Source organism: Sphaerodactylus townsendi, linkage group LG08, assembly GCF_021028975.2.
Source record: "Sphaerodactylus townsendi isolate TG3544 linkage group LG08, MPM_Stown_v2.3, whole genome shotgun sequence".
NCBI classification, from domain to species: Eukaryota; Metazoa; Chordata; class Lepidosauria; order Squamata; family Sphaerodactylidae; genus Sphaerodactylus; species Sphaerodactylus townsendi.
In genome coordinates this window covers 79,647,019-79,791,197 of record NC_059432.1, presented here as the reverse complement: position 1 = coordinate 79,791,197, position 144,179 = coordinate 79,647,019, and the positions used below count along the sequence as shown (strand labels likewise).

General features: G+C 45.7%; 3 protein-coding genes across 3 annotated transcripts; all 3 read left to right on the top strand.

Moving 5' to 3' along the window:
- Positions 1 to 25,754: 25,754 nt before the first annotated feature.
- SERPINE2 (serpin family E member 2) lies at positions 25,755 to 57,326 on the top strand. The gene is made up of 9 exons (XM_048506113.1): positions 25,755 to 25,906; positions 45,316 to 45,591; positions 46,955 to 47,182; positions 50,137 to 50,334; positions 53,131 to 53,329; positions 53,440 to 53,540; positions 54,642 to 54,728; positions 55,156 to 55,239; positions 56,672 to 57,326. Exons 2-9 carry the CDS (start codon positions 45,336 to 45,338, stop codon positions 56,707 to 56,709), a joined length of 1,191 nt encoding a protein of 396 aa, XP_048362070.1. The 5' UTR covers positions 25,755 to 25,906; positions 45,316 to 45,335; the 3' UTR covers positions 56,710 to 57,326.
- A 6,456-nt stretch (positions 57,327 to 63,782) lies between these two features.
- Positions 63,783 to 95,968, top strand: WDFY1 (WD repeat and FYVE domain containing 1). The gene is made up of 12 exons (XM_048506111.1): positions 63,783 to 64,043; positions 67,296 to 67,363; positions 69,303 to 69,376; positions 74,655 to 74,709; positions 76,919 to 77,069; positions 79,155 to 79,267; positions 84,104 to 84,230; positions 85,729 to 85,834; positions 87,368 to 87,469; positions 90,428 to 90,558; positions 91,633 to 91,741; positions 93,733 to 95,968. The coding sequence occupies exons 1-12, from the start codon at positions 63,907 to 63,909 to the stop codon at positions 93,790 to 93,792; spliced, it is 1,233 nt and encodes a 410-aa protein (XP_048362068.1). The 5' UTR covers positions 63,783 to 63,906; the 3' UTR covers positions 93,793 to 95,968.
- A 6,229-nt stretch (positions 95,969 to 102,197) lies between these two features.
- Positions 102,198 to 138,755, top strand: AP1S3 (adaptor related protein complex 1 subunit sigma 3). The gene is made up of 5 exons (XM_048504833.1): positions 102,198 to 102,298; positions 117,920 to 118,098; positions 118,976 to 119,084; positions 122,952 to 123,089; positions 137,995 to 138,755. Exons 1-5 carry the CDS (start codon positions 102,296 to 102,298, stop codon positions 138,028 to 138,030), a joined length of 465 nt encoding a protein of 154 aa, XP_048360790.1. The 5' UTR covers positions 102,198 to 102,295; the 3' UTR covers positions 138,031 to 138,755.
- The last annotated feature ends 5,424 nt before the right edge of the window (positions 138,756 to 144,179 follow it).

The following is a 144,179-nucleotide window of genomic DNA, read 5'->3' as shown; positions in this document are numbered from 1 at the left end:
TCACACATTGTGTGAAGAAATGTTTCCTTTTATTAGTCCTAATTCTTTCCCCCAGCATTTTCAATGTATGCCCCCTGGTTTTAGTATTGTGAGAAAGAGAGAAAAATATCTCTGTCAACATTTTCTACCCCATGCATAATTTTATAGACTTCAATCATATTCCCCCTCAGACGTCTAAAGAGTCCCGAACGCTGCAGCCTCTCCTCATAAGGAAGGTGCTCCAATCCCTCAATCATCCTCGTTGCCCTTCTCTGCACTTTTTCTACCTCTTTGATATTCTTTTTGAGATGTTCTTACTTTACAGGGTTGTTGTAAGAATAAAATGAGGGCATTATGGATGCCACCCTGAATTATTTCAAAGACGATGTAGTATCAGTACAATAAATAGCTGGGGTTCTTTCTTCTTTCACCTGACCTTCTTGAATGTGCCTTAACATTAAACATCTGATTTCTACCTATTAGCATAAAACCCTGTGGGCAAAAGTCTCATAATAACCAGATATTCTTGTTTCTTTAATTTCAGCTGCTGTGTTAGCCATCTTCCTTGCTTATTCTCTCTTCAGTCTGACCTCTTTTTTTTCTCTGTGGTTCTATTTCTAATGCAGTGCATTTTAAAGAACAGTTCACTTTCCTAATTCAAAGACACTTTAAAGACATGTGGTGGAGGTAGGGACCCCTGGGATAATCAGAATCTGGGAGAGGTCTGCCTCAACTCCTACAGAATTCCTGTTGCCAAAGGAATAGATGTTAATGACTTTTACACTAACGATAATGGTATATCGGGCACTAAGAGACAAACATTGAAAGTGAAGTGTGTTTAACATCTTTGTTTGTTCCAATAGAGACATCAAAGAAGAGCATTAAAGGAGGAGACTTCAAAAGTTTCCTAGAATAATTAGGTCACTATTTTTGCTGGTTAGGTTTGCCTTTACTACTAAGAAGCATAGCTGCTGCTAGCAATAAGCTTTAGTTGCTACTGAGCCCAGAAGTAAAGATTTTTCTAGTGGCTAAAACCTAATTGCTAGGAAAGTTGACAATTGGAGGCTGCTTTTTAATGAAGCTTATATACTTAGTTTCTTACATTAATTTCTGACTTCTCGCACATTAGTGAGAAAGGGTAAACCATGCCCATGAAAATGTAGCAGGTGGATCCTCCAAGAACAGGTCTACTTTTTTACCGCCTGACAGATACTCCAGTTGCCTCCTCCTACACTGACACTTACACTGCCCAGGTCCAAGCCAAGCCTCTGTGGCAAAACTTGAATTCAGGCAGTGACAATGACAGTATAGGACCATGGTGGCGAACCTATGACACTCCAGATGTTCATGGACTACAATTCCCATCAGCCCCAATTGGCCATGCTGGCAGGGGCTGATGGGAATTGTAGTCCATGAACATCTGGAGTGCCATAGGTTCACCACCACTGGTATAGGAGATGATTTCTATGGACTTCCACACTGCTAACGGTTGGGAGTGAGCCAGCGCCCTGTGGTTCATCAGCTCCCTCCTCATCAGTCTGCCCCAAGCAGTGATCTAGGTGGCTTATGCAGAACTATTTACCTCAGTGTCTCAAATGTATGCTTAAATAGGCAAAAACACAACAGTTGTGTGCTTCATTATTACTGACATATAACCAAGAACAATAAGGCTGAGATTAACAGACAAGTGTTCAGGAAAAGCTTATCTATTTCTAAGAGCATGTGTTGTGTTGGTGCATGCATGGATACTGACAAGTGTAGCCCACATAATTATATTTCCCTCCTGGGAACTGCAGTTTTGTTTCACCTGCACTTAACACCAGCAATGCAAAGAAACTTGCCCAGCTCCCAGGAGAAACCACCACATCAAATATTTGTAAGAAATAATCAACATTATCAGATGACCCGAGCAGAGGATTTTCATTTTTTTTTTTAAAAAAAAATCTGCTAGGTTGGTTGATTTGGTTCTACAGGTTGCACTAATTAATGGGAACTTTGTTAAAAGAGAGCAATGAGTATTAAAAAGCTTCTGCAGATACACCTACAAAACAGCTGATTAGTAGATGCCTCACCCTCAGAACACTGATCACACACGATCGGAGTCTTACATAACATTCTAAGCCAGAAAAGCATTGGTTAGTATTTAGATGGAGGACCACCAAGAATCCCATTGTCGCTATGCAGAGGCAAGCAATGCAAACCACCTCTGAATGTCTCTTGCCTTGAAAACCCTACATGGTTACCATAAGTCAGATGCAACTGGATGGCACATAACACACCAAAGCCAGAGAAGAACTCCTCAGAGAAATAATTCTCATTTTTAATACAGCATTATGAGTAGGCAATGCACCAGGTAAGCAGGATTTCTACCAGTCCAGAACCAACACCACACAGCCTGTACCATGGAGCTAGCAGTTGCAGATTATATAATGCAATAGCACATCTCCTCGGCTGTATTCCCCCTCTTGATCTAACAACACCTGACTGGATTCTGGCACATTGCCTCCAGGAACCAAGCACGAAGTCTCAGGTATTGTAAATCCTGTGCTTTCTGGTTAGTCTTCAACTATTCCACATCTGGGATCCATGGAAAATGCCTTCCACTAAGCTGCAAGCACATGACAGGAAGTCATGTAACATCAGAATCATTAGACAAGAAGCGAGCCAGATCATGACTGCACAGGCATTAACGCCAGGACCAGACTAACTTATTGGAACCTCTTGCCTCTTGGCCTTCTCATTCAGCATCCTCAGTCAAGACCTTTTCTTCAAGCTGCTTCTTGCCTCTGGCCCTGTGTCCTGAATTGTACCTAGGGTCTTCACTGAGCCAGACAGATTTGGATATCAAGTCAGGAACACTACATAGCTGGGCAACATCACTAACTGTTAATAAATGCTTTAAATAGAGTTCAAGTTACTTTGAACAAATCTCAGTTCATGAAGGAAAGAGGAAAGCTGTAAGATTGCATTCAAGTTAATTTCTGCCTTTGTAGTCTCTTCTAAATTTTCCTGCATAAACTTTCACTACAGAAGCATTGGAACAGATCTATAGTGTAACCCATACTACATCCTGTTGAGAACACATGTGGAGAAATGCCCTTGGGCCTCTACCCAAGAATTCACTGCAATAGTACAGAGTACAGCCATTGCGGCTGTAGCGGGTTCATGAGCTAGGACCCGGATGCAAGCTTAAAGCTGGCAAAGGGGATGAGTCATCTCTCTCCCAAGCACAGAATTTAGTGATGCAAATAGGGAAAAAAAGTAACATCTCACATCTTGCTGGAATTTCACACCTTAAAGAGCAGAGACTAGAACAGCCAAAAGGCTAAATAGGAGTTTCTTCCTCTCAATTCAGGAAGGTCATAATGACCCCAAAGGGGGATGACTTCGGATGTCTGCAGAGTTTTTCCAACCTCCCGGGACTCAAGAAAACTGAGTTTGAGTTTCTTTCTTTCTTTCTTTCAAGATTTGTATATTATCCTTCCCCTTTCACACCATGAAAACCTGCTTCTTTATAAAATTGAGATGTTTTACTGAAGTGCTCGGCTTCACAAGGTGGAAAGGTGCTGTGGTCACCATAGCAGCCACAGAGTCCTGACTGGTAACAGTGGTGGTTTGGATGTCTTCTGGGAGACACCCTCTTCTCAAGAGACCTTTGGGCCTCCTGGTGCAGCCAGTCAGAATGCTACAGTTGGAATTACAATCGTGGTGCCCCATTTCTGCGTGCTGCCTATTTCTCCTTAAAATTAGCCACCTTAACATGGATTCAAGGCATGGCACCCTAGCAACCACATCTTCCTGACTCTATAGGCACTACATGTGGCCACACACGAGGAGGGAAAGACTATTGATTCTATATGTGCATATGTTGTCCACCCCAGATAGGAATATTTCCAGTCCTGAACACTGAGACAACAGAATCACTAGTGACTTTTGATGTTAAAGAGAAAGATTGGAGATGGCAGGCAGGAGGAGGGGGAAAAATCCTGCTAGCATTAACTCATTTTGTGTGACAAGTGATATTACCTCATGTACCCTGAAAAAATGGACTCTTCATTAACTGCGTATTTGAACAAAAGCTGGTTCTTGGGTCATGTAAAATTCAACAAGTTTGTATGAACCATTTTCAAATGAGAACACACGGAATAGGACTAAAGGGATGACCTCCTGCATCTGTACTGGATCATTAGGGGATGTTTCAGACCATATCAAAGATTTCACAGTGTTAAAATCCATTACTGAGTTATGAGAAGCAAAGGGAGGAATATTTCTGGTTCTCAGGCACCATAGTAAGGAAAATGAAATTAAACATATTTTGTGAACCTGCTCTTCTTTCACAAGAATGTAATATTCTACAATGAAATCCACAGCACAAAATATATATTTTTTGTATGCACACACACATGTTCAGAGACTGATTATTTTAAAGGGAGTTACTGATAAAGAGGCATAGAAAAATAACAAGAACTCTCTGAACAAATACTCCTGATCATTAGGGAAAATCATAAGATACAGATTTTTTTGCCTATCTCATGGGAGTTATGGCAGATAGACAGCATTTTAGTAGAAGATAGTTCAGAATAAAAAAGCCTCTCAATTCCTCTTCTTAACAGAAGCAGCATTTTCTTTAAAAATGGATAAAGATCCTTACTTCACCGGTCTTTTCTGAAATAAAGACAAAATTAGAAGAGCTATGTTTTAAATATGCTAATTCAAGTTTGCAACTGACAGACCCATAGTCAACGCTGACTGTCTCTTGAAGGCATGCCCTGATCCACCATTTGCTAACCAAAGCTCTCCCACTGTCCTCCTCATCTTGACAGAGATAAATTGTGAGAAGAGAAAAATAGTAAGTGTCAGGGAGGGAAGCAATAAAAGTTGCATAGCCAGTTAAAGAAAGGTGCTGAAGGTCACCAACAAGTTTGTATGAACCATTTTCAAATGAGAACACACGGAATAGGACACCAACAGGTCATTGAGAAGAGGACCCACATATATACATGTGAGGTCAACCCTTCCACTAAAGAGCTCACAGTGGAATAAGTGATTGTCCTGAAATGGCAGCAGAATCTTCCACTCAGGATGTCCCCACACTACCTCACCATGCTCTGTGGCTCCCCGGGTACAGCCGGGAAGCCCCTGCACTGATCAGACCCACCTTCCTACACTCTGTGGTTCTCAAGCATGGCCAGGAGACCACCATGGCACCTGGAACTACTGCCCAATGCTGCATGGCTTCCAGGCATGGCTAGAAAGCCCCTGCACTACCCAGAGCAACCTCCCCATGTTTTGCAGCTTCTAGGCATGGTCAAGAGACCCTTGCACCACCCAGAGCCACTCTGTGGTTCCTAGGAGAAGGGAACCACCACCTTTCTAACCTGGAGAACCAGGTTTGATTCCTCACTCCTCCACCTGAGTGGCAGAGGCTTATCTGGTGAATCAGATATGTTTCCATGCTCCTACACTCCTGCTGGGTGACTTTGGGCTAATCACAGCTCTTCAGAACTCTCTCAGCCCCACCTGCATTGCAAGGTTTCTGTTGTGGGAAAAGGAGCCTGTAAGCCACCTTGAATCTCCTTACAGAAGAGAAAGGTAGCGTATAAATCCAAACTCTTCTACTTTTTTACCCAGTTTTCCAACCTAGAGGACACTTACAGGGCAGAGGAGTCTGCAAGGAACTGGAAGAAGCAGGCAGGCAAAGGTGGCCAAGGGGGAGAAGCAGCAGCAGGTCTCAGCATCTTCCAAGGCAAAAAGGGTGGGGCCTCAGGGGAAATGTGGGAGAGGCTGGACCCAAGAAAGGAGAAGCTCAAGTCCAGCCCAGAGGCCCTGGTTGGAGGGATGGAGGCTCGGGTGGGACACACGCATGCCCCTCCGCCGTAAGAAGAAACGAGAGGGAATGAGGAGAAGGTTGTTGGCTGACAGTCCTTGCAGCACTGGGGAACTTGCCAGACCATGAGGGAGAGACAGTCAGTGAGTCTTTCTCCCTAAGGCCACAGGGGCTACTGGGGAACTGGAGACTCCAACCCTTAATACTTTAGTCTGGACTCCTCGCCAACAAGGGGTGTCACACTGGTGGAGCACATAAGGAGTGGTGGTCCTGTGCTGAAACTGCCCAGTCACTATATCCTGCCTCCACCTGGCTGGAAGCAGGAAGTGTTGAAACCTGGATCTTTCACAGTTTGAGCAACGGGTCACTGAGCACCAGGCACGCTTCTACCAGGAGATGGCCCAACAACAGAAAAACATGCAAGCCGCCCTGGTAAACGAACTGCAGCAGGCCCTAGAAAGTGGAAGGGGGGCATGGTGACACGGATATGCCTCTGTTTGTAAGAGGCCCATGGTGAAATCCACATAATGGTGTGAAAGATCAAGTATTCGTCCCCCACACTCTTCCTGGTAAAAAATACTGGATCTGACCAAGGTATGCTGATCAGAAAACTGGATACTAATTGAATGCAATCCAGTTCCAAGTAGAAATGACATCATCTACCTGATTCCAACAGGACATTTCCCTTCCAATGTTCACAAATGTCTATAATGACCAGAAGGTGGACAAAATGCCTATCTTCATAATTTCACAACAACAAGACACAAATACAAATGCAAGCTGGGTGAACTGCAGGGCTGTTTCAAAGAGGTAAAGACCTGTTCCCATGTTTCCAGCTGTAACATTAGAAACTTTCATAGCAGAAATTATCTCATGCCACTTCTGATATTGCTGCCTTTGAGCAATATCAGAAGTGGCATGAGATACATTCTGCTATGAAAGTTTCTGTGCAGGTAAATAAGCTTGAAATATTGTTAACATGCTGCAGATGACAATGTACAAACCAGTCCCAATTCCTATATCTCATTCATGTTCCCATGTCAAAAGACAAATACCATTTCCTTGAATATGTTATCAAAATAGCAAGAGAGAACCCATACAGTTCAAAGTAGCCTTCATGCTATTCACAGCCACCTTCCTGAGAAAACATCCGAATACGGACAAGCGAGGAGTGTAGGTACCACAAAGAACACAGAGGAAAGTATTGTTTTCAGAAGAATAAATACAGAACTCTTCCCAGAAGAGACACTGTAAAAGCAATTATTCAAGACAACAGGAATCTAATATGCTTGCTGTGACTTGGCATCTTTGAATGACAGCTGTTGAAAGGATAGTGTTGACATTGTTACAAACCCATCACCAGATTGCCTTCTGCAAGCCTTGCGGAATATTTTTAACCCCAAGATATTAGAATTTCTAGCAGCATGTGCTAAATTCGCTTTCAAACTAATAATATTGTCCCGTGGACATATATTGACGTTGAAATATACTAACAGCTTTCATTTTGCTTCCGGCTGGTTGAGAGGCTCAAGAGAAGAACAGCAATGCTACGTGAGATTTAATTGTCATTCTGGATGCAGTTTTGTGGCAGCTCTATAACTGGCAGATTGCCCACAGCAACATTTTCTTGATGCTTCAGGACACCATGCCTAGTATTGGTGGTGGTGGTGGTGGTGGTGGTGGTGGTAATAATAATAATAATAATAATAATAATAATAATAATAATAATAATAATAATAATAATAATAATAATAATAATAATAATAATACGCTGACACATTACAACTTCCTAAGCCTCTGGGTGAGGCTCAAATTGTAATGAAGGCCAACAACTACCAGTAGCTAAAGATCTGGCAGCTGTGAAATCTACCATCATAATCATAAAGCCTCTAATGAAGTTTTCGAACCTGAATGCATAATTAGAACAAAGCTCGTCAAGTGGGAAAAGGGAATGGAAGGAGGGGCAATTGAAATCACATGGAGGTTGTTCAAACATTCTGAACAGTCATCCCTGATGTTTGAATGGCACAGTCTGCTGAATGAAATAACATGCTTGGCCTATTCCAAACGCAGCTGTTTGATAGGATGTAAATGACACCGCTTGTGTGATGCTGTCAGTGGCGTAACTAGGCAAACTGGAGCCCCGGGCAAAACCTGAGTTTGATGCCTCCCCCAGGCGCATGCCTGGTGCAACGCACACACCCCAGTCCTCTTGTAGCTACGCCCAGTGGTGTATTTAGGCAAACTGGAGTTTGCCCCCCCCCCCCGTGGGCAGCCGCCCTCCCCCACCATGACCAAGCAATGATTTTTTTACACCAGGTTGTTTCAAAGTCACCATCACATTATACTAAGACATCCCCTGAAAATAAGATGTAGTAGAGGTTTTGCTGAAGTGCTAAATATAAAGCATCCCCCGAAAGTAAGACATAGCAAAGTTTTTGTTTTGAAGCATGCCCGTCGACAAGAGCATGCAGCTCTGGAGCGGAGAAATAAGGCATTCCCTGAAAATAAGACATAGCACATCTTTGGGAGCAAAAATGAATATAAGACACTGTCTTATTTTCGGGAAAACAGGGTAGAACATGCCCCAACTCACAAATCTGAACACAGCAATAGGCTATGCCACACAGCAGAAATAATTTTTTTGAAAACATTTTCAAAATGCTTTCAAAATGTTTTATTACTGCTATGAAAACATTTTATGGTGTTGTATCCAGTCTCCCCAATTGGGGGAAACAGCATCACTTTCAATGTTATTTAAACTGGGAACACCCTTTAAGGTGGATTTAAAAGGAGAATCTGGGCTCCCTAGTTTAAACAAGTGATGCTGGAATCCACCCCCAAACAGCATCATTTTCAATGGTGTTTAAACTAGGGAGCCCAGATTCTCCTTTTAAATCCACCTTAAAGGGAGAATCTGGGGCTCCCAGTTTAAACAACATTTAAAGTGATGCTATTTTGGTGTTGATTCTCCCCCACCCTGAAACAGCATCACTTTCAATGTTTAAACCGGGGACCTCAAATTCTCCCTTTAAATCCATGCCAAAGGGGATTTAAAAGGAAAATCTGGGGAAATTTGGGGGGTGCCTGCTGTCAGGGGTGAAATTGTTAAGCTAGCAGCACCAAACTTTCAGGGTATCTTTAGGAGACTCTCCTAATAATACCACCCAGTTTTGGTGAAATTTGGTTCAGGGGGTCTAAAGGTATGGACCCTCAAAGGTGTAGCCCCCATCTTCTATTAACTCCCATTGTAAACAACAGGTGATGGGGGCACTCCCTTTAGGAGTCCATAGCTTTGGACCCCCTAGACTAAACTTCACAAAAACCTGAATGGTATTAGTAAGAGACTCTCCTGATGATACTTCCCAGGTTTGGTGAAGTTTGATTCAGGGGATCCAAAGCTATCGACCCTCAAAGTTGTAGCCCCCATCTCCTATGAGCTCCCATTGGAAACAATGGGGGATGGGGCACCCCCTTTGGGAGTCCATAACTTTGGACTCTCTGAACCAAACCTCACCAAACCTGGGTGATAGCATCAGGAGAGTCTCCCAAAACATCCCTGAAATTTTGGTGCTGCTAGCCTAAAAACTTCACCCCCTGCAGGCCAAGAACCGAAAACCCACTAAAATACCAAAAAAACCACAAACGAACTCTGCATTTTTGGCGCCCTGGGCAACTGCCCACTTAGCCCAATGGGAATTATGTCCCTGGATGCTGTGGAATATAATAATTTATTTCGATAGTTTACTTCCCGTGTTTTTGATTGTCAATCATATGACGTTGACTATAAACTCAACAGGTTGAAGTTCATCATATTTATAAAGCTGTCTCAGGAAGACTAGAAAACCACAGTCAGTATTGGTGGAGCAGTTTTTCTATTTCAGTAGTGGAACCAAATGACTCTCTCAAAGGTAGGTGTGTCCTGGTAACTGATGATGAGCACAAGTGACAGTTTTAAGAGAGTTCAAAGTGGGATGACAGAACTGTTGGTTGCTGTATTATGCACTTATTTGATCCCACTGCCTAATTCCTCAAGTTTTGGAGCACTATAAAAACTTACTTACCAGATTCAACAGTGAATGTGTGTATCCATTTTACTGGCCCTGATTACAATCCCAGTACAAAGATATATTTATGCAAATGTGTAAAATGCCATCGTCAAAGCCAAATTTTGATGATTTTCAAGGGAAAAGGCTAAGAGTGCTTTCCCATTGCCTTCCTCGGCATAACAACCCTGCCATTCCCTAACCAGGGTTAGCCCTAACCAGACAAAATCGGACTAGCCTGGGCCATCCAGGTCATGGTATAGTCCATTCATAGCATCTTGGAAATAAAATAAAAAAGAAGAGTTGGATTTATATCCCCCTTTATCTCCTATAAGGAGATTCAAGGGGGCTTACAAACTCCTTTCCCTTCCCCCCTCACAACAAACACCCTGTGAGGTAGGTGGAGCTGGGAGAGCTCAGAAGAACTGTGACTAGCCCACAGTCATCCAGCTGGCGTGTGTTGGAGTGCCTAGGCTAATCTGAATTCCCCAGATAAGCCTCCACAGCTCAAGCAGCAGAGCAGGGAATCAAACCTGGTTCCTCCAGATTATACACCTGTTCTTCACCACTGTGCCAATGCTGCTCCACAGAAAAAGCGGCGAGTGTGTGTGTGTGTGTGTGTGTGTGTGTGTGTGTGTGTGTGTGTGTGTGTGTGTGACCTAATTTTGCTGTTTTCATAATTGGCATTGGATGATGATGGTTGTGATTATATTTTCTGTCAAGTATGTACCAGACCCTTAGAAATTATGCTGGGGTCCTGGCCCCAGGTGATAATCCTTTCCAAACTTCTGATGGTATTCAAAATCATAACACTCTTGATGCCATCCAAAAATTATCACTAAGTTTTAGAAGGCTCCTCTGTGAAATAAAAATGGTTATCCAAGTCACTTCAGGGTATGGTACAACTCTTCAGAAATAACAAAGACAGACAAGGAGATAAAATAGGACAAAACTGAAAAACATACAAAGGACCTTGGAAAAGGAACAAAGATTGAAAAGCAATGCAATTTAAAAGTAGGACAGAAAGGATAAATGGATCATTTCAGCTAGAGCTAAAAGTAGTTTAGTAGTTGGCAGAATAAAGAATTTGGTGTGAGGCACTAGAAACTGCATGTTTTTCATTACATATCCTGTTCAGCAAAAGGACTGGGATGGCCCCATGGTCCCATTGCCCTAGTGTACCATCATGCCATAGTCTTGAATGATCCCCTGTATTCCCAGAAGTAAAAGCACAATAACTGCAGTAGACACAGAAATCAGCGTAATTGGCAGCTGTTTCCACAGAATTCCTGGCAACTCTAGCATTATCTACCAATCACCCTGACATTCATGAACACTCCCCATTACATTTAACTGGAAGGCACCAAGTAGCATTCATTGATAACATGAGAATCACAGAACCCAATGCTTCCTACCACACATAATGTTCAGTCCTAGTAAGAGATCAGGTTGAGCTCACCTAAAAGGTACATGGGAGGTAGAGGGCAATGAACAAGGAGATATTCTACAACAGGACAGGACAGCAGCATCTGCAACATCAAGGACAATTCCTATGTCTGTCTGTCTTTCTGACTGTCTGTCTCTCTTGGACTTTTATCCATCTTTTCCTGACAGTGGAGGCTTAGGGTTGCTTCCAATACTGTATCAATAAAAACATGCACAGTACATTATGTCGCCCTTAAAGCCCCAACTGAGGGTGGACCAATTTAAGCTTAAAACATTTTCCCCAACCCCCATATCACACACACAGTCCAAAACAGAAGGGAAGGTGAAGGAAGGCTTGTGAAGATGGGTCAAACCCCATTGCTGCCCTCAGCTAAAGGCCTGGCAAAACATGTAGCAGAGAACTTGTTTCAAAAAGGTCTGCAGTTTGGCAGAGCCCTTTTTTATACTTAGGCACAATTGCCTAAGGATGAATTGTATGGTGACAACTCACTGTTAGCCAGTCACCATGTATTCTATCAGGGGCCAGCATTCCAGTCCTCCACCAGCCTTCATCCCCGCCAAAGAAGAAGCAGGGCCAGGTGGGGCAGTGTGTGGGGCAGCAGGAAAGCACCCTCCAACCTAGCCCAGCACTGGTCCACCCAGTTGAGCCCCACATAGATGATTGTTGCCTTTTCTGTGATTCCCAAGACCTGTGTGACTTGGGAAGCAGGGAGGGGGGCAGAGAGGGCTCAATCCTCCATGCAGGGCTAGCTGAGCCCCATATGGAGGATCAGGCCCTCAGCTAGTTGAGTCCCCTCTCTTCCCTCCAAGCTACACAGGACTTGGGAAGCACAGTAGGTTCGGCTTTTCACACTAACACAGTTGTAGAGTGCTAAGGGTTAGTTCTTAGGCCATGGTGTTCTCTGTAGTCTATACTACAGAAAGGGGAAATTGCCATCTCAGTTTATTACAGTTTATTTATGTTAATTGCATGTAGGTTGTTATAAATTTTGTTTAGAGTTTATGATGTTATACTATTGACGCTGGTTGCTTTATAATGTTATGTTTACTTGCTGCTCATAATTTTATATTTACAATATTATGCTTATTGTTATAATGTTAAGTTTATGATGTTATATTTATGGTGTTATGATTATATGATACTTATGTCTTGCTTATTGATTCTATGTTATTGTTTATATTGTTGTGCACTTTTGGGAGAGGGCGGTATATAAATTACATGTAAAGTAAAATGTATGTGACTGGCCCAAGGTCAACAAAGTGGGCTGTGGTTCAGTGATAGAGCATCAGCTAGGTATGCAGAAAATCCCAGATTCAATGCCTGGCATCTCCAGTTAAAGGTAAGGTGACCAGATGGTCACCTTTCCGGCCCGGGACGGGGAAGCGGCCGCCCGCGCCTGTGACAGGGCGGCAAACGGCAAGCCTCAGAAGCCCGTGCGCGCGGCCACAGGAGCAAAAGGCTGCAGGAGCAAAAGGCAGAAGCTTTATGCTGGCGGGCCTGAGTCGAGGGAAGCTTCAGAGGCAGAGCCGCGGCTGCGCGAGTGTCTTCTGGGGCTTCTCCCGTTTCTGATCGAGGGAAGCTCCATGCAAAGGCAGTTTTGCCAAGCCCCCAGTCAGAAACAGGGAAGCCCCAGAAGATACTGCGGCAGCTGTAGTCTTCTCTGCAGGCTTCCTGTTTCCTGACTGGAGGAGCCACTGCAAAAGGCGAAGTGTGGGTATTATGCAATACCAAGTCCGTAATCGGGACAATGGCATAAGCCCAGCGGGACGCGGGACACTCTATGCAAAAGCGTGAGTGTCCCACAAAAATCGGGACGGATGGTCACCCTAGTTAAAGGGCCTTGCAGAAAGTGATGTGAAAGAACTCTGCCTGAGACTTTGGAGACCCACTACCAGTGTGAGTAGACAATACAGACCTAGATGAACTGAGGGTCTTTTTCAGTAGAAGGCAGCTTCATATGTTCAAAGGTTCAAGAAAGATTCACAGCAGTGTGAGAATATTATTGTTATTGTTGTTGCTCCTGCTGTTGTTGTTTATTCCATTTAGTAGACCGCCCTACCCCCGAAGGGATACCTCTGTACATATCCAAGTACTAATCCTAATCTGTCCCAACCTCTTTGTAGAGTAGAAATCTTAGTCTAGGCCTTTTCCTGATAACAGTCTTGGAATGTTTGGTAAAATGGGTTCTGACATTGTCAAGGTTTGAACAGATGTGGCAGTTTCTTAAGGGACTCAGGCTTGGATAATTCAGGGAGCTTGTATAGGTACACTTCCAACTAAGAAGATCTTCAGTTTAGGAATCAGTATTTGATACCTCTTTCAGTGGAGTTTTATGACCACAGGGCTGCATCAACAAGAATACTTCTTGAAGCCTAGGTCTATGATGAGAGCTGCCGCCTTGTTAAATCACACAGATCTGACTACTTGATATTTTGAATGGATTGTATATTAATTGATTTAATTTGCATAAATGCACACGTGAAAAATACAGTAGTTCTAAGAAGCACATGATGTTGCCGCATACAGATTCGGGCCATTGGTCTATCAAGGCCAGCATTGCCCACTCTGACTATCAATAGCACACTTGGGTTTCAGGTAGAGGTTTCTCATATCACCTCTTGCCTGATCCTTTTAACTGGAGATCCTTTTAACTGGGGAGGGGACTGAACCTGGGACATTCTGCCATGGCCTCTCCTCAAAGATTTTTAAAAAGCTTGATCTCTTAGCTTTAATATGATGCACATTTATTGATTGTAGGCATTATTGGAGATGAGGTACTTTCCATTCCTTCTTACAAAGGTCCACTATCCATTATTTACACTAACTGCATTAGACCCAAACTAAGTTTTCTACCAGTGGATAGGACTTTTCTACTCTCCCCACCACCACCACCTCGTCCATTGCAGCCCACTGCTTTCCACAAAACTCCTCTCCTGGGGGAAAGTGGATCCTGAGAATTGCCACAATGCAAGTCTGCAATAGGAAGGAGAGTTCTGTGGAAATTGGCCATTTACTCTAGATCCAATGCCCTGGTTTTGAATGGAAATTAAAAACATTGTTTACTGATTGGGATGTGATGTCAAACTGAATCTTATGTTAAAGGAGAACTCACTCATTTATTCCGATTGTGCAAGGGTGAGAGAAAAATACGTATTCAAAGAGCATGTTCATGTCACATCAAACAATTATTTGGCAAACCCAGATGATTCATCTAGGCTCTGTGTATGAGCTACTGGTCCTCAACACACAAACACTGTCAATAGTTACATAATTACTTCACAGTCGTTGCTGATCTATTTTTATTGTTAAATTGTTTGTTTATGTAACATTCAATTGTCTGGAAATTTTTCTCCTAATGAGCTTTTTACCAGCGTGGAGGACAATCAGCCATTTTTAAGTGCTAATAAGTTTGAGTTTGGCCTCACTGCAAAGTTATTCTTGCCTCAACTGATTGAAATTAATGGCATTACACTGCAAATGATTGCACTGTTAGATTCCTAAGTGAAATAAATTGCTGTTTCTTTGATAGGTGAACTATCAGTTATTGATAAAATATTGTAATGTCAAGCAATTTCTAAACTGTAGTCCTTTAAAGACCTTGCCTTATCTGAGTCTCTCAAAATGTGCAGAAACAAACCAGCGCCAAGATTACAAATGTCTTGCTATTTGATTCAGATTTAAACTTCTCAAACCATTAATATTCTTTCACATATCAGGTAAAAATCTTTTTCCTTTTTTAAAAATCCACTGTGTGCTATAACTCCTAAAATATACATCATTGTGAAAAGTTCAGTCACATAATTTCCCAAGATAGAATTGTTTCTTTTTTCTTTCTTTCTTTCATTTTTTTGTGTGTGGCACAGCTTCAATATTTTGTAATGCTGATTCTTTATCTTGTATTTCTTTGGTACTGTGAATCATTCGATGCTGGTTTAATATTTGAGACAGGCAAAAAAAAGATGTTTCCCATTTGTAGTTCTCACTGAGAAGAATAACAACTCAGTTGCTTTCTTGCTGTTTTGAGCTGCCATTAAGTTAAGACATCTGCAAACTCCTTTTTAAAAATTATTAGCTTTCTTTTTTATTTCCATTGTTTTTTTTCTATTTGGAGAAGAATGTTCTTTTGTTCAGAGCTGCAGACAGAAAATTTTGAGATTTGGTTTCTTAGTCTTCAACTTTTCAGTTTACCTTGGCTTGGGCATATTGCTACATTTCTTTGTGGCTTGAAACCAAAATCCACGGCAACAGGGGCATTGCCATTATTATTATTATTTCATGCTTCTAGCTGGCAATTTGTTTTCAAGAAAGGATTATGAAATTGTTCCCATAAATCAAAAATATAGAATTAATTACCACAGCGTGCAAAGATGGCTGCTACTTAGGTTTTTAAAAAGAGGTAGTTCTAGCAACAGCTATTGACCACAATAGCTAAGTAGAACCTCCTATGCAGTCTGTTTCAGATTGCCAGATGCTGAAAAACAACAGGAAAGCCGTTATCTTCGCACTCTGCTTCTAAGTGCCTAGAGGTTTCTGGCTGGTAGAAACAAGGTGTTGGATTTGAGAAACCTTTATCTGATCTGTCAAGGCAGTTATCATGTTTCAAGACTTGTACAGACTGAGACTAACATAGTTTAGGGACTGCCTCCTCCCTTATGAACCTACCTATATACTGAGGTCATCTTTGGAGGCCCTGTTTCATTTCCTGCGCCATCTGAAGCTAGCTGGTTGGCTACCTGAGAAAGGGCCTTCTAGGTTATGGCATCAAAACTGTAGAACTCCCTCCCTAGGGAGATTCATTTGCCTCCCTCTATCGGAATCTCTTGTCAGCAGGTAAATTCTTTTTGTTTCATCTGGCAAGCCCCCAATAATGGTTACTGACTCTTCTAGTGTTGTTTGTTATATGTTTTAATTGAATTATTTTACCAATATAACTGCATTTTAATTGCTTGAAATGTTTCAATTTTTTGTGTTTGCTGCCTTGTGAACCCTGATCTGGTAGACAAGTATCACAAAATGTTTTCAATAAACAAACAGTTTGTCTTGAGAAGAGATGGAAAATCAGTCCTTTCATCATGACCAATATTTGGGAGGCCCCTGTCCCACCTTATGTGACATGAAACTGACAGAAGTGTCCTAAAATGTTTGTGATAAAGGTACAGAGGTTTGCTATTCAAAGAAAAGAAATCAGAATTATGCAGGATGAGCACAACTCCTTGAGTAAGTCTACATTAGCTCTCTTGATCCTGAACTATAGCTTTAACAATCAGGATTGGGTAAGTATTTTTGTTTGAAGAAAATTAGAGTATAGTAAAGAAAGACACAGTCTTTATGTACGGAATGGAAGTTCTCACTTAGGAACTGATTGTTATCGCAGATGCAGAAGCTCCATCTATTTACTTAGCAAGGAGTAACTGAATGCAAGCATAGTATCTCCTCTGGAATGATACATGTTATATGTTATCAAAAGGGTCATGAGAATGCATTTGATAATGATGGGAGTGGTGACCTACTTAAAACAAATACTTAGATAAGTAATTTCACAGTATAACCGTCATGAATTTTTTTATTGCATCAGTCTATAAATATTTCATAAACAGAATGAATGTTAAATTCATGTGACTGAAAAAATGTGTTAAATTACACATTACTGATAAATCACTGCCTATCCGCATAGGAATGCAGTGTCAGATGACATATTTTGAAACATTTCAGAGATGAAAATAACAATAGAAGCACTCTGGTCTTTTGCATGTGTAATCACACCAAAGTACCCTTCACTACAAATTGCCAAACCCTCTCTTCCCCTCCATTTCTGTGTGGAATTAATTTATTTAGCACTAGTACCTCCTTTGCTGATATAAAAGTAAAGATACTGTTGTTTTAACTATGGATATAGTTGAAAAACACAAGTGTTCTACAGTACATTATAAGTAGCTCATAATATACCTCACCAGCTGCAGCTAGAGTCACCAGCTGCCTGATGAAAAAAAATGTCCTGTTGCTTTAATAGAGGCTTGATGGGATATTATTTATCATGTGATGATAATTATTTCACATGCACAGTTCCTCACATTAAGCCTCTGTTTAAAGAACAAGACATTTTCTCCAGGCTTGTAGGTAACCCTACCTGTGAACTAGCAAACTATCATGGTGCCTTCCTTGACCTGGTTAGCCTCATCTAATCAAATCTTTTAAACTAAGCAGCATCAACTTGATTAGAATTTCAATGGGAAACTTCCAAGGAATTCGAGGGTTGCTATTCAGAGGACAACAATATCAAACCTGTTAGTCTCTTGGCCAGGGTCACCAACCATTTTGAGCCTGTGGGCACCTTTGGAATTGTGACACAGCGTGATGGGGACAGCCACAAAATATCTGTCACAAAATGACTGCCACAAGAGGCAGAGGCGCCAGTCACAGAATGATTGTCATGGCTTTACTTCAGTCACACAGTAGTAGCTGTTGCTGCTAAAGCTACGTTTAAAAAAAATCTGCACAGCCACCCATAAATATTACTGGACAAAAACCCTATGTGGCCTCACCCACTTCCTAAAACACCTGGCGAGAGCACCATGGAGCCCACAGGCACCCACTGCAGACTCCTGTACCATAGATCAACTGCAACTTGACAGCACTTTGCTCATACACATTATGGTGCCTTTGTCCATGCATTTACATATGTACATATTAAAGATATGCATGACCCTTCCCCACTCAGATATTTAACTCCCAGACACCAGATGAAGTGAACTGCAGCAACTGAATGAATCGCAACTCTAGAAACTTGCATGCCAAAATGTCCAAAAGGCATCTCAAATGCTCTTCCAGTTTACAGTAGTTTAGCAAGGACAGGTATGAGAAAATTGGGTAAACTGGGAGAGATGGAGACTATGAAATTATATTGGGTGGGATCAGATCAATTTTATTTTACCTGCAGCCTGTAGGTGAAGTAAGGAGAATACACAACGAATTTATTGGTACTAAAATTCGGCAATACTGGTATTCTCAAAATGAACCAATAACTAATATAATGCCGTTTTCAAAGAACACAGATCAGCAAAGCTCCACACAACCAATTAATGAACGTCTGTCAGCAGGTACCCAACATTCTGAATTTAGTCTTTCATCATGTTCCTAACTTGAAGTTCCTTACTCCCACATCGGTACAAATCTCCCCATGGCTTTTCATTTCAGTTGTTCCTGAACAATTGGGTTTGATTGACTTCACTCCTCGTACAAAAGAATCAGCTCAACTATTCTGTGATGCATCACAGCAAATTATAATCCAATCCATATTTCTACATAATAAAATGCAGTTTAATGCAGGAAGCTATTTACATGCTGCTGGGTATTAAATTATCTCCTGAAAATGTCTGCTGAAATACTTTTATCGATGACAGTAAATGCAGGCTTTGAAAGCTTGTATGCTGTTAGGGGAAAAAATATCTTGCTTTCATTTTCTAGGGTTTTAGTATAACTGGCAGTCTGATGCATTAAAATTGCATTTGTTGCCAGTAAACTTTAATCCAGTTTGGGTGAAATAAATGTGTGCTTGGGCCATGTACGGCGTTTCCAGATCACCAAAAAGAAAGGGAATAAAGTCAGACTAGGTTTACGGGCTTCAGGTCTCTCACCTTTCCTTGAGATAGATATTTCAAGAGACTCCTTTAAAATGGATGTTACCTACCAACATAATTTACCGTTCAGTCCAAGCATAATCACCATAATATCACAATAGGGGCACAGTATTACACCAGTGTAACACAACATTGGTGCAACTCCACTGATTTAGAGAGCAGAATCACATGGGTAACACCATGAGTACAAGACAGTCAGAGCAGTCTCTAAGGCCCCTTCTGCACATGCAAAATAATGCACTTTCAATCCACTTTCAATGCACTTTGAAGCTGGATTTTACTGTGCAGAATAGCAAAATCCACTTTCAAACAGTTGTGAAAGTGGACTGAATGTGCACTATTCTGCATGTGCAGAAGGGGCCTAATAGATCCCCATAACAAGATCATTGTTGTTTCCTTCCCCTTTAATTTTTATCCAGATGCTCTCAACCTGGCTTCCAAGATTTAAGTCATGGACCTCTTCACAGGTGTAATCATCCCTGACATATAATGCTACTTTCCTAGTTGGTCTATTTCTCTGAAATTCATTATACCTCTCAATTATTACATTCTAATCATGAGACTCATGCCACCAGGTTTCAGTGATGCCTATTATATCATTTTTCCTGTGGTGGGCTGTTTCTCCTCAGTCCTCTGGGTTTCTCTTGGTCTTAAAGCTCTAAGACCAAGAGAAGAGAAGACCAAGACCAAGAGCTTTAAGACAAAGAGAAACCCAGAGAACTGAGGAGAAACAGCCCACCACAGGAAAAATATTTCTACCATACATCAAAGGAATCACTGATCAAATGGGGAAACTGATGAAGAAACATAACCTACAAACCATCTTCAAACCTACCAGGACAATACAGGAGATGCTTCAGCAAAAGACAAGAGAGACCTCCTCACTTCTTCAGGAATCTATCGCACAACCTCCAGCTGTGGAAAGGTCTACATAGGAACCACAAAACGCAGCATTCAGACTCGTATAAAGGAGCACGAAATACACTGTCGGCGTAACCATCCTGAATAATCTGCAGTTGCAGAACATGTCTGAATCAAAACTGGACATAACATTTCATTTGAAATGGCCTCATTTCAGAAGGTTACTTTGTCAGACTGCACAGGGAGGCCACTGAAATTCACAAACACCAAGACAATTTCAACAGGAAAGAAGAGACTCTGAGAATTAACAAAGCTTAGCTACCAGTACTTAAAAACACCAAAAGCAAATCCCAAGGGCATGCTGAGTTCATGAACAATGGACTCCATCCAAACACAGGATTTGCATTCACCAACACTGCTGCTGCTACAGGGCATGAAAAGGTGAATCACTCCCTGGACTTATAAGCCCTACCTGCAATACAATACTATCAACCACAACTTTGCATAACAAGTTCCACCCAAACACTTACTGATTGGTTCCTCACTCTGGGACATGGACAATATATACCCCAAACATTCCCTTCTCTCTGGACACAGTGTGTTTCAGACTTCCCTCTGTGAAGATGCCAGCCACAGATGCAGGCAAAACGTTAGGAACAAGATCCACCAGACCACGGCCACACAGCCCAGAAAACCCACTACAACCAGTATCTGTGCACTTGCGCTCTGCTTCCCCCTGCCCCTGTGAGACAGGCAGAAATGCTAGAGAGGAGGAAGATGCTATGTCCATTATTCCAGACGGATTTCCTCTGCCACCCCTGGTACCCACAGCCTCTAGACCCTCCCTTCTGAGTGGGTCTAGTGTGAACCAAAGCTGCCTGTAAAGCATGCAGCCTTGCCAGAACAGTAAATGAGGCCATCTGGGCCAAAGGAAAGAGGGCCAGGGAGGAGTGGGCCAGAAGGAGAAGTGGCCAGCTGGTGAGAAAGGAAACCTCAGTGGCCAAAGCTGCTGTGGGGAAGGAGGAGGAAGGGGAGGCATCTGCTGGACAGGGGGGTGGTTGGTGCCAGGATGTTCCATGAAGTTGTATAGATTGATAATCTTGTTGAGGCAGCAACTGCAGGGAAAGAGCTGGACTTAAGATATAAAGGGGAAGGGGGCTTGAGGACAGTGCAAAGGTATTTTTCCTTTGACAAGGCATTTATCACTTTTCCCCTTGCCCCTTTCAAAGCATATAGGCAAATGGGATTGGCAATATGTAAGAAAAGCTTTACTGGATCAGGTCAAGGTCCATCTATGTTTAGGAATCCCACATTTATGAGGTTAAAGGAACAGCCTTCCCTGTAGCATTTCTCAGAGCCTGGAGGCTCTGTTTTGCTGATACAGCTAATAGCATACCTCTCCATGAGCTTGTCTAATGTCCTTTTAAAGCAAATCATGTTGATGATAATCAGTGTGTTTTGTGCTGGTAAATTTCGTCAGTTTATGCTGTATAAAGCAGTCACTATCAACACTATCTTGACTACACTGCTGGTCAGTTAGTCTATAATTATTATGGCCTGCAGGCTATTCATAAATGCCACAAAACATGGTAGTATTGTAATGGAAATGCAAAATTAAAGTACAAAATAATCATAAATAATCTACTGCAGAGTATTGCCACATGTGGCAAAACATATTAATTAATGCTCAATTAGACCTAATAGTAAAGTTGATAGTTTTTATTTCTTTTTTGGGGAGCAAAAATGGCTTTTTTGATAATGAAGGTTCCTGGCCCCTGATCTAGTCTGAGTTGCCCACAGTGGTCTGATTGATATCTCTTGGAATATTACAAGCAGGGCTGCCTCTTCTTATCCCCAGCATCTGATGTTCATTGGTATACCTCTCCATCAGTATTTGGAGTCATGTCTATGGTTAGGTTGCAAGCTGCCTATGCATGTCTTTGGTTGCCACTCCGATGATTCAAGTGCCAATGAAGAGTGCAGAATTTCAAGTACATGGCTTAATGCTAGTTGCTCCTTTAGAACTGATAAGCCCAAACACTCCCATTGACCTCTGCCCATGGAAAGCCCAGCACTGGAACTCAACTAATATATGTGAGCAAAATCCTGTATAACAAGACTTATGACTTTCAGTCTTGTTGCATTGTAAAAGTCACTGCTGGTATCCATAAGATCTATATGATATTAATTTGCTTGTTTTGCTAAGGATGCAAGCTGAATTAACAGAGGAAAATCATTGTGACAGGCTAGGAACAAAGTCAATGCCGACATGGAATATTAATCTCCATTCCAGTTCAGCAATCCAATTCTTACTTCTGGAGGAAAGACCGGGTGAAAATTAAATACAATTACTACTGTTTATTGACAAGGTGCCAAGCAAAAAGGGAAGTGGAGCCACCCCCTCCTCTGTTTTGGACCATATGTGTTTATCACTGAAAGACAAATCAATTTTTAAAATGCAGATATATAGGGAAAAGAGGTGTTTGGAATTGCTAGTTTGAACTGTGTTCAAACTATCAGACATATAACCTAGGGTGTGAGAATGGTTGAGAATCCATTGTTTTCTTTTCTTGCACAATCTTTTGTAAGAATTCCTCTGTATGCTCTGTTATGGCTTAAGAGAACTGAAAGGAAAGACGTGATTATATTTTTGGTTTTGGTTTAAATACTTTGCTGAAAATATGGTTGAAAAACAGCAGTAAGATTTCACCATCCACATTTCCTTTAGCTTTGGCAGGGAAGCACACAGATTGCAATCTTGCTGAATATTCAGGCAGCTATAATTTGAGGAAGAAGCACAGTTTACCTTGTTAGAACGATCTGATAATTAAAGTTAATGGGCTGTATCCAACCAGCCAGGAACAAAGATCTTCTCGTGGAACTGAACTGCCCTCCCTTCCACTGCTATTGCCCATCAGTCTCCTGGGAGTCTGCTGCAGAAGGGAACTGGAGAAAATGGGCTGCCCTCCACCAGAAGAAGTGCTTTCTGTCAGTGGAAAGCACCCATGGCATAAAACAACAGTCTATATAAAACAGGTGCACCCTCCCCCTCATTTTTTAGTATTTTCAAGTAAGAAGCTTTCTTCAAACTGAAACAAAAAGGAATATGGCAAAGCCACAGACTACTTTCTAAAATGTAGTACATATTAATATACTAAGTGATTGTGCCCAAGAACAGTTACAGCACATTCCTAATGTGGACAGAGATGCTCAGGAGCCAACTAGTCTCTATACCGGCATATACTTATTATACTTACTTGCTTGGTAAGTAAGAGTTGTACTGGCATAGCATCTTGGTGCTGCTATATTATTTCTGCCCAGTGGTGTAGCCCCACCATAGTAGGCCAGTGGTGAACTGGTGGCATAGACCTCTGCACCAGCTTGGAAGTGGGAGGGCTGGGGGTGGCAGGAGTTAGCTCCCTAAGCCACTTCAGCCTGGGAACATCTAGGAGGGGAAACTCCAAGGCGACATGGCAGCAGGCATTAGGCACCCCACTGCAGCCCTGTTTACCAACAAATGTTGACTAGTCTACAATGATGTCAATTGTCCTATTGTTGTCTGTGCTGACACACGTGGTTAAGGCCTCAGTGGAGTACTTCTTCAAGAGCATGATGGTTTAATGAGACCAGCTGCATTTTATTCCAGAGCACTCACTGATGCCAAAACTCAATATGCTCAAATTGAGAACTAATGTTTAGCAGCAGTTTGAACTAGTGCATGTTTCTCCAAATATTTCTTTGGTTTGTCTTCCTTTCAACTCTTCACCAACCACAAATCTCTAGTACGACTGATAAACGGCAAACATTTGGATAAAGTTCCAGTGAGATGCCAACGATGCTTTTGACATTGGATGAGATATAACCCTCACGAAGAGTACCGTCCAGGTAAAACTCATTGTTGATTCACTGTCATGGCATCCCCTGAAGACTATCGATGCTGACTTCATCATACTTATTGAAGAAGGTGAATGCTATGAAGCCACTTTGCAAGACTTAAAGCCAAATTCAAAGTCTCTTCTTCATCAGTTACAAACTCTCACTTCTTGTGATGTAGAGCTGCAGAAAGTCATGAACCATGTGTCCAAAGGATGGCAAAACCTCCATGGTACAGAGACTAATATGAACACTCATATATGTAGATAGTAATAGCAACCTAATATGGGGCAGAATAATCCCCAGGTGTTTTTGCGGTTCATGATAGTCTACTCCTCACCTCAAGTTAGGATGTTAATAATGTTATACTGTTGTTTAAATAACTTTGTACTTTATTATATATTCAAAAGGTGGGAAGATGTGGTCAAGTGTATCTTTACGTGTTTGAATCGATGGGCGGAGTTAAGAGATGGGGGGGGGAAGCAGTTGGAACTAAGACCTGGGTGTGTTAAGATTGAAGACTTTTGCTAGCTTGTAGCTCATATTGTTAGCTGTAAATAAACATGTTTTAAACTACTATGGTCGCCCCACCATCAATGGCTACTGTCATAGAAAGTTTTAAAAGAAGGTTGGATAGATTTAGAAAGGATAGGCCTATTGTTAGATAATCGCTATGCTATTTTATTTTTATTGATTGTTTTTGCAATAATATTGTTTATTTTGGTTCATAAGTTGCACAAGTATTAGACATGTTTATTTTCTTATAACATTAAATTTGAACAATTTGAAACAACTTAAATCTCATTGTTATATATGACTTCTGAATGTACAAATTAAATATTGTTAAATGTAAGAAAAAAACATCATATTTAGACTTCAATACACACACACACACACACACCACACTAGGAAACAGGTACGCTATATTATAGGAATTTTATATCATATAGCATCCAAAATCACATATTGTTATTATATCTCTCTAAAGTTTTTATTGTATTTTATTGTATTGTATTTATAAGATTTAGCTTTTACTGTTTTATCACTGCTTTTAAAGATTTAGCCATTTTATGTTATATTATGTTTATTGTTGTGCACCGCCCGGAGCCCCTCCGGGATAGGGCAGTATAAAAATCTAATAAATAAATAAATAAATAACCCACTGTTTCCATTTTTTAACAGATTTACATCATTTATAGATCATCTGTCTCAAGGTGAGTTACAAATTTCAAGGCAATTAAATCAACAGGATTGGGGTGTCCAATAAACACTGCAGCCTAGCTCCTAGAGCTGTGGTGGCATCTAGGTGGACACTGGCATGGCTGAAGGAGATCCGGGGTTGTTAGGTAGCTTTAGTTGGCTTCCACCGGTCTTTGGAACCAGAATAGGTGTCAGTTTGGGGCTATAAAGGGCTTGTAGGCGGCCAGGGAGTTTTTAGCATTTACAGCCTCGCTGCACAGCCTGTAAGCCCTCTGGAAGTGACAAGGCAGCACCAACATCTTTGACTGCCTCAGTCTTTTGGATAGGGCTGTTAGCGTACTATTGTTTATTATAATTGTATTGTTTTGCTAGTATCGTGAACAGCTCCGAACTCACTGTGGCAGAGGAGAGCGGGATAAAAATCAAATAAATAACACTACTAATAATATACACAGCAACTACACCACCCTGGCTTTCCAGAGAATTGTAAAAAGCAGGCACAATTCAGATTGACAATTAATTCCGTTAATTTTTGTTTCTTAAAACTGTTTCATTATAATTGACTAAAAATAAAAATTCGATCCAAACAGACCAGCTAAGACAGAACTAATATTCGGCACTTCCATTTGCCAAAGCCGCGCTTGACTCCCAAGCGGCTGAACTGAAACCTCCGGCGGGTCAGCTGAGGCGCGCTCGAATTAGAACCGGGCAGGCCGCGGCTGCAGTCAACAGGCCGGTCACGCCCTCGGGCCCTTCGCAAGCGCTTCACCGGTTCTTCTCCAGCCCGGGAAGGCGCCGCTTGGGGGCGGGCGACGAGGCGGCTCGGCGTGGAGCGGAGGGCGGCGTCGCGGCCGTACATGAGGGAGGGAGCGGGAGCCAAGGAGGCGTCGCCTGGCTGCTCTTGCGCTCCCTCGCCGGCGGGCGGGATAAATGCTGAAGACGGGGCGGCAGCCCTGCTGAGTAGCCGAGGCGAGCGGTGGGAGGAAGGAGCTTCGCGGGTCGTTGCTCGGAGGAGGCGCGTCTCAAGCGAGCTGAGGTGAGAGCGCTGGAGCCCGCTGGGAGCCTGAAGACCTGAGGCGTCCTTCTCCGTCCCTTTTGAATGGCACCCCTCCCCTCGCGCGGAAACTCTTAGATGCGTGTGTTGTCGGCTGTGTGTGTGTTTCTGTGTCCCAGACTCCACAGAGCCGGTTCTCGCTTCTCTTCCAGGGTCCAAGTTATCCCCTAGCAGCTTCCCCGCGAACTCTTTGTAAGGTGCTATGTCCGTCCTGGTGTCCCTCACGAGTAAAGAAGTTGGCTTTGCTCTCTCTTTACGGCTTCTCGCAACTGTAACGCGTGATTGGAGTCTACGGGGTTTGTAGGGGGAGAGAGGAAGAAGCTGGGAAGCTCAGTGCGCGGAGGAGTGTGTGCCTGACTTTTGTACTTGAATTCACAAAGGCTGGAGGAGTAGAGCCTCTATCCTCCTCCCTCCTGCTGAAAGCGGTTTCAAAGGACTAAAGATCATGGGCTTTTTCTTCTTCCTCCTCCGACTCAAAGTGCCGGCTCCAGTTGGGAACCGGTAGCAAGTTTTCTTCTATGTGGTTCCGAAGCAAACCATGAGATGCATTATCAAGTAACCCTTTAAGACTTCCTCACCAGATTAACATTGCAATTTTATGCAGAGTGACTCCTAACTGGAGCAACTGCACTGTTGGTATCGTAGGATTAATCCACGGTATCCACACACCATTGTGGATTATCCTGTTGAAGTAGCTGGGTTATCGTGTGGACGGACCCTTCCAATTGCAAATGATTGCCTATAGAGAAGCAGGAACGCCATATCCAACAATGGTTGGTTGCGTCCTCTTCGTTTCTTGGGCCATTTGTAACCTTGGAAATTAATCTCTCTTGTCCACTGTCCCCTTGCCACAAGCAGGCAATGCTTTGTTAGCATGGGGCAGGGCACCAGGGGAATAAGCATGGTTTCTGGTAATGGCAAACAGGTGACTGGTGAAAAAAATAGAAGTCTAGTTCCTGTTGGGGGAAATTTTTTAAAGAATGTTGTAAAGCAATCCTTCTTGATGTGGGCTGGTTTTGTCTGAATGATCTTGTTTCCCTCTTGCAGTAGCTCTGGTCTGTAGTGAAAACCTGTGCAGGTCTTTCTCCTAGCCTCCCGGCATAACTGTATGCTTTTTGCAAGGGTTATACATGTTATAATTACTTCTGAATATTGCATGTTTTGATCATTTTTTTCTCTTTTCTTGCTATACTGTCTAGGCAGATGTTCTTGTCTAACTCTGTAAAGTATTGAGGCTAAGCACTTTGAAAACCTTCATTTTTTTCGGCTTTTCTCAGGATGATAAAAATGACTAATGCCACTTGATGTAATGAAGGCTTACTAGTAGAGAGGGCATTTAAGAAATAGCAATTCATTCGATCAAGATTGGAAAAGAGAGATACATGTAGGTTAAATCTGATGCACACTATCACTGATGCCACTGTTCAGAAGGTTTCATACTGTGATACCAATATGAAGTTGGTTAGTTTTCCGGGATTTGTGTGAGGAAGAACCTGTTTCTGTACTTGGAAACAGGGACATTCAGGTTTTTTTGTGATGTAACTATAAACCTGAATTGGTTTTAAATTAGAATTAGAACTTCACGGCATTAGGTAATAAGAGCACTATTCAAATCTATGTGGCTTGTCTGCTATGCAGTGCAATACTGGTATGAAAAGATTAGGGATTTTGCCTAGAATTTTATAGCATCCTTTTGTTCCAAAGGAAATTAATAAATGGGGTGTTGTGTGGTTTCTGGACTGTATGGCCATGTTCTAGCAGCATTTTCTCCTGACGTTTCGCCTGCATCTGTGGCTGGCATCTTCAGAGGATCGTTGGATCAATCAGAGGACTAGAGGTTCAATTTTTTCAGAGGAAATTGATAAATGGTTTATATACAGTGGAAGTAGTGAACCTTCCTTTGTCATTGCTCTCTTGTTCTTTATTCCTGTTAACTTTTTGAATTTGACACAAAAGAGATATATGTATTAAATAAAGTTCTATGCAGTATTTTTCTACCCTATCTTTCTCCTCAATGGGAGAAAGCAGCTTACATCATTTTTCTCTCTTCCATTTTATCCTCACAACGTCCCTATGAAGTAGGTCAGGCTGAGAGAGAATGACTGGTCCATGGTCACTTAACATGCTTCTGTGGCACAAGTGGAGAATTAAACCTGGGTCTCTAAGTCTTAACCACTGGACCACACTGGTGCTCTGTTTAGTAGTGGTGCAGTATAGAAAGGTAATTTTACTTTGTAGGCCTTCGTTCTGTTCCTCCTCTATACATAGCTGCCAAAAATTCCGAACAGAATGTTTTGGGTACATTTCAGGGGAGACTGGAAGCGGAGTTGCTAAAAAAGCCTGTTAGTGAAAAGTACATTTGCAGCTTCTGTTCTAGGTTAAACTATTCAAGGTCTGCTTTTGACAAAGCTTTTATAGTAAATCTAATTTTTGGTGAGCATGTTGCGCATGCAAAACATTATAGAAACAAATGTGAGCAAAGGATGTTGCCGCTGCCCCTACTGATCCAAAGCTTCAGCTGTGTTAAAGTTGTAAATATGATGTAGTTCAGTTGAATATATCTGTTTTGAAAGAATTCCGTAGTATTAGAAGATGACTGCAGTGATGTGTTGCTCAGCCATATGACAGGTGTAGAGTAACTAGATATTTCTTTAGCAAATACACAGACAAGGTACCAAGAACCAATTTACCTAGAATGTAATTCTCCAAAATGACATTTTGATGACACAACTTCAGAAACTGTTGTGGGTTTTCCGGGTACAATATTTATTGTATGCTGTTTTCTTTCTTAACTATTGATGGATTTCACTGTGGACTTATCAACCTCTTCAGGCACCCTACCTATGCTGAACTGGCTGTTTTCTGTGAAGAATGACTCAGAAATGGGATGAAACTTTTATTCACTTTGTCATGGAACTGGAATGTCTTCTCTAGTTAAAGTTTGGCTAGGCACTTGGCTCTCCAATTTAACAAGCAGTCACTGAAAGCATCTTTTGAGAAGCTGCTCAGTGAAAAAATAGGTCAGCCACAAAATGCATGCTCTGGGAAGGTACAGTTTCTTTTAGCCACACTGTTTAAAGACTCCACCTTAACTGCTAAGTAAAAATAAATACATCTGAGAGCCATAATGGGACTAAAAGGCATGAATGTATAGCATCTGTAGATCCCAGGACAATTGCAGAGATGCATGGGAGCTTTTGGTCTGGGCTCAGCTTTGAGACAGGTGTTTGAAACATCCTTATATGTTGAACTTCAGTGGAAACCATATTGACAGACTGACCGCCTGTTCTGCAGCCAGTAATCTGAATAGCCATTAGTGTGATAAGATCATTCTTTCTCTGAACTTGTCAGCTTCATTGGACATGTGTAAAAATGGATTATTTAAAAATCACTTGAGATGAAGTTTGATGTATGTTTCCTTAAAATAGTATGTTGCTGCATCTTTCTAAAGATTTGGACTGAACTAGCTATGTACTTAAATAGTTATTCCCTTATTTTTAAATTTTTATTTTTTTGGCCATTAAGTCGCAACTGACTTAAAGCAACTCTGTAGGGTTTTCGAGGCAAGAGATGTTCAGAAGTGTGTAGCCTCTGTGTAGCAACCATGGCCTGCCTCTGTGTAGCAACCCTAATATTCCTTGGTGGTCTCCCGTTCAAATACTGACTGGGGCGGACCCTTCAGGGCTTCCGTGATCTGATGAGCCAGGGCTAGCCTGGGTTATGCAGGCTAGGGCAGTCCCCTAAATATGCTGTTTTAATAAGCTCATGAGCTGTAAAACATTTGCCTTCACTTTTGACATGGTCTGTATTGTTAGCTGCTTAACTCTTGTGAACAGGTCAGTGTGCTTGGAATTTGCTGGTACACTCAGCACTTTTTGACAGGTAGTGAGCTGGTGAAAAGATTATGACATTGATTTAGGTGGTATGGTTGGTTTAGGAAGAATTTATTCAGAGTTGCTGGAGTTTAATCCGTGGTTGCAGGGCAAAACATGTTTCATTTCATAACTGAGCATTAAGATGAAGGAACTTAATTAAACATAATTCAGCGCTGTACCCTACATTTATAACATGGCGGGAACTAACATTTGACCCAAGCTTACATCTATATCAAAATCTAATCAACCAGTTGCAAACAAAACTGCCCTAGCTCAGTGTGTATCCAGATGGCTGCTATAATGTAATTCCAGTGTAATTGAAGGTGTGGTGCATCAAACATTGGGCACTTTGCCAAAAAAGGCATATTTTTATACTAAGATCTACAGTCATTTCGTGCTGGTCATTTTGAAACACTTTTAGTGCAAGTCCTCATAATTGGCTTTCATTTGGTACCGTCATTTTAGAAATTAGGATATAGGTTTCTTTCTCATGCTATTTGACCTGATCAGCTTTCCTGTGAGCATTAGACCTCAATCAGTAGTTATTGAATAATTTGTATACTGCAGCTATAAGTTTCTTGATAAAATGAGGAATATGTCAATCCTTAATGCTTATATTTGGAAAATATAATCATTGTCCAGAAGGAAATTCTGAAATTCAAGCATGTCTAGACCTGACTTGGTGGTAGCAGTTTAACAACCAGCGGTTTTCTCATATTGTGAACCGCCTAGAGCCCTTCGGGGATGAGGCGGTCTATGAAATCTAAAGTAATTATTAAATAAATAAATATTTGACTACTAAGCTGCAGTGAAGAAAACGTGTAGCTTTAGTAATGAAGTATTTCTTGATATTTATTTTTGGATAGTATAGACACTTGTAATTATTAAATAAAAAACTATATAACATAGATATGTGTTTCTTTCACTGGTTACCAGTGTTCTACACAAAATATCTTATACCTTTTTACTAATAAGGGTGTAGATCCATGGGTGTGTGGAAGAGCACATAGGTATCAAACCTGTTTTAAATGTCTCCTGAAGCTGAAGAAAATGGCTCTTTAATGTGATGGTAGAAATCTCATTCCCAACAATTCAAGGTATATTAATTTGTATAAGATGCTAAAAATGTCATAAAAGAATTTGTTCAAGTCAAGCTGAAATATTGTGTTTGATTATTATTAAATATTATTATTATTACTAGCTTCATTTTGGAACTCAGTGCTGATTACAAATACGCTACAAACTATTCAATCAATCAGGAAATTACAACATATTATAAAAATGTCTCTAAGTGTGAAGGTGCCTAGTGATACTGAATAATGCAGTGGGGCTGGGCACATTACAAGAATGAAAAAGAATATTCAGTCAATCAGCAAATAGCATACAAAATGTGATATAACAATTCAGTCTAATGGTAGACATTCTTAATAAAACAAAATAATTCAGTGAGGCTTAGACAGAGGAATTAGAAACACAACGCATGGAAATAACACACTATCTAAAGCAGTAAAACAACCAGTGTAGTAACCTGTTATATAAAATAGTCCAGTTTTACAGCAGTGAAACAAAATGATTCTTAATGAAACAAAATAAAAGGAGACTAGGGAAATTTGCATCAGTATCTTTTAAAAGGTTAGTGTTCTGAATATTTAGTATGGGAATGCATCTGAACATTAAGTGCACCCTCTGGTGTCTGCCAGCTGGATAACAGAATTCTTCTTATGTATTCTCTGTTTAAAAGTCAATTGAAATATTATTATATTATGAGGTCTGAACAATTATTTTCTGATGACTTAATGTAAATCAGGGATGTCAAACTCATTTTTTACGAGTGTCAGATATCGCATAAATCTGACTCGATCAGACCTTCGGCTAAGGGGGGGAGGGGCTGCCTCGGCTGACCCCTGAACAGCTCTGGCGGGAACATGCAGGGGATCGGTTGGCTGCCTTAAGAGGGCTTTGCACGCCTGCTAGCCAGCTGAGGCCCACTAGCTCCCCCTCTGGCTCACCAGGCCAGATCGAAAGCAAGGAGGGGTGGATGTTTGCTTTAGCTGGCTCGTGGGCCAGATCTGCCCCCCCCCCCGACCTCATGTTTGACAGCTCAGATCTAAATGTTTGCTTTGCTAACGGTGCTATATGTGGTCAGACACATGTACCCTAGAGTCTTCTATGTCAGGGGTTTGCAACCTGCAGCTCTCCAGATGTCCATGGACTACAAATCCCATCAGCCCCTGCCAGCTGGCAGGGGCTGATGGGAATTGTAGTCCATGACTATCTGGACAGCCGCAGGTTGCAGACGCCAGTTCTATGTTATTAAAGTCAATGTTGTCATTGGACTCCAAGTCTATGCTAAGGCCAAGAATAAGGAAAGAAATTTTCTTTTGTTTGCCTCTCATTCCATGCTATGAAGCTTCTGATTTAGGTTCTTCATCCAAAACATTCTTAAATCTCAATAATATTCTGTAAACCAGTAATAATGGGATCTGCATTCAGTTTTAGATTCGTATATCACAGTTTCTTCATGTTTCCCTCATGGAATTTTGCTGGCTTCTCTCGTTATTTAAAATAATGTTGAATTTGAGCACTCATAAACATCTCAGTAACTTTTATGCAATATAGAAAATGGTGGAAAGTCATGCTGACTTACCAACTTCTGTTAAAATTAGCCAAACACATTAACAATTAAGTGCTCAATTAGATACTGAGAGGAGTGAGTGAAGAGATACCAAGGTACATATTTATGTGTCCTATCCCTGTGCCAAGCAGGAGATGGTTTTTCCTTCCAGTTTACTTCTGGTGGTGCGTATAAAAAACATGGATTCTCCTGTCACAGCAACTAGTCTGGACTCTGTGATGAATGGGTTTAGCATTGAAAATTGAGATGTATAAATGGACGCTAATTGTGATGGCGACACTATTGGTTAGGAAGGAAAGCCACACAAACCTTCAGTCTCAGGTAATTGTGAGAAGATTGGAATTTCAGTAAAAACTTTTGAATCGGATGGTATACAAAAGAGCTGCAGACCACAAAATGTAAGGTGAATTGCCCTACTTCATCAGTGGCATGTTGTAGGCTTGTATTCTGTGCCATGGCATTTTGCACATTAATTCTGATTTGTGGGAGTGTTTGCTGTGGCCCACAGAGTTATTTTATTTCAAATCTAGTTGGAGTCGGCAGTTCTAGATGTGGTTGGGAAGTGTTAATGGGATGCCTGTTGCTTGGTCTCAGTTTTCATTTTACTGGTGTGGGAAAGTAGATTTATCAATGCCTGCAGAATCTTTTGACAAAAAACTTGGCAGGGGACTTGCTGGAGAATATCTCAGGCACACAGCATCTCATCTCTAGTTCTGCCTCCTTCCTGCCTTTAGGTCTAGAGGCTGGGTACGGCTTCAGGCATGACTTCTTGAGTATGAGCTTCAGGCTGTTAGCCCCTGGGTCACAGCTCCGGGACTTGAGATAATCAGCCTAGTGAGATAGGACCATGTATTTGCTTTTTGTATGTTTGGTGATTTAAATTATATTGTTTAATTTGGTTTGGAAATTCTGTAAGCCACGTTGGGTCTCTCAAGAGAAAAACAATGCTAGGAAATGTCTTAATAAATAAAGGGCTCTTTGTGGAAAAGACTGTGCTTCAGCTAGCCTTATAGATGTAGTAGAATGCCACTGGGTTTTTCTCCAGTGCTTATGAAGTGATTACCTGGCAGTGTAGGTACTACTTTGATATTAGCTATATCAAACACGTGAATTGCAAAGTAGTTTTGATCAGATATCAAGAAGCAGAGAGACATGATTTCACTATGTTTCAAAGTATGTAGATTTAGGATTGCTTAACTAGAGGTACTGGGATTGCTTAACTGGAGATACTTGGCAGCTAAATCGAAGATACTTGGCAGAAGGACATGAAAACCCAGAACTAGCTAAGGGAAGAAAAGCTTTTGGTTTAACTATATTCGCTTATCCTACAGCATTCTGTTTGTTAGTTCTGTTCGTACTCTGAATATCAATGTATCTGGAAATAAGCGTGCATTTCAGTACAGCTATGTGCTTCTGGTATGTTTGTCTCTGTAAGTGCCGAAGGATTAACTAAAGGAAATCAGCATTGGCCTTTTTCAGCCAGCAATCGATACAAGCTTACAAGACCATGTTTGAAATCATGATGCTAATTAAACACACTTTAAAAAGAGTGAAGCATTGAAATTGAAACAAGCTATGGGTGTAACTTACAAGGCTGAGTGTGTACCGTGCATTTCCTCCTGTAAACCATACATGTTCATCATGCATTTTCCAGTACACTTTTATAACTAATTTCCTGGAGAACATATAACAAGTGAGTATTTTGCTAGATTAATTGTTGCAAGTTCTTTTCAAATGTACAGCAAAGTGTAGTACAATTTGAAGAAAAAAATAGAGCCTAAGCATTGAAGGTTAAGCCATGAAAAAAGGCATGAAACACCCCCCCCCCCCAAATTTCTGTATTCAGTTTTTGCATGCTGCTTTGAAGTCTTGAAGTTTTGACTCACAAAGTTGGTGCCATGTCTATATTTGACTTGCTGGCATGGTTATGAGGCAGACAAACGGTAGTTCTGTTTTCTTCTAAAATGATCTTCAGGGACTTCTTAACATTTACAGCAAGCTCCCAAATGCGTATATATAACTATCCCTCAGGACCTGTGCTTAAAACTGCATAACAGTGATGTTACAAAGAATACAGCCGAATACAGCCTGTTGGTAGGAATGGAAACAAGATGAAATGATAGCTCATGATTGGAAGTTGAACAAAATGTGTGGGGTTTCCTTTACATATATGTACTGTACTGTTGAAGCAGTATTACATTTAAACTTCCATCATTTGAGATTTCTCAAAGTCCCTTAAAAGTACCACTTAGATTTTTCATGGCCTGGAACTTCGGTAAACCTTATGGTTGGTTCAGAGTCCTAGGAGATTTTTTTTTTGTACAGTTCTATCCTGCCATTTCTATAAGGACTGCAGGATGGTATATGTTCTTCATTTAATGCTTGCAAGAACTTGCTAATGTTGGTTAGGCTGAGGGAACACTCAGTCCTGGATTTTAAAGCCTATCAGACTGGCTCTAAGGCATGTGCACATGAAATAACCATAATCTTACAAGAAGCTTGCATTAAAAGCATTTCTGCTGCTTATGCTCTTTTAGGCACTGATGATAGGATTATGTTAATATAAAATTATTCTTACTGAAAGTCTAACATGTTCTATTCATCTTTGCCCTCTAATAAAGGGAGTAAAATATTGTATGCTAAATGTTAGCTTTGCAATCATTTATTATAGGGACATTTACTCTCCCTCTTTACCATTGGGGTTTTCCTTGTTTTTGATCCAGATTTAGTAGCCATGTATGCACCCCCGTTTCATGAGAATAAGAGAAGTTACAAGTTATCTTCTGTGAGCAGATAGATTTAACTCATCATGAAAGAAGATAAGTACATGGTCAGTGTGGTATAGTGGTTAATATTGGTAGACTCTAATCTGGAGAACTGGATTTGATTCCCTACTCCTCCACATGAGTAGTGAACTCTTATCTGGTGAACTGCATTTGTTTCCCCACTCCTACATGTGAAGCCTGCTGGGTGACCTTGGGCCAGTCACACTTCTCTCTGAACTCTCTCTGCCCAACCTACCTCTAAGGTGTCTGTTGTGGGAAGAGGAAGGGAAAGGAGTTTGTAAGCTGCTTTGAGACTCCTTACAGGAGAGAAAGGCAGGGTATAAATCTACACTTCTCTTCTTCTGCTGAGTTCCCAAAATATTTGTTAGTGTTATTTAACTCAATTATAAATGATTCAGAGTCAGAACTGAATGGTACAGTAGTTAGATTTGTACGTGATACCAAATTAGTTTGGTGGAGGGACTTCAGCTCAGTGGCAGAGCACTTTGCATGCAAAAAGCTTAATCCCATCAAATCCCTTTGAGAGTCATTCGAATGGTGGAAGTCTAGTTACTTTGGAAAGCTGCTGCCAGTGGAAATGGACAGAACTGAGCTGAGCTACAGCTTGCTGGATCAATGGTGTGATTCTTGAAAGAGCAGTTTCATAGATTCACATTGTCATCCTAAACAGGGAGCAGCAGTGGTGTAGCGGTTAAGAGCAAGTGCATTCTAATCTGGAGGTTTGATTCCCCGCTCTGCCACTTGAGCTGTGGAGGCTTATCTGGGGAATTCAGGTGAGCCTGTGCAGTCCAACACACTCCAGCTGGGTGACCTTGGGCTAGTCACAGGTCTTCTGAGCTCTCTCAGCCCCACCTACCTCACAGGGTGTTTGTTGTGAAGGAGGAAGGGGAAGGAGATTGTAAGCCCCTTTGAGTCTCCTACAGGAGAGAAAGGTGGGATATAAATCCAAACTCTTCTTCTAAACAGAATCCTACCTTTTGAAACCAACTGAAATCAATAAACTTAGAAGGATATAACTCTGTTTAGGATGGTACTCAACACAGTGTTATCCCAAGCAAACTGTGAAGACTTCCAAAGCCTCACTAAATGGGTATCGGAGTAATAGATGAGAAAGTGTATCTACAGCAGGGGTAGGGAACCTGCGGCTCTCCAGATGTTCAGGAACTACAATTCCCATCAGCCCCTACCAGCATGGCCAATTGGCCATGCTGACAGAGGCTGATGGGAATTGTAGTTCCTGAACATCTGGAGAGCCGCAGGTTCCCTACCCCGATCTACAGTAAGAAAAAAGAAATTGATATCAGTGTATCACTAACTTGTCATGGGAGAGAAGTTCAATTCTCAATATTCCCAGGAAAGTAGCTGCAGATAAAATGTCAGATACTATTAATAGTATTACATAAATCTCTTGTGTGGTGTCATTTGAGTACTTGTAAACAGCTTGAGCCATCCTGTCTTCAACAGGAACAGCTAAAATGATTGAATAGTTAGGCTAGTGGTTCTGTTATTTACTTTTTTAGAAGATGGCTTAGAGGCAATATGGTTGAGATCAGATAAATTAACTCTCTAGTTCGGCAGATACATTTCTCAAGAAAAAGGTCTGCAAGAGATTTGAGCCAATAGCATTCATAAGGCTAGGCATTTCACCCCTTATAACTAGCACAAGATGAAACTGTGAAATTGGCAGTACTGGGTAGATAAAGTGAATTACTTTCTCAAACTTGATTCACTATTGTAAGATTTAATGATGTTCATTAAAATATTGGAACTTTAAAAAGGATTCATGGGAGGTTGAATAGTCAAATGTAGCCCAGGCTTGCCAGAGTTTAGGAGCTAAGCAGGATTGGCCACAATCAATACTTGGAGTAGGGGACCACCAAGGAAGATTGAAGCCACTGTTTGGAGGAAAGCAATGGCAGACCACCTCAGCTTATCTCTAAGAACACAAGAAGAGTCCTGCTGGCTCAGACTAATGGTCCATCTAGTCCAGCATTCTATCTCTACAGTGACCAGTTAGTTCCTCTGGAGGTCCAACAATGTCTTAGAGGTTGAGGCCTTTCCCCAGTGTTGCCTTCTGGCACTGGCATTCCAAGGTTTACTACCTCGGAATGTGGTGGTTCCCTTGGGCCCAGGGCTCATATCCACTGATAGTCCTATCCTCCACAAATCTGTTTAATCCCATTTAATGCTTTAATCCCCATTTAATTCCCTTTGAAAGATGTCTGTACCTCTGGCAAGAGTCCTGTGCAAAGACTGGAAAACTGCAGGTACTGCAGTACAAGCTCTACTCGCTACCTGAGTTCAATTCCAACAGACCAGAAATGTTAATGGAAGTTAATGGAAACAATGTTTGACTAGCTGAATCTTGGGTCTGGTTTACACATCATGGGAAATTAGGTGGTAGAACAAAATGCTCCATGTTAGACTGCAGGCATTCAGTTCCAACTCTGAATATTCTTTGGCATTAAAAAATTCCATAGGAATGGAAGAAAGTTTCTAACTCCTCTTTTTGTTTGCTAAGCAGTCTTTCTGTCTGCAGGGAGCTTTGAAATTAGGGGAGCATTGCAACCCACAGTGATGTGGTATAGGCTACAGCCTCAGCACTGTGCCACTTTATTTCTCCTTTGTCTGGCTGCACTTGGAAATCAGGCCTTGGTAGAAATCAGTGAAACATGCACTTGAGTAGGACTGGGCTATGGTGGCTCTTCATAGATCTCTTCATCCCTGTACCAGCAGGTATTACTGTGTTGCCTGCCAGGTGCCAATTGCAGAACTGGTTTGAATATTCATTTAATCCAGCAGCTGTCAAATGATTCTGAACAATGAAGGGGTCAGTCTGTCATCATTAGTTGAAATTGGGGTAGGAGTGGTTGCATGCAAAGCCTTCTGAAGTCTTGAGAGTCTTGAGAGAGATGATTTGGGAAGGCGCCCGTTGTCCTTTGCTCATGATCATTATATAAAAAACAAGATTGTACAATTGTACTTAGTGTGTATAATTTATGCACAACACAGAATCCAGCTTCTCTTGGTATAGAATTTGCATCTGCTATGTTAAGAATTTTTTTAGCAGAGAAAGTACATAGCCCAGGCCATGTTGTCATAAGCTGTAGAGCTGCTTTGGCAAAAACACTGTATTTCACATCATGCCACTGCAAACACAGACCGTTTCCTAAACCCAAACTTTGACCAGAAACTTTACCGTGAAGGTTTCATATCGCACTTTGATGTGGGATGAGTTGCAGGTTGGGCTCTGTGGCTTAGCTGTGACTGTAGTTCTTGAAAGTCTTTGAAATGTCAGGTTTTTAGAAGCTAGCTTTAGCAAAACTGCTAGCATTCAGTTTGTAAATGAGTTTCTGCACACAGCAGAAATGAAAAATCTTTAGCGGTCAGCATATAATTATAGGTTTTTACATTGTGGTAGATTTAAAGAACATTGTGTCCCATAGGTCCATTATCCAGCCTGTACAGTTGAGAGACAATTTTCAGTCTTTTGCTTAACTGGCAATACTTGCCGGGCTTGCGTCTTTGACTCGGCTTTAAGCTCTTTGATCTTAGCTGTTGAAGCTCAAGAAGATTGAGAGGTAGTAGGACTGATATCTCAGCACTGATCCGCCTAAGACAAGAAAGACAGAACAAATAAAAACAAAAACAAAAGCATAATGCAATGATAAATGTGAAATTGCATTAAAGAGGCCAGTTGTGCAGAAGGTATCTGCTGCATGGTGGGGCAAATGTTGCTGCAAGATTTCTTGTATGGATGTATTTCCTCAAGCCCCACTTTCACTTTTCATTTTCCATGGCAAGCGAGACCACTTCTAGATTTCCTTCACTGCCAGAGCAGGACAGATTTGCCAGTGATCATAGCATCACCCTGGATATCTTCCCTCTATCTATAGCCATCCCACTGCCAGCCATGCCTTTCTTTATTGCCCCCCCCCCTTTCATATTGCTGGGTGCTTTAAGTCACAGAAAGGAAGCTCACTCACACTGGCTTAGCCAAAACACACCTCTAATTCTCATATTGATATACTGAGCTATCAATATAATAACAGAGAGTGCTTGGAAATAACAAGCCTATCTGCCCTCCGGCAGCAGCAGCAGGAAGTATGTGTGGAGGGAGGAGGAAAGAATATCAGCTCTAGGACAGTCCCCAACTTTAGCAGTGTGTAGTTCAGGGAGTTGCTTTCTCTCTTTCTTTTTTTGGGAGGGTTTACAATATTGATATACCTGCTATCCCAGGTATATCGATATGTGCAATTTACTTTGCAGCTACGGAGTGTGATGAGATCTGTGCCTTTAAGAGGGAGGTGATGGGCAGAGTTACAAGAACCACAAAAAGCAGAAGCCCTGTTGAGACCTCAGCAAGCAGTTTTGGGGCAGGCAGTGAATGACTCCTTGTGTGTAAACAGAGAAAGATGGGGAGACCACACTACAGCCCCACTGTGCAGCTAAGCGCCCCTAGGTAAGTGTTCCATATATAATGAGGCAGATTCTCCCTATTGTGCTGTGAGGAAGAAAAATAGCTATGGCATAATTTGAATGACAAACATACTGAACAAATCCTTTAGATGCTCGGAATATTTAAGACTACAGCTAGGAAGCTTGAGAAGATACAAGTTAAGAATGAGATGACTTGTGATTGTAGTAAAGTTTTCTGATTTACTTGAAGCCTATTGGGGTGGACAGGAACCAGAAACTCTGGAAACGTTTGGTAGAAATACCACTCTCAGAATGGTGAAGTGTTCTTTCAGAGCATATGAAGGATGAGTGCTGCACTGAAAACAAAAACATCAAAAAATCTTGTGGCAGTTTGTAGCTTCACACATTTACAGTAAAATCAGTGGACTTAAATAAATCTGCATAGGGATTGTTCCAGTGGTGGGATTCAGCAGGTTCGCATCACTTCAGCAGAACCGGTTGTTAAAATGGTGCTTGTAAACAACCAGTTGTTAAATTATTTGAATCCCACCACCGGAACCGGTTGTTAAATTATTTGAATCCCATTACTAGATTGTTCTATTAGTGACATATCCTAGATTTAATGAGCTATGGTTCTGAGTTGATCAAATGCCTAGAATGTGCTCTTGGTTGACAGATAAGCACCATGTTTCTTTTTGTTCCTGGCTATATTCATTCTTATTTTACGTGAATCTAATCTAACAAACACAATCTAGTTCAGGAAAGCAGAGATAGTATAGTTATACATTATTTCTCAGAGGGGCTTTGAAAGTCCTTTCACCGTACGATAAAACTTGCTTTTTTTCTCCTGGCATTTTTATTAGATCTGTAGGAGATATATATATATTTTACTGTAACTGTCTGCTTGGTTCTTGAGAATTCCTATAGGCTATTTGCATTCCTGCTTCCCTCACCTATTTTAAAAGTGAATTAATTCTTCCAATAACTAGAACTCACATGTGAATATATATGTAAGTAGAACAGCATCATACATAAGCACAGTGAGATGGACATTTCAAGCCTAGATTCAGTTCAAAAGCAATTTTTAGTTTTCAAAATCAATTTATTGCAGTCACTGACCAAATTCCACCAAATGTATATACATATAAAACCTCAATATTCTGTAACCAAGAAGCTGTGAGCTTTCCTGCTTATCTTTGTAATACTTTAAAGCTTTATTTAAGCAGGGTAGAATATATTGGATAGCTTCATTAAATATCAGCCTAGTTCACCATTACTTGGTTTACTTGTAAGGTCATATATGAACAAGGAAACACCTGTCCTTGCAGGCCCTTTTAATTTTGAGGGTTCATGGAGGTAGGGTTTGTCATTACCCAACTCCTCAAGTATGTGGTGTGTGATAAGATGCAATGCTATGCCACCTCCCCATGATTTTTGCTTCATACTGCTGTCCATGACTAGGAAAATGTATGATGCCATTTACATAGTAATGTGTTGCATAAAAGCTTTGGCTCTTCACCACCATAACAATCTCTTAGGATGTATTGTTGAATCCCTAATAGATGTGATGTAGGTCATAGCCTTGCTTTGTAGAGGGGAGAACATGGCAGTATTTTTGGGTGGGGGGTGTCCTTCGTCTCATTTCTTCACATGTGTTGGTTGAATTTGGGTTCTTGGCTGTATCTGCCTTGAAGGTGACATGGAGTGAGATTCACTAGTGTTTATAATGTAACTGGCTTTACAAAGAATAAAATGCTGAAGAAAAGATGTAAACATGATGGAAATTAGGTTCCTGGCATATTTATTTCATAACAAAACTTCAGAGGTCTGATCTAAATAGTAGGAGAATGGTTGCCACTCTGGAAACAAGAGCACTTGGAGTATGGGATGCCGATTGCCACAGCCAGTTGGGAGTGATTGTTCTGTGATGCTTATCCCAGGCAGTTGGAGGGCTACTTGTAAATGATGCAACCATTTGGCTTGCTATGTGGGATGGCATAATAGAAAAGTAACTCCCACACAGCTGCAATTGGGTTTGAAGGGTGTCTGGCACGGAATACATTGTCACCCAAGTAGTCTCTGTTGCACTGATCCCAAAAAGGCCACATGTTCTGCTGAGACGTTGCAAAAACTTGCACTTGAACTATCTATGGAGCAGTTTCCATATGGTATTGTTTCATTTCAGCAGTTATGTTAGCCTGGTATATGGTTAGCACTCAGCTGGCTTTTGACCCATTCACACACAAGGATGTAAGCATTTGGAAAAATTCCAAGATAAAGGCATGGAAGAATTGTGGAGTTTTTTGGGAACATTGGGTATCTAGTGGTGTAATGTTCCTATATCTGTTGACTGGAATGGATAACAATTTCAAACCCTACGATAACAATGACAAACCCTACATTAAATGTGTACAGACGTAAAATTTCAACTATAGCTAGCTGGCAATACCTTCAGTTAAAACATGGTCTGACCTTGTTTTTGCACACACACCCCCGGCTTTCTCTGCTCCAATCCTTAGACATTCTCCTTTGACATACTGTTGTTGTTATGTAACTTCTTAAGAAACCAAACACAACACACTCTAGATTCCACCTGTTCCCAGTGGAACCAGCACCTGAATACCTCAATCCCACTTGTTCCATTAAATCTCTGGACTTATGTCTAAGGCTTACTCACCAGAAAACTGTTATGAGTACAATGTACTAAATTCAGCCACCTAGGTTTTGCTGAGAGTGCTGCCGGACACCTGAAGTCAATCTGGTCCGCATTCTTTGGAAATGCCCCAAAGTTATGATTCTGGCAAGTGGTTATGTCATGCTTTAATCTTACACTGTCTACCAAACTGTGCCTCCCAGGTTTGGAAATATCATATTCCGCCCTCTGTGGATGATTGGATCAGTGATATGTTAATCTTTGTATTAAGGAGAGGATCACATAAGATAGGCAAGAAACTCGTAGCATCTTCATCTCCAACTGACAAGATTTCTTGTATGCCTTCAAGTAATGATACCTCATCTTCTGCACTCATGTCTAGTAAGATCCATATTGCTTTTTTCCCGCTTTCCTATTTTTGACCTGCTGTCTTTTTTTCTTTCTATTCTCAGCTTCCTGTGCATGCATCTCTCTCTCTCTCTCTCTCTCTCTCTCTCTCTCTCTCTCTCTCTCTCTCTCTCTCTCTCGTTGATAGATCTGTGGGGGAAAGAGAGTTACATGGGGATTGTTATATTTACTATTCTCTATAGAAAACAATCAAAATCTTGTTGGGGAAAATTGTTTCCTTTTCCCTTATACTTATTTATAAATAGGCTGTGCTGCGACACAGATTTCAGAGACTGCACCCTAGGTGCCCTCTCTTCACGCCTGCAGCCGTGTATTCAATATAAACTGCTTACTGTCAGCCACCTTGTTTGGATTTTTTTGTGGGGGGCTCTCCACACTGCCCAGTGTAACCCACCAACTCCCTGTATGAGACAAAAATGGGTATTCCCAGTTAAGAGATCGATGAGGATTTCTTTCCACAGTGGATGGGGGTGGGGTGGTAAGACTTACATCAGATACACTTGGCTTGACAGTTGGTTATGAAGCTCTTGAAGCTTCAGTGAAGGTTAAAATATAGTACACAATCCATTTGTATGTTGCTGAAGATGTAGATGTTTCCCCTGAATTTTGTGGATGGTAATGATGATTCACCGAGTGTAAAAAGGAGACTCAGTGTCTTGTGTTCTTAAGGTGATGCTAATTCTTCCTTAGTCGTTTGCTGACATTAACATTATGAATATGTAAAGCTGTTGTAAGCTGTCCAGCTATTCCCTGTCATCATGCCCTGTAGCTTAGGGAGGGGAGCTCATGAGCAGCAGCAACTGGCCTACGGGCAGAATGGCCCCATTCAAATATGACAGAAGAAGAGCAGCCTCTTTATCAGTTTATAATAATACGATTTGGAAAAGTTTTGGGTAGTCACCGTGGCGTCATTTTCTGCTAAGTTGCAAAAGAACGCATGGCTGACTTCAGGTAAGCAATTTGTTTAATATTGGAAGAGCTCCAGTTTCTAGGCTTCTTTCTCTTAAATATGAGATAGAAGGCAGAGATTAGACCATTCCATTTGAGGGTGCAGGCAGATGTTGCAGTTGCACATCTGCAGGCCCCAGAACGGTTCTGCTGCTATGACTTCTCATTGGATAGTGTTGCAGCTGTGCAGAAGCAAAGCTTTGTCTGCCCGGCCTCCTTCCCGTTGCTCCATCCTGTTGTCCTCCTCCTGTTCTCATGGGCATTTGATATAATTGCTGGAGTGGCAGCTGTGGCAGTGTGGAGAACAGGGAGGCAGTTGCTGTGGAACTTAAATTGCACTCCAGTGATAGCATATTCTTTTTTAAGCAGGGCACTTAAGAGTGGAAAACAAGAGACCTTGGCTATAAGCTGCTGCATTTCTTCTGGAATTTTCCCAAGGTTTTCAGAAGGAAAAATGGTAGGAGTAATAGGGAGCAAGGAACATTTCAGCCTTCCCTAATCAAGGGAATGATATGTTAATCTTTTGACCCATTCACTCACAGGGAAGGCAGTGGACCTCCGCCATAGATCAGAACGTATTAACCTGCTGCTACCTGATGGTTCTGGGTGCAATAAGTGGCAAGGAACAAACAGCAGGGGTGTTCAACTGAATAGTTGATGTAAATGTGACTTGGTCAGGCTGGGTCCTGGGAGGTGGTTTGTCTCAGCTTGTGAGCCCCCAGTAGGCTTGCCAGCCCAGATCAGCACAGGGTGGGGTGGGGGAGTTGCCTTAGCTGGTGAACCCAAGGCCAGAACAGCACTGGAGAATATGATTAGCACTGGAGAGTGGGGGGGAGGCTGCCAGCTCAGATTGGCACGGGGGGGGGGGGGCAGCTTGCCAGGCCAGATTGGGAACAGGGTGGGGGATTGCCTCAGCTGGCTTGGAAGCCTGATAAGGACTTTCAAGTCACAGTTCTCTCAGAGCTCTTTCAGTCTATACAGAGACAGGCAATGGCAAACCACCTTTGAACTAATATCTCTTGCCTTGAAACCCTAAAAAGTTGCCTTAAGTCAGCTGTAAATTGATGGTGCGCGCATACAAACACCCACACAAAATTTCTAGGTCCCTATATGTTGAGGACCAAAGGAGCTTGTCTTATTTTTCTAGAATTCAGAAAGATACAAGATTGTGAAATGCAACTACATTTGATAGATACAGAAACGTACGTTAACAAGCCAACTATGATTTCCACTTCATTATGCTGTGGCATTTCTGGTATATGAGTTGGCGTATTTTTACAAAATGTTTTGCTCATATGCTTGCATATGTGCTATGTGGCAGTACAGAATGCTAACTACTTCTCTGTTTTGGCTGCAATTGTGGTTTAAGTGTTAAATGTATAGAAAATGGCCTTGCTTTATTTCCTGTTGGCATTTTGCCTACATCCAAAAATGGTGATGTTAACTCAATGGCTCTGGCAGTTTTTCCACATGTTCGTGGCTCACCCTGTAACTGTTAAGAGTGCTGAGTTTAAGATCTGAACCTGGGAAGCTGGTGAAGTTTGCCACAGCAAGCTACCTTATTTATGGCTTTCACTTAGTTGACAAATGCCACAAATAAATGAACCATTTGGTTCATTGGACCATTGCCTTATTTTTTAAACTCTGTTTTCTCTCCCCTTTTTTAGGTTGCTTCTGGGCAGGAACCATGAACTGGCATTCCCCCCTTCTCTTTGCTGCTTTCACATCGATGTGTATGTGCTTCCAACCGAACCCTCTGTCTCTTGAGGAACTGGGTTCAGACATTGGGATCCAAGTTTTCAACCAGTTGGTCAAAACCAGGCCTAAGGATAACATTGTGGTGTCTCCCCATGGAATTGCATCGGTGCTAGGAATTCTTCAGCTTGGTGCTGATGGCAAGACAAAGAAACAGCTGACAACAGTGATGAGATACAGTGTCAACGGTCAGTTCTTCTGTGCTGTTGTGATGGGGTCTGGTGGTGGGCTGCCTTTGTAGAAAATCTTAAGATAGGTGAGATCTACTTGATATATACACTGATACAAAGATTGACCTGTAGGAAGAACAGTTATCACTGTGCTGAGAACACTAGTCAGTTATCTTGGTCTAGTGGAATATAAACTAGTACTTTCATATCTCTTGTACCAGAAGGCATCCTTGGCTACAGCATTTAGCACTGATGATAAACACAGTGAGCTTAACAAGGACTGTTCTCTCCTGCTTCCAAAGCAAATAGGATGGAGCTTCATTGCCAAGGTTGTGTGGGAAGCATAACATGTTTCTCTGTGTGGGGCTGAAAGCCTTCAGATGTCATTCAATAAAATATTGAGGTGTTAATGACAAATGAAAGCAGTATCTCATGTGTTTGGCTCTCATAAAATATTGGGTTCTTCATTATCAACGTATACTGCCTTTCTGAGAGATAGCTCTTGCTTCTGTCAGGCTGCATTCCTGACATTGGCAGGCATCTGAGTGTCATTCCCCAGCCAGAGCCTGTTCTCTGACAGGGACTTAATTACCTTGTTGCTTCTTTTATCCTGCTGAATATTTGTGCAAATGCAGCCATGGTTTCTGAGCATGTTTCAGGATGCTTGCAGTATCATAAAAGTAGTTCATTCCCCTAATCTTCCCAAAGATGAGCATTCCTTTTAGGCATGCCGTAAAAATTCTGCCCTCTTGCTTGCTTTTCCATTTTGTTTTTAAGATGCATTATATAATGATTCAGTCTCTGAACCCCGAAGACCTGATACTGGAATTTCTTTAGTTTAAATCTTGCGTGAGCCTCTGAGCACACTGTAATTCTGTTTTTCTTTAGTAGGCTAGCAACTTCTCCTGAGCCATCTCTGCCACCAGTTTGAAAACCCTTGCCTAGCTTTCCATTCAGAATACACTAACCTGCTGACCTTACTGGCAGTGTTCTTCTTGCTGCTAAAAGCCTGTGTAGTGTGATGGCCAAGGGGGTTGGGAAATGGTCACTTGCAATTTGGTGACTTGCCGAAGAGCATCTGTCACTGCTGCAGTTGTTCTGGTGTTAGAATGCTTGAATGCTAGGAAAGTGGCTATAGCGAAAGACCACATTTCAATAAGTTTCCCAACTTCATGTGGAAGAGATAATCTTTGCCTTGGTCTAAGTTCCCGTTAAGTCAGCTACTTGAAACCAGTTTTCATTAGTATATATTGAGCTACTGAGTAAATGTATTTTGGATCACTGTTTCATCTGATTTTCTGAACCAAATCTGATTCAGCTGTTATTCCACTTGCTTCTGCTTATTTTATTTACTTATAAAGGGTCTTTGTCTTTCTAATAGGCGTTGGTAAAGTACTGAAGAAGACAAACAAGGCCATAGTGTCCAGGAGAAATAAAGATATTGTGACAATTGCAAATGCAGTCTTTGCAAAAAGTGGCCTAAAAATGGAAGTGCCCTTTGTTTCACGGAACAATGAGCTGTTTCAGTGCGGGGTCAAGAGTGTGGACTTCATGGACCCAAGTGCTGCTTGTGACGATATAAACCAGTGGGTAAAAAATAAAACTAAGGGTATGTGATAACAAAAACATTGATTATTGTCTTGGAACCCATGCCTTTTCTGTTCTTCTAATTTTTTAAAAATCCTGCCCTTCCAAATAGTTGGAATTTAGAGTGTAAACTCTTCTGAACAGGACCCTGCCCCTTCTGTTTTATAAGGCACTGGGTATACTGACTGTGTTTCTCATTCCTTGCTCCAGTTCTGCTTCCTGCCCTACCTGCTTGCTCTTTTCTCTCCTCACTTGGATCTCTGCCTGCTCAGCACTCTGCCACCAGGTTCTTCCACCTGCTTGTCCCCCTCTCAGCACTGCTTTCCATTTCCAGGATCATTTATGGACCCCTAACCTTGATGGTGTCCCCCCACCATTTCTTTCTCTGCTTTTCCTTCCTCACACCAGGCTGAGTTCGTTTCCTTTCCCCGCAACCTGCTCTTACATTGGCCACCTTTTCTCATCATTCCATACAGTGTCTTTTCTTCCCAATCTTGCTTCTGTCCCACATATTTGATCTAATTCCCCCCTCCACTTCCTCCCTTCTTGCTTTGGTCTCCATAGAAGGTTGGGACCTTGGTGTTACACGTATCCTGGCCAATCTGAAAATCTAGCTGCGGTCTCATAAGGCAGTCTTGTGAGATCTTGTCACTTTTAAACTTCTCTCTTCCACCAGAAACAACTGCCTCATTCCTGGTTGGCCCCATTGTGTGGATCTTTTTATCTGCATGATATCGGGTTGTTGTAAAGGTACCTCAGATGAAGGCTTCTAGTGCTTGCTCTTTTGAGGCTTCTTTGTCTTCTAATCCTAATGATATGAGATTCCAAGAATAAAAAACAGAAGCAGGTGGACATATTCGGCATGTGCTTGCTTGTGTTTTGACATTTGGGGGGATTAATATTTTTGAAACCCAATAAGCATGTTGGATAAATGCAGCAGTTATTGGTTATCCAACAAAATGTGTTTTTATAGCTAATGACCATATTATTCTAAATAAGTAAAATCAGTTTGCAAAATGTATGACTAGTAAAAATCTTAACTTTAAGATATGGGAGCCTTTTAATTACTGTTCCCTCTGTGTGACAATTTGGTAACTTCATAAAATGACTCCTGATGGTGGAATATTAATGGAGGGAGGGATGAGGGTTAATGTACATTTGCACATTTTTCATGTATAAATCTCTGGATTAAATTTTACTTCTTTCATAACTGCCCTTTTGCCTCCTTTCCTATTAATCTCTACAAAAACTCAATTCCCATCACTACTCACTTCTGTATCAAAATCCTGGATATGTGTATTTAAAAGTACTCTTTTTTTAAATGACCCTCTTACAGTTCTCATGGTAACATTTTCACTGGCACTATGTAACTCAGGATGGGACTTTAATAGGATTGTAATATGTATGCCCAGTGTTTACGTTGCTTAATATTGTATTATGTGCTGCTTTTAAAAAGTGAATTATGAATAGAATTCCAGTGAAATGACCTAATTTTGGTGTGTTGAGTATTGATATCTGTGGGAGTTCCAAGGCTCTTAAATGCACCTAGTCCCTTTGTTTCTGATTCCTTTGAAGCCCTGGAACATACTGCTCTTACACTGGCTCATGCAATTGTTGAGAGGTTTCCTCAGAAAAGTTAGTATATTCTTGGAGCGTGGTGGGAGATGCCATTTGGATCAAGGTGGGCTGTAAAGTTGCATGTAGCCACCCCACCCCCACCCTTAAATCATTGTAAACTCAGATTTGAAGAGAATTAGCAAGAGCGTCAGGCTTACCCTAGAAACTGGGAATCTAACCACATTATAATTTCTTGTTCTGTTATTTCTTCCCAGCAGTTTGCTTCCTCCATCCATTTAGAACAAATTTAGTTTTATGTTTTTGTTTTGTGTTCTGCCTCTAGAGAGCCTCCCTCTTACAACTCATGGTACACTAGGGTGTTTTTGACAAGGAGACAAGCTTGTGTGGCTGGCCACTTGCTGCTGCTGAGGCTCCCAGAAAGCATAGAGGCAATAGGGCTTCGGCATGGCAGGTTCCCCTTCCTAACCTCTGGCAGCGGTCACTCCTGCAACACCAGGCCTTTTTTTAAAAGGCAATTTCAGTATTGTCCTATTGCTATACTACCCTAACAAAATGTATAAATCTCTGAATTCCCAGCTTTCATTTTTTTTAAAAGTCTAGATTTTTTGTTGTGGAGATAGAAAGGGGAAGGCATATATCTTAAACATAAGAGGTTAAATGCTGTTTGCAAAATGAAACTTGGGAATTCAGAGAACCTGATACACAGATTGTCATAATATTGTGTGTGTGTAAAGTGCCATTAAGTTGCCTGTCTTTTGGGGATCCAGTGGAGTTTTCAAGGCAAGAGATATTTAGAGGTGGTTTGCCATTGCCTGCCTCTGCATAGCGAACCTTGGCTTCTTTGGTGGTCTCTCATCCAAGTACCAACCAGACTTTGACTCTGCTTAGCTTCTGTAATCTGATGAGAACAGGCTAGCCTAGGCTGTCCAGGTCAGGGCCATAACATTATAAAGATACTTAATTCCTGGTTGAGTGGGAGTGGGGGTGGGGTGGCTGCTATGTGGATGGAGCCAGGCAGATCTGAACTTTTCTACCCAGAAGGCAGCCATCCAGACTTTGCTGTGATCTTTCCCAACAGTTCATAGTAAACCAGATTTGGGAAAGCTTGGAGAAAAGACAGGGAAACCCTGAGATGTGCTGCAATGCACTACAGTTCTGCACGATAGCAGGGACAAAACCCTCTTCCCAATAGCATTGAGCTCAGAGCAAAGATCTCTAGGTTATCTTGCCATGAAGCTTTGTTGAAATCCAGCATGGATACTCTCCATAGCTTTATTATCTTTTTAATCTTGTTTCAAATTCAATTGAATGTGATTTAGTGTCCAAGTATGTTTTATTTCTTTTTGTTCCCTTTTCTCCTCACTCTTAATTGTTTGTTTTTTCTTCTGTGTTATGCAGGTATGATCAGCGATGTGTTATCACCAGATTCTATTGATAGTGCTTTGACCAGGCTAGTGCTGGTGAATGCAATATACTTTAAGGGACTGTGGAAGTCACGTTTTCAGCCAGAAAATACAAAAAAGCGCACATTTAATGGAGCTGATGGAAAGACTTATCAAGTACCTATGTTGGCTCAGTTGTCCGTGTTCCGATGTGGTACGCTCAAAACCCTCTTCATTTACAGAAATATAAAAAGTATTTTTTGCCTAGAATTCATTTTAACAGTTGAGCAAAAACTATGTAGTGGAGTTGTGTTGTGTGACAGGATTGACTATAGTGAGGAAAATCTTTAGCTAGGTTATATTAAGAGCATTTTTCAAACTGCAACATGTCATAGTTTCCAAAAGACCACCTCATCCAGCTATGTTAAATCTCAGGTCTAAATTTAATGCCTACGAAGTCTCATTAAACACTTCCTTAAACAGTTACATACTTTAGCTTATTTTCAGCTCATGCCAAAAAGGTCCATGAATAGTTTTAGCTGTCTTTTAACAAGCTGAAATCTAGTGCTTACAGAACAATGTAAATATTTACACTGTAATGCTGGCTTGCAGTACGAAAGAAAACAACTTAGTGTGTCTTGTAACTGAGCGGCAACTGCAGATATTGTGAAGTATGCATGAAGAAACAGCTGACAAAACAGTGCATTATTTTTTGCATTACTACAATAGATGCTGCTCACTTACTGAACAGACTATGCATACGTTGGTCTTTTGGTCAGATGTAGGGAGAAGGAAGACAAGATTCCCACAGTCTTGACAGCTAACAGACCTTTAGGGTATAACTTGGGGGAGGTACTTTGCAGAAATGCTGAGCTTCCTTCCTTCCTCTTTATGTGTTTTGTTGTGGATCGTAGCCTTAATACACCAATCCCTGGAGGTTGCACACTAAGGAAACTGGGGAAACCCATACAAATACTTTCAAATAATGCTCATCTGGTGATGGTTCAGATTTAATCTGATTCCCTCGCTGATTCGAGTTGGATTTCGAGAAATGTGTTTTTAAGACTGCCATCATGAAGCTTGGGCAGAATATATTTCTCCAAAGTAATAAAGTTTTTGTCATGAGAATGCATCTGGAGTAGGATCACTTGAGCATCTTGGACCAGAGTAAGCTTGAATTAGCTGCTATTTCAAAAAATACATACCCCATCACTGACTGTAAATAATAACTACAGCCTATTTGATTTTGTAAATTCCAGACTAGTACCTGGAGTTTTGCAGTCTAACCATGGTTCAAAACAACTGGTTGTGTCTGCTTTTAATACAATAATTATTGGAGATGGGCATTTAAATTCTAAGCACAGTGCCATTACCTTCAGCTTAGCTCTGAGATTGCATGCTAGCACAGGCGCTCAAATGTAAGAATAGCAAGGTTTCCAGACATAGGGAAGCTTCGGGTATTTGAGACATCTTAGCATGATGTCAGCAGTAGTAGCTAAGTTTAAAGATAAACTTGTTAGTCACAATGTCATGGACTACTATTTTGCCAGCAACAAACTTGAATACTTGGTTGCCATGTCTTTGCCAGTTCCTCTAAAGAGTTCAACTCAAACACTGTTCACTTCTCAGCTGAAGTATTGCAAAATGATCTTTCTCTTCTTTTGATGCAGACAGGACTCTAGCCTTACTGCTTTTTCATGCAAATTCTTCTTCAGAAATTAAGAAAATGAATAACTAATGCAGCATAAACCATCCTTTGAAGAAGGCTCGTTAAATATACACCTTGTGAATTGTGTTCTGAATACTAGTAAAGCTGACATTATCGTTTGGGCAGAGACTGAGTGTAATACGCTCAGTGCTCCCCACTCCCCCCGTTCCTTATGAGTGGTCTGTGTATATATGGGAGGAGGGGGGAGATTTCTGTCAGCAGGACATGAAACCTCCTTCTCAGCATTGCAGCCCTAATCTAATCTAAATCCTGACCCTCTTGATGACAGTTGATTTCTGGGAGTGCCCTCAGAGACTGGAACCTTTTTCCTAGTATAAGTGCCTATAGTACTACCCGAACAGCACTTTGAAAGCAAGGAATACCTGAAATAGTTTGGGTTATTCTTTCTTCTTTTTTCTGTTGAATGCTAAAGAATGTAAATTGGTTACTTAGTTACCAAAGCCATTTAAACTAACAGAAAGTCATCTCTAGAGGTTCTGTGTGGACTCCCCACCCACCCTGTGATGTTAGTGCTAAATTCTGATTTCAGACCATTACCTTCAGGCTACATATACTACTGACATATATCCAGTGAGAGCTACGTGAAGACAAAGCCCTCGTTGGGCTTTCTTTTTGTCTAATTTTAAAATGCTTAGACCAAAGGAAAGGCATCTGTTATCCCTGTAGTTTCCCTGAAAACCTCTTCTTAACCAGCTTTTTTACTCTAGGACCGTGGTGGCGAACTTATGGCACTCCAGATGTTCATGGACTACAATTCCCATCAACCCCTGCCAGCATGGCCAATTGGCCATGCTGGCAGGGGCTGATGGGAATTGTAGTCCATGAATATCTGGAGTGCCATAAGTTCGCCACCACAGCTCTAGGATGATAATATAACTAGGTACTCTAACTTTGAAAGATTTTTTTTCCCTCTAAAGAGCAGGGGAGGCTTTGCCTCCATTTTTTCAAAGGGGGACAGTGTACGTGCACATGGAAGTTACTTGGGGAAGGCAGAATATTATCCTGCACATGTCCTTCCTTGTCCCCACTTGTCTGTGTTCTTCTTTGTACGCAACCTGTTGCTGGAGGTAGTGTAACAAATACTGTCCTCCATCCCAGAAGTTGGCGGCAAGGGGAGTGGATGGTGGCTTGGAAATAGAGCCGGAATGTTGCTCATCCAGGGAGATCTAGTCTCTTCTCTCAGCGACCATAATCAGTCTGGAGCCTCACTTGCATACTTTTCGATTTACCTACTTACCACCCTTCACTCCTTCTGTCAATTTCATTTCTTTCTTTTTTCAGGCACAACCAGCACACCCAATGATTTGTGGTACAATATCATTGAATTGCCATACCATGGCGGAAACATCAGCATGTTGATTGCCCTGCCCATGGAAAGTACAACTCCTTTGTCTGCTATTATTCCTCATATTAGCACCAAAACGATACAGAGTTGGATGGCAACCATGGTACAGAAGCGAGTACAAGTTATTTTACCCAAGTATGTTCTGTTTTCTCATTTCATTTTTAAATAACAACTCTCCAAAAAACCTTCATTATGGAGCAATTTTCAGTCAAAGGCCTGATGGCTTTCATTATTGCTTCTAACAGGTTTACAGCCGAAGCAGAAACAGATTTGAAGAAGCCTCTCAGAGAGCTGGGCATTCAAGATATGTTTGAACCGTCAAAAGCAAACTTTGCAAAAATAACAAGTAAGTTATCCTTTGATTTTGTAGCTCATCCTCTTTAGAATTACAGTTTTATGTGTTATATATGCAGCAATAATTAATTGGTTAGTTTGAAATTTCACCTTTTGTTAGTGAACCGTGTACCTGCCCTTGATTTAAACACAGTATCACACTGTCATGCAATTTATGGTGAAGAACTGCATTTTCCATATCTAATGTTAAATACATGTCAAATTTTCCTAAGCATTCTGCCACCGAGCTTTTAAAAACGACTGATTCTTATGTAAACTGTGCTTATGTAAACTGTGCACACTTGACTAGGCTGCCTAGGTATTTACTGGCTTAGGGAAGGGTCTTGAAATAATCAAATGGTAGGAACAGCTTCTAGATAATTTCTGCAACAGGCACATGTAGAATCTGTTTAATACAGAGATCTGGATTAGATGGGATCCTGGAGATATGTGATCAGCTTTCCCTATGTCTTTAATTACCTTTAAAAGCAGCACGCAAGGGGAGAAAGTAATTTGGATTGATGCCACATTGCTAGACTGGATGAACTATTTCCCTCTCCTATGTTTCCCAGATAGAAATTGTCCCATCATTGTGTAGTCGTTAGATTGAAAGGGAAGGGGTGCAGGGGGAAAAAGAGGGGGAGGTTGAAAAATAAGTATGTTCCAGGATTGCAGCCCCAATCTAAAACTGCTCCCCCTAGAGCTGCATTTAAATTTTAAGATGTCTAGAGATAACAAAGATGTTTTACAAGTTTCCCAGTTGAACCCCAAGTCTTCTGGTTTAAGGAGAGCTATTTTCATTACCAGACACATGATTAAGAGCAGACAGATATTATCTGGAATACCAGCAGCATGATATGGAGACAGGCAATGGTAAACCACCTCTAAATGTCTCTTGCCTTGAAAACCCCACTGGGGGTCACCATAAGCCCAACGTGACTTCATAGCACACACAAAAAAGCATGTGCATTAGTTCTTCCTTGCTGAACAGGGTCTGGGTACAAGGCCTATAGACATTTGTTAATTAGGATGCACTGTACCAAAAGTGTTACGATACTACCATGGGAGCAGCACTGACTTTGGAAGAGATGTATTTTCATTTCATTTTTAATAGGAACAGAAAGTCTTCATGTATCTCAAATTTTACAAAAAGCAAAAATTGAAGTTAGTGAAGATGGAACCAAAGCTTCTGCAGCAACAAGTAAGTATTGGATTTGGCTATGCTATCAAAACACCAAGAAAATGATCACGTGTGTTACTTATAAATAATTTCATACATTTTAAAGCTCAACTGAAATGACATAAGCAATCAATTTTCAGATAACTTTAGGGACTTCACAGAAGGAAGCTTGCATTTTATGAGAGCCTTGGAAATAGTCTTCTACAAGGCCAAAGTCAGTCTAAAGGTGTGGTGCATGGATTCACTATTGTGAAATTAGTAACTATCTGGACCACAGAAAATCCTGGCCATGAAGCCATTTTCTAAACTAATGTAGTTTAAGGACCATCAGTCCTTCTAATGTGAATTACTTTGTATTTCAGTCTCCATAAGCATAAACGTTTCAAAATGAAGAGGTCTAGATTTAGAAGAACAGTATGACCAGTCTTTTTGTTTCTCTTTGTTCCAGCCGCAATTTTAATAGCCAGGTCATCACCGCCTTGGTTTGTAGCGGACAAGCCCTTCCTGTTCTTCATACGATACAACCCCACAGGTAAGCTGTTCTTTCTTGCTCAGCTTCACACTGGCTTGGTCCTTAGGCTGGCAAAATGCAAACAGCATTTCCCCCAGAGAAAGAAGCCTGAAGCTTTAACAGTAAAGACAAACGCTTCAAATGGGTTTTTCTTATCAGATGAGGTCCTGAAACACCTGTCTTCTGCGTTGTGTGTAGGAGGTTTCTTCCCTGAAGTATGAGAGAGTAATCAGCAACTGTGCAGGATTTCAGCACTTGGGGAGGAGGGGGGTGCTGCTGCCAGGAACTAAGTGGCCCTCTGTTCTGCCAGCGTATTAACTGGCTTAGCTCATCTACATGTATGGTGCACGTGGAAGGCAGAAGTGCCAAAACTAGAGGGAGAAGACTCCTGGCAGTCATCCCCAGCCATAGGCAGCTTAGGACATCAAAGGCGCATTATGCAGTTCTGAAGAAGAGCACTGGCCAGTCGTCAAAACACACATATCCTCTGTTTGCTCCCCTTCTTTGCTCTGTTTTTCTTCTAATTGATATTCTAGCCCCCGCATTTGCTAGCTGCTTAGGGAAAACATTTCTTTTTCCCACCGGCCCAGAAAAATGACTCACAAGGAGAGTGAGTGGCTGGACATTTTAATTAAATGTATCTGCAAAGCAGTTCTTCAGGCTATACTTCCCCCACCTTCTTCCCCTTCTCCCTTTATGCTGCAATCAAAGATGGGCTGAATATAAAAATCTTCTTCAAAGAATAAACTTGAGTTTTTCCTCAGGACCATGTATATTAAATAGCCCATGATGCAAAATGCCCGCAAGGTGCCATTTTAATTTAATTAATTTATACCCTGTCCATCCCTGACAATAGCCAGGCTCGGGGCAGCTTACAAATTAAAACCTTATATAAATACAATCCTTATATTAATACTTAAATATCAAAAAGTCAGATTACATTTTTAGATAGCGATAAATAACATCTCGTTCAGCCTGTGGATGTTTTAGTTTCCTCATGGGGATAAATATAGGGAGGCAGGTGCACAGTTTAAATATAGCAGAGGTGCTCAATGCTGTTGGAAGTCAATGGACGGTCAAGGAAGTTGGGAGGATGGCAAGATGGTACTAGAGGATGGATGGCCTTAACCAAAAGCTTGGTGGACCACCTCTGTCTTGCAGGTCTGGAGGAACTGGGTCAGGTCCCTCAGTGGACAGAGAAAAAGCCCTGGTTCTGGTTGAGGCCAATCTAATGTCTGTAGGGCCAGGGATCACCACCAAATTTCCAATGCAGGAACGAAGCGTCCTCCATGGGCAAAATGGGGAGATGTGTTCTGGCAGATAGGAGGGTCCCTGCAGCCTAATGAAAGGCATCCTTACCAACTGAAATGAAAATTTAAGACTGGTATGTGCTTTATAATCCAGACATATGTTAATTAGCAAAACCTTCAATAATATTTTTCTTGTTCTGCAGGTGCAATTTTGTTTATGGGACAAATCAACAAACCTTGAACAAGAGAAGAATTTTTTTTGCAGAAGCAAATTAAAGATTGATGCTCTTCTGTTAAATATTTTTGTACATTATTCTTGGGCTAAGAACTAGTTTTTGAGTGTGATTGGTCAACTAAGTTTTGAAGAAGAAACCTGAAGCCGCTGACTTTTTGAGTGTGCAGGGGATGGCAACAACTTTCTCAAAACTGTTTAAAGATTGTTAAAACTACTGATTGGTTCCCTGTGCTAATAACTTTTGAAAATCTGTTTTGGTCTATGTATTTTGTATTGTGATTTGAAAAGTCTTTAACCAGAGTTGGAACTAAAGGGACACTCTCTGTTTTATTTTACTTTTTTTTTTTACTTTCGGTGGGTACCGTGCCCTTTAATACTGCTGTTGTCCACGGAATGGTCTGGTGGGGCATCTTTGTTAGAAATTAAATTTAAAAGCTTTAGCAGTTTTTATTTTACGTTGTGCATGTATTGCTGAGACTTAAACCAACTAATGTCCCAGCTAACGCCTTTGCATTGTTGTAATGTAAACTTGTCATTGCTAGTATACACTTTCTATGGATTTAAATTTTATATTTTTTTGTACAAAGGAAAAGAAATAAAGCAGTATGAACAGTTGGAGATGACATAGCAGCAGTGTGATATTGGAAGGAATTCTACAATTGTCCTCATGGGAGGTGTATATAGAAAGCTGCCAAGTGGAAGATCACTCAGGCTTGATCTCCCTTTGGTGAAAGAACTTTGGTGCTTCTTATATGCAGTGAATGGTTCCCCTGCCAAAAATGACTGGCACTTTATATCTCTGTGGAATAAATATTTTGAAGTGCTGTTTTCCTGTGTGTGCAGATAACTTGAAATAGATTTATTGGATGCCCATGGCTGAAGTCCTTGCAAGATATTGTACGGTATCTCTTTAAAGAAAATCTAAATTTATCAATAAAAGATACTGTTTAGGACCACTTTGACACTAGACTTGCATAACACAAAAAATCTGGTTGCACCTTCCCTGTTTAAATTATTTTAGAATCAGATTGTGTGGTCTTCAATCTGGAAAAGAATCCATATCTGCTGATACTTCCTGATTGCTGCATGAATGAGAACCAGACAGCTCTTGTACACTTGTGGGTATGTGTGTTCATAAATGTTGACTATTGTAAAATTAAGTAGAGGCTGCCTCTGGCATCAATTACTGGTTCACAAGGCAAATTTGAGCCTGGCAGACTTCAGGACTTTGGCAATTCCCATCTTGTAGTTGATGTAAAAAGAATTTTTTTAAAAAAAATTCTGATAGAATAACTTTAAATATGTCAGTATATGTTTATTTGCAGAATGGGACTGAATAATACCTGCTATGATTTCAGCTTCTGTCTACAGCCATTCAGGTAGTTTTCTCTGGTCTTGATAAAACTGGATTGTTTTGATGTGCTAAGGCCTAAATGTTAGTTCTTATTGCACCATCCTTTTGTTTTTGGTTGAGATTCAGTGAAGTTTTAATTGCATTGTTCAGAAGTGGAATTCTGGGAGTAATGCTCCCGTTGCAAAAATGCTTTTTTAAAATGACAAACTGGAATCATATATATCATAATGGCTATGATTTCTACATTCCCTTGGCCGGAGCACAGACTATGTCACAATCACTAGTTAAGTTTTGGTCTGCTGGTGCAGCCCCACATTGGGACTGGGCCTGTGCGCTAGACTGCCAATCAGTAAATTGTCCCACTTTGGGACAGGACGCACCATCTAGTTAGAATATGAGAGCTTTTTCGCCCTTGGGCCACATGTACTGGATGAGGACGTTTCCTCCACCCTCCATTCCTTTTTTTTTGCCACTATTGCAAGTAGATGTATTGGCAAGAGTTCCTTTCTGTGAAGTTTGAACTTTGTTAGATTTCTTACTTTGATCCCGCTGGGATCAGCTGTTCATTGAGGTCTTTGGTGAAGACACACATACCCTCCCTCCTACCCCACTGTGAGCTCTTGTATTATTTAACTTGAGGTTGAAGGTACATGTGGCGCAAGGGTGGGAAATCGGTACATATGGCGCAAGGGTGGGAAAACGCCTGCATTCTGACCAGATGGGAAGGGGGACTAGAAGAAGAGGAGGAGGAGGAGTTTGGATTTATACCCCACCTTTCTCTCCTGTAAGGAGACTCAAGGTGGCTTACAAACTCCTTTCCCTTTGTCTCCCCACAACAGATACCTTGTGAGGTAGGTGGGTCTGAGAGAGTTCCGAAGAACTGTGAACTGTCACCCAGCAGGAATGGAGGAGTGCGGAAATGCATCTGGTTCACCAGATAAGCCTCCGCCACTCAGTTGGAGGAGTGGGGAATTGAACCCAGTTCTCCAGATAAGAATCCACCTGCTCTTAACTACTACACCAGGGAGCTGGGAAGATCTACTGATTGGTGACATAAGCCCAAACCCCCAACACTGGCACACCAGTAGACAAAGGCCGGTAGGAAGCTGACTAAGGTCGGCTCCGACACCCTGGAACCTCCCTGGCTATGCTGGCACAGCTTTTTATGCTGGCAGGTCTGGGCATGAGCTGTGGCTTCTGGGTCAGATGCCATAGTGCTGCAAGGCGCATGGCCACCCAGGTAAGTTGCCTCTATGCTGACACATTTGCCAGTGGGCTGGAGACCCACACTGGCACAGGGGTATGCTAATTCCAGGGAGAGATTCACACTTCCCAGATTGGACTGCCCGATTCACCCAACAAACTAGTTTATTATTTTAGGAGTGAGCTTTGCCCCTCATATGCAGCTTAGCTATAACTCTCTTTTACCCTTTAAGCAAAAAGGACAAGGAAGATCCTATCATGTTGAGATTTTGTTCAGTGGACATTCTCCAGCTATAACACTGCTATTCCATGACAGGCTATTTAGATTAAAAGGGTCTGCTGTTTTCTGTGGCTTGTATCACGCTCTCCACGTGATTATCTGGCACTCTGAAATACTCTATAAAGGAGATGTCATATATATTTTTGTATTGAAAGCCATGTAGGCTGACATTTGACCTCTTTTTTACATTTTTTTGAATTAGCATGATTTTAATGCAATCCTCATATACCTCTCCAACAAATTAAAACCTGATGTTAGAAAAGCATGTTGAATATTTGCTTTTTTGAGATTGAATTAGTTGAAAAATTGGTTATAGTGCCCTCTTAAGGACAAATTGCATAACAACAACTTTTTGTCATTAACTAAAGAGTGCTGATAATTCCAAAAAGGATTAGATGAGATTTTACTAAAATATCAACAGTTTGCTTCTGTAGGAATAAAAAAATTAAAATAAAAAGATAAGAAGCTGTCTTGTGCCAAAGTTTACTATAAAAAGAATAATAAAGCTATGGAAATACCACTAGATGAAACAGAATGATTAAATGTACATGTAAGGATTAAAATTCATCAACAGAATGGTAATTATCTGAGGCACTATCAGCTTTGATAGGTTAATGAATGCGGACAATTGAAACACAATCCAGGAAAGTAAGAGTGGGATTATGGGAGGTAAACAGCTAGGGAAGAAAATCATAGATTGTAATCTTGATTTTAATTAGTCACTTTGAAGTTAAGATGCAGGGCAGTATAGAAATATAATAAATGTTAAGATCACTGGCATGCAGAAAGGGCAAACACAGCAACTTGATCGTGTAGTGACCCACAAAGGGAAGGGCTTCTGAGAGTCAGCTAAGGAATGGGGCTGTTTCTGAATTTATATTCTCCAACAATGTTGTCATTCTGGGAGGTAATAAAGATTATTTTCTGCTTTGGCATTTGGCTTGAAAGGAGTGATAGTTATATCAGCAAGGTTGAAATACCCACACAGAGACATATCCAGGATTGCAGGATAGCTGCAGGTGACTCTCTACAAGAACTCTCAAGTTGAGTGAATTTTGAATCAGAGTCCATTGTTATGGGCCCACAGAGAAGCTGCCTCATCTGACCTCCAGTGGAAATTTGGGGGCCCATAAAATTGGACCCCCTAACCTAATCTTCATCAAACTCAGGGGACTCTTCTAAGGAGAAGCACCAGCTGCTGGGATAATTTGGTCTCTCTACCTTGAAAAATGTCTTCCCCAGAGCCCCGCAAAGTTTTCCTATTAGCTAACATAGGAGCCATTTCCATGAACTTTTAAAGGGAATGGTTCCATGTTACCCTACAGCGACTCTTTCTGAAGCTTGTGGAGGGAGGTTGTTTTTAAGGTAGAGACACCAAATTTTCACTGTATAGCTGCAGGTACTTCTGCTTACGAGAACCCCCATGCTTGATAAAGATTGGGCTAGGGCAGTGGTGGCGAACCTATGGCACTCCAGACGTTCACGAACTACAATTCCCATCAGCCCCTGCCAGCATGGCTAATTGGCCATGCTGGCAGGGGCTGATGGGAATTGTAGTTCGTGAACATCTGGAGTGCCGTTGGTTCGCCACCACGGGGCTAGGGGATCTAATTTTGTTGAGGCCAAAATGGAGGAAAACTGGGTGCCTATAAATATGTCATCCTGTCCCAAATTTAACCAATCTTGGGGCTCTTGGGTGAAGGGGAACCTGCCTCTATGCTGGAAATTTCTTGTCTCTACTTCAAAAACCAGCTCCCCCAAGCCCTACAAAGATTCCCCAAAGGATGCAATATTAGTAAAATAATAATTCCTACCATTGCAAGAATGGGGGGGTGGGGGGTGTTAGCTTGATTCTCTGGTCCAAAATTGCTTGACTCCAGATAATGGACCGGGAAAAGCTGAATTTTTCTGGGTTGTTTTTGGCTTTACGCTTTATTGGCCGAAAACAAAGCTGACAAAGCCCAAACAGCTTTTTTCAGCTTTTTTGCGTTCAGCATGTTTGAATGCATGCCCCTAGTATAAATAAATGTGACTTAAACGGGGAAGAGCAGACAAAAGGTAAAAGTGGTGGATGGATGAGGAGAAAAGAAGATGGAAAGGAGAGAGGATACATGGGACACTGGGATGCAGGAAGAACAATGTGTGGTAACCACTTGGCTGAGTCCAGCAGTCAACACTATGTAATCAGGCCATAGTTTTTCCAGGTAGAGGGGGAGGGGAAAAGGAAGAAAAGGAAGATGGAGGAACAGATAAGGATAGGTCAGGGGTAGGGAACCTGCGGCTCTCCAGATGTTCAGGAACTACAATTCCCATCAGCCTCTGTCAGCATGGCCAATTGGCCATGCTGGTAGGGGCTGATGGGAATTGTAGTTCCTGAACATCTGGAGAGCCACAGGTTCCCTACCCCTGGGATAGGTACACTAGCAGATGAATTGAAGAGTAGGAACTGGGAGACCCGTGTTCGAAATCCCCATTCTACCCCGATGTTTACTGGATGACCTTGGGCCACTTATACACACTCAGCCTAACCTACCTCACAGGTTGCCACTGTGATACAATGGAGGACAGGTGAATGATGTAACATGCTTTGGGTCCCCATTGAGGAGAAAGGTAGGGTATAGCAAATAAATAATAATACAGATGAGGATAGGGGTCAGATAAAAGGTAGGTTGATCTGGGATGGAGAGAAGGAAGTAGGGAAAGGTGAGGATAGGATTGCCATGAGAAGGGAATAAGGAAATAATATGGGGAAGGGGATGAGGGGAGGGAATTAAGTGCCTCTCCCTCAAGTTTTTGTGTGTTCCCTGCCATACAACTGAGCCTGGTGGCCTGAACTGCATAATTGATCTATCATTTTCTCAAGGTTGCCATAGAAAATAAAAGAGGAAGAACTGCAAACAGGGAGGCAGATAAAGATAGGTTGGCTCCTGTGCAGGAAGGAGAGGAGAAAGCAGGAAAACCGGTGAAGCTATGAGTACTTTCAGGGAAGGGAATGTCTCAGCCCCAGTTTAACCCCTTTAGTTCTGTAATATGCTGCCTTTCCATTTGCGATAGCATCATGAAGGCCATACTTTTCTGAATCATCATATTTCATATACGATAACCACACTGCAGTCTAGTGTTAAAGTGTTGGACATTGAGGTTCAAATCTTCACTTGGGTATGAAGCTCACTGGGTCAACACTGGGTCAGTTACTCTCAGCCTTACCTGCAGGGCAAGAGGGGTTACTTAATGTACAGGGATAGTTTCTGATGGCCTGCTGCCTCAGCTGGTTGCTAGTAAGCAGAGCCAAGTCTCAATACCTTGCTTCCAACCCTTCAACATCAACAATTATCTGATCCTTGTCATCGCATGTTTTTCTCTATAATCACAGTGCAGATGGGACAAATTAATGATTCCACTGCCTGATGTGGTAGAGATTGGTGCACCTCAGATAATTTTACTGCTCCTGGTGAATCATGAGTGCATTTTGAATGGCTTCAGAGGGCCCACTTGACAATGTATTACTGGGTCAGAAACAGGAGCAAATAATTACAAAACAGGCCTTAATAGCTGCTTTACAATAACTTGCAATGCACCGGCAGGATACAAATAAATAAATTATTGTGATAGTATTGAACAGTTTGGTGTGAAATATCGTAGAGTTGCCTATTTTGGGTTGGACAGTTCCTACACTAGAGATTTGGGAGTGGAGCCTAGGCACAGCAAAGCTTGGGGAGGGGAAACTTCCCTATAATTACATAAAGCCCACTTTCCAAAGCATCTATTTTCTCCAGAAGAACTGAGGGATCAATTGTAATTCTGTGAGAGCTCCAGGCCCCACGTGGAGGTTGGCAACCCTAAATGGACTGCTTCCAAGGTTAAACGATTTTCATTTTATATGCCTGACCTCCAGTCTGCTTCTTTTCACACGGGGAATAAGGGAGAGTTTGCTAACTCACAGAAAGCACTCTCTTAGCTTTCATGTGTACCGATAAATATCAAGATTTTTTTACATTGGCCAATGGTCTCTGCATAAAAACCGGTGATGGCAAATTTCACCGGGTTTTTATAATTGAAAATTTAAGACAACAGCTCGAGTTTCACCAATGCTAATTTTTTTCTATAACACTCCAACAAGAGGTCTCTATTGCATCAATGAAACTAAGATGAAGTACTTATCCAACTAGGGCGCTCCTGCGGCTTACGGTAGCTGACAGCGGCAAAGGTTCAGCCCTCTACTTCCAGCCCAGCTCCTTCCGGAGGCGGCGCTATTCGTGCCATTACGGAAAATGGCCGCGCGCTGAGTTCTTCCGGCGGCTCCGCTGATCCGGCCTGCCGCCGGAGCCTGCCGCTTCTCTTCCGCCGCCCACCTCAGCCCTGCGCCATGGCGGCCGAGATCCACTCGCGGCCCCAGAGCAGCCGGCCCATCCTGCTGAGCAAGATCGAGGGGCACCAAGACGCGGTCAGCGCCGCGCTCATCATCCCCAAGGAGGACGGCATCATCACGGCCAGCGAGGACAGGTGACCCACCCCCGGGGAGTCGCGGGCACAGCTGGCGCACGAAGCCCGGAGGATGGGTACTCGGCGGGGACTTATTCTCCAGCCCTGATGCAAGGGGGTGGACGCAGGCGGCTCTTGGTTGCATTGGCCGGGGGGTGGGGGATGGAATTCCGCGCTCTTCAGAGGCAGGTCCGCGTCCTTCTGCTCCCTGGAAACTAGGCTCTGGCTGTGGACCAACGGCGCAGCTGTTTCCTCTCTGCATCCCTACAAAAGGACCTAAACCCCCTGGGACGGGAGGGAAGCCGGCAAGCTGGGTGAGGCACGCCCTCCTCCCCGTTGCCTTAGCCTGGTTGCTCCATAAAACCCAGAGCGGCGCAAGAAGTGCGCTGCAGGATGGGGCCAGTGGTCCATCTAGTCTACCATCTGCACGGTGGCCAACCGGTTGCCCAGAACAAACCGGGCACATCGGCCGAGACCCTCCTTTATTGTTGTTCAGAGGTTTACTGATGTTGTATGTGGAGATTCCTTTTAGTCCTTATGGTTAGTAGCTGCTGGTAGTTCTGTTCTCTGTGAATTTGCCTAATCCTCTTTTTAAAGCCATCCATGAGGATTAGAAGGGAGGGACACAGAGGTGGGATCTAACCAGTTATCACCACTTCTCTAGAAGTGGTTATTAATTTTTTTCTGAGTGCTGAGAAGGGGTTACTAAAGCAACCTCCCTGCCCAATAGGGACTGGAGGTGCGTGTGTGCGACGGCGCCACTGTGTGAATCCCACCACCATCGGAACCTGTTATTAAAATTTTTGGTGCAGATCTCTTATTAACCAGCAGTCTGAGTAGACGGCTGCTTTGCTTCTTGCCACACATATGCTGAGCCAGAAATGGTCTTCCTATTCCACAGTTACTCCTCCTTCCTCTCTTCTCTCTCCCCTCTCCCCACAAAGCAGGGGAGCATAGTGGTCCCTCAGTTAAAGTGTTCTGTCTTCCAAACGTGGAAAGGACATAAGAGGAGGATGACAGTTTTCCTGTCAGTAAAGGCTGTAAATAACTAGGGCTTATCTGCAGTCCTATACACTTCACTCAGTAGCAAGGCACTTTCTTTCTTCTAGCATAGAGAGTCTGGGCTGAACTGATGAAATAGGTGGTAACCTATTTGGAACTGTTCCCTCTGAGTCCTAGCTGGTGTGTGTGTGTCACATTTTCTTTCCACCCCAAGGTATTTACTGGGGAAATGTGGCATTTCACTGAGGGAAAAACATGTTGCAGATGTTTTGAATTATAACTTGTTCATTTCAAGGTCTTGGCTACTTAGAGAAGAGAGGAAAACCCATCCTCCTAATTTTGATAGACAGGTGGCCCTATCAATGAATAGGAAGCAAGAGAGAAACCAGTTTGTTCATCATAGCCATAACATTCAGAGCCTGCTGAACCTTGGACCAAACGCAGATAGACTTGTAGGCTGCCCAGTGCAATCTCTCTTCCTTATGCACATTCTGATCCTGGTGGAAAGATGGCTGCCTCCTTATGGGGAAGTGTGTGTACCTCAGCTTGCAAGGAATGTTGTATTTAAACTGGATTGATACAATTCCTTTGATAAAACAGTTTGACTTTCTGGTTTGCCTTGAGATACTGCAGGCTGACCCTGGAGACATGACTGGTGAATCTGTAGGGACTCATCTCCATAAAACCTAGATCTCTTATCTCCAACAGGAGTATGTTTTGACATTGGTTAGGGATGGGTTCTTCTGGGGAGGATCGTTTTGTGGTTCTCATTCAGTTTCTGTACAGACAACTTTTTTCACAGGATGACCTGTGAATTCTCTCTCAGTGATATGCATGGCTGAATTCCAGCTTACTATCAAATTCTTACTATCTTTTGGAATAGTGCTTTGCAGTAACCGCATACCACAGTTACAGGTTTAATGTTCTCAATGACTATCCAGCATATAACATTATTGTACCTTTGCCCTTATTGTGGTGGAGCAGAATTTATACAGGTGCAGATGCTTGCTGTCAAAGCATGGGAATCTGTAAAGAAACCGCCTCTCTAGGCCTTCTGTAAGTAATTGGATAATAAACTGTTTTACAGACCCAAAGGGTTAATTGTTTTTAGTTCATGAGAGCCCATGAGAATTACAGCATTGATTTCACTGGATTATGTTGGAGCTAAGAAAAGCGTGCTCATTTCCTCGAACTGGTTGAGCCATTGTCTTCCATCGCAGTATAAACAGTGACTCAAGGATGGATACAAGCAGAAAGTTTTACTCCAAAATATTGCTTGAACTGTAGGGAAGGGAAATTCCTCTTGTTGTTGCCAGAAAGCCAGGAACAGGAAGGTATGCAGCTGCAGGTCTCCTGACAGGCAGAGTGGACTTCCATAGAGAGTGTTGCCACACATGGTATTCCATATTCCAGCTGAGGCCTGGTATAGAACAATGGCTGGGACACAGTTTGTAGGCAGATTCCCAGTTGAAACCTTACCTCCCTTGTGAACTGATTACGAGTCTATTCTGTCAGAGTAGGGATAACTATGTGGTAGTGGAGATTTGATCTCAAATTTCTCCTGTGGCATTTGGTTAACTGTGTTCTTGTGCTCAGTGAGTAACAATATGTAAGTACTGTGTAAAGTATGAACTGGACTTTTTCAAAAAGTTTGAGGAAGTTGGAATGAAATATCTGTTTTGTGGTAACCTTGGTAATTGTTTCAATAATTTTATGTGCTGTCAATCTACATGTCAAAACCTGTTATACTCTCTTATCAAAAGTCAGAGTTGCATTTAAAGGTTGAACTTAATTCTAATCCTTTGGGTTCTGGGTGCAGGTTTGTCCTATGATTGCAGACTAAGCTGCTTAAGATTGTTCCCAGAATATGTGCATTATACCCTAGTTTTGTGCATTACCTAACAGTAGCATGGGGGCCAAATCCTTCAGTGAAATGAATTTTTTGCTAACACTGACAGCTCCCTACATAAGATAATAATTTACAGTTCAAGTCAGGATCTGCTACATAGCTGTACTTCTGTTTCATATAAAAAGTTTCCATTGAATGTCATATGAACTGTGTAGTAGTGAAGAATCTGGAAAATGACTATCAGGACAGACAGAATTCACTTCCTTCATGTGAGTTTGTAAGATAAACACATATTAACTTGCACACAATAAGATACTTGCTTGAATGATCGCAAGATTATAATTTTTAAGTGGTTCACAAGATGGAGTTTCTTATAAAGATTTACACAAACTATTCTCTCTCTCTGTCTCTCATGTTTACAGGACGATTCGAGTCTGGCTAAAGAGGGACAGTGGACAGTACTGGCCCAGCATTTACCACACCATGTCATGTAAGTACGTTTGCTTGCTGCTTTGCTTGCTGTTTGCTTTGCTTGCTGTTTGCTTGCTGCTTTATGACCCTTAAGGATAGAATTCTTTCCTCCCAAGGTGAATGAAGCCTTTGGTTCAAGTCCCTTTCATGCAGGTTCTTCAATCCACTTTTGCTTCTGAAAGTGAACAGCTGTTTTCATGACCCTTAAGGGTAGAATTCTTTCCTCCCAAAGTGAATGAGGCCTTAAGCCAGGTTTTCTAGAACCTATTTCGATCTATTTTTGTTGTACTTTATTCTTGGGGTGTGTGAAAACTTTCAAGGAAGCTGTTCACTTTGAGAATCCAAAACATGTTTAAAAAGCCCATATGAAAGCGACCTTAGTTAATTTTATACAATCTGATGCCGAAAGTAGCATGAGGAGGTGCCGCTGCCTTCACTTCATCTTGTGATGTATTATTGACTGAAAAGGTTCTGACCTTGAGATTCGCTTTGCATGTTTCCCTTATTTTGTTATATCTCTCCTCTGTCCTTCAAAAAAAAATCTGAGGCTGAAAAAAAGATGAACACTGCTTATTTCCTTGGTATAATATACAAAAATGACATGCTTTTAAAGAATGTTTTAATTTGTCAGGTGCATCTGAAGCTTGCATAGTAAAAATATTTACTGATCTTCATGCTGATCTTGTGTAGTCCCAGCTATTCGATAATTCCCAGAAAATCCTCGTGCGGCCTTTTTTTTCTCTTGTGCTCAGGAGATGTGCACCCATTGAAATTCTTCCTTTTTTCATACAGGAGCCCTTTCCTAACAACTTCTTCCATGCAGATTATTAAGAGAAAAACAGCAGTTCTGAACCCTTATGCTTTTAACTTTATCTGATGTAGATCACTATTATTTTTTTTAAAACCAAGTCACAGATAAGGACTAAGTTTTGAAAGGAAAACTTTTCCTTGCCTCTATATTGTCCCATTGAGTAGGTACTTAAAGATTGCAGTATTCCCTATTGCTGTTGATTAGATTCAAATGTTCGTCTAAATTCTTCTTTTTCTCCTTTTATGACCCCTGTGATCTTACTTTTGAGAATCTTGTTTGGGTCTTTTTGGCCTGATGGTTCTGTAGACCTATTTTAAGGGTCTGTGTGCAATTCACAAAATTTATCATGTGATAATACTGTCAGCATCTTTTGTTTGTTTTTTCCCAATCTGTGAAGCAAGACAGCAAGTTGGCAAAGTGACCCTGACTTTCTGTGGGAGATATTTCTGTGGGAGTTTTGTCACCCAAACAGAAACTATTTGGGCTTCTTCTGGCAGGAAATATAGGCATATTGTCTGTATTGCCCAGTTTCATGATGAAGCATTGCTTCTGTAGAGATCCTGTACTGAACTGAAGTGTTTTCTTCTCTAGTATGTCATGAAAAATTTAGTGAACACAATGACAGCCTTTGTGTTGCCACTGTTGTTCTCATTCTTAATCTAGTGGGAAAAGAAAAAAATGCTTACTGACTGTAGAATTGTATTTTCCTTACCAGATTCTTTTGAAATATTCCTTATGTGGGTCAACTTAAATTTTTCAGTCATCTCTAGTAAATGTTGTTGATCTGAACTAAGGGAGCCATTTGACTGGTAGGAAAAGCCTAATTTACCGGTACTCCTAGACCTCTATCAGTTTAATCTGCACAAAATGAGCAAGCAAAGTTTTCATGGCACAGAGATCAGCATGATGGCATACTGATATTTGAAAACTTGACAAGCATATTCTCAGAGTAGATGGTAAGAAAGTGAAGGTGTCTAGGCTTCTACAGAATCCATTCAACTTTTTTTCAGAAGTTGCATAGAGAAATAAGAATCTCAGGTGGTCTCAACAGTGGCTCACCTTGCTACTGGTTTGGTAGACCAAAAAGACTCAGTACAGAACCAACCTATGTAATGCTTACACTGAGATAATTTATCTTTTGGGGCAGCTCCCTGTTCCACGATGGCATATCATCATGACAGCAGACGGATATTTGTAGGCCAAGATAATGGAGCCATTATGGTGAGTCTGTTGCCTTTTAAAAAAATGTTGTTTTTAAAATTTCTGCTGAGGGCCTAGTATTATGCTAACCATCATTCAAATGCTTCCATGTTTAACCAGACATTTTGGGAACATTTTTGTTCATACCATGTTATAAAGCACTTCTTGTGTGTGTGTTGAGAGAATTGGTGAACATATCTTGCTCTGACCTAGCCATGGTTATCCATGCAATGGTCACCTTCAGACTAGACTACTGTCACTCACCCTATAAAGGACTACCCTTGAGGCTGTTCCAGAAACTTCAACTGGTACAGAATGCATTTGCATTGGTCCTTGCTGGGACACCATGGCGAGCACATATCCAACCAGTGCTCTGCCTGTTACCCTGGCTTCAGGTGAAATAGCAGACCAGGTTCAAGGTTTTGATATTAGCTTGTAAAGCCCTACATTGTCTGGGACCATCTTATCTGTGAGACCATCTTTCCTGATACCCCCCTCCCCCCCCTCCCCCGAGCATCAGTGAGCAACAACTTACTGGTGATCTCTGTCCCGAAAAGTGTCTGGCTATCCTCACTATTGACTTTGACTCTGGCCTGGTGGAACGCTCTCTCAAATGAGACCCAGGCCTGTGAAATTTGCTTCAGTTTCACCAGTCCTGTAAGATGAAGATGTTCCGCCAGGCCCATAGCTGAGGACAGTGATGGTATCCATTTTAGCTGGCCTCCCTCCCTCCCATCCTCTCCCTCCCTTCATCCTTTTTGTTTATTCTCCCCTTGAATGGGTTTGCCACCTATGATGTGATGTAATTTTATTGTAGTTAAACTATCTGTTATGAGCTGCTCTGACCCTGTGTGGATGAGGGAGAACAGGATATAAAACCGACACACGCTCTGGCATCCGAGAGAGAGAATGTTATAAACCATTTTGTGGCTAACTAACATGACCTTTAACTGGGATTATTTTCCATTAACCTAATTAAATCTCTGAGGGGTGAGGCAATAGCAATGGAGGCGGTGCCCGCTATACAGGGGAAACTCCAAAAGTGGGTTAGTCCAGAATCTCTTTACCTGACACATAGCTTTCAGTATTTTTGTGCAGTGAAACATTCAGTCTGAGCTGTCATCTACCATCTGAAATGATGTAGCCCAGATGCAGGTTTACTAAGGCATCTTTTGTTAAAACGGGCATCCATTTTTAGGAGCACTGAAAGGAGACAGGAAAACTGATTTGGGAATCTGACCTTGAGACAGTGGTGGATTCAAAAAATTTAACAACCGGTTCCAGTGATAAGATTCAAATAATTTAACAACTGGTTGTTTATAAGCACCATTTTAACAACTGGTTCTGCTGAAGTGGTGCGAACCTGCTGAATCCCACTACTGCCTTGAGGTGAGCTAATCTGACAACTGATTAACAATGATCCCATTCTGTCAGGCTGACGGAAAAGTTGGGTCTGGATGGAGAATATGGTAGAATTTGGATTTGTGTAAAGTAGACAGACATTTCTGTTGGAATGCAGGCCCATAGCAGGAGGGCTGTTTTCTAAAATGCCCTGCCAGATGTGTCTTGGTTTCATCAACAGTCCAGACTAAGATGGAGACCTATTCGTGGATTTGAATACTGAGAAGGATTTGCGTGACACATGCTTTCCCCTTCCCTGAAGGCTCAGCAACTTGGGTCTGGATAACAGTACAGCCTTGAGAAGACACACCTCAACCTTACCAAAAACATGCAAATGCCTCACATCCTGAGTCTATCAGTGAACCAAGTAGATCACTTGAATCCTTTCCCCCATACATCTTGTCCAACTATTAATATACTTTCAACCTTCTGGAATTTCTTGGTTTCAGCATTCTAGGTCACTTGTCCCAATACCATCAATGTAGCCCAAACCTAATCAGGAGTTGGGTACTCCCAGGTTTTATCCCAATCAAGCCTTTCCCCATTACATTGTTCCTGCCTGGGAACAGAACTCTTCTTTGTTTACAGAAAGTAGTCCCTCTTATGATTGCCAGAGAGTTAACATTTGCCTATGGCAACTCGCCTTTGGATCTTGTTCCACCCTTGGACCTTGCTCTATTGTGCCTGATGTCTTCCCTCAAACAGCACTGATACTGGATCTCACTTGCCCAGACATCTTCTAGATCAGTAAATATTGCCTTCACCTTAATGCCCTCTCATATTCCTATCCACCTTTTATCTCACTCTACATCCTAGGTCCCTTGAAACACTGTGTGTTTGTTTTTGCATAATTGTGTGTGCATTTTTATTATTTTTGGTTCTTCAATAAATTGTGGACCTTCTTAATTTGTGTGGATTTCTAAGAGGAACAACTCTGTAAAACAACTCTGTAGATCCCCGCCCAGCCCCTCGCATTGCAAGGTCTGTTCCCCACTAATTCTACAAACCAAAAGGGAACAGACCAGACTAATTCAGGTAGCATTTCCAGTTGTCAGGAGGGTCTATACTAAGAACATATTTGCAAGTTTAAGGAACTTTGGTGAGTTCTGCGTTCTGGTGCTCTTGAAAACTCAAAACTGTATCATAGTGAAGATTTACTTTCCAACCCGGTGTAAGGACTGGGAAGTGATGGGACTGTACCCTTTTGTTTGCTTTTGAGCCTTTCAAGAGTTTCATCCTTGACTGCAGTGTAACCAGTTTTGGGATATGTTCAGTGTGCGTGCTTGACACCTATCAATTTGATGATAATTGATGTGCAAACTCATTCATGCCGCTGTAATGTGCTTCTTATCTACCCCTCTGAGGGGAAGTCCTCCTATGGATTAAAAACTGGTTGAGGAACAGGAAACAAAGGGTGGGTATAAATGGGAAGTTCTCACAATGGAGAGATGTAGGGAGTGGTGTCCCCCAAGGATCCGTTTTGGGACCAGTGCTCTTTAACTTATTCATAAATGACCTGGAAGTAGGGGTGGGTAGTGTGGTGGCCAAGTTTGCAGATGATACCAAATTATGTAGGGTGGTAAGAACCACAAAGGATTGCGAAGAGCTCCAAGCGGACCTTGATAAATTAGGTGAGTGGGCTAAGAAATGGCAAATGCAGTTCAATGTAGCGAAATGTAAAGTGATGCACGTAGGGGCAAAAAATCCAAACTTCACATACACGCTACAGGGGTCAGTGCTATCAGTCACAGACCAGGAAAGGGATTTGGGCTTCTTAGTTGATAGTTCCATGGGAATGTCAACTAAATGCATGGCAGTGGTGAAAAAGGCAAACTCTATGCTGGGGATAATTAGGAAAGGAATTGAGAATAAAACTGCAAAGATTGTCATGCCCTTATATAAGTTATCGCGGTGCGATCGCTATATTTGAGTACTGTGTTCAGTTCTGGTCGCCACATCTCAAAAAGGATATCGAAGAGATAGAAAAAGTGCAGAGAAGGGCAACGAGGATGATTGAAGGATTGGAGCACCTTCCTTATGAGGAGAGGCTGCAGCGTTTAGACTCTTTAGTTTGGAGAGGAGACGTCTGAGGGGGGATATGATTGAAGTCTATAAAAATTATGCATGGGGTAGAAAATGTTGACAGAGAGAAATTTTTCTCTCTTTCTCACAATACTAGAACCAGGGGGCATTCATTGAAAATGCTGGGGGGAAGAATTAGGACTAATAAAAGGAAACACTTCTTCACGTTAACGCAGGGATTGGTGTTTGGAATATGCTGCCACAGGAGGTGGTGATGGCCACTAACCTGGATAGCTTTAAAAAGGGCTTGGACAGATTTATGGAGGAGAAGTCAATCTATGGCTACCAATCTTGATCCTCCTTGATCTCAGATTGCTAATGCCTTAGCAGACCAGGTGCTCAGGAGCAGCAGCAGCAGAAGGCCATTGCTTTCATATCCTGCATGTGAGCTCCCATAGGCACCTGGTGGGCCACTGCGAGTAGCAGAATGCTGGACTAGATGGACTCTGGTCTGATCCAGCAGGCTAGTTCTTATGTTCTTATGTTCTCTGTCCAGAATATTTGCAAAGTAACCCTTTGTGTCTTATCAGGCATTTCTTGCCAATCAAAAATGAATATGGCAGTGAGAAGGGTTCTGACAGTCTTCCCTCAGACCTGTCAGTTTTCCCTCTGCAGGGCATCTTTTATGTAGCAGACTGCGGTGATGTTTCATTGTTCCTGGCTCATTCTGAAGTCGTACAGGCCCAGGGAGCTTGTTTGCAATCACATGGTTTTCTAGAATTTGTAAATGAGCTCTTAGACATAGAACTTCCACAAAGCCTGAATGTCATTTGTGTTTCCTTGCTTCAACAACATGCACAGACTGACTGTTGCTTATTTGAGGGCCTAGAGACTCGTATGTAAAATGATGATAACAGCTGTATTTGGTAATGACCTGGGCCGCATACCCCTGATGTATGTTTTATTCTCTTTGTTGTGCTAGGTTGCAGTTCTCAGGATAGGGATTTCCAATATGATGCCCATGGACACCATGACATTTGTTTACCTGGGTGGTCACCAGTTTTTTCTTATAAAATGGTTGGGGCCCGGGAGTGGGGGGGGTGCTAGGGTTCTGATTGGCTATTGGAGATCAGATTGGCCTTAAGGAGTAAAGCAATATTGTTTATAGCACCTTCCGCCAGCATTCATTTTATTCTGTCTTTCATTCCTCTATTGCATTATAATTTTCTAAAAAAGAAATTCCTCTTGTCTCCTATAACTCCGCTTCCCCTGGTTGTGTGTATGGCTTAGTCCTCTGTGGTGGCCATTTTGAGGCAGGCTCTGCCTCTTGCAACAGTCATTTTGTGGCTCTCCTCTCTGCCTTGGGTAACAATTCCAAAGATGCCCACATGCTCACGATGGTTAGGGACTCCGTCCTGGGCTTTCTTTGAAGTCTTTCTTCAGAAATCCCGAATGAAGCCCAACCTATGAGAAAGCCAATTCAGTTCACCAAAACAGCTGAAAGAGTCTGAGTTCCCCTTTCTAGCTTATGCTTATTTTCACAATTTAAATCCAGTTTAAGTGATGTTTCTGTAATACTTTATAAGAAGCTGTCTGGCAAAGGTAATGTTAATCTGGGTGCCAAACAAGTCCCTTCACTCACTCTCCCTCCTACTAAAACTTGTAAAAATTTCCTTCTTCCCTCGTAAGTAATCCGCAGTAATCATACCCATAGCAAGTTTTCAGCATTCTCCACTGAAAATTGTAAGTTGCAAGTATGCAACCTTTTGCAAATGGTTTTGCCTTGGAGGGCATGAGGAAGCCTCTCTGTATGTTCTGGTGCCACTTTCATTCTCTGCTGCTTGGCTCTTAAGTGTTTCTTCATTTTTGGTTTCAGGAATTTCATATCTCAGAAGACTTTAATAAGATGAATTTCATCAGGACCTACCCAGGTAATAAACCAATGAAACGGGTTACTTTGTATGTGATTTTTAATTAGAAAAAATTAGGCTGAATTGTAACCCATGTCAAATGTTTGCATAGATTATTCCTGTTTGCAAACCAAAGTAGCAGCTTGCCTCAGTCTGTTAATTGATATAATTATTTGACATAACATTTTTAAATGGAGGTACCTTTTACCACAATAATGGTAATACTGATTTTTACCATTGAAATGGGGCCAAAAAGCAAACTAAGGTTTCTCATTAGAGAATTTCTGGGTGCTTTTTTTTTTCATTTTTTGTGTATGTGCATGTATGCATGAATGCACATATAGTGACCATGTTTCCTAGGACAGTTTTTTCTCTTGCACTTCCTTTTTTTAGCATGCATGTGTGCAAACATGCTGTTAGTGTGCATCCTTGGTAAGATGGGAATGGATCTTGGTGGAGAATCCACTCTTGGTGAAGACATTTCATCATCATGTGGCCTTCTCCAGATTTTGAATTTCTCATGAGTTATGGCCAACAGTAGCAGAAAATGAAGGGAGAAGCATAATCTACCACTAACGTAATTACTTTTCTGTGCTGCTGTTTTGTAGTACAAAGATCTGTCATAGAAAATTCCCACAGGCTTTGGAAAAACCCTTCCTTTGGGCAATGCAATAAGGCTTACTCCAGTCAGAGGTGCTGGAAAATGTTTGTCTTCTGTGTACTTCTGCTTCTGTTCTTTTCAGGACAACTTTCTCAGTGGTCATGAGGATGTGGGAGGCAAGAACATCTGCACATAACACAGTGGAACGGGTATAGAATAAGCTACAGTCTTGGTCACATGCTCAAAGGGGCAGGCCTGTGGTGCTCCACGAATAAGCATTCCTTTTCTCTCACAAGGCCAAGCCAGTAGGAGCAAATCCATCTCATGACTTCTTGTCATTTTGCAGCAGGAAAGAATGTCTCTCTTTTAAAGGAGACCTTGTGTTTAGAAGTGGCAACAGAAGGCCCTTTATTCCAAAGCAGATCGTTTGTTTTTTCAATCCAGAAAAATTCTTCTCTCCTAAAACTGATTCTTATGGGAGGGAGCACAACACTCCCTGTTCTCTTTGCCCAGCTGTAATTTATTTCAACCCTGTGTAGAGAATGTGCTGGTTGTTGAAGTTGAGCTGCTGGTTTGTCTTTAATGGACAAGGAGCTTCAGATTTCTGTGTGAAGGGAATGACAAACAACAAGGAATCTTTATATAAACATACTTTGGTTTGGTGTTAAATGCAAAATAAGTCCTCAAAGGGCAGTGCAGTGCAGTCTTTTGTCATTCTGGTAGCTGTAACTAAGGGCAGTCGCTTGTTACGTGTACCTCTATAATATTTTTTCACATGACGTTTTCCTCCCAGGGCAATCCTTAAGGGTGCAGTTCTGATTGGGAGACCGGCATGGGAGAGGATAGACTAATTCACAAGTGTCAAACTCTCACCCCTCCAGATGTTATGGACTACAGTCCCCATCACCCCCTGCCAGCATCATGCTGGCAGGGGATGATGGGAACTGTAGTCCATAACATCTGGAGGGCTGGGAGTTTGACACCTATGTAATTGAACCTCCCTCACATCTGCTCCAGCCACTGAAAATCATCACCTTCCTTCAGGAACTAGTACCTTGCTTAGGGTATCTTTCCCCCTTGTGAACTTCAATAGCCGGGAAGTATATTTTAGATGAAAGCAGCTTAGGGAGAGTGGTAAGAGAACACTTCTTTTTCATTTTTTTTAAAAAATGAGCTGTGTGTATCATGTAGCTCTCTTTGTTTCCCAGAATGCCACTGATCATTGGAATCTTCTCCTATCACTTCAGAACTGAAGTTACTTTCACTGTTTTGTGCCTTTGTCTCATCCATGCAATCAAATATACGTCAGGTGGCACATGGGTGGAACAGCAGTGGGTTGCTTTCCACTGACCACCTTAATGCTATGGACTGTGCTATCGTGGAAACATGAGTGGGCTTCTGTGTTAGAGCACTGCTTTTCCGAAAGTCACGGGGAGCCGTAGAGGCCTCCTGGGAATCTGGACAGATCTTGAATTCTCCCCTCCCCCCCACTCCAATTATGCAATGTACAGGAAGGCAGCAGAGCTTACATTTCTGGTGGAGTCATAAGTATGGAGACTATCTCTTCCATTGAAGGTGTCTATGTAAATATTTTAGCTGTAAGTGGTTGTTCTGTCTATGTTTCTGCAGCTCATCAGAATCGAGTGTCTTCAGTTATCTTCTGCGTGGAAGCTGAGTGGGTTATCAGTACCGGTCATGATAAATGTGTCAGCTGGATGTGCACCAGGAGTGGAAACATGCTGGGAAGACATTATTTCACCTCCTGGGCCTCTTGTCTACAGTATCCTTCCAAGTGGATATACCATAAGAAATGTGGGGATTTTCATGTTTTCATTCAGATCACATGGCGGGCTTCATCTCTTCATCTCATCTATCTGAATTTGCTATTATCACAGAGACCATTTGATTTTTGATCTCTGCTACAGCTTCATTGGCAAGTAGCACAGCCAAATGCAACATTGCTGTAAGATTCTTGGCTAGCCAAACAGTTCACCACTTGTGCCATAAACAGTATTTACTCCAGTGCAAGACTAGGTTTTTCCAGGGATGCCATCAGAAAAAAAGAGTGATCATCTTTCATTTGCATATAAGATAGTTATGTCCTGTAAAAATTGGGGGAGGGAGGTGTATAATATTTTTTGGAGGGTTATCTACTAAATGTTAGTAGACTGTTGGTTGTGCTGTCCTTGTGTAATATTGGAATGGTAGCCTACAGCAAAGGGCCAAGTATAGGTTGGGGGTATCCTCAGATCACTAATATGAGTTTCTCAGAGGTTCCCAGTTTCTGACTAGGAGTTCTTTGTTTCATATCTGTTTTATTGCATCTGTTGGGCCATTAAGAATTTGCTGCCATTTATTTTGTATCTCACATACATACACACGCTTTGACTCATAGACAACATTTGGGGGGCCCACTTCAGTTTTAAAAAGCCGTAAAATGGACATCTCTTCTTGCTTGGCTATTGTAAAACAGTGTTCAGCTATAGATGCCATATGGATTGCCAAGAATTATAAGACAACCAGTGGGGTATCAGTCGGGGATCCTGATTTACATTGTGGCTAACTGGTTGCCTTGAAGGGCCAGCAGAGTATAAGGGCCAAGGGCTTTTCCTAGGACTGGTTTGCTGCCTTGATACATGGTAATTCCCTTGTGCTGGGAGTTTCAGCATTAACAACCTCTCCGTTCCTTTTGAGAACCAGCCATTAGAAGCTGTATTTTAGAACCAGTTCCCCATACATCCAGGGGTTTTCTTTACACTCTGCCAATGTCATTAGTTCTTGCCATGGGCCTGTGATGTCTCTCATTACTTACTAGGCAGTCTTTGTTTCCCATCAGCAAAAGAAGAGTATGAGACCCACTTACTGATGTTAAATGAGTCCATTGGAGAAATGTGATTTCAATCACGATCCTGTAGGATGAAGTAGGCACTCTTGTCTTTGAGGTCATGCCAACTGTCCGCTCTAAGAATCTAATACTGTTTCCCCAGAAGAGTGGTTGATTGCACAGGCTTTCACTTCTTCAGAGGGCCTTGGCATGACCCAGGTTGTCTTGGCATGACCCTTGTTGTTGGAGTCATTAAAAGCAAGGCAGAAATTATCATTTCATTATCAGGAGCTTCCTAAATACAAAAGGGAATGGACTGGTTAGAGAGAGTTAAGCAAATAGGCATCGCAGTAGCTATCGTGTTCTCAGTAGTAAACCATGAGGTTTCACAAACGTTGAGGGTTTCATTCATAGCTTTGGAAATGGTGCGATTAAAAGTGCACATTGATTTCGACTGGTGGAAGCAAGCCTTCATGATAAGTGGTCCACAAGTCCAGTTCAAAGTGTTGCACTGGGATACAGTTTATGCGCCTTCCCATGATTTTTGTCTTCAGGTTACTGAGCTGTGAAATAGGCCGAAGTGAAACACTACAGAAAGGACAACAGAGCCAGCTGTACTGACAGCTTCATTGGAGCACATGAGGTCTTCTTTTCCTGCTTATGAGTCCCCCAGATTCTTACAAGAGATTTTCTGGGGTGTGCTGGAGCACAGCACACATGACTTGTTGAATTAAACTTGTATTTGCCCTGTTTAGGTAACCATTTGAGAATCAGTGTTCCATGTGAAGCAATTTAGTGGTCTTTTCTTCATATTAAATTAGGATGTTTTGTTTCTAGCTAACCCTTTCTGTGTCCTGTGAACGTCCTCTTAACCAACGCCCATGGGATCCCAGCACACAACAGCATGAGACCTTATGTCTATGTTGCTCTGCAACTTGAACATAGATTTTGTTCTGTCACACAGCTGGTTAGAAGGCTCTGCTGCTTGTTAAATGGAGATCTGGAATGTGGCATGTCATTCCTTGACTTAGTTGTGCACAGATATGACTTTGAAACCCAACATGCCTTTGTTGGTGACTATTCCGGGCAGATAACACTGCTGAAGCTGGATCAGAACACATGTTCAGTTATTACAACTCTCAAGGGTCATGAAGGTAAAATTTACATTCCTTTGGTGCTAAACAAAATGCCAGTCTTTACCCTTAGGAGGCATGGATGCAGTTGAACACTTCCTCCTATTACCCTGCTTCCCTGAAAATAAGACATCCCCTGAAAATAAGACGTAGTAGAGGTTTTGCTGAAGTGCTAAGTATAAAGCATCCCCCAAAAGTAAGATGTAGCAAAGTTTTTTTTGGGAAGCATGCCCGTCGAACAGAACACCAGAGCATGCAGCTGTGGAGCGGAAAAATAAGACATTCCCTTAAAAATAAGACATAGCGCATCTTGGGGAGCAAAAATTAATATAAGACTTTCTTATATTTGAGGAAACACGGTATTATGATGCAGAATGACGCTTTGCTAAGAATGTGCTCTTTTGCCATCTTTCAACTGTACCTGCATTCTACTGTGGTGTGTGCCACCAGTTTATCTGTGGTCTTTCTCATGCAGAGTGCAAGCTACTGTTGCTAAGGGCAGGGTTTGGGAGGGTCTCTCCCTGCACTTACAGGAAGTGGGTGGCAGTAAGCCCTGTTAGAAATGATATTCTTTTCCTTCCTTGTCTTCTTATAGTACATGCTTTTCCTGTGTAAGTTGTTAGGTGCATTCTCCAGCTAGACAATTTTGGTGAGCTGAACCAGGAAAGCGCTCTGTGTGGCTCTTTGGAAAGTCACTACCTGTTGGAATAGATCATGCTGGGCTCAGTGGACCAGTTTCCCTGGCTCTGGTACAAGCAGCTTTGCATATTTGTGGGGAAAAGACCAATTTGGACTATCCAGTTTGAAGTTTTTCACATGCAAAGATTTTCTGGGATGAACTTTCATTGGGTGAAAGTTCAAACTGGGTTAATCCTGAGAAGAAATAGATAAGAGTCTGCTGGATCTGTAGGTAAACTCCAAAATGAGCTCATCTCCCTTAACTTCAGTGTATTAAACAATTTTGCCACTAGATGGCCACATTGCAAATAACTGTATCTGAGCACATTCCCATAAAAACTGATGGTTTCTAGGCCTGCTACAGAGCTGTGCGCCTTGTATTTATTCAAACAGTAACATATTTTTTTTGTGTTAAGCATATGTTAGAAGATGTTTCCTAGGCAACCAATAATCTTGGGGGATTTTTTAAGGTTACTTTATCTGGGAGACTGAGATTCAAATACCCATTCTGCCCTGGAAATGTGCTGGATGATTTTGGGTTAGTCACACTTTTTGGCCTAACATACTTCACAGGGTTGTTGTGAGTATAAAATTAAGGAGAGGAGAATGATATCAGCTTCTTTGCTTTCTCCCCATCGTGGAGAAAGATGGAGTATAAATGACATAACGTTCAGTTTCTAGAAGCGGCAAGACTCATTGCTATCCCTGTTTCATTTATTAATGTTTCCTTGGCTGTGTATAATAGTGGGTGATCTTATCAGGATTTTACTTCTTGGTGCTATGTAAGGTAGACTACTCTGAGTGTGTGGGACTGGCCCAAGGTCACCAGCAAGTTTTTGTAGCAGAGTGGGGATTTGAACTTCCAGATCTTCTTGACTAGTATACATGCTGGTTCTCAAGCATATCCGTTTGTGAAATGCCAGAAGAAAGTTTCATTTCGCTTTCTTACAGATGTCTTCTTCTTTCTTCCCAAGTCTCAGGTTTGAAGATTAAGTTCAGGACAGTACCCTGCCCTCGTTCAAAATGTTTTAAAACTGATTGTTGCAAAGAGACAGAGATCACTTAAAACAGAGGTCTGTCCCAGCTGTTATGAACTGGTTCTGCCTATCCCAGTAAACTCTGTATGTCACTTGTCTGGAATGTGCAATCTCAGCACTCTGGGCTCTTAGCTAGTAGAAGGGGATTGTGGCTAAAAGATGAGGAAGTTGATGAGGACTCACCAGTGGAAATGTGATTCAGATCCTGCTTCTTAGTGTCAGTTGAGATAGCATCCCCAAACTGGTTGTTACAGTTATATGCTGCTTTGAGTTCAGTGGGGCAGAAGGGCTTTTAAGTCCTAGATGGCTTCTTCTTCAGGCATCACTGAAGTCTAGCTCCCTTTGACTGCAGCGGTTACCAGGTGCTTTGAGATTGTTTTGTAGATCCGAGATAGCTAAGTGGAATTTACTTTCCTTTGTTGACTTGGTGGCTGCTAACAGTGAAGTGGGCCCCGTGATAAGGCGCACAGCTATACACACACGTAGAGGCTGGCACTGATTAACTGAATGCAGTTGTGCTTCTGAGAAGAATGCCAGTTTCTATGTACCTTGCCGCAGGATATAAATACTGGGCAATAAGAATTGGGTAGAAATAAAGTCAACAGCAGGGACTCTGCTGTGCAAACAATAAAATAAACTTGGATTACACAGCTGGTTTGGATAAACTCTCAGGCAAAAGAGGGTGATCATCAAGAGTAAATTTCAGAAGCTGTTGTCAGGAGCAGGTTGGAAAGTCTCCCCTATTTGAAAGCAGAAGCTAAAGGTCATGCATCGTTGTGTATGAGGGTTATTCACCAATACTGAATTCTTTTATTTCAGACAGCTCCTACCGGTACATGCATAGGTATCGTTTTTAAGTTTGTAGTGTGTTTGTAATACTAATATTGTCCATTGCTTATGAAGAAGCCTTTCCAGTAGGATTCCTCTCAATGGGCATCGTAATTTGAAGAGATCAGACTTGGCTGAGTTATACCATGTTCTGGAAAACTCAGTTTTTGCTTAGCTAGGTTTCCTCTTTCAACCTCCTCTCTTCTTGAGTGGTAAAAGAAAATGAAATGGAGTCAAGCTAGTGAAGGATTGGGTCTGACATAGACCTACCTTATTTACACACGAATCCCCCCCCCCCCCCCCCCCATCAGAGCTCTATTAGGTGGGTTGTGAGCCAACCTTTTTGTCTTCAGGTGAGTTCCACATGTCTCCATTGACAGTGCAGGAGAACTTTTCAAGTTGACACCAGCTTCTGTGCTGTGGAAATAAATTATAAATGTGTGCTAGTGGGAATATGTGGAAGAACTCTTGTTTTGCCCAGGACAGACAATTTACCATTTTCATATTGCATTAAACACTTGATTAGTTTGCTGTCATTTGTGAGGTGAAGTGTAAAGTGAAAGAGAAGGGGTGCAGGAGCTGCCGTGTGGAATCTCTGATTTTGTAGTTTGAAAGGATTATCCTGACTTCTCATTACTGGGGGACCACAAAGCTTTTGGCCTTTGTGCCTCCGCTTGTGAGTTTCTGGGACCTCTGTCTGAACACTGTGGGAAATAGGAGGCTGGACTGGATGCATTTTTAGTCTGACATAGCAAAAAAATTATGATGATTTTCTGGAGAGCATACGGGTGCTCATCCCTAAGGTTACTGATTTTCTCCCACTTTGTTGTGACAGATCCTGTGCTCACTTTTTAAGGCACCGCTTCTTGTAAATACTGTTGGGTGTGTGTAAAGTGCCATCAAGTTGCAGGCATTTTGTAGCAACCCCTGGTGAGGTTTTCAAGGCAAGTGATTAAGCAGAGGTGGTTTGCCATCACCTTCCTCTACAGAGTCTTCCTCGGAGATCTCCCTTCCAAGTACTGTCTTCTTAGCTTCTGAGATCTGATGAGATCAGGCTATATGATGCTGCCTTCCCTCCCTATAGTACTGTTTTTGTGTCAGCTTCCAGCTCTTGATGGCATGCAGGTAACACCTAAGCCACCTGTCAAGGGCCTGGGTGTGATCCCTTTCTGTGGAGGCCTAGGTCACAAATGTTTCCAGGCTGGCATTTCTTCCATCTCCGCCAGGTCAACCAACTGGTGCCCTACCTATCTTACCCTGCAGAGATCCATACAGTAGTGACCTCCAGATTGGATTACTGTAACTCACTATATGCAGGGCTGCCCCTGGGTCTGATCTAGAAGCTCCAGTTTGTTCAAAATGCAGCTTTGCAGGTTCTCATGGAGTGCACACGTTCAGCCTGTGTCCTATCAGCTGCATTGGCTCCAGGTTCCAACTCCAGTTCAAGGTTTTAGTGCTGATGTTTAAAGCCCTTATCAGCATACCTGCAAGACTGTCTCTCATAATACGTCTTCCATAGAGTATTACACTCTACCGGTAACAACTTGCTGGTAGTCCATGGCCCGAAAAGTGTCTCGCTGTCCTCAACTTGAGCCAGGACTTTTTCAGCTCTGGCCTGATTGAATTATCTGTCAAATGTGACTGGGCCCTGCGGGACATATCTTAATTCCATAGGGCCTATAAGATGGAGCTGTTCTACTAGGCTTATAGTTGAGAACAGCAATGGGGTATGGTTCCATTAATCCATCGCCCCCTTTTCCCTTCTTCCCTTCTTCTTTCACCCCTCCCTTCTGTGGTTTTCTGGGTTTAGGGCTTAGGGTTTAGGGAAAATCCAGAAACTCCATCTTGATTTAATTATGTGCCGTGATACAGGCTTTACATTACTGTATATTTTATTAGGTAAATCACTCCACTATGGCAGGGGTATGAAGTGAATAAATGATAAGTGTGTGTCACCCGCCAAGAGTCCTGCTTTGGTAAGGAAAGAGTGGTATAAAAATCTAATGATAAACTGAAAGATTGGGGAAAATAAATCTAAATTCAGCTCTTTATTTCCTTGTAACATCTTGGAAGTTTTTCTTCAGATATCTTTTTAATTAAATGGCTAAGTACAACCTGTCAGATGGTACCGTTCTGCGGGAACTGTGGCTCATGAGGTCATGTAACTACTCTCTAAGGGGCAGCTGTAGCAAGAAGAGGCACAGTATTGTTTCTGTTAGCTGGGAAGAGGTGAGTGGTCAGAAAGCAACCTGTACCTAAAACTTAACAGTCTCTGGATGCTTTGCCCATGCGTCTCACTCTTTTCTGAACCTAGGAAGTATTGCTTCCCTGTGGTGGGATCCTGCTCAGCGGTTGCTCTTCTCTGGAGCATCAGATCACAGCATAATCATGTGGGATATCGGTGGAAGGAAAGGCCGGACACTGCTGCTTCAAGGCCATCAGTATGTTGTATTTTCTTTTGCCAGCATAGGCTGTTTGTTAACTTGCTTGCTGAAATTGCACACAGGTAAAAGAATAAGCAAGCTAGCAGGCACTGGGCTACTTGGAGAAGAAATAGCTTTACCATGATAAAGAATATGCTAGTTAGTTCTCAAAGGGTGGAGAGCAGGGACTTGTGCACACTTACAGCTTTCCACACAGTTGTGTGCTTCATGGTGGGTTTTTCCCACTGTTTTCTTAGCAAAATGGGATTTTTCTGCTGTGAAGCACACCACAGCCATGTGGATCTGCCCTCCTGCCTGCCCCTCACTTCCTGGCTCTATCCCTGCCTGAGGAACTTCTGTTGTGCAGGAAGGGAAAGCTGAGTGGAGCAAGAAGACCTATAGAAAGCAAAACACATACTTTTTGTTTTCCCTTTATCTGCAACTCTGTAAGAGTTGAGCTTTTCCAGGATTTGAAAGCCACAGGGTTTCTCTCAGCTGAGGCGCAGTGAGTTTCAAGGAGGGTAAAATGTGTACATTATAAGGAGATTCCCCCCAAGGGAATGAACACTCACTGCAGAGGAGATCACAGGTGCATAAATGGCCCAAATCTAGGGCAAAATACCATCACTTGGCTTTTGATTTGGAATTCAGTTATGAATGAGCTCTGTTTTAATCAATGAATTTAAAGTTCAATTCTGCAAAATGGAGAAATGGGAAAATGGAAGCTAACAAATTAACTGGGTAGTTTAAACCCGTTGTTGTGAACTCCCCCGGCACACACTATCCTGTTCCCTTCAGGTTTACCATGTGACAGTACTGCAGGTCACACAATTTCCAAGGGCTCATTTCTCCCTCCCCCCTCTCCCCACAATACACAGTACTAGTAAATCTGTGCAGTTATATACACTTCCTTGTAAAGGTGAACAGAGTTCTTGGAAAGATTATCTGTTGGTAGTTTTCAGTACCATGATATGCCTGCAGGTTTGTACATGCATGTGAATTCCTCCTTAAAATAGATCTAACAAATGACAAGATGGGTGGTTTTGCAAGTCATCCCCAAATTGTTATCCTTAATTGAAAGATGAAGGATAAGAAAATTGCCAGGAGGAGAACAGCAATGAGACCTCCTAAACTGGCTATGAACTAGTTTGAATCTCTTTAATGTATCGTTGGCTTTGCCATATTTTCAGTGACAGTCAGTGTCACGTCAAAAGCTGTGAGGTTTGGCTCATGACATTGGGATCCTCCCTTCGTAAACCGGAAATAAAGAGCAAAAAATCACCCCACCCTCCACATGTATAATGCAGTTATGATTTTGTACCTACATTTTCTTGATGAAGCCACTTGCTTCTTAGACATTGTAACACAGAAAAACCACTTTGCTTGCAGTATTGTTTCACTAAACTTTGCTATCGCCGATGTGACCTTTCAAGTTGCATTAGAAGTCAGGAGTCTCTGCATTGCTGCTTTTCCTTAACACCCTGCACTAAAAAATGCAGTCTGTTTTTCCTTACAGTGACAAGGTGCAGGCCCTTTGCTACATCCATTTCACACGACAGCTGGTTTCCTGTTCTGCTGATGGAGGAATTGCAGTTTGGAACATGGATGTTACCAGAGAGGAGGTAGGGTGTGTCAGTAGATCAAAGGTTTTTACACAAGAGTGTTGATAAGACGATAACTCTGCCACATTTCTGCAATCTGTTGCTCATGTTGGCCCATTAACAAGCTTCCACTGAAAAGCTATCCTGGTATCAAGAGAACCTTGGAGTGACACTTGTAGAAGCCAAGCCTGGGTCAAGTTGAGTGTCTCCTTGGTTGCTGTGTTTTCAAGTAGTATTTCATGGTGGAATGACTAAAAAAACTCCTTCCAAATCTCTAGCACAGTAGTGGTGAACCTATGGCACTCCAGATGTTCATGGACTACAATTACCATCAATGGGAATTGTAGTCCATGAACATCTGGAGTGCCATAGGTTCGCCACCACGACTCTAACATCTGTGGGCTCGGCTCAGTAGTGCTTCCAGCTTTCTTCTGCATGTCTCTTGGACTGCAGAGGTCACACTGGGAACAACCACAAGCTGAAGTCATGTTCCAGAGCTTGGTTGGAAGGCACAAGATGCAGCAACATGAATTCTGGTTGGTGCCTGTATATTTTAGGCATCTTGGTACTTCAAAGTAGTTACTTTGAGGTTGTTTCACTTGATCTTTTCACTACAGAGCCACTGTATTTTCAAGCTTATTTCAGTAGCCGTGAGGGCTGAAAACATGCTTGTTAAAGCAAATCAAAGGTAACGACGAGACTTCATAGATTCCTAAAATGGCCTATAGACCACAGATTCAGTTTTATGTTACCCATTTCAACACTATTTTGCTAAAGTGAATGTATGAGGAGTGTCTCTTCTAAAGTGAGGGTTTTTGTATGTTTTTTATTAGGCAAATCTGTAAGTGTGTTCCTATAGAGCAGCCGATTAGGAAAAATTCCTGGTTTTTTTTTCCCATGTTATCTCAGCAGTCATCCCTATCAGCAGTGAGGACAAGAATAGAAGCGAATGCATATGCTGAAGATAGACCTAGCCAATGGTTTGGTTAATTGCTTTGAATGGCATCTATAGTGCTTGGAAACAAGGACGTGTGTTGAACGTCAGTTTATGACTGGAAAACGGAAGGCATAATTGTTTGACTGTGGAAGGCTTTGACTTTTCCAATTATTCAGAGTCTCTTCTTAATCATCCAAACACTGAAAAGAGGGGAGCTTCAAGCCCTGCAGCAAGCCAATAATTCAGAGGCGGCTGAGAAGGCTTCCTCATTAACAAGATGGTATCAGAAATGCCACAGCTGAGGGCAAAGTGTGGGAGGCACACGCAGATCTGGGAAGCAGCCACCAGTTCAACAACCCCCCTCCTGCACACAGCTTGACACTGAATTAGTTTAATTGTGTCTGGAGGGTGATAGGTTTTACAAGCCGCGCTTGAAGTTGAGGGACAGGGCTTTCAGGTCTCCTGGTTCAGATGAATCGTGCTAATGCTTTTCTACTGACGTTGTTGATGCAAAGCGAAAATACTTTCTTTGCAACGCTTGTGGCATTCACCTCAGCTTGGAGAGGCTTTTGTTTGTTCAAATGGAAAACAAAAATCTCTGTTGCCCACATTTCTAGGCCCCTCAGTGGTTGGAAAGTGATTCCTGTCAGAAATGTGAACAGCCTTTCTTCTGGAATATAAAACAGATGTGGGACACCAAGACCTTGGGCCTGAGGCAGGTGAGGCCATGCTTCTTGCTTGGAGAGAGGTTTCAGGGTGTGTACCAGGTTGGTCGCATGTCCTTTTGTGAAATACAGAGTGGTTGGTTTTTAATTCTACAAAAAACAGAAGTCGTCCAAGATTACACTAAGAGCCCATCTTGTCCAGCAATCCATTTCCCACTCAGGTCAGCAAGCTGCTTCCATCAGCAGAGGATAAAGGCAATAGCTTTTTCCTGTGGTTATCTGCCCCTTCCTGCAAAAACGGAAGGGTCTTTGGCATACAGTTTCAGAACATGGAATCTCCTTTTAAGCAGCCTTCCTTTCCATCAACTTTTTAGCTTAATAGTTTAATACTGCCAAAGGCCAGTTTTAAAAAAGGAGAAAAAACATACATCCATAACACCATTTATAGTCTGAGCAGAATTTCAGGTCCAAGCAGAGTACAACCATTATTAAGTAATTAACTAGTTGAATAAATATTTGACTTTCAGCTTGTTCCCTAAGTAGGACCTTACGTTTATTATAAGCTACTGCACAAAACTTTGCTACCTGCTGAGAGACGGTTACATCCTTGTCTTCTAACAAAATTTTCCCAATCTCTTGATCAAGATCCTTTGCAATTATCAAGCCGTTCTGAACAAGTAGAGGTGAAATAAAAAGCTCTCTTTCTGCCTTATGCAGTATGCAGTACAGCAAAATATATATCCATAAACTTAACTAATCCCCTGTTGAAACTGCATAAGCTTTAGGCCAGTCCTGTGTCTTATAGCAGTCAATTCCATCTGTTCGCCAGCGGGGTGTTTACTGCTGTATTCTCTCCTGCTGTAGGCCCCTTATCTCTGGAAAAGTCATCTCTTTGGGTTGCTGATCTGACAAGAAGGGATTTCTCAAAGGATAGGTCTTTAAAAATGGCCAGGATTTGGTTACATTTGGGGGGAAAACGAAATAGAAAAGTGGAGAAGAATATATTGTAAGGCAAACAGTGGATGTTGGGTGAGTTCCTAAGATTTAAAACAGTTTACTAAAGGTGAGCCTGAACGCAAAATGAGGGATTTAAACCATTCGGCTCCCATTGAATGCAGAAAGGTAAAATGTGTTTTGCAGGTTTTATAGTTCAGAGCCTGATTGGAGGCTTATATTCTGTGGTGAGTGGGGCAGCCAGAGTTTGCGGCCAGAAAGGAGAGGTGACAGGGAAATCCTTTTACTGAATTCAACCCTATCAATTTCATGAGGTGTCCCTAAGTTTCTAGGATTATGAAAGGGAGGAACACACGCCTTTATTGGCATCAAAGACTTTGTGCATCAGTACATGGCAGTAGTACACACCCAGTGTGCGTACTGTAGGAAGGTAATTATTATCTGTGGCACTTATATAACCACTTTCCACAAAAATTCTACCATCAAGAAGAACAGCATTTTCTATCACCACTGTCTTCCATCTCCTGGCAGTCTTGGTAAGGGCACTTCCATGCATACAAGATGTCTCACTATGTCCTTCCCTCCCTCTGAGCTACAGGCTGCCAAGTGTCTTCCCTTGCTATCCTGAGGGCACACACAGCCCACTACTGCATTTCAGGAGTCATCAAGCAGGCCGAAAAGTCTGTTCCTTAGAGGACAGCTCTGTTTGGGTGCTTGGGATCCAACCCAAAACTTTGCTGTTTGGTGCTGAGCTAAATGATAGCCCTTCAGAAGACACTCTTGTTTAAGAAAAGACACCCAGGCATCATGTAACACACCAGTAACAACCATAAATCTACGACGTGAAAAACTGGTTATTCTTTAAATATTTCTATGCCATGTTTTGCTGTTCTGTCAAATCCCCAGTTGGGCTGATGCTTTGACTTAAGCTCAGGGAGGCAGACTTGTGGCTTCATTTGAAGTAAGATGTCTGAGTGGTTGTTTCATCCTTGAGGGTTTGGTTTGTCATCAGCTGCAAAGGAAACAAACAAAACCCAACTTTCCATTCAGCCCTGGAAAACATTTTCAGCTGCTGATTCTGCACATCTGAGCCTGTTGGCAAAATGCTAATTGTGACGCAGGCCGTGAATGAAGCATCACTTGGGATGCTGCTTGCACTAACGGACCCTACTGTAGGTGGAGGTGTTTTGACAGATTTACCTGCTTTGTGGGGAAGGGTCTCCAGCACCTTTTCAAAGAACAAATTCATTTCCATTTCATGCCTGCAGTTCAGGGGGAGGCTAGCCATGTGAGCCACTGAGCAATTATCCTGTTATCCTTGCAACCACCCATGCCTCTCTGTGTGGATGATAGGTGGTCTTCCGGATATCATCAAGCAAACTAACCCAAAGTGCCCTTGGATTGGAGGAAACTGTCCACCATGTCCTTCACCACTGCCCTTTTTACGACTCTGTGCGGAAAAACTTACTTGAACCCCTTTTCTCTGGCCTAGACAGCATTGTGGATGCTGCCAAAACTCTGTTTTTGTTAGATAGCAACTCTGTCTCAATACTGGAAACTATGGCCAGATTTCTGTGTGTCGTTGTCAACACACATTCCAAATTTTTCACCAAACAGAACTTTTAGTCCTTTCTTTTTTTAAAAAAGATTGTTTTATTTAATTATCTTAAATTTTATATTGTTCAAGCCTATTGCATATTATATATATTTTTTAAATGCCATTAAAGGTTTCAATTTCATTAACCCAAAGTGAGCCCCGCAAAGAGTACCAAACGGAATGGGACGATGCACATGTCACTTCTGCTGCCAGTATTTCACTTTCTCCCATTCTGTCGGCAGGAACTGGCCCCATTGCTCCTCTTGAATGGCTGGGACAGGGGTCTTCAACCTGTGGCTCTCCAGATATTCATGGACTACAATTCCCAATTGGCCATTCTGGCAGGGGCTGATGGGAATTGTAGTCTATGAACATCTGGAGAGCCACAGGTTGCAGACCGCTGGGGATTTCTCCCTTTTTCCTTCAATGACTGTGCTTTTGTTTTCAATTCCCTCACCCAGCATCACTGCAGGAAATGTGGCCAGGCGGTGTGTGGCAAGTGCAGCACAAAGCGCTCCAGCTATCCCATCATGGGCTTTGAATTTCAGGTCCGAGTCTGTGACTCTTGTTTCGACTCAATCAAAGATGAAGAGTAAGTATCTTTGGAAGTGGCCCATTTAGTGTTCATTGTAGTGACCCTTTTTCTACTCAAGAGTTTGCTCTTGCCGTCACTTAAAGTAGACATTCTCAGGTAGAAGAAGATTATTTCATAGGGCTGTAGTTATCTCTGATTAAGTCAGCTTATCTAACAGTAAACCAGCTGGCTCTTGGTGGATGGTGGAAGCAGAACATTTGGCCTTTCCACCAAAAAAACAAATGTCGGTATCTGTGTGGGAGACTCCTCAGGTATGCTGGGAAATAAGACTTTGTACATGAGATAAAGAGGAACTCCTTTCCCAGCAGCCTGATGAGAAATGAAAATGCTTACAGGAGCAGTGGAATGGTGAGAGCCTCCGAGAGTCATAAAACTGATAAAATTCTTAAGATTCCTGAGGGGTGGAGATTGAGTGGAGGGAAGTTTCCGGAGTTTTTTCTCATCCCTCCTGTGTAATGCCTTCCAAGCCCATGGCTTATCTGTTACAAGTTAGTCAGACTCCCTCTTTGTCATACTACTGTTATGAATGAGTTATGCATTGGATCTCCCCTGCTCTCCTGAAAGCTTGCGAGGCAACTGAGAGCCAGTGCCACATCAGTCCTGGTGAAATACAGTGAACTGCCACTTACAGATGTTGTAGAAGTGTATCCTACATGAAGTGGGAGGACAACCCTCACAAATAACCTTCTTAGCTTCATTAGTCAAGGCATTCACCACAGCACATGACTGGGATGGTGGGTAGACATCCTTCAACCAGTCAATTTTTTTAATACATCAGAGGTTTAATTACTGCTCTTCTTACATGCAAAGATGTCTGCAGATCAACAGAGAGGCCAGAGGTCTGTGTGTATCACTTCTGCATATTTAGAATTGATTAAGACCTTAATGAGCTGGCTAGTTGTTTAAATGTCATTCAGATGATGGTGCTATTCTCAGGCTTGGCTTATTCGCTCTTAAGAAAATGTATTTTTCTGAAGTGCTTTCTGTATTGAAATAACTTGTCAGGCCCAACTTGATCAATGTCTCCTCATTTGAACTCTGTTCATTTTGGGGGGGCTCTTTTTTTTTCAGTCGCACTTCTTTGGCAACTTTTCACGAAGGAAAACATAACATTTCCCACATGGCCATGGACATCTCAAGGGGGCTGATGGTGACATGCGGAAGTGATCGTGTAGTAAAGGTAAGACCTTTCTCCTCCTGCATTTTGAGACATACATTCTAGTGAATGGGCTAAGGAGAAGCCACATGGTATAGTGGTTAAGAGCAGTGGAGTCTAATGTGGTGGACCTCGTTTGTTTCTCCACACCTCCACAAGATGCTTGCTGAGTGTCCTTGGGCCAGTCACAGTTCTCTCAGAACTCTTTCAGCCCCACCTACCTCACAAGGTGTCTGTTGTGGGGAGAGGAAGGGGAGGAGCTTGTAAGCCACTTTCACACTTTTTATGGTTGAGAAAAGTGAGTATAAATCCAAACTCTTCTTCTGAATATATAGAAGTGATGGTTAACTGACATTTGGGACAATGCAGAGGTGTAGTATCTGCAGTTCCTTGGGCCACCAGAACTAGCCTGTCACCACTTACTAGAAGAAGAGTTGGATTTATATCCCCCACTTTCTCTCCTATAAAGAGACTCAGAGGGGCTTACAAACTCCTTTCCTTCCCCCCTCACAACAAACACCCTGTGAGGTAGGTGGGGCTGAGAGAGCTCCAAAGAACTGTGCACAGGCTAATCTAAATTCCGCAGAGAAGCCTCCACAGCTCAAGCAGCAGAGCAAGGAATCAAACCTGGTTCCTTCAGATTAGAGTACACCTGCTCTTAACCACTATGTGACATAGGAGGCTAAGAGCTCGTGTATCTAATCTGGAGGAACCGGGTTTGATTCCCAGCTCTGCCACCTGAGCTGTGGAGGCTTATCTGGGGAATTCAGATTAGCCTGTACACTCCCACACACGCCAGCTGGGTGACCTTGGGCTAGTCACAGCTTTCTGGAGCTCTCTCAGCCCCACCTACCTCACAGGGTGTTTGTTGTGAGGGGGGAAGGGCAAGGAGATTGTAAGCCCCTTTGAGTCTCCTACAGGAGAGAAAAGGGGGATATAAATCCAAACTCTTCTTCTTCTATGTCACTTCTGCTCTTATTAGGCAGTATCCTTAGTCTTTTTCTGGGACTAGCACAGCTGCCTTGGAGTCAGTACCTTAGGATGCCATGCAGTGGAGAAGGCAGTGTCTCTGTTGCTGTGCAGGTGCACTTCTGAAATGTGCAATGGATTGTGGCCCATTCTGGAGCACTAGTCTTTTCTAGGTGTTTCTGTACCGGCAGAGGACCTCAGCCTGTCTCTTGAAAAGGAGACTAGCCCCTAACACCTTGTAGCTCTGTGTAGATACATGCATAATATCTTGAATTGTAAGAATTTGTCATCCAAAATATACTCTAATAATAAAGACCTGGTCTATATATCGGAGGCATATCTCATTATTAGTAAATTAAAAAAAAAAGAATTGGCTTGCTGAATTGGGCCAGATATTATAGACAGCTTCCAGCCAAATACACATGGAAAGTTCACAAGCACAAGCAGAGTGTGACAGAAGGAGAGCTCTGATCCGCTTGACCTCACAGTTATGATGTGTTCAGCCTGAATGTTCACTTTTTAGCCAGCATGACCAACAGACTATTGAAAATAATCATCAGAAGATATTGCTTAATATCATCAGGCCACTTATTCATAAGTGAAATAATTATCCTGTTCTTCCTTTTAAAATAGGCCCTGATTATTTTTTCAGTGCATTAGGAATAAAACATTCCAGTTACTTGGTGGGGGTGGAGATGAAGCTGTTTGAAAGTTTAATTGTCTGTTCATTTAAGATCATTTTCCTGGAGCATTCATTTGGATCATTTTTGAAACTTTGGTCAAAGAGGTGATGTGTACCCCGGAGGCAGATAACATTTAATGTTCATTTCCTACAGATCCTTATTTCCATTAACTTCCTGGGTATTCTGTTCCGTCTTTGACTAAAGCTGTACCAAATTCGGCGCAGAATCCTCTCTTGTTCTCTGTGGCCTGCTTGCAAGCAGGAAGCCTCCAACATCTGAGGATTAGGCAGCTGTTTAACTTAAGGAGGCAAAGGTTGTAAGCCACATAAGAGTCCTGTGTCACAGGTGTGTTTTGTTCTTCAGATATGGGACATGACACCTGTCGTGGGTTGCAGCCTTGCAACTGGTTTCAGCTCCCGTTGATGTCTGTCTGCCATGAGAGCATCCCTGATGTACCAAATGGAAGAACCTCCTTCTGCGACATTTGATACAAAAACACTGGCTGCTTGACTCGGTGAATTCTGTCCCTCCCCCCCCCTCCCCCCCCCAGTGGACAGCGTGACTCCTTTTTTTGTGGAGCAGAATTCTTCTTTAGTGCTTACTGGAAGTGCTGGTGGATGCAGAAAGGCCAAGCTCATACCCTGTGAAACAAACATAGACGAGGCTTTGAGTTCAGCCGGAAGTCTGAGCTAAAAGGAATATCTGTGACTAGACCTGCTCATAGTGGTTAGTGTCCTTTTTCTCTGCCAAAATATATTGTACAGTGGCAAAGGGTTAAAATAAGTATAGTGACAAAAACCTGTGCAAATAATAGTAACTTATTCTCAGCCCTAGTGAATTGTTGCTGTAGACTCCAGTTGTCTTCTGAACAGTTACTAAGATGGCTGCCTTGCTGGAAGATTGAATAAAACGTTGAAAGAAGGAAGAAAGCCTCGTCCCCGTCCCCGTCCCCCCCCTCCCCCCATTGCAATAGGGATAAGTGTGGATAGAGCTTATGGGAGTATTTTTTGCAAATGTAGTTGATAATTCTTTGCAAAGTCTGGTTAATGTTTGGATTTTTGAAACATGAAAATTATCTCAAATCTTCTTGGAGTGGATTTTTGTACCTGGCAAAGCACTAAAACATAAACCTCTTCCCTGCAAAGATAAAAACTGACATGACTGTACCAATCAAGCTCCTTTGAACCAGAAGGAATAATCTCTTGTTGTGTTGTAGTGTTTGCTGTTTACCACCCAGAGTCCCTAGTAAATAATAAAAGATGTATTTCAGATCCCATTGATTTCTCTTGGAAAATTATCATGGTGAGTGTTGATTCTGTAGCTATATGTAAATCCCTCAAGAAGCAAGTGTTTATCCTCAGTTTGTTCTTGTTTTTGGTATATGTATACTTGGAATTTATCTGAAGGGTGAAATTGTCCTTTTGAGTTTGTCATAAGTCAATGTGCATGCTATAGTCTTCTGAAATGTTGGTTTCCTGACAACTGATGGAGACTTCAGAAAAGACACAATTGTTGCTAAGGGTCTAAGTCTAAGATAACAGGCAACTTGGTTGTGGGAAAACTGTGTCTTCCGGAATGAACAAGGAGGGATACAATATTTCAGCAACAAATGCTGCATAAATCATTGAAGAATAGCACAATCCGTATGGAGAATATACCTCTTCTCTGACTTTGATATCGTTAAAAGGCTTAAGATGGTAACCCCACTGAACTTGTAAATTTGCCCTACTTGATGCCTTATTGGACTGCTGTAGCAGAAGTGAAACTTCAGTTTTCACTGGGATGGTTTGAAGAAGAAGTCACTTCACCTCAGTGCCCAGAGAGAAACTTAACTGTAGCTGCAAATGTTCATCCGTCTTATGAAAACACTACCATGACTTGAAGATGTTTGTATCTTTTTTTAAAGTGGACATTATCTTGCATATTTCCTCATGTTTAGTCTTCACAAATTGGTCTAGCTGGCCATTGTCAGACAAGCCCCCAGCTGCCTATTTTGTCTTCTCTACTAACACGTACGCTCCTATGACCTGGCTTCCTAATGATTAACAGTATAAACTGCAGAATAATAGCTTCTACCTCCTTGGTAATTCCATTTTAAATCTTCCCTCAGTCTTTTGCCTGAGGATGCTGAATTTGCTTCATTGCCGAGGAATATATTTTTTTGTAGCAAATGGAATTAACATTAATAAGTGTTAGTGTAAAAAAAAGTACATATGGAGAAATGCTTTTGGCAAAACACCAATTCATACATCTGTAGACGTTGAAGTTTTTCAGTGACTCAAAGACTCTGCTCACGATGACACTGTTGTTTGTATAGAAAATGGTGTGTGTGTGTATGGGGGTGGGGAGGGGAGTCTTGCTGAGCATTGTAACGAAAATTGTCCCAGTATTGTGCAGCTACTGAGACTTGATTTGATGCATATACCATTTTTTTCCACATCTTTTCTTCAGTGAGAAGCAACAAGTACTTATGTATTTTTGGCTGCCAGTAGCTTTGTTCTTGTGAAATTCTGTATCCTTTTGTTATCTGAGATTCTGTTGTTACTGTCCATGTCTTTAAAAAAAAATTATACAATTAAAAAACAACTATTTCCTGATAGTCATTTTGTTTCTCTTGTTCCTTATGATATATGTCTTCTGGGACAACTGCTTCCTTGTGATATGTACTTTTATTTTAAAATATAGTTAAATAAATAGCCCATCAAATTGAGTTGTGTTATATAAAACCTGGGGGAGGAGTTTTTGACTTAGAACTGAAATCTGTAAAGGAGCATGCGCAGGCTATCTCCTCAAATGTCCACGGCTAGTGTATGTACATCACCCTTGAGGGGAACAGTGCTTCAGATCAGAGGAAGCAGCAATATCTTATGACTTGCAAGCATGTGACAGGTGTGACCTCAGAATTATGAGTTCATCAGTGTCAAGGCCAAGAGAGCCAGAGCCAGGTGTGTGGTAGTGAGGAACAAATATCGAATCCTCTCTGCTACTGGCAGGCTTGCCATCCTGGCACTCTTCTTGGCGTGAGCACATAGAAAGGTAAGAGCCTACAGTTGCTTTCAAAACACTGATAAACATCTTCCAACTTTCTAATGTAATAAAAGTTGTATTCACATCAATTTTCATACTGATTAATCATTTGTTTTCTTTTAAACACCTTTTCAATCTAATATACAATATATCATCAAAGTTAATTATAATTTATATACATAATTTCAACAATATGCTTTACTTGCACCATTATTCTTACCTATTTTGAAGGGAATAATATAAATAGTATGCTTTCCATTTATATCAGAATTCCTAAATTGGTCACTTACTTGCAAAATGTATTAGTTTTGTCATTGTTGCATATTCCATTAGTTTATTATCTCAATTCTCTTGGCTTGGACATTCTTCCATTTGTTGCAAGTGTTACTCTGGCCACTGTTATCAAATATTGAGACAGTTCTGAATATATATATTTTTGGCAATTTGTCTAATAACACAGTCTTAGCATCCATTTCAAATTTGATTTTTAAGATTTTCTGCATGCATCCCCCCCCCTTTTTTTAACCTTTTCTACACTTCCAATACATGGTAAAAAGGCCTGTCCACTTCTTTATGCTTCCAGCATTCCATTTGTAATTCTTGTCCATGTACCATCTTCTTGATATCCATTGGAATGATGTACCACTGACACAACACCTTGTAACAATTTTCTCTTAATATTTGGCTGACGGAAAACTTTATACTTTTCATCCATACTGTTTCCCATTGCTGAAAAGACGTTTCTTCCTCAAAGTTTTGCATCCATCTGACCAAATGTGTTTTCAGTATATTACAGTGAAATAAGTCTATAGATTCGTCCTAATAAATGTTCTTTTTGTTGCATAATCTCTTCAAATTCTGTCTATTACACCTCTTGCTACATTAATTTTCTTAATCTTGAAACTAATTGATAATATAACAGCCATTGTATTTTATGCCTTCAACCTTTTTTTGCCCATTTTCCTTTGAATTCCTGTCATCAGGGATACTGTCAAAGCAAAGCTGATTACTTACATGCCTTTTTAAACTTATACCTGATTTTTTTTAAAAAAAAACATTCATTGCTATGGTACCACTAAGTACAATTTATAATGGCATCTTTACAAATTGTGTTTAACAATCATTCCAAAAATTCTACCAGTGCTGAGCAGTTGAGAGCTACAAGTAAGTTTAGCTACATGGTGTGTGGCCTATATGCATTTCAAATAATCTGGAGCATTTGCAGAAGATTGTATATAAGATTATTAGAATTCAGAAGATGGTCACAAGCATGCATCCCTATCTTATAATGAATCTTGTTTTCCAAAGACCATATTAACACAGTGAAAAATAATGTGATAGAATTACAAAAAGGCAAATTTTAAACAGATTCTCTCCCTGCCAGCCCCCTTGTATCTTGGTGTTAAGAAGATCTCTTCCAGCCACCTTCTGGTAGGTTTGCTGACAGGGAATGAAGAATTAAGTTTCAGGCCACTGTAGGCTAGAGGATGTAAGAGCATGAGGTAATAAAACAGACTCCACAGCAACAGTTTCCCTCAAGAGTCTTTGTCCTTCCCTTATCCAGTGAGGCACAAGTTTCTTTTCAGAATCTGCTTAACATCTGCTTTTCACTTTTTAAAATTTTGTAACTTCTAGCCTGAAGGAGGGTTCTGGAGAACTTGAAAACCTGTGCACCGAAATGTGTCGATGGGTTTGTCCAAATGACATGTAGGTTGTGTTCTTGGCTTAAAAGATGGTAGCAAGTGATGAAAAGGTTAATTCTAGAGAAGAAAATAAAGATGAGGAAATGGTGCCTAACTAATGAGCAGCGACACAGGGTAACACAGCAGCACTGTGGTGGTGGTGCTGCTATGGAAATGAGGTAATCATCAGTTTCCCCTGGGATTCCTACAGGTGCCTTGAAGGCACTTGGTGCAAACGAATGGATTTGATCTGCCAGGAAGAGAGGATGCCCAACGGAACAAGAGGGATATTCCAGATTGTGGAAACTATAGATGATGAAGCATGTGGCAGGTTAGCTCTGAAGTTAGAGTGAACCAGTTTGGTTCTAGGCAAACAGAAGTGTACCTAACATTGTGTGTTCACTGAACACATTATAAGAGAGACAGGTGGCTTGGGGGGAAAATTCAGATTTTCAAAGTAGTTCATCTGGTCTATTTTCACACGGAGATGATTCTTCATGTTGCTCTAGCGCCCCTGCTGGAAATGCAGAGACATTTCCAGTGGCTTGTATTGCCTGAGGGGAGGAAAGATATCCAGAGATGTAGAATAGGCTGGTCCAGGATAGGATTGGTAAGTAAAACCAGGTGTGGTTGAGCCAGGAAGTACCAATTCAGGTGTTAGCCACAAGCCCAATTTCAGTTTTTTTTCCACAATAATAATTGAAGATGGGAAAACAAGGAAGAAAATGAAGGTTAAGAAGGTTAGCTACTAATAAGCAAATATTTCCAAGGCTATGAGGAACTATGGAAGACATGAACATAGCAAATAATTCATTTTTTAAAATAAAATGATTACATGCAAATTAGCATTTTATCAATCTGTTCTGACATGTATATACATGACATATTTTTTAAAGTTATACTCTAATAGAAAAACAAAAATGAAAATAAAAGCCAAGACATGTGATGTATGTTTTTTATGCAAATGTTCATCATTCTTTCAGAAAGTATCTCTGTGAATATCAGAAAAATTTTAGTGGAGAACAGGAACTCTGCAATTCAGGAGTGGCCACCCAAAAGGCTTTGCTAGGCCATTGGCAGCCCGGTATTTTGTTTCATGGGCCACATCTGGAACTCCACTTTCTTTGAGGATGCAAAGTTGGATGCTGGGTCCAGTGGCTGCATGCCAGTATCAGAAACAGGAAGAGCCAGCTGGCAGCACCTAACTGAGTAAGCCCTCACAAGTGGGGCAAGTCCCAGGTAAGAGTTTCCTTTGCTCTCTGCTGCTTTTAAACACTTTTTCAAGTAGTTTGAGGGTTAGAAGAGAAATTTCCCTGAGCCAGCAGGGTTGCCAACTTCCAGGTAGAGCTCAAAGCTGTCCAGGAATTAGAGATGGTATGCAGATTATGGAAATCTGTTCACCTGGAGAAAATGGAAGGGTTGGATGGTGAATTTCAAGGCATCACATCCCTGCTGAGCTTTTTTCTGCTCCCAAATCTCCTGGAATTTCCCCAGAGTTGGCAACCCAATGAGATGGATATGAACCTGGAGCTATTCTTTGCCCACCTTTGCTCTAAATGGGTCTGAGTGTAGTGTAATATTGGATGTGGAGTAATTGATGTTAATAAAAATGGAACAATCAAAAGTTTGTTGATAAAAGTATGGGTAAAAACAGCTGGGATGTCATCTCTTCCAGGAGTAGGAACTAATACACAAATACTAGGGTGAGGGTTATGGTGCTATACATACTCTTGTACTTTTTATAAGAAGCCACTCAGGCAAATTTCTCCTTGGCAGGTTTTAATCTGTCTCTGTATTGCTCCCATAGAGTATTTATAATTATGCCTTATTTATGCAGCTGAGTTGAATGAAACAGAGTTGGCTGCTAAGCACTAATCAAGCAAATGATGAAGGTATAGTAAGCAACAAGGAAACAAAAAAAATTGGAAACAATACTATATTGCTGCATAAATTGCTGAACATGCAGATTTAATACAAAAAGGTCACAAAGTGAGGCATGTGAAAGTAACACAAGTCTGCAAGTAAAGCCAAAGTATCACCATGAAATCAAAGCGTCAAAAGTGCACAATCAGAAATAGTTCAACAATGGGACAAGCTACCTGGTATTGACAGTTTCATGGTTGGCTTTTCTCTCTTCATCAGCAGTTTAGTTGATCTTGCCCATAAATCTTGGAGTCACTACCCTGTTTCCCCGAAAGTAAGACCTACCCCCAAAATAAGCCCTAGCATGATTTTTCAGAATTTTTGGAAATCCTACTCCAAAAATAAGCCCTGGTTACAGATTCCCCAGCGGAGCTGATCTGGTCACATGGGGGGCACAAAATCATGGGGGGAAAAAAAGACATCCCCTGAAAATAAGCCCTGACACATCTTTGGGGGCAAAAATCAATATAAGACCCTGTCTTATTTTTGGGGGAACATGGTATCTCATCATCTCTCCTAAAAGTATTTAGGTTCTAGGATGTGACATCCTCCATTGTGATAAGTCATTCCATGCTTTGAAGCTAAAGGCTTCAAGGGACTAAACAATGCCATCCTAAACTAAGTTTCACCCTTCCAAGGTCAGTTACCTCAATACAGCTAGAAAGGTGTGACTCTGCTTAAGAGGCACTGAAGGTGTTTTAGTACTTAGTGTTCAGGGATAGGTGCCTTTCTGGTATATAACTACAGTGCTCCAAATTATCTTTATTGGATCATATTTGTGGCAACTAAGAAAGATGTGATCAGTTCATAAAAAGCAGAAATGTAAATGCCGCTGTGGATACTATGACTAACATGAAAGGAATGAATGTGACAATCTTAGAGAAAAGCTGCAAACCAGTTCAACTAGAGTATCTGGATTAAGGCCGTTTAGGAGCATCAGCCTCAGTAGGGTAGAAACTGAAACCTCCACCTTTACAAACTTGTTGATTGAGCAGTAAGTCCAAAAATTACTTGGAATACATCATAGGGGCTGTGCCTGCCAGGAGTTAAACAAACAAAATGGAGATGGCTTGTGCAATCCAGAACTATTATGTATGCTGACTGCACTAAACCCAGTACTGGGCTGTAACTGCTACATATACCTATTTTACAAAACCCAAAACTGTTCTCATTACTGTTTAAGCTGCTAATCTTGCCGCTTTATTTTGAGCTTGGAATATACTGCAAACTGGAGACCAAGATCTTATGCACTGTTACAAATGTGCAAATCGAACATTAATATGGTATAACTGGGTTCCTTAGCAATAAGCAACTGAAAATTTTAAAATTCACATTTCAAACCCTTTTAAGCAGAACCTTTGAATGGAAAAACAAGTATGTTTGTTTTCCTGTCAAACGGTTTGGCTTTTGCAAATCTCCTGCGGAACACCCTCTCATGACCTCTTTGGTACCCATTGTCCTCAGGTCTGAACCCATGTCAAAATTTACCTTTTTGTCCTCATTCCCACCAAAAGGGAAGCATAAACAGAATTTGATACAATTTTAGGTGCATATATCAAAAAGCAAAGTGCAAATCCCACAATTACATGGTTGCAAAAATGTGTATAATTCAGATTCATTGAGCAGGGGAGGTGAGACTGACTGTTAAGCAGAAGCTGTGTTTGTCCAGCTTAGTGGCTTTATTTACTTCCAGAGCTCCTTATATTGTTCTCCTAGCTTGGGCTAGTCCCAGCCTAACCTACCTCTCAGGGTGGTTATAAGGATAAAACGGAGAAAGTCATGCTGAACTGCTTGGAGGACATGAGGTATAAAAATGACTTCCGTAAAGAACATGTTCTTCGGGGCTGAGCCTTCCTTTTTGCTACTGCTTGGAGGAAGGGAGGCTTTAAAATGACATCAATAAAAAGCATGTTCCTCGGGGCTGAGCCTTCCCTTTTGCTTCCGTTCCTCTATCAAGCGCCAGTCACACTCGTGGTGCAAAACAACCCTAACGTATCACCCAGGAGCAGGTAGCCCGCGATGGCATCCCTGTGCCGGGGCTGTGCTGCAAGAGTGACAGCTCCCGCCAGGCGTGGCCGAGTCCTCCTCCCAGGGCAGCCGGGACTCCCCGGCTCGGCCCCCGGGGCTGTTGCCTAAGTGACGCGGCCAGGGGAGGAGTTAAAAACTTTCAGTGGAGGGCATTATGGGATACCTGGGTGCGAGGCTGGGAGTTCACCTGTCGCGGCGGGGGGGCGGGGGGAGCCTGCACAGGGCGGGGGGTCGGAGCCTCCCGGGGAAGCGGGGCCGCGGCAGCCATGGTAAGCGGGGGGTGCGCTGCTGGGGGAGGGAGGCGCTGAATGGCGGGCCGGACAGCCTCGCGGCTCTCTGGTTACTAACGGGAGGAAGCACCTGTCGGATCCAGGTGAAGCAGCACCGGCGCCGAGAGGCTGGGCTGGCTCTCGTCCTCCAGGGCCGTGCATGCATGGGTTTTGCAAGCGAGCCGCTGCTGCTGCTGGACGCCGAGTTGCATGACCTTTTGGGAAGGCGAGCGGGGGCGTAGCGCGCGCGCTTGGGACTCCACAAAGTTAAGGGACTTCCTTTTCATTGCCTTTCCTACTCCATCCCAATAGGACTCTGTGGACAGAGGGAAAACATTCACTTCCCCACCTCTGCCCTTATCTCTGTGGTGCCTTTCTCTACCTGTTACTGATGCACTGCCAGGGAGGGAGAGGAGGAGGGAAACTCCGGTGTTGGAGGATCTGCCGCTCCATCCAATTTTTGTGTTCAGATCTCCTGCTTCCCACGCTGTGGCGACTGGGCATAAAATCTGCTGGTGGCAGATAGACTGTAAAAAATAGTTTCTGGAGTTAATCTAATTGAAGCTTGTTTTAATGTGAATAATTTGGAGCTGGTATGAGCTTTTTAGTGTTAGGAGCTTCTCTTGGCTAAGAGACAGGCAGAGGTTCAGTGGGATAGTTTTCTCCAGCTTGGAGAAGTAGGGTAGAGCAAATTGCACCTGCTGGATTTCTGCCTGCCTTGACACTTGTCAAAGCTACTGAGCGAAGTAAGCACTCCAGGTACAGGATTTCCCCGAACCACCTCCAAGATATTGATGGAGTCTGCATTTTTCTTTTGCCTTTTTTGGAGCATGAGAAATTGCTGGAGATAACATAATGGTGAGATAGGATAAAACTTTCAGTGCGTTGGTGTCCCGCCCCTGGCACACTGACCAATCACCTTTAGAGGGGATTTCTCTCCAGCCTTGATAGTCTTTGCTTTGCTAATTTTCAGGGGTCATGTTTGCTTGTACCTAAGTCACTCAGCCTTTCTATGGATAGTGCACTGTGGACTGGAACAACCCATGTTGAACATCCTTTGGTACCGAATTTTAGATTTGTATATTTGTCTTAAAATTCACTTTTGCCTATATAGATTGAAGGAAAGGGACCTATAGTGTCATGCTTGGAAAAGTTACACTCTTCTGAGTCGGTTGAGGTCGACGGACATAAAAGAATGCCACTACACTTTGAATGGCATCTCAGATTTGTTAGTATGATGGGCAGCCTAATCCAGAACACTGGGTGGCAGGGGACGGTGCTGCCCCACTGCCTCCAGAGGGCTTTCCAGTGGTGTGGGGAGGGAGGGAAATCCAAAAGCCTCCCTTCCACTGGAAACTCCTCCGTGGGGTTCAGTGGACTTGCAACACCCTTCCAAGGCCCAGGTGGTTGCACATGTCCCTGCAAACCCAGGATAGAAGTCGAGTAATGTCAACTGCAGCCCTGGGAACTCTCCCCTCTCCCACTGCATCAGTGGGACTGGCAGTGGCATGGGACTACTGATGTGGAACTCAGCACCATTTCTGGGCATCCTAGAGGGGTGTGGTGGCTGCTCTCCTGTGCATTTGCTCTTCTGCCAGGGTAAGTGCCCTGGAGAGGGCATATCCACTGGAACAACCCTGGGCTGCCTGAACAAGATGATTTGTGCCCCCCCGCCCCCGGTCTGAATTGGAATGTAAAGACACATTCACACATGCTGAATAATGCATCTTACAACTGAATTTTGCTGTGTGAAACAGCAGTATGCAAGTAATTTCTAAAGTGCTTTGTTCAAACACCTTAAGTTCTGGAAATTTTCAAGGACAGGCAAATAAAAGTGCTTGCAGGTCACGCAAAGCAGTGGCCAAGCGATGAAGCCCAACAACATTCCTGAGCTCAAAGCAGGCTCTTCCTGGTTCTTGATATTGCCTTCCTGGCCTTTTGCCTCTCTTTTGCATGTAATGTTTGTCACCTGTAAATTGACTGGTTGGAAATGTCACAGAGTGGATTTTGATCTAGGATTTGCATGTTTCCTGTTGTAGAGGTTTTCAGTGATCTCCCACCCACCCTGTCCTCCTTTTTCTTTTGCCTTTTGGATAAACTCTGTTTTATGTATTCCATATAGCATGCATGATTTCTGGGGGATGCAAACAGTTTTAAGCAGTGCCTGAATGGTGGGGGGGATCCTACTTGTATTTACTTATCTAAAATAGAAGACTGCTTTGTGACACTTGCAGAGGAGTTTGAGTCACATGCTTATTTAGAGCATACTTTTCTTTCATCATTTCTGAAGCTGAGGAAGAACCTCTGACTTTCCATGCACCACTTGGCTGGATCCAAAGGAAAGGGAAGGCAATTCCCTGTCTTAGTGTCACCGCTGGATCTCTTCTAGAGAAAATGAGGGCGCATGGCCAAATGCTAGCTAGGAATATGGAATGCCTGCACTTTCTTCCTGTTTATCTCTGCCTCCTCTTCCTTTGCTTGTTGTTCGTTAGTTAAGTTTGAGGTGGCTTTCTGTTTGGAGCAGGCCCCCTTTTTTCCTTGCTCACTGATAGTGAGGTAGAAAGAAAGTTCCCCTTCTCTTGCCATGATTCCTGTGGTCCTTGCTTTCAACATGGGTTATATTGCAGGTGAAGGAGTGGTGGATTGGTGGCAGCAGGATTCTCAGTGTACCACAAGGGTCACTCCATGAATGTCCCCTTCTGATTATAGTAGGCTTCCTGGTGGTGACAGTCTTGCTCGTCCACTTTCCCCCCTGAGTCACTTCCATATTGCCAAGCACGTGACAGCATTTGGACTTTCCCAACATTGGACATTCTGAAAGATAAGCTTGGTTGAAAAACAGAAGTGGTAAACTGTCTTTTATGCATGTGAGATAAGCTGGAAGGTGGGAATGAAGGAGGAGTTCCATATGAGGAAAAGCATGGCTTCTTTCCTCCTCGCCTGTGACAGGAAATAAAGCACAGTACTGTGCTTGGAGCTGCGACATGGGCATTTTCAGCAGAGAAATGACACTTTTGTTGTTGAGAAAGGGAAGATAACTGTTGCCAGGTTCCCATTCCTGCTGCAGCCCCACACTTCAGTGGGCTGCAATGAGAAGGGGACATAGACAGATGTCATTCCATGAGGATTTTTGTGGTAATTTTGATCCATCCTCTTTTTTTGGGGGGGGGGGGATGTTTTCCCTCTCCAGTTTGACACTGTTTGCTGCTCCTGGCAGAGACTGGGGAAATGGTATAGTGTGAGGACATTTGTAAAAATTCTACAATGTACTACTATGGGAGGGAAACAGAAATCACCAAAGATGATGGCTTTTGTGTGGATGTATATGTGTGTGTGTGTGTGGGGGGGGGGGGAGATGTTTATTCTGTTCCCTAAGCAAGTCTGTACCCCAACTGGGAATTAACACCAAGCGTTTCAGTTCCATCTCCAACATGTGAATCAATAGTCTAACTGTATGCTTATATAAGCTGTTGCATTTGCAGTAACATGAATGTAAGTTAGTCTAATGTAGCAAGACAGAGCTCCAGTGGAAACCTCTTTTTATTTTCAGTTGAAATGTTGATGACTCAAATTGAAAACTTCTGAACAGTTCAGACACAATTCGCAATTGGTCCGTGAAGTTCTTACCATAAGATATCAAAAGCAGTTTTCCATCCTGGAACTTCCTGCATCTTTTCTAGTCAGACTAGTTTTCAGTGGTCAGCCTAAGCTGATGAGAGACTGGGAGGTTTCACAGATCTTTTTTATTCTTAGTTTCTAAATTGCCTTGAGTATAATTTTCAAAATTAGTTTGGACAGCAACCCCTTCGGGGATCGGGCGGTATAGAAGACGAAACAATAAAATAAATAAATAAATAAATAATTTGCATACATACTAGAGAGCAAGCGCCACCACACTCAGTGGGATGTATTGCAAAGTTAGCATGCATAGAACGGAGAGGTGGTCAGATACAGTTTTCAGCAACATGATTGTTTTTTCCAAGGCCACAACATAAGAATGGTCTGGTTGGACCCGGCTAAACCCCCATCCAGACAGCAGTCTCTCTAGAGCAGGGGTCTGCAACCTGTGGCTCTCCAGATGTTCATGGACTACAATTCCCAATTGTCCATGCTGGCAGGGGCTGATGGGAATTGTAGTCCATGAACATCTGGAAAGCTGCTCTAGAGTGACGATATTTAGCCATCTGCCTCTGAAGGATGACACAAGCAAGGCCTGAAAGCAATGGCCTTTCCTCTTGTTTTTGCCCCAGCATCTGGGATCCCGAAACAGACTGCCTCTGAACATGGAAACTTCATTGTTTGTGCAGCCCTTGAATTTAACCAGATTAGCAGAATGCTGGGGGTGGGGGGAGATCTATGTCTTCTCATTTGCAACTATATGTTAGGCAGTTTCACAAGTTATTTGCTCATTTACACATGACAAGCTTGCTCTATGATTATCAAACCAAACACAGATCTACAAGTCCCTAGCTCTGGGAAACAGGTGAATTTGGTAGAAAAGATAACATCAGTGTCTTATAATAGGGAGAAAAGGAGGAAAAGTAGAAAACAAAAAGGCTTAGCAAGTGGTGTGATAAGGCTATAGCCATCCTAGGTATGTATAAATATATTTCACAGCCTCAGCTTACCTGAAATAGGTAATTGCTTGTGTCTTTTCTCATTGTGAGTTCACATCAGCAGCAGGCAAAGATCTCAGATCTATTCAAACTTATGACTTTTTTTTCACTTTCCCAATCTCTGACCCTGTTTTCCCCTTCCTACCACCATCATATAGTATCTTCCTGCCATTGGCCCTGAGTGTGCGGGCTGTTTTTCCAGTGAAACTGGAACAATCTTACTTACAGAGGTAGAAATACTGAATATTTTATTACTCACCTATCTTCTTCCAGTGATATCCTTTTACAGCGGCCGAGCCAATGAAAGGATGAGAGGGGGCTTGGATTGGGTTAAGAACTGTGATTTAGCATTTATAATTAGTGTGTGTGCGCATATAGAGGACCCATGACTGTAGCTGTGCTAACCAAGTGGGATAACAGCATGGCAAGACAGCAAAAACCTCCAAAGCCAAGTTCCTGCATTTTCAGGATGGCTCCTGAAATGTCCAGACAGAGTACTGAAGACAGTGTTGCTTCAGCATCATCATGATCCCCTTATACTTGGATTATATATAACTTCAGAATGTCTTTTCCTCAACACAATAAACAAAGAGCCCTGCTGTGTTTAATGATTCCCTTCCCACCTGATCTTTCTCTCTCTGTCTCTCTGAATTCTTCTTCATTCTTGACTTCTCCATTGGTAATCTGGTGGAAAAACACGGAGCCACCTAATTCATTCCAGTTCCTCCTTTTTTCCTGATCAACAGGACTTCTCATTCGATCCTCAAATGCCTTCTGTTAATGTGAGGGGCACTTCTACTTCTTCAAGATTTCTACTGATTTTTCCCTGCCCATGCTGTTCCCAAGAGTCCACTGACACCTCCCCCTCCCCTGCCCCCAGCCCAGAGCTGTATTTCAGGAAACATAGCAAGCTGCAGTAGGAAGGTAAGGGGGAGACAGAGAAGTATTGACCTGGGCTGGTTGTAATGGTAGTCTGGTTGCAGATGCAGCTCTGCATGAAATCACTCTGCAATGGAGGTTCCAAATAGCCCAAGTTAATCTGTTCTGTCTACCTCTGTGGTTTCTCTTTTACACCTGATGTGTATTGAAGTCCACACTGTGTTTTCATGTGACTCTCAGAATTCTTCACACAGTTGTTTTTTTTTTGGGAAGAGTATGGTTAGCACATCATAGAAGTAACAATTTTAAACACTTTAAAAACTAAATATTTGCAGAAATATCACCAATGATCCCCTCCCCTATCAAAAAGGTAGGCTGAGCTGTGAGTAATTCCCTTCTGTTTTTTAAAAAAGAAAGCTCGATGAGCATGAGTAACATTGAATAGAAATGACACAATAACTTTAACAACCCTTTTTTAAAAAAAATCCCATAATTGCAGAGTTTCTGTCTATCCCCTCCCACTGTCTAAAAGGCAGGAAATGCCTTTTATGCTAATTCCTGTTAGGGGGTGGTTCTTTGCAATTTGGTGGTGTTATTCAGACGCAAGGAACTGCTTGTGCCAATGGCATTCTGCGCAGGAAATTCCAGTTTTCTACCTGTCCAGCTTACCAACATAATTTTCTTGATTCTAACTTGCCTGAGAATTTTTCTTAGAACTGATTTTTCTTTTCAAAGAGCTAGAATGTCCTGAACATTCTGAGGCTTAGAACTTTCTACAGATAATGGAATGTTTGTGAATTCTAGGGCATTACATTAGTTTAGCCAACCTGTCCTCTTTTATGCGTGTGTCATCACTGCCATTATACAATGTCTCAACACATTACAATCCCTAGAATAAGCACACTGGGACTGGAAACTTATAAAAGTAACCTGTAATAGAACATAGAGTAAAAAGTGGAGACCCTTATCCAAGCTCATATTTAGTAATCTGTATTAAATTATTTCAGTATGATTTTTTCAAAACCCATATGCTATCAGCAATTTATCATGTTGCTTTAAATATATATTATTATTCACTTGTAGTAATCTGAATCTCAGTTAAAGAAAGAGGGCTGTTTAAAGGAAATTCACTGAGACAATTTGAGTAAATATGTCATTGTATTTAAAAGGAAAATATATTGCCATCTCTTCCATTTCTTTTTCTTTGACGTTTCAAGTTTCAGATTACCAAAATTACCTTCATATTCAGTGTTTGAGCCACAAATGCCCTACCCCCCCCCCCAAAACACACAAGACAAAAGACAAATATTTCATCTCCATTTCTTTTTCTCTACAGCTGCAAGTCTTGGGGTACCTGCATCACCTTAACTTTGCCTGTTTCAGTGATGCACAAGTTGAGGGTAGGGGCCTTAGGCAGAACTTTTAAAGTTCCCTAGCAAAAATTAAGGTGTGGCAAGTAGACATGCAAAAGTCTCAGAGAAAGAAAAGTGGAGTTGGCAGCTGTCATACAAGCAGAGAGGATGAGATTTCACAGTTTTGGCTGGTAGAGCAGTGATAGTGGTAGGAACCAGTGCAGAAGAATTTCAAAGACATAAAATCTGGGAACTGAGGGTGATTCCAGGATGTGAATCTGTGGATTTCCTGACTCTTACTGAGTTGGGGGTCGGGGTGGGAAAGGCTTTCCAGAATAGTGACAAAAGCAGATGGACAGGCAGAGTGGACAAAAGGGATAGCCTGGTTGAGACTTCCCCCTTCTCTGGAGCACACTGGTTATTCAGGGAAGGTCAGCAAAATGTAATCCGCTCACTGGCCTGCTTGCTAGTCATTGGGTTTTGCGTTCAGGAAGACTCACATTTGCTGATGAAATTACTTTAATAGACTAAGGTAGATGCTTGGGTTTGCAACCCTCTTCCCCCTGCAATGGGTAGGTGTGCAGATATCTCATCAGTCTCCTGTCCAAGGCTTTGGCTACTTAGTGGCCTGAAGAGAGCCTTGACCTCACATTGGTCTGTCACTCTCTGTACTGTGAGCAGACAGGCAGCCTCAGATCCCTGAATCAAAAAGCTCCTGTACATGGACGTGCAATTAGGCAGAGGTACAAGCGTCCAAATGAATTTAGTAGATTGTTTCTTAATGAATCCGCTTGTATCTCTTTTAATTATGTCATTATGATACATGAATAGACAGCGAACAGAAAAGCACAGTCTGCTCTTTTGTTCACAGCTTTGAACCTTCCTTTTGAACCACATATTGATTGCCCCGAGTGGAGATGTGCGATCAGCTGCGTGAGGTGTCCTTGAAATCAGAGAGCACTGAAGTGAACCATGTCCTTAAATCAACAGACACCTTTGTTTGAGGCCCAGAAAGTTCAGCCCTGGAGCATGAGGCAAGGGTAATCAGCAAGGCAGCATGGTTAGGCTGCAGCTATTTCTGTCTTTTAATTATACCAGACGATAGCATAGTATGTGCTAAATGGACTGGAATAGAGAGAGGAAGCATCATGTGTGTGGAAAACTGGGTTAAATGCTGCTGAGTCTCCTAAGTTTTTGCTCAAGTTACCAAGCAGAGGGCCATCACATTTGTCGTTTGTGAACAGAACATTCTTGGGGCTTTAGGCTATTGATTCCAAGTCTTCGCTTTGTGAGTTGCTTGTCCCTAAACTAACCTGTGTTCCCTTACTTAAATATTTAGATATCTCTTATGACATATGACTTATGTCATATAACAATCACAGTTCGAGGGAACAGTTTGAGGGAACAACATATACGTGGCACAGTTTGAGGGAACAACATATACGTGTTGCTTGTATTTCTTGCAGTGCAAGCCTATGCTAAGTTACTCCAATCTGGGCTTGTTGATTTCATGTCAGAGTTGGTCTGCATCTGACAATATCGGTTGAATCTCCACTACTGTCTTAGCTAGGTTTCAGAACACAAACTAACCAGGTTTGAGGGACGACCTCCCATTGCTTGCGTGGCAGATTCCATTTCTGGTGCTCGTTCTCCCCATTAATCCGTGTTCTGGCAGGACCTGGTTGCAAGTGGCATAGACCCCATTAACACGGTTCAGAGCTGATCCGAGGGGAGGGATGAGGGTTGAAACCCTGATTCGTTTCCCACCCTGGAGTGTGACACAGAATTTGGGCAACCAATCAGTGCTGCGATGCGCGCGCAGCCTTTCCTTGGTTTCGTTTCCGCTTTTGCGATCGGCCAGCAGAAGGGGACGCAAACGTTAAACAGTCAAATGTGTAACTTTGAATCATTCATGGTTTACACAGGTAACGATTAACTGTTTGCACAGTTAAACAGTTAAACGTTAAACTTTTACACGCTGGTTTTTTTTATCACACCCCTACAATGTACATTTCCGCAGTGGGAAAATGTCCCGCCCCATCAAGGCACGCCAGCCAATCAGGGGAGACTGGCGAAGCAAGCTCGCCTGGTAGTGGGGATTGCTAAGAGTTCTGTAACCAGGTGTGTCTGCTGTATGCTCACTGCGGTGGGGAGGGAGAAACTCCGATGAAGAGGACACGGTTTCACAACGAACAGGTTTGGATCTACATGCAAATTTCAAGTGGGGATTCGACCGATGTTGTTGGTTATGATGAATATCTGATGTGGAAACCTGCAAAGGGAACTGACAGGGCAGCCTAAGGAATGGTGTGTCGTGGTATCTTCATGTTCCACCCTGGTTGGTATGAGCCATGTTCACATATTATAGTGAGTACGCATACATCCTGCATTATACATGTGTAATTAATGAGCCAGGATGCATTCACTTTACCACATAAAACTGCCAACCAGTACCTGGATAAATGTGGAGTTTCAATCACATGTTCAGCTGCATATACATGAGAATTACTCAGTGCACGTGTACAGAAAAGTCAAGTGCATAATGTACATAATGTTCACTGTAACTTGTGAACAGGGCTGCAGAGTCACACAGGAGTAGCGGTAGAACTGGAAGGCAGGGGGAAAGAGCATTCTAAAAAGCCAAATTACTCCCCTCCCCCAACAGCTTATCAGTATTTTGGGGGTGTTTTTTCTCCCCTCTCAAAAGGGCAGCTACTTGAAGGGAGCCCAAAAGTGGATCCTGAATCATGCTTCAGCTCCATTTAAAAAAAAGAGGGCGGGGGTCCCTTCCCTCTCTCCCTTACTCACCAGCTAACTAGTCAGACAGGCACAGAACTTCTTCACCACCTCCAGGCTCCACATGGGGCTTGGAGGTGGTGATTGGTGCAGAGCTCTGTGCCTTCCGCCACCACAGCTTCCAGACTCCATGTGGGATTTGGAAGCAGACACTGCAGCCCTGGAGTTTAGGTAAGGGAGGGGGTTGGGAATACGGAGGGCAATAAAATTTGGATTTGGATCTAATAGACCCATTTTCCCCCCAGGAATCCTGATATTCCTGATATGGGGGTTCAGAAGTATCTGGGTTTAGCAAAAAAAAATCCAGACCATTTAATCTGAATTTTACTCAATTATTTTTGCATTCCCCTAGGAAAGAGGAAAGAGCTAGAGCTGTGGTGCTGTGTGGTTTCTGGGCTGTATGGCCATGTTCTAGCAGCATTCTCTCCTGACGTTTCGCCTGAGGATCCTCTGAAGATGCCAGCCACAGATGCAGGCGAAATGTCAGGAGAGAATGCTGCTAGAACACAGCCATACAGCCTAGAAACCACACAGCACCCCAGTGATTCCAGCCATGAAAGCCTTCGACAATACAGCTAGAGCTGTGTTTCTTCCCCTTCGGTGCTGATAGACTTTTTCTGTAGATAGATGCAAATACTGAATTTCTGCTTCATATATTACTCATCAACCTAACATTCTTCCTATCTTCCTGAAAAAGCTCGATGGATGAATCTTAACTGCATTCAGTTTTTCACAAGCCAATACATCCTGGTAATGTTGTTGGGAGAAACATTGTCATTCAGAGATTACTAGAGCACAGTGGGAAGCACCCACGCTGAATCACACTATGATTGATTAGGAATCACATTTCAAAACGGTGGTGAAAATTCATTAAAAAACATCAGTCTTCATACAGGGGTAGGAGTTTCATCTTCAGTAAACACCAGCCATTGTCATTTCCTCAGTTACTAGATAATTGTTTGTTCAGATGTCAGGCTTTTGCTGGAAAGGGTATCTATCTGATTTTCCTTTTGATTGAAATGGAAGTAAGTAAAGAAATGTATTCAGTTAGCTGATGAAATATAAATGATGTTTACATTTTAGTGTAATCTTGAAAGGAGAGTCATGGCTCACAATAGTAGGTGCACAAAACCATCTACATGAATACCACAACTAAACTGTAATGGGCATGAGAACCCAAAGCTATGTATTTTAAAGCCCTGGATTTTAGGAACAGAGAGATCATTATGCATATCTGTTCCAATGTGACCAAAAAGCCCAATAATATTGTTTGATTTTTTAAATTATAGTCAGCCTCAGCTAAAAAGTTGAAAGCAAATGAAATACATCACAACAAGAGGTGTAGTTGCTTGAATGTTTGTTTTGGATTGAGATCTAAGTTCAAATGTTCACTTAACCATTAAGCCAACTGACTAATATACCTGACACGATTCTCATGAGGGTAAATGTGGGACTATCTTCTTGGAAGAGCAGTGAAATATATTTATGATAGTTGATCTGACCATCTTCAGTTCATCATATGTTCATCACAGTGTGTTTTCCAAACTGGAGGTGGCTCCAGACATTTTTGGTGCCTGAGACAGAATCAAGAGCCTGCCTGAAATGAACATATATAATAAAATAAGCAGCTTACAATTTGCTATCTTTTAACAATATCCCTAAACCTGTCACTTCAGATGTGCTGTCATTTACATCTTTTTCATCTACCCTGTTCACAATACGCTCAGTGATGTTTTACATACTCTGACAGTTTTGTCTAACCCTTCATAATGCCGAGGCTACTTCCTATATAAACAGTATAAGTACATTTAGAGATTTTTTTTGTGACTGCCTGATTGGATGATACATGAAATGAGCACTGGGTTCAGGAAACTTAACCTAATGTATGTTTAACATATGATCTGGCACTGACTGTTAAAACTGTGTGTGGAGACCAACTTGGCTCTTGAGTGTGGCATAGTGGTGGGAGGGCTTAAGCATTTCCTCCCTTCCAACCCACATGCTGTTGCAAGGGGGAAAAAATAGCAGCAGAGAGCTGCAGGCAGGTGGGTTGTCTTGCTGCTGGTTCCACGTGTCTGTCCAGGAGATGTGAAACTGGCAGTGGGACAAATGTATGGGGTGGAAAGATGGGAATGCTGAAACACTTCCTTCTGCTGTGCCCCCCCCCGCACCCCCTATTTTTAAGGTGAGCACTAGGTCGTAGGTTAAAAATAAACTGGGCTGTGTTCTGCCACATTAATGTCCGGGTGTTGTTTTATGCCTTCAGGCATGAATCTTATAAGGAGGCCCTTACAGCTCCTTCACTTGTAGCCTGGATCAAACCAGTGTGGGATATATATGCACACGCACACATGATACACTGAAGGTCGTTTAAAGGGCTTCTGTGTGGCTTAATCCAGAAGCAGTCTCCTTTTCTTTTCAGTCTGGAAGCAAACAAATATATCCAGATGTGCCCTGACTTTAAGAATTATTGAGCAACTCCACTACCTCCAATGTTCATGTAGCTGGTTGAAGTTGACTAAAGTTCATGAGTACCTAATTTTGTTGATAAACCAAACATGGATAAATGTATTTTGTACCTAATTAAGCTTTGCATGTTAGACTTTTTTGTTTAATTCAACCACAAAGAGCAGCTGAGATTTACCTTGGCTGCCGTTGCTGCCTGGGGGTGGGGCAGGGAGAGGGGCAGGCTCAGGCCGGCATTCAGCATGAGCTGCCTGGCTGCTGGCGTGAGAGAGTGACATGCCTGGAGATGTACCTCTTCTCACCCGAGCCCTGATGGCTTCTCCCACCCGTGTGGGTTTGAGTTTTTTGTTGTTGGCATTCTGTTTACGGTGATTGTTGTTGTTGCATCTGTCACAGTCTGGCAGGTTGCACACCATTCAGGGGAGGAGGAGCCTGTGTGCCAGCCCTCCCCATTTGGTGGGGTCTCCATAAGAGGCCTGGGGAGTGGAGCAAGCCTGTGAACCAAATGGCCAGGCAGGGACTGCTGGTGGCTTGTGCCCCCTGGATTCAAGGGGAGTTCATCCAGAGGCCAGCACCCACATGGCTCCCACTATCTTGCTGCTCTGGCCATTGGTGTTTCCTCACATGCATCACACTGGGGGAAAGTTATTACTGGGGCACAGCAGACATGCTGCCTAGTGCCAGATCTGTCCCCTATATTTCGCCTCTGGTTTCTTTTGCCAGCACACCAATAAAACAGCTGTGGCTAAATTTTACCCACACAATGGGGCTTTCTATGTCTCCTTCCACACCCTCGGACCACTTCCTCCCCTCCTTGGGCAGCAACTGCTTTGTTTTTACAATCTACTTGCACTTTGTATATTGTCACAACATCAAAAGGTGTGTCAGTATTTTTTCTATCACCTTTCTTGTTGAACAGTTCAGTTCTTTCTCAGAATACTTGTGAATAACCCTTTCGGTAGTTCTGCTAGCAGTGGAAAGTAATTGTTATACCATTTAAACAATTTAAAACAAGATTGAATGCCACCACATCTTGATTTAGTTGTTGCTGCTACCTATTGACATTCAAACTTTCAGTTTTTGTCCTCTTCCTTCTGGTCTTCTAGTCTGCAAAGTTATGTACATCTACCCAATTCTGAGCAATTTCTACCATAATTATTTCCTGATTTATTATCATCTTATTTTTGACTTATAAGATGATTTTTAATTAGTGAGTCCCCCAGCAGAGTGATAAGCTACAATACTGCAGTCAAAAGCTTTGCTAATGACCCAAATTTGATCCTAATGGAAGTTAGTTTCCAGTAGCTGACTCCAGGTTGACTCCCATCCTTCTAAGATTGGTAAAACGAATACCCACATTGCTGGGGGTAAAATGTAGATGATTGGGGAAGGTAATAGCAAAACCGCTGGGTAAACATAGTCTTCCAAGTAAACATCATGATGTTTCATCACCCCATGGATCAGTAATGATCTGGACAGTGGCGGAGCTACAAGGGGACCACGTGTACGTTGCGTTAGCGAGGCTGAGGAAACTGGGTGTATATGTGAATGAAAATCACCCTTCCCCCTCGCCTCACCAGGCCTGGCCCTGCCCCACCAGCCTGGCCCATTTTCAGCTGGCAGAAAGCCCTCCCTACCTTTTCCAGCCAGCAGAAAGCTGTTTTTTGCCGGCTAGAAAAGGTAAGTGGGGGGAGGGGAGGGGAGGGAGCATGGCTGTGAGAGGGAGGGGCTGCAGGGGGGTGGAAGACACTGAGTGAGCCATCTACATTTCTGGATCTGGTGTTTGCAAAGGAGACTACTTTTACTTTATGTCTGAATTATACAAATATTTTAGCAGGCCCAGAATGAACATTGTGCTATTAGAATATTGTTAGAGCTCAATCTGGTCTGAATGGAAACCCCTGGGAGGAAGACTCAGATAGAGAAGAGGGGTCAGTGTTGGTTCCAGAATCTCAGGCACTACCTGTAGATGCAGAGACTGAGCAGCCAGAAGTTCCTGCAGGACCAGGTCTCCGGGCTCAGGCAAAGCATTCAGACTGGGATCCACAGCCAGGTCCAAGCTCTGAGATTCCCCAGCAAGAGCTTAGCTCTGACACTTTTCAGCCCCTTGATACAGAGCCATAGGGGACCCTGGCATCTATGGAGAAATATTGTGATTTTGAGAAAATTCCATGTTCCATTTGGAGGTTTGCAACTCAAGGTTCTAGTCCTACTTGGACTCTAGCCTTGTACACTAGCTCCCAATCTGGTTTTGGATACTATTCAAGGTACTGGCATTGAACTTAAATCTTGGCACAAGCATACCTGGAAGACTGCCTATGTTGTTTAGAACACACTCAACCACTATAGTCACCTTCTGAGGTCCTGCTTCAGGTGCTACTGCCCTCTATGATCAGGCGGTTGGCAACCTATGACAAGGGCTTCTTGACCGTGGCCTGAAAACTCTGGAACTGTCTCCCCAAAGAACCTCAACCTGCCCTCTTCTGTTGGTATCTTCTGCCAGTGAGGGAAGAAATGTTTTGTTTTAAATTCCCTCAGTGATCCGTCTTTTCCCCTATGCTTTAATTCTGGTTTTTATATTTTTGTATGTATATTTTAGCTTAGTTTAAATGGCTTTGTGATATGTTATTCTTTTTAATGATTTTTAAGGTGCATTTATATTTTGTATGCTTTTTAATCCATTAGCTGCCTTGGTGGCCCCAGTGAGGGCAGAAAGACAGCATATAAATTATGTAAATAATTTTTTTTATTGTGTGGGAGAAGATCAGTAGAAACTCTAAGTGTATAAAGGAAACTTTGTTTGCTTCAAAGCAAGTGATATTCATTGTAATTTTAGTGTGTGAGAATTTAACATGGTAGCCCGTAGTTAAAGTACTGATGTAGTTGCTGGCTCATTAATCCTTTGTTAGGTTAATGGGCCAGAGTGGTTTTCTGATGTTTCCATCCTAATTGTTAGAAGAAAGCCTCCTGATAACTTTTTTCAAGTACTGAGAATAGAAGGCAACCCCTCCTAACTCAGGGAAAAGGCAGATATACATGTTGTGAAGTGACAACTGTTTTTTTTTGAGTGCAGAAGAGATAGAGGCAGAGGTAGACAGGGACTGCTGTGAGCTGATCCAGCATCCCTTGGTGCTTCAGCTTCTCTCTGTGGGAATCTGATGTAAAGTGACAGATGTTCCTTGTACCAGTGTGTCCTTGCTGTCCCCTGTGCTCTATTTGTATATCTGAAAATAAAAGAAATATTATAAAAGGTCATATGGCTCTGGTGCATTCTCATCCAAAGGGAATCAACCATCCGAGGTCACACAGCTCATAAAAATGGGGAGCACATAACAGTATATTCACTGTATATCACCAGACTATCTCTTGGAAATCTTACAAAACAAGATGCTGCAATCTCTACCTGTTTTCGTTGATAAACTGGCCAATTTTTGCCGAAATGCAGTTTTGTCAGAAGGTAGCTGTCTGTGGTTTTTGACTCTGTATTACCAAATTTGTTCTGTTTACTCTAGATACACTTTGTACTCCTCTTCAGCAGACAAGGGAAATTAAGACTTCAGAAGTGGTTTATTACATTGCCTGAAAAAGAAAAGAAAAAGATCACCCGAGAAATTGTGCAGATTATTCTGGCTCGCAATCCCAAAATGAGCAGTTTTGTTGACTGGAAAGACCTCAAACTTGTTTACAAAAGGTGTGAGTAGTTTTATAAGTCAGCTTTTCCCACAAATTGTATCCATTCCAGTGAGGTTTCTAAGGAGTGGTATGAAAAAGATTATACACTTGTAAAAGAGTGTTTGTGTGTTAAACCCTGTAACTACAAGTCAGCTTGATTGTAAATTAGACTAGGTTTGTCTTCTTTGGCTGGCTGAACTGCTAATCAAGATGAAATGAGCTCCTCCATTCAGCAATCACAAAATGGCTTCAGGAGTTACAGCCACCATGCCTGCTAAATCTTGCTTTAAGGCAGTCTGTGATGAGAATCAAATATTTGCTAGTTGTTCAAGAATTAGCTTGACACAGTTTTAAAAAAATATTTAGGGGCAGGTTTGGTTGAGAGTGACTGACCTAAGATCAGTCACCTTGTGAACTTCCAAGAGATTTTGAACCCAAATTTCTTCATTCCTGATATGCCACATTAGTATAGTTCTGTTGTGGCTTTTTCAGGTTTCTGAAAAGCTATTGTCTGTATTTCATCTTAAAGTTACATAGATTTTTTTAAAATGTTGAACTCATAATGACAGGAGTACAAACATCTGCAAGAAAGATTTACAGAGTGGTAAAGTTAACTTTTATTTTTGTCATGCTCATTATTTCTTATTATTGCATTGAATTCACTATTGACTTTTGTGTATCTGACATGACCATCCTATTGTTTACAGTAACACACTTCTATAAGTCAGAAGTACTAATGAGGGACTCTTCTACATGTTTAAGATTAATTATCACCTCATGTATCAACCCACTGAAACAAATTCATTTTGAGATAACTGATCGTATAATTAAAATATTGATCTGCAGCCTTAATGTAATCTTGATAATCATATTCTTTCATGTTCTAAAAAAATTAGGTATGCTAGTTTATATTTCTGCTGTGGAACGGAAGACCAGGATAATGAGCTTCTGACCCTAGAAGTTGTCCATCGTTATGTAGAGTTGTTGGACAGATATTTTGGCAATGTGAGTAGAGAATTTTTTTAACAAAATAATTGTTGTTTCTATCTATAGAACTGACATTATGAGATTTTTGAAAAAAAACCACAAGCTTGAGCCAAGGATAATTTGTTGTCTGTTTTCTGCATGACATTTTATTTCAGCTTTAAAAAGAAAACTCTCTTTGACCCATTAATGGGGGGTGGGGCAGAGGTGGGATCCAGCAGGTTCTCACAGGTTCCCGAGAGTAGGTTACTAATTATTTGTGTGTCCCGAGAGGGGGTTACTAATTGGTGATTTTGCCACGTGATTTTTTGCCTTAGTTACGCCCCTCCTCTCAGCAGCAGCGCGCAGAACTTGAAGCAGTCTAGCAGGAGGTGCACCGGCATGCGTGGCAGCCTGCGCCTGCATGCATTCGTTTCCCGCCCAAGGACCGGCGCAGTGGCTGCGTCCTTTCCACAGCCCCGCCCAGCAATGCCCTGCCCTGGAATGCCCAGCCATGCCCCCATCATGCCCCGCCCAGCCGCATTGGCGCTACGCCACAGTTTGAATCCCACCACCATGGGAACCTGTTACTGAAATTTTTGGATCCCACCACTGGGGTGGGGGTGGAATAATTTGTGTGGGGCTGAGGATGTAGCAGCCAGGCTAGTAGTCTGGTATCTCCTGTTCTGCTCCCATTATTCTGAGCCTTTATTGTGGCCTGGAAACTTCTGGAAAACCCTCACAATTAGTAGGCCCCATATTTTCTTGTCACTTCTGGTACTGGCTTCCAGACATACCTCTACGTACATTGCCAGCATGTAAGGCTAAGAGGACATGATTTATCTGCAGCTTGAGAAGGTATTGTATTGTACCCAGCTGCCATCTTCAGCTGAAAGAAGGACATTTCTTCTGGGGCATGTGCGTGATTTTTCCTGATTCCTTCTCCTTAGGCAGTTCTGAATCTGAGAGCCAGTGCTTGGGGTGGGGTGGGGAGTGGGGGGTTGCACTCTAATTTTCCTTTTCCACAAATGAAACTGCCCTCATATTTGGTTGAACCCCACCCATTCTCATTTTGAGTGCTGGCTGCCACCTTATGGGTAATTTCTGCAAAAAGAACCTGCAGCAAACTTGTTTGTCTTTTTACTAGTGCTGCTCACATTCTACTCACAATTTGCTTCCCTGAGCTTCTGTGTGTAAACAAAATAAAGGTTAGGGTATGAAAAGAAGGCAGGATAGTAGGTAAAGAACTTTTCCTGGGGAAAAGTTAATCGATCCTGACCTTCTTGTGGGGGAACATTTGGATATAACCTTCTGCTTTAGGAAACAACAAAGCTGGCTTTCATGTGAGACTGCCATGATATGAAATTTGAAGGGGAAAGGGATGTGACAATGAGATGGATCCAACCTGCGTTCACAAAGCCTTCCTCCAGCTTAAGTGCCTTTTCCTGCAACAAAATAGTCCTTTCAGTTGAAGGAAGGACCTTAAATTTTGCTCAGTGGAATGGGCGGGTAACAGCAGGAACCATCACTGTATTTCTGTGTTTTATAATAAAAAAATACAATTTGCTGCAATTTTTTGTGGGAGCAAATCAGTATGGAGAGGGTTTGTTTGTTTGAAAAAGGAGGCTAGGAAGATGTGTACCATTTGGCGTAGTGCCCAGTATTCAAACTATTTTGCAGGAAAATGGAAATATGATGTATAAGCAGAGGGAATTTACTTTCTGGTGTACATGGGATATCTTTATATTTAAGCAGCTCTTAGTATAGTTGTACTTAAGCAGCAGAATCTCTAACCTTGAGTGGAGATAGCAGTATGAAAGTATTTTGGAGCATCAGCGGGTTCTTTAATGGATGATTCCCCCCCCCCCCCCCAGTTGCTTTTCAGTTGTAAGAGTGGTCAATTTTTGGAGGAATTTAACAGATTAAAACTCTGTTTCACTAGGCAGGGTTGAACCCTGAGGCCCTTAAGGGCTGAGACTTTAAATCACTGTAGTGTACACTGATGACACCATCCATATTTACTGGCCCATCTCATAATTTCTCCCCCTCCCCCCAACACACACACTTTTAACACTTCTAGTTCACACTGCCCAGGAGGTCTCTGTAGGCCTACCCTCTGTATTTGCATACAACCCCAAAAGGGGTGAGGGTAAAACCCTTATCATCCTGGGGAAAAGTTAATCGATCCTGACCTTCTTGTGGGGGAACATTTGGATATAACCTTCTGCTTTCTGAAGATAGCCCTTCTCCTTCCAGCTGTACCCCTAAAATACAGCTCCTGTGGCATCTCCCAGTGCTTTTACCCTGTCCAAAATGTCTGGCCAGAGGTGATTTCCCATTGGTTGTGGAAGAACTGGATCTCATATCCTGCCGTTCATCTAGGAACTCAGAGGAATTTTGTATCCTCACTGTTTTCCTGTATGTGATAATTCTGGAAGCTCCCTTTAGAACTTTCTCCTCATTAAAACACCATCCAGGGGTCATAGATACCATCAGGAATTTGTTTTAGGATAGAATTGGCGTATGTATTAAAAACTGCTGAGCTTGCATCCAAAATAAAGTATATGAAGTAAACTCAACAGAGTGAGACAAGAAGTCTTTTTAAACAGCAAGAGCAAGGTTTATTTGGTACAGAAGAACAACGGAGGTAATTATGAAATTTAACAACTGAGGCTTAGGGATTCAGGTTTATAAACTACATTCCAGAAATTTCTTTCCTGGCAGGTTGAACACAACTTTGTTTCACAGGCTGCATATTTTCAAAACCAGCCCAGCAAACCCTGCTATAATATACCAATCAGTTTACTACTTTTCACTGTTCCTGGCCAGTGTAGGGATTGTTAATGAAAAACCTTTACTCCCTACCCTGGGTTTGTTCCACTCCCTTGGGTCAAGCAGCACAGTACAATTTCTAGTGAGTTGGGGCTGAGGGCTTTTGACCCAATTCACTTGCCACACAGCAGCTGTAGGGAATTCCATTTAAAAATCCCTCAGGCTTGGTATTGTGGTATGAGGGAAGACATCAGTGACAGTAGCTGAGGTTAGTGTTGCTTTTTCTGTTTGTCTTCCACCATTAAAAAGAGGAAGTGGGCAAGCAATAGAAAAGAGGAGACTTCCCTCTATTTCCCAGGAGTTTCTTGTGGGTTCCCGGCTGTAGTTCCCCTTTATCCATCACACATTATCATAGTAAACCACTGTGTGTCACAATCCTGTTTCTTCATCGGTGGCATTCAAACAACAAGCTGCTGGATTGTAGAGGTCAGAGCACTGGACTTTGTGCTGAAGTTTGTATTACCACTTAGCCACAAACATTTTGGTGATCTTGGGCTAGTCAAGTAACCTAGCCAATCAGTCTAACCCAACTCACAGGGTTATTCTTACAATAAAGTTGTATGGAGAGAAGCTCTGTATGGCTTCCTGGTCACTTTGGAGAAGGGTGGGATAAAAATCAGAGACTCACAAATCCCCCACCCACATTCACTCCCATGTGAGTATTCTAAGGCATATCACAGAAGCATTGGGCACCATTAGGACCATATTCATGGAGTATTTCTCCCTTCTTCAATAATTTTTTTGTTTATCCTTCCTGTTTGTTAATTCAGAACACTCTATCATGCATTTGTATCACTTTTTTCCTTTATGCTTTCATTAATAGGAGGATGGAAATAAACTAATATGTAAGTACAGCTGCAAAATGAAATCACTGGATATTAAGAAAATAAAGCAATATTGGAATGTTCTTAGAATCTTAGCATATTCTCAGGCTGAAGTCCTTTTGCATTTCCTTTATTCGTAGTCTGCCACAAGGGTGCACACTGAGATCAGGGTTTTCTCTTGACAGGCTGTCCAAAGTATTGAGCTCAGTGCCTTAAAAGCCTGCCTGAATGCACTTTTTTAAATCCTAACCAGGTTTGCGAACTGGATATTATCTTCAATTTTGAAAAGGCGTACTTTATTCTTGATGAGTTTCTAATGGGAGGAGAAATTCAAGAAACTTCTAAAAAATCTGCTGTAAAAGCCATAGAGGATGCAGACATGTTACAAGAGGTAAGGAAAAAGATAATATAATGGATTAAAAAAATACTGGTATGCTGTTCTGTTCAAAATTTGCAGTTCTGATCAGGAAGGTATAAAAATCAGATAACAAGGAGGCGGAACTAAGAGACAACACAATGTTAATCAAACAAACATCAGTTTTTCATCTCCCACTATGAATATTCATGTTATGTCCTGATTTCTTGGCTGTTGATGCCAGTTCAATTACTTTTTTCTTAATAACATGCATGCTTGCAAAAAGAAAAAGAAAAACGCTTCCTCTTTCAGAGCAGAAAAGAAAGACTGATATTGTTGCTAACTTGCAGACTGGTCCAATGTATGTTTACACCAAAATTAAATGTGTGACAGATTGCAAGACTCTTAATGGTGGGCAAAAAGAAAACTCTGGCTGCATTTGGACATCTTAACAAACTCTAAATAAACTGATGTTTGTCAGCAGTGTGCACACCCACAGCTTGCTTGTTGTATTTGGGTGCTCCTCTGATCTTGTTCTTCCTCTTGCACAGACAGCTTAATTGAATCCTTCTAGTTTCTTCGAAATGCAATTTGCTTTTACATCTGAAGGCAGAGGCCTTGGCAAACATGCATTGTCTGGCTACTTTTTCCTGTGGCAAGATCATAAGCTGCCATTCTGACTTGGTCAGTATTGCTCCTCACCAGAAGGTTTTCCTGTAAAACTTACAGCCATTGCAATTCACCTTTCCAAACTGACAGCTTTATTTATTTATTTATTTATTTATTTATTAGATTTTTATACCGCCCTATCCCCGAGGGGCTCCGGGCGGTGTACAACAATAAACATAATAAAATGGCAAAATCTTTAAAAGCTGCGATAAAACAGTAAAAGCTAAGTCTTATAAATACAATACAATAAAATACAATAAAAATACAATAATAAATATAATACAATAAAAATACAATAATAAATATAAATGGCATCCAGCTGCTCTGTATTTGAAATCCTCTCCCCAAAAGGGAGGAATGGCAGGTCCCAGGTGTAGAGGGCCATGAGGCAGAGGGCCATGAAAGGGGGAGGCACCATCAGCGGCCGGTTCCTCCAAAGGCCCGGCGGAACAGCTCCGTCTTACAGGCCCTGCGGAACTCACCAAGGTCCCGCAGGGCCCGGACAGTTGGAGGAAGAGTGTTCCACCAGGCCGGGGCCAGAGCTGTAAAGGCTCTGGCCCGTGTGGAGGCCAGCCGCATCACCGAGGGGCCAGGGACCACAAGTAGGTTGGCCTCAACTGATCCCGAAGAGGCTGCATGCAGGGACATATGGGGTGATGCGGGTCTCGAAGATCTGATGGTCCCAGGCGGCGTAAAGGCCTTAAAGGTCAACACCAACACCTTGAAGATGATCCGGAACTCTACTGGGAGCCAATGCAGCTGGCGCAGCAAAGGCTGGACGTGTTCCCAGGTGGCGCTGCCTGTGAACAAACGCGCCCGCGTAACTGCACCAGTTTTAGTCTCCGGATCAAAGCGCCAAAGGAAGGACAGCGTAGAGCGAGTTACAATAGTCAAATCTGGAGCTGACCGTTGCATGGATCACTGTGGCTAGATCCGCAGGAGAGGAAGGGGCCAGCTGCTGCGGGCCTGGCGAAGATGGAAAAAGGCAACCCGGGTTATATGGGCCACCTGGGTCTCCATTGAGAGAGACGAATCCAGGTGGACCCCCAGGCTGCGCACGGAGGGGGTCGGCGCCAATATGGCCCCCTCCCACACCGGCGGCTGAAAAGTCCCACCTCCCCCTTCGCGGCCAAGCCAGAGGATCTCCGTCTTCGATGGATTCAGTTTTAACCTGCTCTGTTGCAACCAACCAGCAACCGCCTCCATACAATGCTGTAGAGCCGCAGGGGCGGCGGCTGCTCCCCCCTCCATCAACAGAATGAGCTGAGTGTCATCTGCATATTGATGACAGATCAGCCCAAAACTCCGTACCAGCTGAGCAAGGGGTCGCATGTAGATGTTAAATAACAGCGGGGATAATAATGCCCCCTGGGGTACACCGCACTGAAGCGGGCACTTCCGGGAGGCCTGATCCCCGCACCTCACTTGCTGATTCCGACCCCGGAGAAACGAGACAATCCACTGAAGGACAGTGCCCCGTACTCCGGAGGCGGCCAGGCGGTGGGTCAAAAGGTCATGGTCGACCACATCAAACGCTGCGGTAAGGTCTAGCAATACCAGCAGCGCCGATCCGCCTTGGTCAAGCTGAATACGGAGTGTGTCTGTGACGGCGACGAGAACAGTCTCCGTCCCATGCCCAGCACGGAAGCCGGACTGGAAGGGGTCGAAAGCCGATGCGTCATCCAGGAAACCTTGAAGCTGCTCCAACACCACTCTCTCAATTACCTTCCCCAGAAACGAAAGATTCGAAACGGGGTGGTAATTGGCCAGATCCCTTGGATCTAATGATCGTCTTTTTAAGAGTGGGTGGACCACTGCCTCCTTCAACCCATCCGGGAAGACTCCTTGCTCAAGGGAGCCATTGATTATACTCAACAGATGGGGTCGTAACTCCGCCCGGCAGGTTTTCACAAGCCAGGACGGGCACGGATCCAGAGGACAGGTAGTAGGTCTAACAGCAGCTAAGGTTCTGTCGACAGCGGCTTCAGAGAGCAGGGAAAACTGGGCCAAACAAGGGCCTGAAGACGGCAAGGGAGTCTCCAGTTCACTAATTGTAGCCAACGTGGGTGGAAGGTCATGGCGGAGCGACGCGACCTTGTCCGCAAAAAAGCTCATAAATGCCTCACAGCTAATACTCAATTGAGGATTTGAAGAACTCTCCGATAAGGAGGTCAATGACCGAATTATACGAAACAATTGTGCTGGGCGGGAGCTAGCGGATGCGAGAGAGGAGGAGAAGAAGGCCCTCTTGGCCTCCTTCGTCGCCATCTCATAGGCTTTCATAAACGTCCTATAAGATGTTCGCGCAGCCTCGTCATGAGATTTCCTCCACACTCGCTCTAGACGTCTAAGCCCCCATTTCATACGGCGCAGCTCCTCCGTATACCATGGAGAGCGTCGAGAACGGGGGCGTAGAGGACGCCGGGGAGCAACAACTTCGATGGCATCGGAGAGCCGGGAATTCCAGTCCTCCACCTGCTCATCGAGTGTGCCGGCAGGTTCAGGGTCCCGCAGAGCATTCAGGAAACCAAGTGGATCCATGAGTCTCCGCGGGCGGGCGTAAATCAGCCCGTCGCCTAGACGGGGGTGTTGTGGCAAGTCCATCCGGACCTTCAAGGCATAATGGTCGGACCATGGCACTCTATCAATAGAGGATACGACCAAGTTTATCCCCGACCCGAAGACCAAATCCAGCATGTGCCCGGCCTCGTGAGTGGGACCAGAATTTACTAAGGAGAGGCCTAGCGTCGCCATGGATGACACTAGGTCCGCGGCCGCCGTACATGAGGTGACATCGACGTGGACGTTGAAGTCGCCCAAGACAATAAGTCTGGGGAACCGCAACGCCCAATCCGACACCACCTCCAGCAGCCGTGGCAGGCCGTTTCCTGGTGCGCTAGGCGACCGGTATACCAGAAGAACGGCCAACCTCTCCAAGGCCAACCACTCCAGGCCGACACATTCCATGCCGGTGATCTCTGGGACGGGGACTGCCCTGAAGGGAATAGACTCGCGGATGAACAGAGCCACGCCACCCCCCCGGCCCTGAGTTCGTGATTGGTGGAGGCACGCGAAACCGGGTGGCGCGACTTCGCCCAAGGCGACGGTCTCACCTTCGCCCCCCACCCCCCCCCCCCCCCCCCCCCCCCCCCCCCCCCCCCCCCCCCCCCGTCCCCCCCTCCCCCCACACCCCCCCCCCCCCACCCTCACCCCCCCCCCCTCCCCCCCCCACCCACCCCCCCCCCCCCCCCTTCCCCACCCCCCACCACCCCCACCCCCCCCCTCCCCCCCTCCCCACCCCCCCCCCCCCACCCCCCCCCCCCCCCACCCACCCCCCCCCGCACCCCCCCCCCCCCCCACCCCCCCCCCCCCCCACCCCCCCCCCCCCCCACCCCCCCCCCCCCCCACCCCCCCCCCCCCCCACCCCCCCCCCCCCCCACCCCCCCCCCCCCCCACCCCCCCCCCCCCCCACCCCCCCCCCCCCCCACCCCCCCCCCCCCCCACCCCCCCCCCCCCCCACCCCCCCCCCCCCCCACCCCCCCCCCCCCCCACCCCCCCCCCCCCCCACCCCCCCCCCCCCCCACCCCCCCCCCCCCCCACCCCCCCCCCCCCCCACCCCCCCCCCCCCCCACCCCCCCCCCCCCCCACCCCCCCCCCCCCCCACCCCCCCCCCCCCCCACCCCCCCCCCCCCCCACCCCCCCCCCCCCCCACCCCCCCCCCCCCCCACCCCCCCCCCCCCCCACCCCCCCCCCCCCCCACCCCCCCCCCCCCCCACCCCCCCCCCCCCCCACCCCCCCCCCCCCCCACCCCCCCCCCCCCCCACCCCCCCCCCCCCCCACCCCCCCCCCCCCCCACCCCCCCCCCCCCCCACCCCCCCCCCCCCCCACCCCCCCCCCCCCCCACCCCCCCCCCCCCCCACCCCCCCCCCCCCCCACCCCCCCCCCCCCCCACCCCCCCCCCCCCCCACCCCCCCCCCCCCCCACCCCCCCCCCCCCCCACCCCCCCCCCCCCCCACCCCCCCCCCCCCCCACCCCCCCCCCCCCCCACCCCCCCCCCCCCCCACCCCCCCCCCCCCCCACCCCCCCCCCCCCCCACCCCCCCCCCCCCCCACCCCCCCCCCCCCCCACCCCCCCCCCCCCCCACCCCCCCCCCCCCCCACCCCCCCCCCCCCCCACCCCCCCCCCCCCCCACCCCCCCCCCCCCCCACCCCCCCCCCCCCCCACCCCCCCCCCCCCCCACCCCCCCCCCCCCCCACCCCCCCCCCCCCCCACCCCCCCCCCCCCCCACCCCCCCCCCCCCCCACCCCCCCCCCCCCCCACCCCCCCCCCCCCCCACCCCCCCCCCCCCCCACCCCCCCCCCCCCCCACCCCCCCCCCCCCCCACCCCCCCCCCCCCCCACCCCCCCCCCCCCCCACCCCCCCCCCCCCCCACCCCCCCCCCCCCCCACCCCCCCCCCCCCCCACCCCCCCCCCCCCCCACCCCCCCCCCCCCCCACCCCCCCCCCCCCCCACCCCCCCCCCCCCCCACCCCCCCCCCCCCCCACCCCCCCCCCCCCCCACCCCCCCCCCCCCCCACCCCCCCCCCCCCCCACCCCCCCCCCCCCCCACCCCCCCCCCCCCCCACCCCCCCCCCCCCCCACCCCCCCCCCCCCCCACCCCCCCCCCCCCCCACCCCCCCCCCCCCCCACCCCCCCCCCCCCCCACCCCCCCCCCCCCCCACCCCCCCCCCCCCCCACCCCCCCCCCCCCCCACCCCCCCCCCCCCCCACCCCCCCCCCCCCCCACCCCCCCCCCCCCCCACCCCCCCCCCCCCCCACCCCCCCCCCCCCCCACCCCCCCCCCCCCCCACCCCCCCCCCCCCCCACCCCCCCCCCCCCCCACCCCCCCCCCCCCCCACCCCCCCCCCCCCCCACCCCCCCCCCCCCCCACCCCCCCCCCCCCCCACCCCCCCCCCCCCCCACCCCCCCCCCCCCCCACCCCCCCCCCCCCCCACCCCCCCCCCCCCCCACCCCCCCCCCCCCCCACCCCCCCCCCCCCCCACCCCCCCCCCCCCCCACCCCCCCCCCCCCCCACCCCCCCCCCCCCCCACCCCCCCCCCCCCCCACCCCCCCCCCCCCCCACCCCCCCCCCCCCCCACCCCCCCCCCCCCCCACCCCCCCCCCCCCCCACCCCCCCCCCCCCCCACCCCCCCCCCCCCCCACCCCCCCCCCCCCCCACCCCCCCCCCCCCCCACCCCCCCCCCCCCCCACCCCCCCCCCCCCCCACCCCCCCCCCCCCCCACCCCCCCCCCCCCCCACCCCCCCCCCCCCCCACCCCCCCCCCCCCCCACCCCCCCCCCCCCCCACCCCCCCCCCCCCCCACCCCCCCCCCCCCCCACCCCCCCCCCCCCCCACCCCCCCCCCCCCCCACCCCCCCCCCCCCCCACCCCCCCCCCCCCCCACCCCCCCCCCCCCCCACCCCCCCCCCCCCCCACCCCCCCCCCCCCCCACCCCCCCCCCCCCCCACCCCCCCCCCCCCCCACCCCCCCCCCCCCCCACCCCCCCCCCCCCCCACCCCCCCCCCCCCCCACCCCCCCCCCCCCCCACCCCCCCCCCCCCCCACCCCCCCCCCCCCCCACCCCCCCCCCCCCCCACCCCCCCCCCCCCCCACCCCCCCCCCCCCCCACCCCCCCCCCCCCCCACCCCCCCCCCCCCCCACCCCCCCCCCCCCCCACCCCCCCCCCCCCCCACCCCCCCCCCCCCCCACCCCCCCCCCCCCCCACCCCCCCCCCCCCCCACCCCCCCCCCCCCCCACCCCCCCCCCCCCCCACCCCCCCCCCCCCCCACCCCCCCCCCCCCCCACCCCCCCCCCCCCCCACCCCCCCCCCCCCCCACCCCCCCCCCCCCCCACCCCCCCCCCCCCCCACCCCCCCCCCCCCCCACCCCCCCCCCCCCCCACCCCCCCCCCCCCCCACCCCCCCCCCCCCCCACCCCCCCCCCCCCCCACCCCCCCCCCCCCCCACCCCCCCCCCCCCCCACCCCCCCCCCCCCCCACCCCCCCCCCCCCCCACCCCCCCCCCCCCCCACCCCCCCCCCCCCCCACCCCCCCCCCCCCCCACCCCCCCCCCCCCCCACCCCCCCCCCCCCCCACCCCCCCCCCCCCCCACCCCCCCCCCCCCCCACCCCCCCCCCCCCCCACCCCCCCCCCCCCCCACCCCCCCCCCCCCCCACCCCCCCCCCCCCCCACCCCCCCCCCCCCCCACCCCCCCCCCCCCCCACCCCCCCCCCCCCCCACCCCCCCCCCCCCCCACCCCCCCCCCCCCCCACCCCCCCCCCCCCCCACCCCCCCCCCCCCCCACCCCCCCCCCCCCCCACCCCCCCCCCCCCCCACCCCCCCCCCCCCCCACCCCCCCCCCCCCCCACCCCCCCCCCCCCCCACCCCCCCCCCCCCCCACCCCCCCCCCCCCCCACCCCCCCCCCCCCCCACCCCCCCCCCCCCCCACCCCCCCCCCCCCCCACCCCCCCCCCCCCCCACCCCCCCCCCCCCCCACCCCCCCCCCCCCCCACCCCCCCCCCCCCCCACCCCCCCCCCCCCCCACCCCCCCCCCCCCCCACCCCCCCCCCCCCCCACCCCCCCCCCCCCCCACCCCCCCCCCCCCCCACCCCCCCCCCCCCCCACCCCCCCCCCCCCCCACCCCCCCCCCCCCCCACCCCCCCCCCCCCCCACCCCCCCCCCCCCCCACCCCCCCCCCCCCCCACCCCCCCCCCCCCCCACCCCCCCCCCCCCCCACCCCCCCCCCCCCCCACCCCCCCCCCCCCCCACCCCCCCCCCCCCCCACCCCCCCCCCCCCCCACCCCCCCCCCCCCCCACCCCCCCCCCCCCCCACCCCCCCCCCCCCCCACCCCCCCCCCCCCCCACCCCCCCCCCCCCCCACCCCCCCCCCCCCCCACCCCCCCCCCCCCCCACCCCCCCCCCCCCCCACCCCCCCCCCCCCCCACCCCCCCCCCCCCCCACCCCCCCCCCCCCCCACCCCCCCCCCCCCCCACCCCCCCCCCCCCCCACCCCCCCCCCCCCCCACCCCCCCCCCCCCCCACCCCCCCCCCCCCCCACCCCCCCCCCCCCCCACCCCCCCCCCCCCCCACCCCCCCCCCCCCCCACCCCCCCCCCCCCCCACCCCCCCCCCCCCCCACCCCCCCCCCCCCCCACCCCCCCCCCCCCCCACCCCCCCCCCCCCCCACCCCCCCCCCCCCCCACCCCCCCCCCCCCCCACCCCCCCCCCCCCCCACCCCCCCCCCCCCCCACCCCCCCCCCCCCCCACCCCCCCCCCCCCCCACCCCCCCCCCCCCCCACCCCCCCCCCCCCCCACCCCCCCCCCCCCCCACCCCCCCCCCCCCCCACCCCCCCCCCCCCCCACCCCCCCCCCCCCCCACCCCCCCCCCCCCCCACCCCCCCCCCCCCCCACCCCCCCCCCCCCCCACCCCCCCCCCCCCCCACCCCCCCCCCCCCCCACCCCCCCCCCCCCCCACCCCCCCCCCCCCCCACCCCCCCCCCCCCCCACCCCCCCCCCCCCCCACCCCCCCCCCCCCCCACCCCCCCCCCCCCCCACCCCCCCCCCCCCCCACCCCCCCCCCCCCCCACCCCCCCCCCCCCCCACCCCCCCCCCCCCCCACCCCCCCCCCCCCCCACCCCCCCCCCCCCCCACCCCCCCCCCCCCCCACCCCCCCCCCCCCCCACCCCCCCCCCCCCCCACCCCCCCCCCCCCCCACCCCCCCCCCCCCCCACCCCCCCCCCCCCCCACCCCCCCCCCCCCCCACCCCCCCCCCCCCCCACCCCCCCCCCCCCCCACCCCCCCCCCCCCCCACCCCCCCCCCCCCCCACCCCCCCCCCCCCCCACCCCCCCCCCCCCCCACCCCCCCCCCCCCCCACCCCCCCCCCCCCCCACCCCCCCCCCCCCCCACCCCCCCCCCCCCCCACCCCCCCCCCCCCCCACCCCCCCCCCCCCCCACCCCCCCCCCCCCCCACCCCCCCCCCCCCCCACCCCCCCCCCCCCCCACCCCCCCCCCCCCCCACCCCCCCCCCCCCCCACCCCCCCCCCCCCCCACCCCCCCCCCCCCCCACCCCCCCCCCCCCCCACCCCCCCCCCCCCCCACCCCCCCCCCCCCCCACCCCCCCCCCCCCCCACCCCCCCCCCCCCCCACCCCCCCCCCCCCCCACCCCCCCCCCCCCCCACCCCCCCCCCCCCCCACCCCCCCCCCCCCCCACCCCCCCCCCCCCCCACCCCCCCCCCCCCCCACCCCCCCCCCCCCCCACCCCCCCCCCCCCCCACCCCCCCCCCCCCCCACCCCCCCCCCCCCCCACCCCCCCCCCCCCCCACCCCCCCCCCCCCCCACCCCCCCCCCCCCCCACCCCCCCCCCCCCCCACCCCCCCCCCCCCCCACCCCCCCCCCCCCCCACCCCCCCCCCCCCCCACCCCCCCCCCCCCCCACCCCCCCCCCCCCCCACCCCCCCCCCCCCCCACCCCCCCCCCCCCCCACCCCCCCCCCCCCCCACCCCCCCCCCCCCCCACCCCCCCCCCCCCCCACCCCCCCCCCCCCCCACCCCCCCCCCCCCCCACCCCCCCCCCCCCCCACCCCCCCCCCCCCCCACCCCCCCCCCCCCCCACCCCCCCCCCCCCCCACCCCCCCCCCCCCCCACCCCCCCCCCCCCCCACCCCCCCCCCCCCCCACCCCCCCCCCCCCCCACCCCCCCCCCCCCCCACCCCCCCCCCCCCCCACCCCCCCCCCCCCCCACCCCCCCCCCCCCCCACCCCCCCCCCCCCCCACCCCCCCCCCCCCCCACCCCCCCCCCCCCCCACCCCCCCCCCCCCCCACCCCCCCCCCCCCCCACCCCCCCCCCCCCCCACCCCCCCCCCCCCCCACCCCCCCCCCCCCCCACCCCCCCCCCCCCCCACCCCCCCCCCCCCCCACCCCCCCCCCCCCCCACCCCCCCCCCCCCCCACCCCCCCCCCCCCCCACCCCCCCCCCCCCCCACCCCCCCCCCCCCCCACCCCCCCCCCCCCCCACCCCCCCCCCCCCCCACCCCCCCCCCCCCCCACCCCCCCCCCCCCCCACCCCCCCCCCCCCCCACCCCCCCCCCCCCCCACCCCCCCCCCCCCCCACCCCCCCCCCCCCCCACCCCCCCCCCCCCCCACCCCCCCCCCCCCCCACCCCCCCCCCCCCCCACCCCCCCCCCCCCCCACCCCCCCCCCCCCCCACCCCCCCCCCCCCCCACCCCCCCCCCCCCCCACCCCCCCCCCCCCCCACCCCCCCCCCCCCCCACCCCCCCCCCCCCCCACCCCCCCCCCCCCCCACCCCCCCCCCCCCCCACCCCCCCCCCCCCCCACCCCCCCCCCCCCCCACCCCCCCCCCCCCCCACCCCCCCCCCCCCCCACCCCCCCCCCCCCCCACCCCCCCCCCCCCCCACCCCCCCCCCCCCCCACCCCCCCCCCCCCCCACCCCCCCCCCCCCCCACCCCCCCCCCCCCCCACCCCCCCCCCCCCCCACCCCCCCCCCCCCCCACCCCCCCCCCCCCCCACCCCCCCCCCCCCCCACCCCCCCCCCCCCCCACCCCCCCCCCCCCCCACCCCCCCCCCCCCCCACCCCCCCCCCCCCCCACCCCCCCCCCCCCCCACCCCCCCCCCCCCCCACCCCCCCCCCCCCCCACCCCCCCCCCCCCCCACCCCCCCCCCCCCCCACCCCCCCCCCCCCCCACCCCCCCCCCCCCCCACCCCCCCCCCCCCCCACCCCCCCCCCCCCCCACCCCCCCCCCCCCCCACCCCCCCCCCCCCCCACCCCCCCCCCCCCCCACCCCCCCCCCCCCCCACCCCCCCCCCCCCCCACCCCCCCCCCCCCCCACCCCCCCCCCCCCCCACCCCCCCCCCCCCCCACCCCCCCCCCCCCCCACCCCCCCCCCCCCCCACCCCCCCCCCCCCCCACCCCCCCCCCCCCCCACCCCCCCCCCCCCCCACCCCCCCCCCCCCCCACCCCCCCCCCCCCCCACCCCCCCCCCCCCCCACCCCCCCCCCCCCCCACCCCCCCCCCCCCCCACCCCCCCCCCCCCCCACCCCCCCCCCCCCCCACCCCCCCCCCCCCCCACCCCCCCCCCCCCCCACCCCCCCCCCCCCCCACCCCCCCCCCCCCCCACCCCCCCCCCCCCCCACCCCCCCCCCCCCCCACCCCCCCCCCCCCCCACCCCCCCCCCCCCCCACCCCCCCCCCCCCCCACCCCCCCCCCCCCCCACCCCCCCCCCCCCCCACCCCCCCCCCCCCCCACCCCCCCCCCCCCCCACCCCCCCCCCCCCCCACCCCCCCCCCCCCCCACCCCCCCCCCCCCCCACCCCCCCCCCCCCCCACCCCCCCCCCCCCCCACCCCCCCCCCCCCCCACCCCCCCCCCCCCCCACCCCCCCCCCCCCCCACCCCCCCCCCCCCCCACCCCCCCCCCCCCCCACCCCCCCCCCCCCCCACCCCCCCCCCCCCCCACCCCCCCCCCCCCCCACCCCCCCCCCCCCCCACCCCCCCCCCCCCCCACCCCCCCCCCCCCCCACCCCCCCCCCCCCCCACCCCCCCCCCCCCCCACCCCCCCCCCCCCCCACCCCCCCCCCCCCCCACCCCCCCCCCCCCCCACCCCCCCCCCCCCCCACCCCCCCCCCCCCCCACCCCCCCCCCCCCCCACCCCCCCCCCCCCCCACCCCCCCCCCCCCCCACCCCCCCCCCCCCCCACCCCCCCCCCCCCCCACCCCCCCCCCCCCCCACCCCCCCCCCCCCCCACCCCCCCCCCCCCCCACCCCCCCCCCCCCCCACCCCCCCCCCCCCCCACCCCCCCCCCCCCCCACCCCCCCCCCCCCCCACCCCCCCCCCCCCCCACCCCCCCCCCCCCCCACCCCCCCCCCCCCCCACCCCCCCCCCCCCCCACCCCCCCCCCCCCCCACCCCCCCCCCCCCCCACCCCCCCCCCCCCCCACCCCCCCCCCCCCCCACCCCCCCCCCCCCCCACCCCCCCCCCCCCCCACCCCCCCCCCCCCCCACCCCCCCCCCCCCCCACCCCCCCCCCCCCCCACCCCCCCCCCCCCCCACCCCCCCCCCCCCCCACCCCCCCCCCCCCCCACCCCCCCCCCCCCCCACCCCCCCCCCCCCCCACCCCCCCCCCCCCCCACCCCCCCCCCCCCCCACCCCCCCCCCCCCCCACCCCCCCCCCCCCCCACCCCCCCCCCCCCCCACCCCCCCCCCCCCCCACCCCCCCCCCCCCCCACCCCCCCCCCCCCCCACCCCCCCCCCCCCCCACCCCCCCCCCCCCCCACCCCCCCCCCCCCCCACCCCCCCCCCCCCCCACCCCCCCCCCCCCCCACCCCCCCCCCCCCCCACCCCCCCCCCCCCCCACCCCCCCCCCCCCCCACCCCCCCCCCCCCCCACCCCCCCCCCCCCCCACCCCCCCCCCCCCCCACCCCCCCCCCCCCCCACCCCCCCCCCCCCCCACCCCCCCCCCCCCCCACCCCCCCCCCCCCCCACCCCCCCCCCCCCCCACCCCCCCCCCCCCCCACCCCCCCCCCCCCCCACCCCCCCCCCCCCCCACCCCCCCCCCCCCCCACCCCCCCCCCCCCCCACCCCCCCCCCCCCCCACCCCCCCCCCCCCCCACCCCCCCCCCCCCCCACCCCCCCCCCCCCCCACCCCCCCCCCCCCCCACCCCCCCCCCCCCCCACCCCCCCCCCCCCCCACCCCCCCCCCCCCCCACCCCCCCCCCCCCCCACCCCCCCCCCCCCCCACCCCCCCCCCCCCCCACCCCCCCCCCCCCCCACCCCCCCCCCCCCCCACCCCCCCCCCCCCCCACCCCCCCCCCCCCCCACCCCCCCCCCCCCCCACCCCCCCCCCCCCCCACCCCCCCCCCCCCCCACCCCCCCCCCCCCCCACCCCCCCCCCCCCCCACCCCCCCCCCCCCCCACCCCCCCCCCCCCCCACCCCCCCCCCCCCCCACCCCCCCCCCCCCCCACCCCCCCCCCCCCCCACCCCCCCCCCCCCCCACCCCCCCCCCCCCCCACCCCCCCCCCCCCCCACCCCCCCCCCCCCCCACCCCCCCCCCCCCCCACCCCCCCCCCCCCCCACCCCCCCCCCCCCCCACCCCCCCCCCCCCCCACCCCCCCCCCCCCCCACCCCCCCCCCCCCCCACCCCCCCCCCCCCCCACCCCCCCCCCCCCCCACCCCCCCCCCCCCCCACCCCCCCCCCCCCCCACCCCCCCCCCCCCCCACCCCCCCCCCCCCCCACCCCCCCCCCCCCCCACCCCCCCCCCCCCCCACCCCCCCCCCCCCCCACCCCCCCCCCCCCCCACCCCCCCCCCCCCCCACCCCCCCCCCCCCCCACCCCCCCCCCCCCCCACCCCCCCCCCCCCCCACCCCCCCCCCCCCCCACCCCCCCCCCCCCCCACCCCCCCCCCCCCCCACCCCCCCCCCCCCCCACCCCCCCCCCCCCCCACCCCCCCCCCCCCCCACCCCCCCCCCCCCCCACCCCCCCCCCCCCCCACCCCCCCCCCCCCCCACCCCCCCCCCCCCCCACCCCCCCCCCCCCCCACCCCCCCCCCCCCCCACCCCCCCCCCCCCCCACCCCCCCCCCCCCCCACCCCCCCCCCCCCCCACCCCCCCCCCCCCCCACCCCCCCCCCCCCCCACCCCCCCCCCCCCCCACCCCCCCCCCCCCCCACCCCCCCCCCCCCCCACCCCCCCCCCCCCCCACCCCCCCCCCCCCCCACCCCCCCCCCCCCCCACCCCCCCCCCCCCCCACCCCCCCCCCCCCCCACCCCCCCCCCCCCCCACCCCCCCCCCCCCCCACCCCCCCCCCCCCCCACCCCCCCCCCCCCCCACCCCCCCCCCCCCCCACCCCCCCCCCCCCCCACCCCCCCCCCCCCCCACCCCCCCCCCCCCCCACCCCCCCCCCCCCCCACCCCCCCCCCCCCCCACCCCCCCCCCCCCCCACCCCCCCCCCCCCCCACCCCCCCCCCCCCCCACCCCCCCCCCCCCCCACCCCCCCCCCCCCCCACCCCCCCCCCCCCCCACCCCCCCCCCCCCCCACCCCCCCCCCCCCCCACCCCCCCCCCCCCCCACCCCCCCCCCCCCCCACCCCCCCAGGCTGATGGGAATTGTAGTTCCTGAACATCTGGAGAGCCGCAGGTTCCCTACCCCTGGTCTAAGTCATAACCCTTTGGTAGGGTTTCCAGACCCAGTTTGGCAACTAGTAGGCAAAGGGAGCAGCCATCAGCAATTACATGACATCACCAGGAAAACTCCAGAAGTGACCAGAGGCATAGCTCCAAGGGGGCCAGGGGGTGCATGACGCACCAGGCACGCCCCCTGTGGCGGGGGCATTCCAAGGTGGGGGCAGAGGACACACCAGTGCACCAGGCGCTTTCCCCCCTTGCCACGCCTCTGGAAGTGACATCATGCCTCCCTAAGAATGGCTGGAATCTTTATGGTTTCTCCCTCCAGCCACCTGAGTGCCAGTTGGCAAGGCTCATCCGGAGCAAAAGATCACCCACCTCAGTAGGCACATGGCAGCCATACACTGCGGCAATTAATTGGGCATCTGATGACCAGTTATTATTTTCTGAATCTGAACCCTTTTGTGTGTGTGGCCTTTCTTATAGCAAATACAAATGTGTTGGAAAGGCTCTGAATTCAAAAGACAAAAAAGAATCCTGTATTCATAATCCTTCCACCTTGATTTTCAAAACTATTTAACTTTAAATTCTTTATCTTTTTAATGGAAGTACGAAATGTGTTTTAACATTTGGGAACAGTGTTGTTGGGCATCTTGGACACTCTAACCATATTAGAATACTGATGAGTCTGGTCTACTCCATGCTGCCTTAATGATCTTCAGTTAAGTGTGCCAATTATCTTCAACCCTCTGGGGTTTATGGTATTTCCAAAGTACCGGTACTTCTTGGTATTGAACCAGTTACCAGCTCTGACATTACCAGTGTGGTACAGTGGGAAAACTGGCATGGTATACTAGTTAGACTTTTGGCATCTAGGAAATAAAAGTTTGAATCCCTGCTCTGCCATGAAAGCTTTTGGGGCAACCTTTGGCCAGGAACACACTTGGGCCTAACCTAATTCACAAGACATGTTAATGAGGGTAAAATAAAAGAGGAGAAAGATGTTGTAAGCCACTTGGAGTTTATATTGTAAAGAAAAAAACATGGTATAAGTATCTAAATAAATTATGAAGTCACTAAACTAAACTAATAGCATGATTTGTTCTTTATTGCAGACAATGGAAGAATATATGAGCAAGCCTGCCTTTTAACTAGAACCCCCATAGACAGAAAAAGATGCTGCATACAATGTACATATAGAGGTTGCTGTTTCTAGGTGCCAGATTACTTGAGCAATGCAAAAACCTCATACCCTTGCAAGAGAAGACGAAGGTCAGCTGCAGTAGCACATCTAACAGTGTGCATGTGTTACACTTCTAGAGGTTTCTTATAATCTAATCTTTCTGGCTGTCTAGACTGAATGTTTGTCATTATGACATTTCTTAGCTACCTGCTTTTTCATTCTAAGAAATTGAAGGATATATTTATATGAGGTTTGGGTCAATTTCTGACAAATTCAGTATAATTTTGTAAAAAAAAGCCATTTATTTTCACTGTGATCATTTTTCTGAACTAATAATAATGATTTTGCAAAAAAAAAATTGAGTTGTTGATGATTTTTGATTTTAAGCTTGCTTTGAGTGTGGTTTAGTATTCCATGCACTTAACCTATGTTTACCTGTTATATCAAGGGCAGTAAAGTACTATAGTTCTAAAACACACATGTAGACTCAAACACATACACATATTGAGTAAATTTGGACTGAGTTTTTCACTATGTACTTTGCTAAATCATCTAACCGAGTATTTTAACACATACAGTGGGGGAAATCGAGTTCTGTTCCAAAAAAATCTGCCTTTGATTTTCTACAGAGATGGGAGAAGTTACCCCTACTGAATATCTCTGTATCACTTTTTTGTTTTGCCCTCGGGGATGGGGCGGTCTAGAAGCCCAAAGTATAAATAAATAAAATAAAACCATATGATGACTATTTTTAATGTGGCTACCTGGACAATTTCTTGTGTCCTTTATCTAGTCCATCCAAACATTTATATTCCTTCCTTAAACTGTTTTTTATTGTGCTGGGCACAAGCACAGTACAATATACGAGTAGAACAGGTAAGCTCCAAGTCAATGAAAACTTTTGGTAGTTTTGTTCTAGAGAGGTCTTTTTACACATTGTAATATCTTAAAGAATTTCTCTTTGTCTTTTAGCATACTTTGGTACACTGAAGTACATTTTGGTTTAGAGGTTCTCTCCCTAAACCATTCTCTACACAACATTCCATCCTATCATTATCTAATACTGATAATGAGATAAGGGAATGGCAATTCCAGTAGCACCAAGGGACATACTATCTTTTGGGATCAAAACAGCTGCTACTCTTTAAAATGTGTTGGGTGAAATCTGTTTTGGATTTTTTGTACACTTGCAAATTTGAGTATATCCAGCAAATGTGGTATCAAAATATAGGGTTTCCCCCCCTCCAGTTGATGGTTAATCAACGGACTCCTAGTTGGATTCTTGGGCTAACCCAAACATGTAGGTTCACTTGCTGACTGTAGCATCAAGATGAATGTTATGTTCAACATTTTTTATTCCTGTCATCTTCCAAGGAGTTCAGGGCAGTGTCCACAATTCTCCCTTTCTACATTTTATCCTTACAAGAGCGGCTAGTCTGAGCAAATGGCCCAAAGTCACCAACTGGGTTTCTCAGTGAACAGGAATTGGAACCTAGATCTTTCCAGGCCTAACCCAGAATTCCAGGCCTAACCCAGCATGATACCATACTGACTTATTTGTATAAATGAGCCCTATAAGTCTAGACCTAGATATGGAACTTTCGAACTGAGACCAGCTCATACACAATACTTTTGAATGGAGATAGTTCACCCAGGTAGCTGAGAATCTGTTGCCTTCCTTGTTATTCTGCTCTCCCCACTTTTAACATATGTTGTCCTGAGAATAAACCTCACCGAATGAAATGGGACTTGCCTCTCTTTAAATATGTGTAGTATTGCTGTACAAATATCATCATGCAATGCTCTAAAATGTAGCTCTGCACTTGGCAAAACGGGCAGTGTGTGCTGCAAATGTTGACAAGCTAGGTGACATGCAATCAAAAATGGCTGCCTGAAAATCTCAGATAAGAGAAATAGTGCAGAGAACAGGCACGAAAGCCAATTTGATACAGTGAATGGAGACCAAAGAAAGCAAATTCAAATATTTGACTCAATGGGCTGCCTTCAGCTTAATGGGCTGCCTCTGTTCTCACTTTATATAGGAATAACAATAAATTACTTCTTTGCTTTCTTTTAATTGGTTTATTAGATAATGTTTGCAAAATTCTTAGCACACAAATAAAGCAACAGAACATAAGACTGATATGATCTAACACAGCAACAAAGTTCCATCTAGTACAACATTCTGTTTTCAACAGCAGCCAAAAACAGTGTTAGGATTTTAAAAGTGCCTGCTTCATTCAGTCAAGCAAGTTGTTGAGTGTGTAGATAGAATACCCACATCCCTGGAATCGCACGAGCTTCTGGAAAGATCTCTTTGCTTTCTTCTTCCATTAAAAGAGTAGAGACCCTAAGACAGCTGTTTCTTGACAGCATTAGTATGTATAATCTTGCTCCTAAGAACTGCTTGCCACGTGAGAACAAAGGCACAGTTTCCTGCATGGTTGCATGTTGTTGACATGTTGGGGTTGATTTTACCACTCTAGTGAGCAAGGCTTATTCATATATTTATTAAGCTATTTATGTCCCACTTTATGTTTTAATATCTACTTAAGTGGCTCTTCCATTGGAGGAAACAATTTAAGTAGGAGCTCCTTAAGCTGAAGAAAGCCTACTCGGAGATTGATTGGATCTACCCCATTGCCTTTGCCACTCTCTAGCCAGGAAATGTACATATGCTATCTCTGCATTGAAACTTTTGAAATTTTTTCTGGTACAGTAAGAATGTTTTCTGGGGCACTAAACAGCATATTGTGCCCAGATACAGCATTTTGTTTTGGCATAATTAGTAAACAAATGTTTAAAGTACTTCATGTCAATTTCATATACCAATAGCAACAGATGCTTGAGCTGAAATATTTGGTTAGGGGAAAGGAAAACAAATCAAGTGTGGTTTAAATGTTAAACAAACATTAACAATTGTGAGTATAAACACATTCAAAGCTTTATCCTGAATCCAGTTAAGTAAATGTGACTTTTTAAATCTTATCCCCCTCGCTGAAGCCCATAAATGACCCTCCCTGAACTGCTCCTTGAAGGACCTACAGATCAGGCAATTCTAAGTCTCACCCCTCCTATAACTAGGTGACCTTACTCAAGCTAGCTTTTTTTAGTATCACCTTTCTGATCTACTTTCAGGAATCAGAACAATTGTAAGGATTACAACAAAATAATTGGTGTTTGACACTGAAAGCACTACGGTGGGTGTTCTTTTTCTTTTGTAAAAAGTATCACTTTCTCAGCAAATTGACTGGCCTGAAAATATATATAGTTGCACATCTATACATCTGCAAAGGAAGCAGCACAATCAAGCTACCTACAGGCAAGAAGTGGGTATCTTTAAAGGCTCTGGGTTCTCCCTAGACATGCAGGAAAAGATGACATGGTAAATTAGCCAAAATGAAAACCTGGCCTCTGAAGATGCTGCAGCCGGGACGGAGAGCTGAAAGGAGGCGAGAGTTCAATGAAAAAGTAAGGGGGAGGGGGATGAGGAATTAAGACCTTCAGAGCTTAGAAAGAATCCCAAAGTGGGAGATCTTCAGCCAGCCACGTGGAATTTCCAAACTGTTTCTCCTCCCCAATTCTTGGTGGGTCCTTTACCTGTCGTTGTGTGAGAAAAACCTTCATGCCATTCTCAGAAGCAGCACAGTGTGCCCATGCATATGCATGGGAGCTTCTACACACTTATGGAAAGAGGCTGAGGTGGGATCCAACCAGTTCTCACCACTTATCTAGAAGTGGTTACTAATTTTTCTGAGTGCCGAGAAGGGGTTACTAAAGCAACCTCCCTGCCCAATAGGGACTGGAGGTGCATGTGTGCGGTGACGCCACTGTTTGAATCCCACCACCATCGGAACCTGTTATTAAAATTTTTGGATCCCACCACTGGAAAGAGGTGATTTTTGGTGATTTTCTCCCCTCTCCTTGCAGACCTCTGACTCCTCCCTTATGCTGTTTCTGACTGTCCCTGTCCATACAGATGCAGCATCTGGAGTGACATTTTGGTCTTCAATTGCATGGGGGAGAAGAACATGGCATGGCTTTGGCACTGTGAGGAAGGATGCTGTTCCAAAGCACTCTGGGCTAGATTGATGAAGAAAAGCTTTATAATGAATACGCCTTAATTGTAAACTTGGAATTAACTGCTACAGCTGACACTGAAATGACCTTGCATTTTGATAAGGCCAGTTGTAGCTTTTGGTATATCTTTTCTTTGATGTATATTTATGGCTAAGTTGTGAGCTGATAATAGCTGAGTAAAAGAAAAATGGCTACAGCTGGCTCTGAGGGTGGGCCTGACATTTCAGAACTCAGACTTGTTTTTAGAAAGAAGATATGGAGGAAAGATTTAACATTTGCAATTAACTCTTCTAAAGAGGATAGCTTGAAAGGCATGGGCATTTTGCTTGACTCCAAATTGAATGATTTAATGGAAAAGCTGGTAGGAATGGAAACAGCAGCAGTAGAAGCATTTAATTTAGCAACAATTAACAAGCATGTCTTAAAAATTGTAAAAAGAAAATTGACGAACTTAGAAAGTGAAATGTGTGGATAAAAAAAATAAATTGATGGGATTACAAAACAGACAAATGGGTAATAATATTAACATCCAAGAAGTGGAGGATCAGGAAGGGAAAGATGTTTTGGCTGAATGGTTATCTGCCCAGTTACCAGATTCTTCTTTTATGGTAGCTGACCTTGAATGTGTCCATAGAGCTATAAGTTTAAAAACCTTTAAAAAATAAAAATCCAAGACCTCAGGATTTTGTTATCTGCTTTATCAGATACATGCTGAAAGAAAAAGTGATATGAACTCTTAAAGGCAAAGAGTAAATAATGTACAAAAGAGCTCCTGCAAACATTTTGCAAGATTTAGCTCCTGAAATGTTAAGACGATGACAAATATTGTGTTGCTTTACTGAGATTTTAAAAGAGAAAGGAGTAAAGTTTAAATGGAGGTTCCCCTTTGACTTAATAGTGCACCAGAATGGGGATACATTTACTGCTTCTAATACTAAGTAAATGCTAGTATTATTTGAAAAATTACAGCTTCCCCTCCTCTGAATATGTTTGAGGAGTCAGAGAAAGAACAGAAAACCAGGGACCAAGATGAAGATGTTGTAAAAGAGAAAAAACAAGAGGAACGGCTAACAGTCAAATCTTAATCTAAAAAGATAAAAATCTAAAATAGAAAAGTACTCATATAGTTACAAAGTAAAGTGGTGTTGAAAACTGAAAGTTCAGTAAAAAGCTGTGTAATGGAGGCTTAAGAAGTGATTATTATACAACCAGATTGATGGCCTGTGAGATATGTGCTCAGTTAAACCTATGATTTATTAATTTTTAGAAGTTATTATTTTCATGTTCTCTGGGGGGAAAGTTATAGGTTATTAAGTATAGCACTGATGCATTATTCGTTTATAGAATTAGGGATTTGTCATGAAATACACGTCTCCCTGGTGGCCTGGTGCTGGTATATGCAAGTATCATCTATGCAGTCATGAAAGAGTTAATGATGCTGTTTGTTAGTAAACATTAGCTAGATTAGCATAGCCAATGGAGCATTGAGTAACTAGTTACCAGCATTAATGAAATGATTCATTGATTGTTATTGGCTAATCAACCTATTGCCATAGACGGTGTGCTTCCATGCATGTACAACTTCTCATCTTTGTTCTCAGTAAGAGTCACACCTTCTCACAATGTAGAAGCAGCATGTAGCTCAGCTTAGAGAGGACTATTCTGTTGTTTTCTTTCATGTTACCCTTACCTTCTGTTTTTCTCGGTAAACTTTATGTAAGCTAACCAGCAGCATCTGTGACCATCTACTCTACTATTTATGTTTTTATACCAACACCTGGGAATATGAAGAATTCCCCAATAACATCTTCTCCTCCACTCCTCAAGTACATTGCAGAGATTTCTTTAGAATGTGTGAGATCTCTGTTTTGAGTACTAGTGAGTGCTAGTGACTATAAACTTTTGTGCTACTTCATAACTGTGCATAAGAACATTTAGCAATGTCGCTTGAAAGTCTGGACTTGAAGTGGTTAACTGGCTCCTTTTTAAAGTTTGTTTTTCTCATCTTTTACTTTTTTCTTAAATTTCCCTCAATTG

Excerpts from the sequence above, each read along its gene's own strand:
- SERPINE2 (XM_048506113.1), top strand. The coding sequence starts at position 45,336 with ATGAACTGGCATTCCCCCCTTCTCTTTGCTGCTTTCACATCGATGTGT. Across the intron at positions 50,335-53,130 it reads GTTGTCCGTGTTCCGATGTG|GCACAACCAGCACACCCAAT; the intron begins GTACGCTCAAAA and ends TTCTTTTTTCAG. Across the intron at positions 54,729-55,155 it reads CAAAGCTTCTGCAGCAACAA|CCGCAATTTTAATAGCCAGG; the intron begins GTAAGTATTGGA and ends TCTTTGTTCCAG.
- WDFY1 (XM_048506111.1), top strand. The coding sequence starts at position 63,907 with ATGGCGGCCGAGATCCACTCGCGGCCCCAGAGCAGCCGGCCCATCCTG. Across the intron at positions 85,835-87,367 it reads TGGATGTTACCAGAGAGGAG|GCCCCTCAGTGGTTGGAAAG; the intron begins GTAGGGTGTGTC and ends CCACATTTCTAG. Across the intron at positions 87,470-90,427 it reads AGACCTTGGGCCTGAGGCAG|CATCACTGCAGGAAATGTGG; the intron begins GTGAGGCCATGC and ends TCCCTCACCCAG.
- AP1S3 (XM_048504833.1), top strand. Across the intron at positions 119,085-122,951 it reads TGGACAGATATTTTGGCAAT|GTTTGCGAACTGGATATTAT; the intron begins GTGAGTAGAGAA and ends AATCCTAACCAG. Across the intron at positions 123,090-137,994 it reads ATGCAGACATGTTACAAGAG|ACAATGGAAGAATATATGAG; the intron begins GTAAGGAAAAAG and ends TCTTTATTGCAG.